General features: G+C 45.1%; 1 protein-coding gene and 1 long non-coding RNA gene across 5 annotated transcripts; both read right to left on the bottom strand.

The window, feature by feature from the left end:
* Positions 1 to 34,180: 34,180 nt before the first annotated feature.
* Positions 34,181 to 41,648, bottom strand: LOC117364005. The gene is made up of 2 exons (XR_004540168.1): positions 39,803 to 41,648; positions 34,181 to 39,746 (listed from the first exon to the last, which is right to left on the bottom strand). It is a non-coding gene; the product is annotated as an uncharacterized LOC117364005 (long non-coding RNA).
* Positions 41,649 to 42,428: 780 nt separating this feature from the next.
* Positions 42,429 to 123,609, bottom strand: GTF2A1 (general transcription factor IIA subunit 1). 4 transcript variants are annotated; one of them, XM_033950933.1, is made up of 9 exons: positions 123,160 to 123,609; positions 101,591 to 101,692; positions 96,114 to 96,327; positions 78,408 to 78,472; positions 76,221 to 76,290; positions 72,782 to 72,915; positions 55,436 to 55,750; positions 49,684 to 49,773; positions 42,429 to 46,756 (listed from the first exon to the last, which is right to left on the bottom strand). In XM_033950933.1, the coding sequence occupies exons 1-9, from the start codon at positions 123,187 to 123,189 to the stop codon at positions 46,649 to 46,651; spliced, it is 1,128 nt and encodes a 375-aa protein (XP_033806824.1). In that variant the 5' UTR covers positions 123,190 to 123,609; the 3' UTR covers positions 42,429 to 46,648. The 4 variants fall into 4 exon arrangements, with proteins under 4 accessions (XP_033806824.1, XP_033806827.1, XP_033806826.1 ...); XM_033950936.1 differs by lacking the exon at positions 123,160 to 123,609 and adding an exon at positions 122,855 to 122,876; XM_033950935.1 differs by lacking the exon at positions 123,160 to 123,609 and adding an exon at positions 122,169 to 122,817.
* Positions 123,610 to 140,133: the final 16,524 nt, after the last annotated feature.

Here is a 140,133-nt window from a genome sequence, read left to right as displayed (position 1 = left end):
TCCAATCTTGTCTTGAATCCCTGAAGGGTTCTTTCCCCTATAACAGCCTCTGGAATAGTGTTCCAGATTTCTACCACTCTCTGGGTAAAGAAGAACTTCCTTACATTTGTTCGGAATCTATCCCCTTTTAACTTTAGCGAGTGCCCTCTGGTTCTCTTCACCTCGGAGAAGGTGAACAATCTCTTTCTCTACTAAGTCAATACCATGAATGCTTCAATCATGTCCCCTCTCAGTCTCCTCAAGGGAGAAGAGGCCCAATTCTCTAGCCTTGCATTGTACGGCAACTCCTCCAGTCCCTTAACCAATTTTGTCACTCTTCTCTGGACTCTTTCGAGTGTACTATGTCCCTTTTCATGTACGGCAACCAGTGTTGGGTGAGGGCAAATTCACTAGAAAAGGAGGTGCTACTCGGAATGGTCAGTGGTAAAAGGAAGGAGGGGAGACCAAAGGCCCGTTGGCTGGATACCATCAAGAATGACATGGGAATGAACATCAAGTAATTGAAAGAAGCCATGGAAAACAGGAAAGCATGGCAAGGACTGGCCTACAGAGTATCCAAGGGTCAGACACAACTGAATAGATAGTAGCAGTAATAGTTATAGCATAGCACTTAAGCCCTGGGACTGCAAGGAAAAAGTGGTGCAAATGCCCGCACTTAAATTTAAGCATGGATGCCCTTATTCTATAACACCCCCTCAATCCGTCCATGACACGCCCATTTCTGTGCCCTCTTTTTGGACTCAAAGTGTAAAATTTAGCCTCGGATCCTGTGTCCAAATATATGCCCGTAACTTGTAACCGATTTCAATGAGTGCCAAAATGAGTCGCTTATTAAAATGTCAGTTATTCGTGCTAATGCAAAAGCTCCTACCCTAAAAAAAGGAAAATTTCGCACTAAAGGCTGAAAATAGGACGGGTGAAACGAAAAAAGATTGTGGATCAGAAAATCCGATGTACCAGCCTGTAGTTCAGGGGTGTCAAAGTCCCTCCTCGAGAGCCGCAATGCAGTCAGGTTTTCAGGATTTGCCCAATGAATATGCATGAGATCTATTAGCATACAATGAAAGCAGTGCATGCAAATAGGTCTCATGCATATTCATTGGGGAAATCCTGAAAACCTGACTGGATTGCGGCCCTCGAGGAGGGACTTTGACACCCCTGCTGTGGTTTAAAAACATGTCCCCCCAAAATTAAAAGCAATCCACAAAGGGATGTATAGTGTCACAGAAGACCCACAGAATGAAAACCCAAATAATGTATAAAATACAAATGACCCAACAAGGGCCGTGTTTCAGCAAAACAAAAATGCCTTCCTTAGGGATCTTATTGAATCTTTGGCTGTCTTAAATACAAAAATATGAAGTCAGAGAAAATCCAAGCAGTAAGAGGCTACAAACAGCCCCCACACACAAACCCTCAATGTTGACGGCACATCTGATGTGATCAGGCACCTAATATAATACGTCGACATTAAGAAATTTCCAATTGGGCTTTAATCTGTTAAAGTGTTAAATTGAATCCTTAACATCAGAATGAAAGTGTGGACATTGTGTGAAGCCATTTTAAATGGAAAATGAAATGGGCCACATTTTTTTTTTTTTTCCCCAATTTAAAGGAAGTTTCAGTTCAGTTCACAGAATAACATGGACATATTTTATCAAAGTAATTAACTATGCTGGAAGGAAATTTCACATTAAGAATTAACATACAAACATGATGGCAGATAAAGGCCAAATGGCCCAGTCTACCCATATGCAACATCCATATCTCCTCATCTCCCTATTGGTTAAGGCTTTTAACATTTGCATCTCCTCTTCCTATAGGCTAAGGCTCTTTACGCCTGCATTGTGATATCATAGAACTTTAAGGTTATAGAAACATGATGGCAGATAAAGGCCAAATGGCCCATCCAGTCTGTCCATCTGCAGCATCCACTATCTCCTCCTCTCCCTATTGGCTAAGGCTCTTAACATTTGCATCTCCTCTTCCTATTGGCTAAGGCTCTTTACGCCTGCATTGTGAGGTCATAGAGCTTTATGATTATAGAAACATGAGGACAGCTAAAGGCCAAATGACCCATCTAGTCTGCCCATTCGCAGCATCCACTATCTCCTCCTCTCTCTATTGGTTAAGGCTCTTAACATTTGCATCTCCTCTTCCTATAGGCTAAGGCTCTTTACACCTGCATTGTGAGGTCATAGAGCATTATTGTTATAAGCTAAGAGGGGCATAATCGAAAGGAACATCTAAGTCCATTTTCGTCTAAGTCGCAGGCTGTCCAAAGTCAAACACAGCCTAGGACACATTTTCGAAAAATATGTCCCAAAAATAGTTTTCGAAAATTGTCTAACTATATGTCCAGCCACATGATCGTCCAAGTCGCTAAATCGTCCATCTTTATACCACATTTTCGTTCAACTTTTTGTCCAAGTCAAAAATGCCTAGAAACAGACCTTTTGGATGTGGGAGGGGTCAGCAAAGTGATGGACTGGACACTCAGACATGGCACCTAAATAATAGGTTACCTTACAGGGCACTTATGTGAACTTCACAAAAAGTATGCACATTATAATCTCACTACAGCTCTCTTATAGGTCATGGTGAGCCCCCCAAACACCCCCAGACCCCTAGACCCATCTATCTACCACCCCAATAGCCATTATGGCTGCAGGAGCCACTTATAGGGCAGTGCAAAAGGGTTTTGGGTTTTTTTGGGGAGTTCACGAGTTGTACCATGAATGCTGTGCTTACAATGGCTTAGGGGTCCCTAACCCACCCCCAAGATGACTTAAGATGGCTCTATGCAGCTCAACTAGGCTTTCCTATGCCAGGCTGCCAGGTGCTGATGTTCTGGAGACAGATATTTAAAGTTATTATTAACATTTTTATTGGGGAGGCGGTCGGTGATCACCGGGGTAGTGTGTGTGGGTCTGTACTTTGTGTTTGAAGTGCTTATCTGGTCACTTTTGGTTGTTTTTTGTGACTTAGGCCATGTTTTAAATGGTCTAAGTCACTACCTCCAAGTTCTGTCTAGGCTGTGTTGTAAATATTTCGGTTATATATGCAAATGGCTAAGTCTAGCACAGCCCAAATCCCACCCTTGACACTCCTCCTGAAACGCCCCGTTTAGCTCTGGTTGTTCAGCGGCACTGTGAAGGCCTAGATTGTTTGTAAAAACGTCCAAACCCCGATTCGATTATCAGCACTTGGACGTCTTTCAGTTATGTTCGTCCAAGTACTGACTTAGGCCGGTTTTTGGACGTATTTCACTTTTGATTATGAGCCCTAAGGCTCTTAACACTTGCATTATGAGGTCATAGAACTTTATGATTATAGAAACATAGAACAATTCAAAAAATAATCACCTTATTTCCACCTAAATAAACAAGCAAATACTTTTATGGTCACACAGTGACTCTAGATTTCTAAGTGAACGCTCAGACCCATAACCAAACTCTCGTGAAAAGTCACGGACCATCACAGCAAGTTCACTGTCTCTGCCACCTGCTAATAACATACAAGGAAAAGATAGATAACTTATCTGAATGCAGGATGGCACTGCTGTTGCTCTTTCACTGCTCTGGGCACATTGCAACTGCCATAAGCTGTTAAACCCCCCCAACCCGGGTTTCACGATTGACTTCCTCAGGAGGGGCACAGGGACCGGACACTCCTTCACCCGGTTGACAGGCAACTCTAGCGATGTCGAAACCCAGAGCAGGCCCAGAATTTGAAGCTCCAGCCAACCAGGGTCGACCATGATGTCAGATGTTGGGGGGCGGAGCTTCATGATGTCCAGAAGCATGCTTTGTCATCCAAAGCACTTGTATATCGAAGCGAATTTCTCCATAGGAAATAATGGAAACTCATGATTCATTCCATGACCCAAAAACTTTAATACAAAATACTATACATACTTGTATTGCATGACCTCGCTTGTTTAGAACTGTCACTACACTCCCGCAGCATCAGACAGAGAAGAACCCTCGGCTCAGTTGTGATGTGACGCATGTATACTGTATGTGCTCATATTGCAAGACTTTGCTTGTATATCAAGTTAAAATTTAATAAAATGTTTTGCTTGTCTTGCAAAACACTTGCAAACCAAGTTACTTGCAATCCAAGGTTTTACTGTATTTCCCTGTAACTTCATCAAGTGTCCCCCAAGTCTGTGATTTTATATGGAGTGAAAAATCAATCCACTTGTACCCGTTCTACTTCACTCAGGATTTTAGAACGGGTTAGAGTGGTGTTAAGCAGTCAGGGAGTGGCAATTCATCCCTACCTGCTGTGATCAACCAGGTTGCTCGGAGCTGCATGCACCTTTCTCTTCACAGCCCATTGATGGCACCAGCTCAGTGGATGGAAGCAAAAAAAAATGTTTTTCGCAAGCTGAAGCCACTTCAGCTGCTGCTGTTCCAGAGTAAGATAATGACACTTGTAATTTTGGTGTTACTTTTAGCCCGCTTGACGCTGGCTCAGTAGATTAGTGGGTGACGCACGGGTACCATGTTCCTGCTGGTTTAATAGTTTAAGCTACATGGAAGTGGGTCAGCAAACAACCCAGGTAGGTTTGGGGTTTCCCCCCCCCCCCTTGGCTGCTTCTCTTTCTGCATAAATCAATCCTCTGTGTTGTTTATTGAATTGTAGTCGTCATTCCTTCTGGAATGCTCAGAAAGTACGTCTTAATGATACAGATGTGCATCACTAACTCGTAACACTCACTCAGCCAAAACAAGTGCAGAGATTCAGCAGCTGAAGAACTGACGGAGGGAAGCCAAACTCATGACAGCCAAAAACACAGCTTGGTACAGCGGGGATAATTTGATAAGAGAAGGTCTGGGATAATTGGGCAGCTGTTTTTATCAAATACTAGCAGAAATCACACCTAGCCTGAAGGTACAGGCACTACACTACAGCTTTGGCACCCTGAGGTTGTGGATTCATATCCCGCTCTGCTCCTTGTGACCCCAGGTCACATTTGCCCCAGGTCACAATTGCCCCAGGTACATTAGATAAGAGTGGGAGCCCACTGGGACAGTTAGGGAAAAATGCTTGAGGACCGGAATAATTTGTAATTCACTTAGAACTGTAGGATATGCAGAATATAAATTATTAACAAACAAAATAAAAGTGCCCCGACCCTCCACTGTTTTGAGTCTCAAACATTATGTCCTTTATCCTATGTCTGACCATGCCATGTTTTTCCACACTCTGTCATGCTGTTCGTCTTTGTCCTACTATACTATCCTCTATAATAAAACCATAAGCACGCATGCGCGCTTAGGGTTTTGTGATCCGTGACACCGTGCTGTGTGCCTCCGTGCCGAATTCTATTGGAGGCTCGTGGGGAGGCTTGCGGCGCATGCAGCAATTTCAGCGGCGGTTGGACTCCTGCACTGCTGCTGCCGGGATGCCTCTTCTCACCCTCGGACCAGCAAACGCAGCAGCCGCGGGGCATTTGCTAGGCCGGCTCACTTCGATAATGTGAGGCGGGCCGGTCTAGCAAAAGCCCCAAGGCTGCCCGGGCTAGAGGTTGCTGATCAGGGGTAGCAGGGAAAGGAGAAGGGGGTACTACTGGACAGGGGGGGAGGTAAAACAAAGGGAGAAGGGCTGCTGCTGGACAGGGGGAGCAGTGAAGGAGTGCTTCTGGACAGGTATTGATTGACAGGGGGTGCAGGCAAGGGGTGATGGTGGACAGCCGAGGAAAGAGAGAGACAGAAAGAAGACAGACACACACCCACATGTACTCTAGCACCCGTTAATGTAACAGACTTAAAGACTAGTCTCTTAATAAAAGCAGTTAAACCCCAATAAATAAAATTTTCATCTGTGTTTCTTTTGAGTTTTATTTTCTACTAGCTGATAACCCGGCGTTGCCCGGATATTTATTTATCCCAAAATGTCCAACCCCCTACATGTCCCACCCCCCTATGTCCCACATGTCCCACCCCCCACATGTCCCATATGCCCCACCCCCATGTCCCAACCCCCTACCCTCCACATGTCCCAAAGGAATGTCCCTCTCTATGGGGCTGAACTTAGACTTAAACGGCATCGGGAGTGTCGGTATTCATATCTGCGAGCCCGAAAACTATGGGTTGGACATTAATATCTGTCGCTTTTGATAATTTTAACATATCACCCCCTTCCCACCCCCACAGTATTTTACCCCGTCCCACCTGCACAATATTTTTCCCCAGATAGTAAGTCATATGTGTACCAAGTTTGGTTGAAATCTCTCCATGCGTTTCAGAGTTATGCTGAGTATTCATGTGTGAGCCCGAAAACACTATGGGGTAGATACTAAAATCTGTCATTTTCAATCATTTTTACATATCCCCCCTTCCCACCCCCACAGTGTTTATCCTCAGATAGTAAGTAATGTGTATGTCAAGTTTGGTTGAAATCTGTCCATGCATTGAAGAGTTATGCTGGAACATACATACATACACACACACACATATATTCAAATTATAATGTGAAATATTTGACAAAATGAATACAATACAACTAACGCAAAACTTGATTATAAACAACAATTTTAGTTTCACCTCCAGGAGCAAGAACATATAAATTCTTGGGTGAACCCACCCTTGAGCAAGCAACATAGAGTTGTGGGCCGCGATACCCCCAGAATATATCACCCCAGGTAGTGAGGGATCTGCATACCAAGTTTCGTTCAAATCGGTCAAGCCGTTTGTGAATTACTGTGAGAATGGCAGCTTTTTACATTTTTACCATTGACATGAATGGGTGAAATCCGATTTTCTGTTTGTAGCTCCGCCCACGTGTGCAGGGGGGTCGCGATACCCCAAGAACATATCACCCCAGGTAGTGAGGGATCTGCATACCAAGTTTCGTTCAAATTGGTCAAGACGTTTTTGATTTACTGTGAGAATGGCAGCTTTTTACATTTTTACCATTGACATGAATGGGTGAAATGTGATTTTCTGTTTGTAGCTCCGCCCATGTGTGCAGGAGGGCCGCGAGACCCCCAGAACATATCACCCCAGGTAGTGAGGGATCTGTATACCAAGTTTCGTTCAAATCGGTCAAGCCGTTTGTGAATTACTGTGAGAATGGCAGCTTTTTACATTTTTTCCATTGACATGAATGGGTGAAATCTGATTTTCTGTTTGTAGCTCCGCCCATGTGTGCAGGTGGGCCGCGAGACCCCCAGAACATATCACCCCAGGTAGTGAGGGATCAGCATACCAAGTTTCGTTCAAATCGGTCAAGCCGTTTTTGAATTACTGTGAGAATGGCAGCTTTTTACATTTTTTCCATTGACATGAATGGGTGAAATCTGATGTTCTGTTTGTAGCTCCGCCCACGTGTGCAGGTGGGCCGCGAGACCCCCAGAACATATCACCCCAGGTAGTTGGAATTACTGTGAGAATGGCAGTTTTTTACATTTTTTCCATTGACATGAATGGGTGAAATCTGATTTTCTGTTTGTAGCTCCGCCCCTGTGTGCAGGTGGTCCGCGAGACCCCCAGAACATATCACCCCAGGTAGTGAGGGATCAGCATACCAAGTTTAGTTCAAATCGGTCCCACAGCTTTTTACATTTTTCCCATTGACTTGAATGGGTGAAATCTGAAGTTCTGTTTGTAGCTCCGCCCACGTGTGCAGTTGGGCCGCGAGACCCCCAGAACATATCATCCCGGGTAGTGAGGGATCCGCATACCAAGGTTCGTTCAAATCGGGCAAGCCGGTTTTGCGGAGGCAGTTTTTACATTTTTTCCATTGACATGAATGGGTGAAATCTGATTTTCTGTTTGTAGCTCCGCCCACGTGTGCAGGTTGGCCGCGATACCCCCAGAACATATCACCCCAGGTAGTGAGGGATCTGCATACCAAGTTTCGTTCAAATCGGGCAAGCCGTTTTTTGCATTGGCAGCTGTTTTACATTTTTTCCATTGACATGAATGGGTGAAATCTGATTTTCTGTTTGTAGCTCCGCCCACGTGTGCAGGTTGGCCGCGATACCCCCAGAACATATCACCCCAGGTAGTGAGGGATCTGCATACCAAGTTTCGTTCAAATCGGGCAAGCCGTTTTTGCGTTGGCAGCTGTTTTACATTTTTTCCATTGACATGAATGGGTGAAATCTGATTTTATGTTTGTAGCTCCGCCCACATGTGCAGGTGGGACGTGAGACCCCCAGAACATATCACCCCAGGTAGTGAGGGATCTGCATACCAAGTTTCGTTCAAATCGGTCAAGCCGTTTTTGCGTGATCGCGGCACATACATACATACATCCGATTTTATATATATAGATAGTAGTTATTGGCTGAAAATGGCGACATGAGAAGAGACCGTGCACGGTTTCTAAAACTGATGCAGTAAGCTTGCATTTGAGCTGTAGGCTGACACTTATCCTACATAGTAACTTAGTAGATGACAGCAGATAAAGACCCGAATGGTCCATCCAGTCTGCCCAACCGTATTCAATTTAAATTTTTTAATTTTTTCTTCTTAGCTATTTCTGGGCAAGAATCAAAAGCTCTACCCGGTACTGTGCTTGGGTTCCTACTGTAGAAATCTCCATTAAAACCTACTCCAGCCCATCTACACCATCCCGGCCACTGAAGACCTCCCCTGCTCAACCTCCACCAAATGGCCATATACAGACACAGACCAAATGGCCACCCCAGCCCATCCTCCACCAAATGGCCGTAAACACACAGACCGTGCAAGTCTGCCCAGTAACTGGCCTAGTTCAATATTTAATATTATTTTCTGATTCTAAATCTTCTGTGTTCATCCCTCGCTTCTTTGAACTCAGCCACAGTTTTACTCTCCACCACCTCTCTCGGGAGCGCATTCCAGACATCCACCACCCTCTCCGTAAAGTAGAATTTCTTAACATTGCCTTTGAATCTACTACTCCTCAACCTCAAATTATGTCCTCTGGTTTTACCATTTTCCTTTCTCTGGTAAAAGATTGTTCTACGTTAATACCCTTCAAGTATTTGAACTTCTGAATCATATCTCCCCTGTCTCTCCTTTCCTCTAGGGTATACATATTCAGGGCTTCCAGCCTCTCCTCATATGTCTTCTGGTGCAAGCCTCCTATCATTTTCTTCACACTCCTCTGGACCGCTTCAAGTCTTCTTACGTCCTTCGCCAAATACGGTCTCTAAAACTGTACACAATACTCCAAGTGGGGCCTTACCAATTACCTGTACTGGGGCATCAACACCTTCTTCCTTCTATTGGCTACGCCTCTCTTTATACAGCCCAGCATCCTTCTGGCAGCAGCCACTGCCTTGTCACACTGTTTTTTCGTCTTTAGATCTTCGGACACTATCCATCCGTGCATATCAGCTTCTCTCCTCCCAGCATATACGGTTCCTTCCAATTATTAATCCCCAAATGCATTACTCTGCATTTCTTTGCATTGAATTTTAGTTGCCAGGCAGATCCTTTTTCATATTTGTACGAAAAACATGATTTTTAGTAACAAGCCACATGTCACACATGAGTACCTAGGAAAAGGCAGCATCTTACATACTGCAATGAGCAGTACAACATCAATACACCCATTGTAAAACTAAACAAGCCAGACTAGTACAGATCAATCCTGCAGTCAAGCCTAACAAAAAAACATGTCTTTCGAACACACAGAACACCTTCGCCTAGTATGGAATATGTAATCACAAACTAACCCCTCCCTCTTTTACAAAACTGTAGTGTGGATTTTAGCCACGGTAGTAACAGCTCTGAAGCTCATAGAATTCTGAGCATCAGAGCTGCTACCACACGGTTGGCGCTAATAAACGCTCCACAGTTTGTAAAAGGGGGGATAAAATAGAAATACATAGACAAAGGTTAAATTGAACCAGTAAGAAGCTGGACTCTGCATACAGTGCACCACAGAAACAGTGACACATGTCTCCTAAAGCAATAAATAGAAAATTTTTTTCTACCTATGTCTTCTGTGGTTTCTGCTTTCCTCATCTTCTTGTAACTCTCTTCCTTCCATCCACTGTCTGCCGTCTCTATTCCGCTATATGGCATCTTCTCTCCTATGCCCCTTCCAGAAACTGTATGCCTCCCCTTTCCATTTCTCCTTTCATCCCCATTGGTCTGGCTTCTCTCTCCTCTCCTTCCTTCTCCCACACCTCTCCTCTGCAATCCCTTTCTATTTTTTCCCCTCATTTTTTTTAAAATCTGACTTCTGTATTTTGTCTGCGCTTGTACGTACAGAACAGAGGTGGTGGTGGTGGAGAATTTGTCTAAATGCTTCGACACATAAGCTAGCACTTTACGACAACAACAAGTTACATTCTGGGCATAAGTTCCTTCCATAACCAAATGTCAAGGGAGTTTATAATCTAATTGGCAAAAAGGAAACTAGAACTCCATCAAATGAGTAGGAAGGCAGAAAAGCAGAATATAATAAGCCAGCAGTCCTGAAAGGCCAAGAGTCTTGCAGAACCCTTTGAAATCAATCGAGAATTTATTTTATTTGCAGGATTTTGATAGACTTTACTATCTATACAGCATCAGTCAGATAATCAAAATAAAAGGGAAGACACATACATAGATAATGCAGAAAACGGTAGCATAGCACAGAAATAAAATTATCCAGAAGACATTGTCATATAATCATTAAGTCCACCAAGAAATCAGGAGACAATAGAAACTAGAATTTAGCTCAGGGTATTAGAGTACCGGCATTTCAAGAAAGGGAAGGGTATGCTCACATGAAGAGCCAGGACTTAGACCAGAGTCTTAATGCAAGAATTCTGGCAGCTGGTTACATAGGGTGAAGACCAAGCAACTAAATGCTACGTCTCAAAGAATATCATAGAAACATGATGGCAGATAAAGGCCGAATGGCCCATCCAGTCTGTCCATCTGCAGCATCCACTTTCTCCTCCTCTCTCTATTGGTTAAGGCTCTTAACGACGACAGGAGAATCAAACCACAAGGAAAAACGGCAGGGAAAGTAAAAACCGAGACTTAAATTGTTTGTACACCAATGCAAGGAGTCTAAAGAACAAGATGGGAGAGCTAGAAGTCATGGCCAACAAAGAGGACCTAGACATAATTGGAATCACAGAAATATGGTGGTCTGAGGACAACAAATGGGACATTGTACTGCCAGGGTATAAACTGTATAGGAGAGACAGGACGTACAAGAAGGGTGGTGGGATAGCGATATACATAAAAGACTCCATTCAGTCGACCAAGATGGATACGGCGACGAGGGCGGAAGGGTTGGAATCCCTATGGGTTAAGTTACCAGGAAGAAAGGGAGCTGACACCAAATTGGGACTATACTATCGCCCACCTGGACAACCAGAAGCAAGCGACAATGATCTAGAAGCAGAACTGAGGCAGGAATGCAAAAGCGGAAGTGTGATGGTGATGGGGGATTTCAACCACCCTGGGATAGATTGGAGCATTGGACACTCCCAACAGTGCGAGGGAATCCAAGTTCCTAGAGGTGTAAAGGATTGCTTCATGGAACAGCTGGTCAAGGAACCAATTCGAGATGCCACTCTCGACCTCATCCTCAACGGACTAGGGGGACCCGCCAAGGAGGTGTTAGTAGTAGGGCCACTGGGAAACAGCGATCACAATATGATTCAATATAAATTAGAAGTAGGAACATCAAAAGTAAAGAGAACCACAGCGACAGCACTCAACTTTAGAAAAGGAAACTACGATGCTATGAGGAAAATGAAAAAGAAACTCAGAAACAGCTCACGGAAAATGGAGACCGTAGAGGAAGCCTGGTCCCTACTCAAGAACACGGTGCAAAAAGCACAAAACCTGTACGTCCCCAGGTTTAGGAAAGGGTGCAAACAAAATCGAACAAAAAAACCAGTGTGGATAACAAAGGAAGTGAAGAAGGCAGTAGGCGACAAGAAAACATCGTTTAGAAAGTGGAAAAAGGACCAAACTGAGGAAAACCAGAAAGAACACAAAAAACACCAGAAAGAATGTCACCGGGTGGTTAGGAAAGCGAAAAAAGAGTACGAAGAGAAGTTGGCTGGGGAAGTGAAAAACTTCAAACCGTTCTTCAGGTATGTGAAGGGGGAAACAACCGGCGAGGGAGGAAGTGGGACCGTTGGATGATGGAGACAGAAAGGGAATGATAAAGGAGGAAAAAGAGGTAGCGGACCGGTTAAACAAGTTCTCAACGGTCTTCACGAGTGAAGACACATCCAATGTACCAGAACCCGAGGAGACCATAAGTGGGGATCAAGATGAGAAGCTGGAGCGAATAGAGGTAAGCCATGAGGACGTCCTCCGACAGATAGATAGATTGAGAAGCGACAAATCACCGGGCCCTGACGGAATCCACCCACAGGTACTAAAAGAACTGAGAAAGAAGATAGCGGAAACACTCCAGCAAATATGTAACCTATTCTTGAAAACTGGGGAGATCCCGGAGGACTGGAAAATAGCAAATGTCACGCCTATCTTTAAGAAGGGCTCGAGAGGTGACCCGGGAAACTACAGGCCGGTAAGCTTGACTTCGGTTCCGGGAAAGATGATGGGAAGCACTGATCAAGGACAGCATCTGCGAGCATATAGAAAGAATGGGCAGCTGAGGGCGAGCCAGCATGGCTTCTGCAAGGGAAGGCTATGCCTCACGAACTTACTGCACTTCTTTGAGGGAATAAACAGTCAGATGGACAAAGGGGAACCCATAGACATCATTTACCTCGACTTCCAAAAAGCCTTCGACAAAGTACCCCACAAACGGCTGCTTAAGAAGCTGTGGAACCACAGGGTGGAAGGGGATGTACACCGATGGATTAAACACTGGTTGGCAGGCAGAAAACAGAAGGTTGGAGTAAAGGGCCAATACTCAGACTGGCAATGGGTCACGAGCGGAGTTCCGCAGGGGTCGGTGTTGGGATTGCTCCTGTTCAACATATTTATAAATGATCTGGAGACGGGGACGAAATGTGAAGTTATCAAATTTGCGGATGACACCAAACTCTGCAGCAGGGTTAGAACCAAGGAAGACTGTGCAAAGGGACCTAACGAAGTTGGAAGAATGGGCGAAAAAGTGGCAGATGTGTTTTAATATAGAGAAATGCAAGGTCATGCATATTGGGAAAAAGAACCCGATGTTCAGCTATGAAATGGGGGGATCATTGCTAGGGGTAAGCAACCTTGAAAGAGACCTGGGTGTGCTGGTGGATACAACAATGAAAGCATCAGCACAATGTGCGACAGCCTCAAAGAAGGCCAACAGAATGCTGGGGATCATCAAGAAGTGTATTTGGACCAGGACGAAGGAAGTCATCATGCTGCTGTATCGTGCTATGGTACGCCCGCATCTGGAGTACTGTGTCCAGTATTGGTCGCTGTACCTCAAGAAGGACATGGCAATACTTGAGGGGGTCCAGAGAAGAGTGACGAAAATGATAAGAGGTATGGAAAACTTAGCTTATGCCGACAAGCTGGAAAAGCTGGGGCTGTTCTCCCTGGAAAAGCGGAGACTTAGAGGAGACATGATAGAAACTTTTAAGATCCTGAAAGGCATAGATACGGTAGATAGGGATAGATTCTTCAGACTGTGAGGAACAACAAGTACAAGGGGGCACTCGGAGAAACTGAAAGGGGACAGGTTTAGAACCAATGCCAGGAAGTTCTTCTTCACCCAGAGAGTGGTGGACACATGGAACGCACTCCCGGAGGCTGTGATTGAACAGAACACAATACAGGGATTCAAAGTGGGTTTGGATAAATTCCTGAAGGATAAGGGGATTGAGGGGTACAGACAGAAGTAGTGATAGGTTATAGGATGAGTTCAGGGACTACTGACAGGTCATGGACCTGATGGGCCACCGCGGGTGTGGACTGCTGGGTGCGATGGACCCCTGGTCTGACCCAGCGGAGGCAACTTCTTATTTCCTCTTCCTATAGGCTAAGGCTCTTTACACCTGCATTGTGATGTCACAGAACTTTAGTAACATAGAAACATGATGGCAGATAAAGGCCAAATGGCCCATCCAGTCTGTCCATCTGCAGCATCCACTATCTCCTCCTCTCCCTATTGGTTAAGGCTCTTAACATTTGCATCTCCTCTTCTTATAGGCTAAGGCTCTTTACACCTGCATTGTGATGTCACAGAACTTTAGAAACATAATGGCAGATAAAGGCCAAATGGCCCATCCAGTCTGCCCATCCGCAGCATCCACTATCTCCTCCTCTCCTTAAGAAATCCCATGTGCTTTCTTGAATTCAGACACACTCTGACTCCACCACCTTCAGCGGGAGACCTTTCTATAAAAAAGTATTTCCATAGGTACAGTGTCCAGTCCTGGTCGCCGTACCTCAAGAAGGACATGGCGGTACTTGAGGGAGTCCAGAGAAGAGCAACTAAACTGATAAAGGGTATGGAAATCCTCCCATATACTGACAGACTGAAAAAGCTGGGACTGTTCTCCCTGGAAAAGCGGAGACTTAGAGGAGACATGATAGAAACCTTCAAGATCTTGAAGGGTATAGAAAAGGTAGACAGGGACAGATTTTTCAGATTATGGGGAACCACAAGTACAAGGGGGCACTCGAAGAAATTAAAAGGGGACAGGTTTAGAACAAATGCCAGAAAGTTCTTTTTCACCCAGAGGGTGGTGGATACATGGAATGCGCTTCCGGAGGCTGTGATAGGCCAGAGCACGTTACAAGGCTTCAAAGAAGGTTTGGATAGGTTCCTGGAGGATAAAGGAATTGAGGGGTACAGATAGGAGTAGAGGTAGGTTAAGGGATAGTCTGAGACCACTGGTCAGGCAATGGGCCTGATGGGCCGCCGCGGGAGCGGACCGCTGGGCGAGATGGACCTCTGGTCTGCCTCAGCGGAGGCAATTTCTTATGTTCTTAGATTATTCCTGAGCCTATCAACAACCGGCTTTAACCTCATTCTATGCCCTCACTCTAGAATCTCCTTTCAATTGAGAGACTTGACTCATACATATTTATGTCACATAGCTATTTACATGTCTCTATCATATCTCCCCTCTCCCACCTTTCCTCCAAAGTATACTTTTGAAGTAGATCACCATTTTAGTAGCCTTCCTCTGGACTTACTCCATCTTCTTTATATCTTTTTTGAAGGTGCATTCTCCAGAATTGTACACAATATTCTAAATGAGGTCTTATCAGACTCTTATACAGAGGCATCAATACCTCCTTTTTCCTACTGGCCATTTCTCTCCCTAACCCCCCAAGCATCCTTGTAGCTTTTGCCATTACCTTCTCAACCTGTTCGGCCACTTTGAGATCATCATATACAATCACACCCAAGTCCTGCTCCTCTTTCTTGCACAAAGGTTCACCCCCTAAACCAGCGGTCTCAAACTCGTGGCCTGCGGGCCACATGTGGCCCTCCAGGGACTATTTTGCAGCCCGCGGTCTGTCCTCTCCACTTCATAAGTTTTCCGATTGTGGAGAGGACAGTTGCGTACAGACCGTGACTGCTGTAATTGGACTTGCGTCTCTCTGGAGGGAATGTAAGCAAATGGCTCGCGGCTCACCTAAAGCAGGGGTCCCTAATCTGCTTCCCTTCTCACTGTCTTCCCCCAAGCCACCACAATCGGGAACAGGCCAGCACTGAGGTCTTAGCTCTGCCCGCTTATCTTCCCAGCTCAGAGCCAACCAATTCTCGCCACCCAATGTCAATTCTAATGTCGGAGAGGAAGTTCCGGACCAGCCAATCGCTGCCTGGCTGGCCCGGAACTTCCTCTTGGATGGCAGAATTGACATCGGGTGGTGAGAATTGGTCGGCCCCGTGCTGGGAAAGATAAGCAGGGAGAGCTAAGACCTTGGCGCTGGCCTGTTCTCCGATTGCGGCGGTGGCGGCCTGTTCTCCAATGGTGGTGGCTTGGGGGAGGGCAGGGAGAAATAAAGAAGGGGGGGACAGGGAGACAAAAAGAAAGAAGGGAGACGGGACACAGATAGAAAGGGGCATGGAGAGAGAAAGATAGAAAGAAAGGGCGGGCATAGAGAAAGAAAAAAAAGAAAGAAAGGGGGCACGGAGAGAGAGAGAGAGAAAGAAAGACAGACATAGAAAGAAAGGGAGCACGGAGAAAGAGAGAAAGAAAGAGGGGCATGGTGAAAGAAATAAAAAGTTGGGGGAGGGAAGGAGACAGATGTCAGACTAGGGAAAAGGGAGGAAGGAGGGAGGGAAAGAAAGGAAAGATAGAGATGTCAGACCTTGGAAATAGGGACGGAAGAAGAGAGAGAGAGAAGGGAAGGTAAGACATGGAAACGTAGATTTTGAAAAGAAAGCAGAAAAATTGAATATTAAGTTAATGCCAAAGATGGATGCAAGGCAGAAAGTGAAGACGGAGAGAAAAACAGTCAAAGGACAAGAAGGCCCTGGAAACAGTTAAAAGCACAGAAAAATAAAGTCACCAGCCAACAAAAGTAAGGAAAATGATTGTATTTTCAATATAGTGATTGAAATGTGTCAGTTTTGAGAAAGAAAAGATATTAAACTTTAAATGTGAGGGCTGCAGAAAAAATAGAGTACTTGGAGGGCCTTAGAAAAAATAGTTAATGACAATTTTGCATAAGGTAAAACTCTTTATAGTTTATAAATCTTTCCTTTAACTGTTAAAGGAAAGATTTATCTATATATATAAAATCGGAGGTATGTATGTGTGTGTATGTGCCGCGATCACGCAAAAACGGCTTGACCGATTTGAATGAAACTTGGTATGCAGATCCCTCACTACCTGGGATGATATGTTCTGGGGGTCTCGCGGCCCACCTGCACACGTGGGCGGAGCTACAAACATAAAATCAGATTTCACCCATTCATGTCAATGGAAAAAATGTAAAAAGCTGCCATTCTCACAGTAATTCAAAAACAGCTTGACCGATTTGAACAAAAATTGGTATGCAGATCCCTCACTACCTGTGGTGATATGTTCTGGGGGTCTCACGGCCCACCTGCACACATGGGCGGAGCTACAAACAGAAAATCGGATTTCACCCATTCATGTCAATGGAAAAAATGTAAAAAGCTGCCATTAACATAAGCACATAAGCAATGCCTCTGCCGGGTCAGACCTGAGGTCCATCGTGCCCAGCAGTCCGCTCACGCGGCGGCCCAACAGGTCCAGAACCTGCGTAATAATCCTCTATCTATACCCCTCTATCCCCTTTTCCAACAGGAAATTGTCCAATCCTTTCTTAAACCCCAGTACCGTACTCTGCCCTATTACATCCTCTGGAAGCGCATTCCAGGTGTCCACCACCCGCTGAGTAAAGAAAAACTTCCTAGCATTTGTTTTGAATCTATCCCCTTCTAATTTTTCCGAATGCCCTCTTGTTCTTTTATGTTTTGAAAGTTTGAAGAATCTGTCTCTCTCCACTTTCTCTATGCCCTTCATGATCTTGTAGGTCTCTATCATGTCTCCTCTGAGTCTCCGCTTTTCCAGGGAGAAGAGCTCCAGCTTCTCCAATCTTTCAGTGTATGAAAGGTTTTCCATGCCCTTAATCATTCGTGTCGCTCTCCTCTGGACCCTCTCAAGTATTGCCATATCCTTCTTAAGATGCGGTGACCAATACTGAACACAGTACTCCAGGTGCGGGCGCACCATTGCCCGATACAACGGCAGGATGACTTCTTTCGTTCTGGTCGTAATACCATTTTTAATAATACCCAACATTCTGTTCGCCTTCTTCGCGGCTGCTGCGCATTGTGCCGTTGACTTCATTGTTGTATCCACCAGTACACCCAAATCTCTTTCAAGGTTACTTCCCTCTAATACTAATCCCCCCATTTGGTAGCTGAACATCGGGTTCTTTCTCCCTATATGCATGACCTTGCATTTCCCTACATTGAATTTCATCTGCCATTTATTTGCCCACTCCTCCAGTTTGCTTAGGTCTCTTTGTAGGGCCTCACACTCTTCTGTAGTTCTGACCCTTCTACAGAGTTTAGTGTCATCCGCAAATTTTATAACTTCACATTTCGTCCCCGTTTCCAGGTCATTAATAAATACATTGAACAGCAGTGGTCCAAGTACAGACCCCTGCGGAACTCCACTCGTGACCTTTCTCCATCCCGAGTAGTGACCCTTCACTCCAACCCTCTGTCTCCTGCCTGCCAACCAGTGTTTGACCCATCTGTGTACGTCCCCTTCCACCCCGTGGTTCCACAGCTTCCTAAGTAACCGCTCATGGGGTACCTTGTCAAAGGCCTTTTGGAAGTCAAGGTAGATGATGTCTACAGGTTCCCCTTTGTCCAAATGGCTGTTTACCCCCTCGAAGAAGTGCAGTAAGTTTGTTTGGCACGATCTTCCCTTGCAGAAGCCATGTTGGCTCGCTTTCATCAGCCCATTTTTTTCTATGTGCTCACAGATGCTGTCCTTTATCAGTGCTTCTACCATCTTGCCTGGAACCGATGTCATTCTCACAGTAATTCAAAAACGGCTTGACCGATTTGAACGAAACTTGGTATGCAGATCCCTCACTACCTGGGATGATATGTTCTTGGGGTCTCGTGGCCCACCTGCACACGTGGGCGGAGCTACAAACATAAAATCAGATTTCACCCATTCATGTCAATGGAAAAAATGTAAAAAGCTGCCATTCTCACAGTAATTCAAAAACGGCTTGACCGATTTGAACAAAAATTGGTATGCAGATCCCTCACTACCTGTGGTGATATGTTCTGGGGGGTCTCGCGGCCCACCTGCACACGTGGGCGGAGCTACAAACAGAAAATCGGATTTCACCCATTCATGTCAATGGAAAAAATGTAAAAAGCTGCCATTCTCACAGTAATTCAAAAACGGCTTGACCGATTTGAACGAAACTTGGTATGCAGATCCCTCACTACCTGGGGTGATATGTTCTGGGGGTTTCGCGGCCCTCCTGCACACGTGGGCGGAGCTACAAACATAAAATCAGATTTCACCCATTCATGTCAATGGAAAAAATGTAAAAAGCTGCCATTCTCACTGTGACCAATTTGAACAAAAATTGGTATGCAGATCCCTCACTACCTGGGGTGATATGTTCTGGGGGTCTTGCGGCCCTCCTGCACACGTGGGCGGAGCTACAAACAGAAAATCAGATATCACCCATTCATGTCAATGGAAAATATGTAAAAAGCTGCCATTCTCACTGTAATTCAAAAACGGCTTGACCGATTTGGACGAAACTTGGTATGCAGATCCCTCACTACCTGGGGTGATATGTTCTGGGGGTCTCACGGCCCACAACTCTATTTTGCTTGCTCAAGGGTGGGTTCACCCAAGAATTTATATGTTCTTGCTCCAGGAGGTGAAACTAAAATTGTTGTTTATAATCACGTTTTGCGTTAGTTGTATTGTATTCATTTTGTCAAATATTTCACTTTATAATTTGAATATTGTACTTTTTATTAAGCTGTAAAAAAATACTTTCATTCACCACTATAAAGTATCTTTATTTGAATCCATTTACAGTGTTATTGCTATAATTAAATACCCGTGCAACGCCGGGACATCAGCTAGTAAACTATAAAGAGTTTTACCACACGCAAAATTGTCATTTCTTTAATAAGACATGAACTATTTTTTCTGCGGCCCTCCAAGTACCTACAAATCCAAAATGTGGCCCCGCAAAGAGTCTGAGTTTGAGACCACTGACCTAAACTGTACCATTCCCTCAGGTTTTTGCAGTCCCAGGTTAAGGCAGGCATATTTGGACTATGGTTACCCGACGTCCGGATTTCCCCGGGGGTCCGGACAGCTTCTCAAAACCTGGAACTTTGTCTGGGTTTTGAAAAGCATCTGGCAATGAGCGACGTTGGGACAGCATTCATGCATGCAATGCGGTAACATCATGTGCATGCACGTGACATCATCACATCACACCAGTGCATGCGTGAATGCCGTCTAACATTGCTTGTGCAGATTGAGGGGGACAGAGCATGGGACGGAACAGGGCATGGCCGGCCAAAAAATGGGGCGGGCCTGGGCCATGAGTCCAGATTTTTTGTTTGGAAAATCTGGAAAGCCTAATTTGGATTCTTCTGTGTCAGACCACAAATAAAGGACTACCCACAACAGTTTGGATATTCTAATTTCACGCAGCTAGTGTGGAGCAATTATTCACAGAGAAAGTGTTTTCTTGTAAAGTCCCATCTTCTTTTGGCTTGCCTTCCAGTTGGCCTTTAGGGATGTAGATTCAGCATCTACTGATTCAGTTCTCCTCATCCATTGCTAGTACTTTAGTGCCCTCTAGTGGCTGAAAGATTAAGTTATTCACTTTTTTGAAACATGAGGGAAAGTACTGGTCTGTTCTCAGGACTCAGCAGTATGAAATGGGTGCACCGAGGCCATGGTCCCCACTGGTGTTATGCCCAACAGAGCGTCATCAACTCGTACATAAGAAGTGCGACATTGGGACAGACCTAAAAGTCCATCAACATTCTGTTTCCAATAGTGGGCCAACCTAGGACACTGCAAATTAAATTGCTCATATATTGAGGGGTCAAGCCATATACGGCCTCTTTTACAAAGCCACGCTAGCGGCTGCCGCACAGCAACAGCCCTGAAGCACTTTAAATCTCTATGGGCTTCTGGGCCATTAGTGCGCCTTTGTAAAAGAGACCAATAATGTTTTAAACACCGAACAGCATAACTTATTTATGACTAGCCTCGATTGGCCGCCAGTGTAAAGCTATATATGAAGATATAATTCTAATCTGATTTTTGTAATTTATAAATAAATCGGACAGCTGCATTTTCTCCTATAACATTAAAAATTCCAGGTAAAGGCAGGATATTTGGACTCTTCTGTGTCAGACCACAGATCCAAGAGTAAAACAGATTTTATAAAGAAATAAAAGTCAAGTCCATCTTAATAATGGCTTTTGGACTTTTCTTTTGGAAATAATCTAAAACTTTTTTTTTTTTAAATCCGGCTAAGCCAATTGCTTTCACCACATTCTCTGGTAACTAATTCCAGAGTTTCATTACACATTTAATGAAGAAATATTTTCTGCAGTTTATTTTAAATTTACTACTTAGCATCTTCAAGAATGACAAAGGAATGAACATCAAGCAATTAAAAGAAGCCGTGGAAAACAGGGAAGCATGGCGAGGACTGGCCGACAGAGGATCCAAGGGTTGGACTCAACTGAATGGACGATAGTAGTAGTAGTAGTAGTAGTAGTTGTCGTCGTATCTTCATTGCATGTCCTCTAATTCCAAGCTGAAGAGGCCCAGCTGCTCCAACCTCCCCCCCCCCCAGGAAAGTCACTCCACCCCCTCCTTCTCTGTACCTTTTTCCAATTATACAATATCTTTTTTGAGGTGGGGTGACCAGAACTGCACTATGGAGCGCTACAGCGGCATAGGAATTTCCGCTGCTAGGTCAGACCAGTGATCCATCGTGCCCAGCAGTCCACTCACTCATGCGGCGACCCTCTGGTCAAAGACTGCGTACGTTCTGGTTCAGCAGGAACTTGTCTAACTTTGTCTTGAATCCCTGGAGGGTATTTTGCCCTATAACAGCCTCCGGAAGAGTGTTCCAGTTTTCTACCACTCTCTGGGTGAAGAAGAACTTCCTTATGTTTGTACGGAATCTATCCCCTTTCAACTTTAGAGAGTGACCTCTCGTTCTCCCTACCTTGGAAAGGGTGAACTTTATCTACTAAGTCTATTCCCTTCAGTATCTTGAATGTTTCGATCATGTCCCCTCTCAATCTCTTCTGTTTGAGGGAGAAAAGGCCCAGTTTCTTTAATCTCTCGCTGTACGGCAACTTCTCCAGCCCCTTAACCATTTTAGTCGCTCTTCTCTGAACCCTTTCGAGTAGTACTGTGTCCTTCTTCATGTATGGCGACTAATGCTGGATGCAGAATTCCAGGTGAGGGCATACCATGGCCCAGTACAGCGGCATGAAAACCTTCTCCTATCTGTTCGTGATCCCTTTCTTAATCATTCCTAGCATTCTGTTCACCCCTTTCGCTGCTGCCGCATATTGCGCGGATGGCTTCATCTACTAGTCGACCAGTACTCCCAAGTCTCTTTCCTGGGGAGGGGTCTCTCCAAGTACCGCCCCGGACATCCTGTATTCGTGTATAAGATTTTTGTTACCGACCTGCATCACCTTACACTTATCCACATTGACTCTCATTTGCCATGTTGCAGCCCATTTCTCGAGTGTGTTTATGTCACATTGCAGATCTTCGCAATCCTGCGTCTTCACTACTCTAAATAACTTAGTATCATCTGCAAATTTAATCACCTCACTCGTCGTGCCAATTTCCAGATCGTTTATAAATATGTTGAAAAGCACGGGCCCAAGCACCAAACTCTGATTTTGTCTCAAAACCACTAATGATCGGGATGGTGTTGAGCTAAAACAGAAGGGGGGACTTTTTCTTGATGCAGCCTTTGGTCGACCACATTTCTTCCACGCTATCGGTTTCTGCTTGCGTTGTAGCACCTGGTGAACAAGGGAACCCATGTCTTGGAAGTTTGTGTCCCTGAATTTGAGGACCTTGGTCAGGGACACAAACTTCCAAGACATGGGTTCCTTTGTTCACCAGACGCTACAAAGCCAAGCAGAAACCGATAGCGTGGAAGAAATGTGGTCGACTTTGAAAGCCACCATACAGGAAGCGACAAACCGCTATGTTAAATTAATAAGTAAACGGCGAAGGAACAATAAGCCGCAGTGGTTCACTGCGGAGATCTCAGACCTCATCAAGGAGAAGAAAAAAGCATTCATCTCTTACAAACAATCAGGGAAACAGGACTCTAGAGCACACTACCTGACCAAGTCAAAAGCCGTCAAAACAGCAGACAGGGAGGCTAAATTCCACATGGAGGAATCTCTGGCAAAGAACATCCAGAAGGGAGATAAATCCTTCTTCAGATATATCAGTGACAGAAGTAAAAACTCAGGCGGGATTGTACGTCTTAGGAAACCAGACGGAGACTATGTGGAAAAGGATTCGGAAAAAGCCCAACTGTTAAATGATCTAAGAGGGATATCTGAGCATCTGTCAGTTTGGGCATACCCGCGTCTTCCAGATAATCACACACGTCCGGTCCCGTGTAAGGACCTGGAGACGCATAGAATGCCTCAAAATAACGGTAAAAGCTAGCAGAGATATCCGCCGAAAGATGTCAAAATCCTACCTGTACTCTCATGAATCATGGAGATGTATCGGGACCCCTTACAGCTCCTAGTAATGGACGCTAACAGCTTCCCCTAACTCCTAGTAATGGACGCCAACAGCTTCCCCTCCCTATTATCGTGTTTATAAAATTGAAATTTACGATAAAACAGCAATTTTTTCGTTTGTTCGCGGATAAGGGAGTTAAGGGCAACCAGCACCGTCTGATAAGCCTCCTGATTAGCGGTCGTGGGGCTGCGCAATAATACACCTTTCAATGATACTAATTGTCATTCAAGCGTCACTATACGACTCGCTATACGTCGAGTACAGGTGGCTACATAAGCTATGATGGCCCCACGTAAAACAGCCTTAGCCGTGTCCCAGAACAAAACAGGCTGCTCCAAATGCTGGGCATTAAAGTGACAATATTCATCCCACCTACCAGACAAAAACTTTTGAAAATGGGCATCATGATGTAAATAAGAGGGAAATCTCCATCCCATCCCTGGACCCACTGGTCCACCCGCCGCAACATCAAGCCAGATCATATTATGATCAGACACCTCCAAGGGGCCTATGGTCGCCTCAGTGACCCGAGAAAACAGGGATTTTGATAAGGTATAATCAATCCTAGAAAAGGACCCATGAGCTCGAGACTGGTGAGTATAATCCCACGCAGTAGGATGAAGCAATTGCCAGGGCTCTGCAGAGATAGGGGACCCCCTTTGTCTGCCCCGACGAGGACACTCCCGAGGAACCAGAACGGTCCAGGGCCGGGTCAAGAATTTGGTTCAGGTCGCCAACCAGAAATAGAGGGCAATCCGAATCCTGCAAGCAAATATTAACCAGGTTTTGAAAATAGGTATGCTGATATGTATTAGGGCCGTATCCCACCAAGAGACGAAAGGGCGCACCGAGTCCCACCACCCTCACCAGTAGATAACGGCTCTGAGGATCTCGCCGTTGCACCTGAACAGCAAACGCTAAGCCCCTCCGTACAAGGATAGCAATCCCTGCCTTTTTCCCCGGTGAAGAGGCTTAATGTAAATCCCCAACCCAACCCCTCTGAAGCTTTTTGTGTTCCTGGTCAGTAAGCCTAGTCTCCTGGAGACAGGCGATGTCCGCATGATGATGTTTCAATTGGGACAGGATCTTAGTACGTTTAGCAGGGGATGTAATTCCCGACACGTTCCAAGAAATTATTCAAAGTGTTCGATCACCCATAGTACGCCCCACTACGGACCCAAATGCATGTCAACCACCAAGAAAACATGGTCCCTGGGCACCCAGCCTCACCCCAAGACCCAGTGCACACAATCCAATCAGTCCATTCACTCATCCCCACAGAAACCAACACATGAAATAGAAACATAGAAACATAGAAATTGATGGCAGAAAAGGGCTATAGCCCATCGAGTCTGCCCATGCCAATGACCCTGACTTTTACTCCCCTATTGATCCCATGTGAATATCCCATTTTCTCTTAAAATCTGACACGCTGTTGGCCTCAATCACCTGCTGAGGCAGCTCGTTCCAATGATCGACCACCCTTTCGGTGAAGAAGTACTTTCTAGCATCACCTTGAAATTTCCCTCCCCTGATTTTCAGCGAGTGTCCTCTGGTAATCGAGGGCCCTGTAAGACTGAAGATATCATCTTTCATCTCTATACGTCCCGTGATATACTTAAAGGTCTCAATCATGTCCCCCCTCTCTCTTCGCTCCTCCAGTGAGTACATCCGCAGTTTTTTTAGTCTTTCTTCATACGTGAGATCCCTGAGCCCCAAGACCATCTTGGTAGCCATTCGCTGAACCGATTCAATTCTCGACACATCTTTCCGGTAGTGTGGTCTCCAGAATTGAACACAATACTCGAGATGAGGTCTCACCATGGATCTGTACAGTGGCATTATGACTTCAGGTTTTCTGCTGACAAAACCCCTACGGATGCAGCCCATCATTTGTCTTGCCCTGGACGAAGCCTTCTCCACCTGATTGGCAGCCTTCATATCATCGCTAATGATCACTCCTAAATCCCGTTCTATTGTGGTCCTGGACAAGGTTTCACCATTTAGTGTGTAAGTTCTGTGTGGATTTTTTTTGCCTAGGTGCATTACCTTACATTTTTTACCATTGAAGCTTAGCTGCCAAGTTGATGACCACTGTTCCAACTGCCGTAGGTCCTGCGTCATAAAGTCAGGCCCACTGCTTTTGCCTACTATGTTGCATAGTTTGGCGTCGTCGGCAAACAGTGATATTTTTCCTCTAAGCCCTTGAGTCAAATATCCTATGAATAAATTGAATAGAATCGGCCCTAAGACTGAGCCCTGAGGTACTCCACTCGTCACAGCTGACGTTTTGGAGGGGGTACCATTTACCATCACCCTTTGAATCCTACCATCTAGCCATTCCTTTACCCATTTAGTGAATGTATCCCCCAATCCCATCGATTTTAGTTTGTTCAACAGCCTGCGGTGTGGGACGCTATCAAAAGCTTTGCTGAAGTCCAAATATATCACGTCCAGGGACTCCCCGGCATCCAGATGACTGGTCACCCAGTCAAAGAAGTCAATCAGATTAGTTTGGCAGGACCTTCCCCTGGTAAATCCGTGTTGGTGTGGATCACGTAAATTTTCTTCGTCTAGAATTTTGTCAAGATTCTGTTTGATCAGTGTTTCCATGAGTTTGCACACTATGGATGTAAGACTCACCGGTCTGTAATTTTCTGTCTCTGTTCTGCAGCCCTTTTTGTAGAGTGGAATTACGTTAGCTGTTTTCCAGTCTAGGGGTACTTTTCCCGTGCGCATAAAGCATAAAGCAAAACAAAATACCATAATAGTGCCGCTGCCACTACCCAAAAACTAATCCTCCCCCAACAAACAACCCCATATATCCTTGCCATGAATAATAGCCCCTAAGGAGCCTACGGGACTGAGAACCCCTCCGCACTGGAAGTCTAGATAAACAAACTGGAACTAGAACACACATAAGTCCACACAGTGAGAGAAAGCAGTCAAGCTACCCCAGAGTACGGGCTACTAATGGTCTTTATGAAGTCAGCAGCTGCCTATGGTGGACCCGGAGCAAAGCTGGATAGTTAAATTGAAACCTCCGTTTAAGATCTGCGAGTTTAGCACATAAAGGATAATAAGGCTTCCTTTTTTCTTGTAAAGCCACCGAGAAATCCTGGCTAATGCGGACAGGTGTTCCATTATATTGTAGTACATCCCGTTTGGCCCGATATTGTTGTAAAAGTTCCACCTTATGGCGAAAATTCAGCAATTTCAAGATAACTATCCACGGGCGTGTTTCCAAGCCCGCTCGGGAGCCCAAAAGATGAGCCCGTTCCAAGCGTAGTGGGCCCAGAGAGGAAGAGAGAGGCAGTTCTTCTTGCAGCCAACGCTCCATTACATCCAGCAAAAGGCGGTCAGCAATAGTTTCCGGGATGCCCATGACACGCAAGTTGGAGCGACGCAAACGATTTTTCAGGTCATCAAGTTTCTCCGACTGAGAAAGCACTTGGGCCTGGAGCGCAGTCAAAGCCGTCGCCCGAGTCACTGACGAGTCTTCTAGCGTCGAGACCCGCTGCTCCAATTCCACAGTACGAGCCGCTGCAGCTGACAGGAGACTCTCAATGTTAGAGATTTGCGAAGAAAGGTGTTCCATTTTTGGTCCCAGGACTTGTGCGATCGCCTCCTTGATGTCACACAGCGCGGTCTCAGTGAGATGCAAGACCGCTGCTGCAGGGCTCGCCGCCATCTTGCCCTCAGAAGCTGCACACGCTTGCGATCTTTTTGAGCGGTTTTAGATGTCATGAAGTCCTGGGAACGAGTAATATATTTGTCCATATATTAAGGAGCCCGGTAAGAAGCAACATGAGCGTCGGAGGGCGAAACAGTCCCGCAAATAAATAAAAGTAAACAGGGCAGTCCCAGAGCCAGCGAGGAAACGTCTTCACTCGCTCAGTGTCACGTGACCTTATTATTATTATTTTATTTCTTAGATACCACCAAATCCGTAGTAGTTCGAGGCAGTTCACAATAAAGAAGGGCAGGGCAGTCAGCGAATAGTTACAATAAATATGTGTGTGCGGGGAACGGGTAAAGTATGAGGGACAATAGTAAGGTGGGCAGGGCGAAGGGTTGGAAAAGAGAACTTGGGGAGCGGTGGTAGGGAGAGAGGGCTAGGCTGTAGTTCGGTTGAATAGGCTAGTTTTTAATCATTTCCTGAAGTTTAGGTAGGATGAGGAGTGTGAGATAATTCTGCTCAGCCAGTCATTTAGATGACCTGCTTGGAAGGCAAGTGTTCTGTTTAGGTGACTTTTGTATCGGCAGGCCTTTAGAGTTGGGTGGTTGAAGAGGTGGGCTCTGCGGGTGGGCCTGGAAGCGCAGTTTAAGGAGAAATGGGAAACCAGGTATAAGGGGGCCATACCAAGAATGGATTTGAAACAGATACAGGCAAACTTGAACTGGATTCTTGCTTCCATGGGTAGCCAGTGGAGTTTTTGGTAGTAGGGAGATATGTGTTCCCATTTTTTCAGCCCGAAGATCAGTCGGATTGCCGAATTTTGGATGATGCGGAGTCTTTGAATGTTTTTTTTTGAAGGACCCCAGGTAGATAATGTTGCAGTAGTCGAGTAGGCTTAGGATGTATGATTGTACCAGTAGTCGGAAAGAGATTGCATCGAAGTACTTTCTGATGGTTCTCAGTTTCCATAAGGCGGAGAAGCATTTTCTGACCAGTAAGTCGGTGTGAGTTTCAAGGGTGTTACTCCCAGAATTTTTATGGAATCTGTGATAGGAAAGACTTGTCCGTTTAAGGAGATTGTATAATCTTTGATTTTGTCGTTTGGGCTCACCAGGAAGAATTGTTTTTTCAGAGTTAAGTTTTAATTTGAAATCGGTCATCCAAAGCTCAATTTGTTTTAGTGTGGATGCCAGGTGGTTTGTTGTCTCCAGAGATATGATGGATAGGGGAAATACTAAGGTAATGTCGTCGGCGTAGATGTAGAACTTGATTTTCAGGCTTTGTAATAGGTTCCCAAGTGCGGCCAGGTAGATGTTAAAAAAGTGTGGGGGACAGGGGACTCCACATGCGTTAACCCAGCTGAACGAAAGTATATTGGCATTGTAAACTTGTCCTCCAGGAAATTGTCCAAACCTTTCTTAAAACCAGCTACACTATCCACTCTTACCCCAACCTCCAACACATTCCAGAGCTTAACTATTCTCCGAGTGAAAAAAAATATCCTCCTATTGGGAATGGATTGATCACCTAACATATAGACTCCTGAGTATATGTAACAGAATTCTCTTCAGCCATAGCTGTTTGGAGAGCAAGTACAGTACTTTGAAAGATCTGGTACCAAAATACAAAGTAAATTGTTAGATCTACATTAGAGAATTTTTCCCCGTCTCTGCCATTCCTTTAAGCTCAGCTTTAACCACACAAACCTTGAAAACTTACAATTTTAAAGCATTCAAGACTTGTGCAGATGAGGACAGAGCTTGCAGGACAGGAAAACTCGCCGGAACGGGACAATGAGTTCCCGCAGGGATGGGGAAAAATTTGTCCCTGTGTCACTCTCTAATCCACGTAGTACTGGCTTTGGCTTTTAGCAGATGGTGAAACGGTGATGTTGAACAAGAGCAAGAGTGCCAAGGAAACAGGCATTGAGATGCAGATCTCCCATAAGAGCCATAGAAGCTGCTTCTGAGCAACAATGCCAAATAAAGAGTTAAAACCACTGACAAAAATGTAAATACAGTAAAACCTTGGATTGAAAGTGTTTTTCAAGACAAGAAAAACATCTGATTAAATTTTAACTTGATATACAACCAAGGTCTTGCAATACAAGTACATACAGTATACACCCATCACAACTGAGCCGATGGTTCTTCTCTCTCTGACGCGGTGGGAGTGCAGTGACTGTTCTAAACGAGCAAAGTCTTACAATAGAAGTACAAATAGTATTTTGTATTAAAGTTTTTGGGTTGTGGAACGAATCGTCTGAGTTTCCATTATTTCCTATGGGGAAATTTGCTTTGATATCACTGCACAACAAAGTTTTTGCTTCCTGAACACTGCTGGGTGTTTCTTATAGAATTTTGGGTGCTGATCATGAATATTACATCAAAAATTACCCATCACGTACCATTTCAGAGAAATCTTCAATTTTGTCGTGATTTTTTCTTATATTTGGATGCAAACAATTTTTTCTCCCATAAGTGTCTTATCAACAACGGTTTGTGCCGCCTGGGTATGTCCATGCATAAAATCTAGCCAGGTTGGAAGCTGTTTTATGGAAGATGACATCCTGGGCATGTCTGGGCAGGTCTGAACGAGCTTGCGCTGTCTCACCATGCTATAATGGTGGCTTCCATACACCGATCCTGCTCATTTGGTTAATATAGATAGTCCGTGTGTGTATATAGTATCAGTATAGTAAAGTATAGTAGCAATATAACAGTAAGTAAGCTTGATGCTATAGACGTTTTGGTGTCGGGCAATATGTCTCGTCGGTGTCGTAACAGCCGCGACACATTCTGCTATATCTGTGGGGAATATACACTTACGCCTCAGAGACGTTCGATGACTGCCCTTGTAAAGAAAGCCTATCATCTGTATTTTGGCTGCAAAATAGGTGATCAAGACAAGCAATGGGCGCCTCACATTTGCTGTGCGACATGTGCTGTTAGTCTGAGAGCCTGGCTCAGAGGTACTCGAAAGACGATGCCATTTGCTGTTCCGATGATATGGCGAGAACAGAAAGACCATGTGACGGACTGTTATTTCTGTTTGACTAATGTGTCTGGTTTCTCTGCCAAAAACAAGAAGTCAATTGAATATCCTAATCTGCCTTCAGCAATGAGACCCATGCCACATGATGACAGTCTTCCAGTTCCGAAACCACCAGAGGATTGGACCTTAGACGAACCAGATGAAGAAACTGCAGTGCAGGGTTCTAACAGTGACATTGACCCGGATTTTGAACCATCCTCATCAGGCGATCCACATCTGATAACACAGTCCGAATTGAACGATTTGGTCAGAGATTTGGGTCTGTCAAAAGCAAAAGCTGAGCTGCTAGGTTCGAGACTGCAGGAATGGTGTTTGCTATCACCAGGTACAAATATTTCTGTGTTTCGAGACCGGCATCATGATATAACCAAATTTTTTGCACAAGTCGACAGTCTCTGTTTCTGTTGTGACATTGAAGGATTGTTCTCGGTCTTTGGTTGTGATCACAACCCGGAAGAGTGGCGTCTTTTCATTGATTCGTCAATGTTAAGCCTGAAAGCTGTTCTGTTGCACAATGGCAACGTTTATCCTTCAGTACCTGTTGGCTATGCAGCACATATGAAAGAAACATATGAGAATATGGAAATGTTACTAAAGTATGTCCAGTATACCAGGTATAACTGGAATATCTGTGGAGACCTCAAAGTCGTTGCTCTGTTACTAGGACTGCAGCTTGGCTATACAAAGTACTGCTGTTTCATCTGCGAATGGGACAGCCGAGACAGAGAGTCACACTATTCTAGAAAGAACTGGCCACTCCGTAAAAAGTTAGTTCCAGGACAGAAAAATGTAGCACATGAATCGCTTGTTGACCCGACAAAGATATTTTTGCCTCCTCTTCACATTAAACTGGGACTCATGAAGAATTTTGTGAAAGCAATGAACAAGGAAGGGGAAGGTTTTCGTTATTTAAGACAGATGTTCCCAAGAATAACTGATGCCAAGATCAAAGAGGGTATTTTTGTTGGCCCCCAGATCAGACATGTTATGAGTGACAAGCGATTTGAAGATCTGTTAGTTGGGCCGGAAAAAATTGGCTGGAAAGCCTTGAAAGACGTTGTTGACAATTTTCTGGGCAATTACAGAGCCCCAAACTACATTCAGCTGGTAGACAAACTTCTCAAAGCATACAAGAGAATGAAGTGCAATATGTCACTCAAGATTCATTTCCTCCATTCACACTTGGACTTCTTCCCCGCAAATCTCGGTGCTGTGAGTGACGAGCACGGTGAAAGGTTTCATCAAGACATAGCTACGATGGAGAAACGATACCAGGGCAATTGGAATCCGTCAATGCTTGCCGACTATTGTTGGATGCTACAACGTGATGCACCAGACACTGAATATAAAAGAAACTCGGGAGCAAAACACTTTTAATTCTGTTTCATTTAGTCGCTTGTGCGAAACGTAAACTTGACTATATATTTTATTGTCAGTAAACATAAAAATGTCTATTTCTCATAGTTCTTACGTGATGCAGTAAAACCAAAACCATATTTGAGCATACCAAGTTGGTACCTGTCATAATCACCAAAAACTTTTCAGGAATCAAGACTTAACCAAAAAATTGTTGTGCAGTGTATTCGAGTGCTTTGGGTTACAAGCATGCTTCTGGAACAAATTATGCTCGCAAACCAAGGTTTTACTGTGTAATTAAAACAGATTTTAACACCATGTTGGAATATCAACCTCTCTCTCCCCCCCCCCCCCCCCATGGCAACTGCAATGAGGGGAAGATAAATAACCTCTCTTTTTTTCCAGTTGCCAGCCCTCTAAAACTAAGAGGCAGAATGTGAGCATGATTCCCTCCTAGAAGTTGGAGAGGTGTATATTTGTCTTGACTTCCACTGCTGGGCCAAACTCCTGTGATAACAGCCATACAATTTTGCCATTGTTATTGTGAGATGTCAGGCTGACTATTTTCAAGTTAAAGATTAAGTTTTCTTCTCCTGGATGAATATGTACTGGAGTTCAAGACACCCAAGTAGCAAATCCTCTTGTAATGGATTAAGTACAACAAATTTGATTCAAGACATGCGAGTGCCAATAGAATCCCGATATGACCTCCTAAAAAAGTTAGCTTCATTGTGATAGCATTTGTACTGCTTTTATAATGGTTAAGCACAGTCAATGAAAAGCATCAACATGCGTGTGACGGAGCTTCAAAATACTAAGGTAAGCCGAAGTGTTCTTGATGAGCTGAAGACATCTAGCCTAAGGAGCTTTGTGCACTTCACTGATCCATGTGCGTTAAAAAGGGCCTTCTAAGACTGAGGTGTTTAACAAAAGCATCCATTAAGATGTCACACTTTCACCATCTCGAGAGCTAAAAGAATCACCATTGTACGGTTAGCTACAGCAGAATCCAATCACTTGTCAGCAGACTAGGACAAGATGGTTAAAAGCAGGCTCACAGCTGGGCCATTGTTAAAGTTACAGCAAAAACTGGAGGGGGAAGTTATTTTATACAGCTGCTTGACTGATTTTGGCTGCTCGTTGGAAGCGACCGGAGCAGCCCGATTGGCTTTTGGTTATAGATAAACTGCAGCATTGGTATCATATGTACAAACGTACGGCTGCTAAACGGGGCACAATGTCCAGGTTTGACGGAGATGTGCACATTGGTTGCCTTCCTGATCTCTCCACACTAGCTGTGGTTACTTGGGACTAGATTTTTCTTTAAGATTTGCTTCTCTTTTGCGTATGGGGGCTATGGAAGCTTGTTTTGTTCTGTATTTTGACTATTATTTGTACAGTGGGTTGGTTATGTTTTGCTATATTACTGCTAGCTGTGTATTGCTACGGTTATGTATATTTTTGGCTCTGTTTGCTTGGTTGCTATACAATAAAAATTATTTTTCCAGTTAAATAAAGTTACAGCAAAAGCTTGTATTTTTACACAATTGGTATTTAAACATTTTTTTTAGGTCTGCACTCAAATCCCTAGGAAAAGACACCTAGGGCTCCTTTTAGAAAGGTGTGTTAGGGCCTTAGTGCACAGAATAGTGCGCACGAACCGCTACCGCCTCCTCTTGAGCAGGCAGTAGTTTTTCAGCTTGCGCGCGCTAAAAACACTAGCGCACCTTTGTAAATAAAAGGAGCCCCTAGTCCCGTTTCTCTTAGAAGTCTTTTATAACTGCAGCATGGTAAACAGAAATTAGGAAATTCTACTTTACGGAGAGGGTGGTGGATGCCTGGAATGCGCTCCCGAGAGAGGTGGTGGAGAGTAAAACTGTGACTGAGTTCAAAGAAGCGTGGGATGAACACAGAAGATTTAGAATCAGAAAATAATATTAAATATTGAACTAGGCCAGTTGCTGGGCAGACTTGTACGGTCTGTGTCTGTGTATGGCCGTTTGGTGGAGGATGGGCAGGGGAGGGCTTCAATGGCTGGGAGGGTGTAGATGGGCTGGAGTAAGTCTTAACAGAGATCCCAAGCACAGTACAGGGTAAAGCTTTGGATTCTTGCCCAGAAATAGCTAAGAAGAAAAAAATGTAAAAAAAAAATTTAAATTGAATCAGGTTGGGCAGACTGGATGGACCATTCGGGTCTTTATCTGCCGTCATCTACTATGTTACTATGTAGAATAGGCACGGAGATGCTGTTTCTTGGGCAAATAATGCAATACATCTACTAAGGGGGAGAAAAACAAACCAACCAAAAAAAAACCATTTTGCTTTCCTTCCTTCCTAATTTCAGAGCCAGGAGATCTGCTTTTGCTCCACGCTCACTGGAAGCAAAGGGTAGGCAACATTTTTTTTCCCCTTTAAATTTATGGTGGTCTGTCCAGAATGAGATGTCGGGATGTTCGCTTACTCATAATATACTAATCCCTAATCTTTGCCAAAGGTTAAGAACAGTCCTTACCAGCTCATGAAAACGGAGGGTGGTGCAGAACCGACATTACTTCAAGGTGTAAGAAAAAAAGCCACACGTGAAATTTTTTTAACATCTTTAATTAAAGTATTTGCAAAAGCAAAATAGTAACTTAAAATAGTTCTCATTTCTTCAAAATACCAAGTTCTTTAATTGTATCGGAATTGTGGCTTTTATAATTGTTTTCAAACATAATATCCTGTAGATCAAAAAAAGGACAGCAAACAATCTGCGATAGTACAGAATGAATTTTACAAACATAATAAATATTTTTCCCTCCCAGACACATAACAGTATGTACAACAGCAGTTGACAATAGTTCAAAATGAAAATGTTGGGCTCATGCCCAAAGTATAAATGGTTCTCCTAATTCTTCTGCTTTAAATGATCAGCATCGCTACCAAACTCAACTAGCAGGGTTTTTTGTTTTTTTTGTAAGCCAGGTTTATTAGTGCACAAAGAGGCCTATACAACCATCTTTTATCAAAAATGGTAGCAAATTACTTCTATAGTTATTCCTTACAAAGTCTACCATAAACAAAACAAACCGTAGAGATATCAAATTAGTAGCTATTAAAAAAAAGAAGTAAACATTCTAAAATAAACCATTAAAAAATGCAGAGAGGCTAGACATGTTATCAGACTGCAGAGGCTGAAGCAGAAGAATGGTAAATTTAGCTTAATTTTTTTTTTTTTTTTTGATTTAACTGGTACAAATAAGGCCGCTCTTGAATAGTCTTCCACAAAACATTTTTAGACAAAAACTAAATTTACTTAGATGGTAAAAGATCACAGGGCATGGTCACGTATGAAGAAGAAAGTGAATATGTGTCACTCGCCTCATGTCCTAAGCAGTCAGGAGTACAAGCAGAGAAGAGCAAGCTTTGACACCATCGGGTCCCTTGGTACAGCCTAAGATGAAGCGGCAGAAACCGACTGCAAACCCTCCAGTTTCCCTGTTTTAATCAACAAATTGCATGGTACCTCTTAAGACAGCCAAATAAGGGAGCGCTTCAATTGTCAAACCGTCAGGCGTCCACCCACACTTCAGGTCGGGTCAGCCTCGTGGGCTCTGTTGCTATCAGAGAAAACCACGGTGACACTTTCACTCTGACCGACGCATGAATGTCAAAGCTAGATCTTAACAAAACAGCGCAAGCCATACAATTCGTCCAAAATGAAGGAAAAAGCCTCAGCGTACCACCCTTTAAGTCTGATCGGTCAAGTCATACCCTGAGGCAGCAGATTTGTGAAACGCTGGTCACCGTCGGTGTACCCATCAGCATAAGGATAAGTGGATATAATTGTTCTTCTATCTTATGTCCTCCACAAATACAGCACAGTTTTTTTCAACTGAAACTCCAATGGAGGTTTTTTTGCCGATGAGGTGACCGCTCAACCATTTAAATCTATACCACTTTAGTGGAGGTGGGAGGGCTCTTTCCTTCATTTTGGACGAATTGTATGGCTTGCGCTGTTTTGTTATGATCTAGCTTTGACATTCATGCATCAATCAGAGTGAGTGTCACCATGCTTTATATTGGTTTGTTCATTATATCTGAGTTATTTGGCTATATATCTGTGCTATAAGAGACCCAGGTCTGGTTTCTAAGCATGGCACCTGCATAATGATCAGGAGCCAGCCATGAGCATTATTCCAGCTGTCACAAATGGTTGACATCTAGCAGCCCGGCTCTGCGTTACTGAAGGAACTGCGACTGCACCGAGCTCCAGTTCAGAACGTTAAAAGGGAGGAGAATCTCTTACAGGTTACAAATTGCTGGGCCTATTGTTCCCTCTGACCCTTCAAGTACACATTTATAACTAGGGTTACCATAAGACTCCAGAAAAAGGAGGGCGGATTGAGATATCCGGGCTTTACCATCCACTGAAAGCAATGGAAATAAAACCCAGATGTCTCAATCCGTCCTCCTTTTTCTGGAGCCCTATGGTAACCCCAGTTATAACCAGTTGATAAAATATAAAAAGTTTTACCCTTTTGGTTTTAGATAAGAGCATCATCCCTGGACACCCACCGTCAGACCCTGGTAGGAAGCATAGGTTCCGCACAAACTCTGAGCTGAAATAATCTGTGTAAGGTAAGAAGTGGAGTGGAATAGAAACCTAGAGGAATGAACTGAAGCGGGGTTTAAATCCCACCAATACTCCATGTGCATCTTGGGCAAATACTTAATTATCCATTGCCTCAAAGAGTCAGAAAATATCTACCTTACCAGAACATAACTTGCCTACAAATGCTACCGAAAAGGTTTGTGCTAAATCCAAAAGAAAACCTTACAATCTGAAGGGAAGGATTAACAGAGAGATGCATGAACATAGTTGGTAAAGAAAGCTACATGGGTTTTTATTTTTTCTTAAAAGGCTTCTTTTATGTTACTCCCATCCCCAGTATGCAATGGCTTTCCATTAGACACTAGGAATTTTGAAAATAAACTGTATCTGGAACAAAAATATTTAAAATCACATGGCTAGGATTCTTCAGAGCTGAACTTTTTACCTACCGCTGGAAGCCCAAAAACCCCTCTCCTTCTTCAGGGCTCTGCCTAGCCACTTCGTAAAATTAGCACAGATCTTCAGAGTGGAAATGGAAATTTTTGGATCAGTTTAACCGAGGGCCGAATCTTTCAGGATAATGCATCTAAATGATTTACGAGGTGCTGCCCAAAAGTTCGGGAAATGTGAACAGCGCGCGTGCGAACTGACATAGTATGCCCTTCCGCCGCTATAGGTGTCTAGCAGTATGCTTTGTGAATCAGTGTGCCAATGGGTATGCAGCCGAGTGGTCGCGTTGTTTTGTTCTGCGCGATTTTGTAAGGTTATGTTTTAGTGACTCGACGGATTTCGATATGACGGATTTTACTGAGCAAATAATCGTTTTCCTTTTTACATTCGTGGGCTTGTTCACAAGGAATTCTTAAATTCCAGATCAAACTGTCAATGGTCAGTTTTACTGTGAGGTTTTGAAGTGGTTGAGCGAGAGCATTCGGCGCAAACGCCCAGACAAGTGGAAAAACAAAAACTGGTTGCTCCCCCATGACAACGTGCCCGCTCACACGTCACTCGTCGTTCCAACAATTCCCGACTTCCAGAAACATTACTGCGATTACGCACCCTCCCTATTCGCCCGACCTTGCCCCCTGCGATTTTTTTTCTATTCCCCAAAATGAAATTACGACTGAAAGGGCGCCGTTTTAACACAATTGAAGAGATCCAGGCAGAATCGCAGGAGGTCCTCAAGGCACTCACCCAAGATGACTCATGGGAAAAACGCTGGGATCGCTGTATACATTCTCAAGGGGACTACTTCGACGGAGATGGTGGAAACATGAGTTTCAGTAAGCAATTTTTTTGCACAGAACAAGACAACGTGACCACTTGGCTGCATGCCCGTTGGCGCACTGATTCACAAAGCATACTGCAAGACACCTCTAGCGGCGGAAGGGCATACTATATCCAGTTCTCGCATGCTGTTCATATTCCCTAACTTTTGGGTAGCAGCTATGGACAGGAATGACTTATTACGCCAGGATATACTGTACATCTCAATACGCCAGATACACTGCTAAATCATCAATGCATGCATCATTCCAAAATACCCTCCTTCTATAGTTCATAAGGTGTAGTACACAGGTAACACAGCAGGATGTGCTTGGAATTTTTCTCTGATCAGGCTTGCGGTACCCAATAGAACTGGGACATCGTTGGTCTGATTGCATGTTTGTAACTGATCTTTCTCCACACAGCCACTTGGTACTGGCTCCGCAGGTTGTGTCGCTGTCACTGTCCCATTCCTGTAAGCTCTGTTTAAAAAGTTTAAATATCAATCTGCATAAGCTTTGAACACCTATGGTTTTAAACTGTTTGAGGCTTGTGCAGATGAGGACAGAGCTTGCAGGGATGGGGCAGGGACAGGAAAATGTGGTGGAGATGCTAAAATTATCCCAGTTACTGTATATTGAATGCTACCAGGTTCATTAAAAAAAAAAAAAAAAAAAATTCCAAATATATCTTGTTATGCTACAACTTATGAACTCTGGACAATTTTTTTTTCAAATACAATGTCGATCTCATTCTTTTGGATTCATTGTCAATTATCGCCACCATATCCTGGAATAGTGAGGTTTCTTTCCTGGCTTTTTGTTTTTATTAAAAAAAAAAAAAAAAATCTGTCCAAGTTAGTGGAAATAGAAAAAAACACACACAGTTACAGCTAGCAGAAGACATGCTCAGTTTGCACCTTTTAACACACATGAAAGCAGAAAGAAGTGAACTGAAGCTCCCAGCTGGATAAATAAGGAATTTATTCCATCTTAGATGCAGAGAGTAAGTTCAGTAACAAGTGAAAAAGCAGAAGACACCAATATCTCCCCCTGCCAGAGACTTCAGTCAGCCAAGACTGGTGAATCTCAGCATTCACAATTACCAGCACAGGGTCTGTTCTATCACGCATGTGGAATGGGAGACGAAATGGGAGTAAAGGCTGTTTGGTACCATCCAAACTCAGAAAATGGAAGGTCAAGCTATTTCCACGTTAAAAACAGAAACTGGCTGATCAATAGAAGAGCGAGTACCATTAATGTCAAAGCCGTCACGTACAAGGCAACTTGGAGGTTATGTTTACAAAGTCAGTCCTCCTAAGAAAGTGAACCATTTTCAACAAAATCCCTTATATTCTGTTTCAAATCACTTTACAAACCTATCATCCACCCCCCCACCCCACCCCCGGGAATAATTATTGCAGAAACCAAGCCATGCTCAGGTGCACTTTACAAAATAGACCCATGATTTCAATGCAGTAAAAGTTTTACACACATTTTGTCATCATGTTCTTAAGTCACAGTATAACAATGTGACTAAGGGCTCCTTTTACGAAGCCGCGCTAGCGGGTTTAACACGCGCGACTTTTCATCACGCGCTAACCCCCAAGCTGGCCTAAAAAATACCGCCTGCTCAAGAGGAGGCGTTAGCGGCTAGGGCGGCCGGCAAATTAGCGCGCACGTGGCTTCGTAAAAGGAGCCCTAAGAGTTTGGTGTATTCAGGTGCCGAAAGCATTTGGAAATTTCAAAAAGGGGGTTAAAGGCACTGTCCTGACTTTCTACATAAGAATATTTCCCAATCAAAATATGTCACGCACCACTTCCTCCTCATTCCTCGATTGTCTCAAAAGAACCCTAAGGAGACCCTGGAGCTTGTGCTTCAGCGAGACGGCGTTAACAGACTATTCTGCTGGCTTTGACACCTGCAAAAAAATAAAAAAAAGACTAAACGGCAAATACAGTACTCCCCCGAAATGCGCAGGGGTTATGTTCTCGGAGCGACCGCAAATGCTGGAAAACTGCGAATATCAGATGAGTACTGTAATCAGTGCGTCAGGATTGGTTGGTGGCGGAGGGGAAAGGACACAACCCCCGACATTCCCAGCTGGTGAGCGAAAGCAGGCAGGAACTGGAGCCCAGAAAAACGAAGTACTAGCCGGAAACCGGTAGAAGCACGCCGACACAAGACAGACTACTGCTTCAACCAAACAAATGCAGCTCTTTCTCCCTCTTCAGCTGAAGTGCCCGCCTTTGGATATTACCACGAGGCTCTCTCTCCCGCACACACACATGCGCCTGCCCACAGAATCGCTCGTCCTTAGCTGTCGCTTCCATTCAGAAACAGAACAGAAACCGGCGCTCAATCCTGTCCAGAAAAAGAAGTTGGTTGAGGGAAAAACCACAAATTACTGAATCTGAATTCAGAGCCACAAATTTGCGAGGGTATACTATATAGTAAAAGGAAGTTGTCCCACTGGATGTCCATAAATAAAAGCTTAGGCCCAAATTCTGTAAAAGATGCAGTTAGGGGACAGTAGGCACTATACTGCCACTCAAATGACCAATCAGGGAGCATGTTAAAAAATAAAATAATAAAATTTGAAGGTGCCAGTCTCGCACCTATGGATGCACATAGGGATGTCCAAGGCCAGCGGGGGGTATGGTTTGCGCTGGACCTATGGATGCGCATAGGGATGTCCAAGACCAGCGGGGGGTATGGTTTGCGCTGGACCTATGGATGCGCATAGGGATGTCCAAGGCCAGCGGGGGGTATGGTTTGCGCTGGACTTATGGATGCGCATAGGGATGTCCAAGGCCAGCGGGGAGGTATGATTTGCGCTAGAAGTGGCCTCTCTATGTGCCCTCTTAGGCCTGAGACCGGTACCTTCAATGTATGTCTTTAAAATGCTGGCCTACATTTAAGGCGCCTGTTTTAAAAAAAACAAACAAGCCGCAATTCTATGAACGGCGGCTAAGCATGATTTTGACACGCGATCGGCAGCTGTTTTAGGCAGCCACCAAAATCAGCACTGTTTATAAAATACAGCCCTTAGTGTTATCTGGCTCCTAATGCCATATTCATGGACAAGCTCAAAGGGAGGAACAGAGTAAATTATGACCTAGGTCACCACTTCATGGACTGGGACATAGTAGACGACGGCAGATAAAAACCCGAAATGGTCCATCCAGTCTGCCCAAACTGATTCAACCTAAAAATTTGTTGGGGGACTTTCTTCTTCTTAGTTATTTCTGGGCAAGAATCCAAAGCTCTGCCCGGTACTGTTCTTAGGTTCCAACTACTGAAGTCTCCGTCAAAGTAGTTGGAACCTAAGATGCTTTTCAAGCAAACAAGTGAAAAAAGAGCTATTCTCGCAATGACCTCTTGTCCAAAATAGCTGCACTTGATCAAGCTGCAAATATAAAGTCAGAGTCAGAAAAGCTGAAAAAGTTTTCAGAACTTGGTTAAAAAAAAAAAAAAAAAAGAAAGTAAAGCTACAATGAAGATGAAACCTTTTCAGAAATCATCTTACTTGTCCACAAGTAGCAAGCAACCCAAGTAAACATGTTTAGTTGGCCGTGCACTGCACTGAAACATAATTAGAAGTTGGAGGGCTAAACAAAATCTTATGGAAGTGACATGATAAAGCAAAAACATTCCAATTTACAGTAAATATCAATTATGAAACTAAGATAAGGTACCTGTTATATTTAAGAAAATGTCAAATGCACACACAAGAGCTATTTCTAGGGATTTTATTTGGCAAGTTCTGGAGCGCAGAGGTTCTACATTGCCAGGGCCACCTGCTACTGCCTTTAGCTGTAGCTATAGAAGTCTACAAATTTTTGGCTATAAAATTTTCATCTAAAACCTATAAACACTGATGTGTTGCAGCAGCTATGACTAACAGCAAGAAGTTCAATAATGCTGGCAGCATACAGCTTAGCAAAACAAAAATCAGATCACCCTAGTTAAGAGGCTGTCGAGATGCCTGGGCGGATCAGACTGAAACTAAACACCGCTAACAAGGGACTGAGCTCTATTCCTCATCTAGTACCTTGTTTCCACGAAAATAAGCCCTAGCATGATATAAGCCCTACCCCCGAAAATAAGCCCTAGTCGTCGGCAGCAGCAGCAGCGCTTCCCCCCCCCTCATCTCTCACTCCCATCCGAATTGCGAGACCGAAATAAATACCTTATAACAAATCGGCAGCGTCGGCAGCAATCTAGACAGGCTGCTTCACGGCCTTCTATCTTCTGGGCATCATGAGCAAGCAACGCAGCAGAGGAATGCCTGGAAGATAGAAGGCCGCGAAGCAGCCTTTCTAGATTGCTGCCGATTTGTTATAAGGTATTTATTTTAGTCTCACAGTTTGGATGGGAGAGATAGGTTGGGGGGTGCGTGTGGCGAAGGGAGGGGGGGAGACGGGGACAGAAAGATGCTGCATGGGGGGATGGGGATGGGAGGAATAGAAGCTGCAAGGGTTCTGCTGCACAAGGTTTGGGAGAGATGGATAGAAAGATACTGCACAAGGAGATGGGTGAGAGGGGAGGAAAGATGCACCTGTGGGGAGGAAATAGGAAGAATTGGGGTGGAGGAGAGGAAGAGAGAGATGATCATTGTACATGAAAAAAAATAAGACATCCCTGAAAGTAAGTCCTTGTGCCTTTTGTGGGCCCAAAATTAATATAAAACAGTGTCTTATTTTTGAGGAAACCCGGTAGTACAAACAAATGAAAAAGCAGCCTAGAAGTCGTCTAGCTCAGTTCTCAGATTAACTACCTCTGTAGTGTCTCCAGGCCTGTTATAAATCATTAATACCTTGGGTGGGATAAGTACAAAAATGTGTGCAGTTTATTCAAATGACAAAACAAGAAGAATTTTATACAGTATCTAAACAAAAATACCAAAATGACTGGTGAAAAGGAAAAGAATACAAATGTACACTGAAACCACGAATTGGTCAAACATTAAAGAATGAGAGAAATTGTTTAAGAGAGAAACAGCCTTTTTTGGGAGAAGGGAAAACGTCTTGTGTAACTGGCAAGAGAATCAACTTCCCATTTGTTTAACGACCAACAAAGCGGCTCTTAAAATCAACCCTTTTGATGCTGCAATAAATCTAATCTAATCTAATCTAAACCTTAAGTTTATATACCGCATCATCTCCATGAGCTCGACACGGTTTACAAGAACTTAAAATAGTGGGTAGAGAAGAAGAAAAAGGATTACATGAACTTATGTGTAGAAGGGGGGAGAGAAAGGTGGGAAGGATAGAGCTACAATTTGCTGAAAAGCCAGGTTTTCAGTTGTTTGAGGAATAACTGAAGGGAGCTCAGGTTCCGCAGCGGGGTGGTGAGGTTGTTCCAAAGACCTGTGATTTTGAAGAGAAGGGATTTTCCCAGTTTGCCTGAATAGGGCTGTTACATCGGACAAACAACCGATGGAACCGTTCTCTCTACCTTCCTCTGCTTACATACCCAGGATTTGTCTCTTCCTTTCCGAATGTGTGGGCATTTTACCAAAATACCCGCAACCGATATCTCAACCCACCATCATATTCTAGGTAGGGCCGCAGCATGCAACACAAACTCATATCAAAAGGTCAGGGGAAAGAGGTTGTGTAAAAGGTTCCTAACATACTTAGATGTTTACACTGGAACAAGACCACCACATCTCTAAATAAAGCAACACTTATCTGCAAACAGTTAAACAAGGCCATTTCTGCTTAAATTCACTCCTATACAAAATGGCTGACAACGCCTCACAAGGGATAGAAACAGACTACAAAATGTGTTGTTAAAATTTCTTATAGCAAAGTGACATCAAGGTTTTGATCTTTACCCTTTTGGATGCAAAAGGTTCGATCATAAGCTTCACAGCTTTAGCCGTGTGCTCCATGTAGCTACACAGTGTACAGAAACAATACTCAGTACAAACTCCTAAGACACAGTACGCTGGCCGTTACAGAGATCACATCTAATTTTTATTTGCTGATGGAACAGGCACACGCATTCAGGACACCTAACCAATAATCTATTTTAAGCATGCTTAATCAACAAGAGGTTTCATATAGAATTAGTTTATTAATATCTGAACATGCAAACACGCATGTATATATAGATAATTACCTTAGCAGATTATTCTTCGGCCAGTGAGATTGACAGTAAACATAAGGTGTTAGGTAGAGACATACACTTGGCAATCTTAAGCCTTCTTTCCTTTGGCAAATAAGCTAAAAATAGGTCTGTAAATTTGAAATGAAATATTTGTTCTTATAGAGTGGATCAAAAATTCCATTTCTTGAGAAATGCATCCGCTTGTTCAAAGGCAGCACACATACCCGAAGTAGTGAGAATATGAATTATCTGTTTTACAAGTCACAGTAGAACTTCCCCCCCCCACCACACACACACATACATTTCTGTCTGCAATACTGCTAGTGACATCAGTAGTGTTTTATGCTTTACAATACAAAATATTCCCCCCCCACACACACACACAAAAACTGCCATCTTTAATCAGAGACCAAACTGAGTTTTAACTCAATGTAATATTTTTCAGCTTTGCACACAAAGTCAAGTCAAATTTAGGTCCCCTTTTATCAAACTGCGTTAGGCTTTTTTTTTATCATGGGTCATGCAGGAAAAGCTCCGACGCTCATAGAATTTTTTACACAACCACGATAATAAAAACCCTAATGCAGCTTGATAAAAGGGAGCCTTACCAAAAAAAAAACCCAAAACAAATTATAACAAAATTGTTTCATTAGTTTTACTTACGGACATTTCTTAAGTTTGGTTTGCACATTTAGGTATTAACTGTATGTTAAGGATTTTTTAAAAAAGGAATTGAAAACGACAGACTGCAAGGCACTATGACCACTTGTGGCAACATGAAATCCGTTACTGGCCAGTGGTTCTTCTCAGCTACATTCAACACCCTATGCTTGAATTCACATAAAACAGAAGTCGCTCAGTTAAAAAAAGAACGTTGAAAAGTTGCAAAAAGGAAAGTTCTTCGACATATGCCCTTAATCTCTGAACTTGGGCACCGCAGCGCATTTGGAGATCCCCAAGGTCTAATACAGGGTGTCTAATACAGGCTCCTCGAGGGCCACAATCCAGTTGGGTTTTCAGGATTTCCCCAATGAATATGCATGACATCTATTTGCATGCACTGCTTTCATTGTATGCTAATACATCTCATGCATATTTATTGGGGAAATCCTGACAACCTGACTGGATTGCGGCCCTCGAGGAGGGACTTTGACACCCCTAGTCTAAGGGCTTCTGAACGGTTACCACTAGCAAATAAGTGCTTAGTGGAATGCCTCAAGGACAAATTAAAGGATATAAGATTTTGTCAGTTAAAAGCGTCAATGTTTAGTACTTGAGGATTACTGGATATTGCATTTGATTTTATTCCATTTTATAATGTCTATTTGTTATGCATTTATGATATTTTAGGTTTAGCTTTTATGAGGCATGTAAGTTGCTTTCTGCACCTTGCTGGATTAAAAAGGCAGCTTACACAACTTGTCAATTAAATTAAAAAGAAGTTTTGAACTCTGAAGGATACCTAGGAGAGGTCTGAAGCACCAGAAACATGCACGCTTGCTTCTGTATTCACACATCGTTTTATAGCTCTGTTCAGCTGCTCGGAGTTTGCACAAGACCCTTGATGGAGGCTCTTCAGTCTGTGCTGGGTCCGTTCTTACTCCTCGCGGTTGCCATGATTAAAGTGACTTTTCAAGCATGAAGGTCTGGCTCTTCTCTGCTCCTTTTTCTGGTTCTTTCGTGAATTTGGTGCAGAGTTTGCTGCTTCCTGTCCTTTGGTTGTCTAGAGGGTTTTTAATCCATAAGCTAAATTGTTGTTGTTGGATATTAATCTAAGCTACTAAAAAGATATGCAGCTGCTACAGCTGTACGTTAAGTCTGAAACTTCTTTAATTTGCATTAAAAACTCAAAAAGTTTCACACAGAGGCAGCACAGACTTAACCCCCCTCTTTCATCAGGATGTGCTGCCAAGCGGTGCAGGCTAAATGCTGAGTCATCCACAGGAATAGAATCGGTGACTCAGCATTTAGCTTGCACTGCTCCGTTGATAAACGAGGGGGTAAGTGACAACCAGACACTTGACTCTCTCATTCTAGCAGCAACAGTCCTGTAGTTTTATACTCTTTTTATCATACATATTAGAAATATTGGGTTTATCGATGGCTTTCCAACTTGAACCGAGCTTTCGACATCACAAAATATTCAAAATACCCTCTCAGGTATCCTCTTCCCCACTCTCAACATTACATAATCATAACTTACTACTGCAGGGGTGTTCCTAACATCTCTGGAGAAATCCTGTACGGAACAGAATTCTCTTCCAAGAGTGAATGGCGATTTGCCAGGCCACAATATTAATGCCCTCCGATTCTCACCAGCATGTTCACGTTTCCCCCCCACCTCCTCCAACTCCACATACAGCTATGAAGCCACATTTTCAGAATTTTTTTTTTTAAAAACACAGCCACCACTAAGCCCCAATCCAAAATATGGGCGATATCACAGTTGCACATTATAGTTGAGCTACATGAAAGCCAGAGAAGGTAAAGACGTTTCAAGCATCTACTGACAGCTGCAATTCAGTGCTTGGACTCTGAGCATATAACTATGAATGAGAAATGGAGTAGATGACGAAAGCTGTCTCCGGGAATTAAAAAAAATAAAACAAAGTATGGTAAGTCTACAAAGTAACACCCTTAAAAGGACTCTGGATCAGGATAGCAATTATAAATACCAAAAAGATAGAAAACGTTCATTTTTTTTTTTAAAGGTATCTTAAAAACGGGTTTAAAATACGATTGTTTTTCACTACATGTCAGAAAAATCACATTAAGGAGAGAGTACAAATAAAAATCAGGAGCCCTAATGCTAGATTATAAATAGTCATATTTAAAATTAAAATAAAATTAAAATTATCCAGTATTCAAATTATCCTTCTATAAAAAGCTTTCAGGCATATATTAAAAGAAATGAAAAAAACAAAACAAACCAACCAACCCACTTTGTTCTGTCATATACCACCAACTTCCACAGATTCTGCCCACCTAGTTTGAATTTTGAGTCTGCTGCTACTCGCCATCCATACTTCCAAGAAGCAGGGCATGGATGGGAGCATGGAAATAGGAAGCAGTGCATGCTTTAGTATTAACAGCTGTAACTACATGTATATGGAAATAAACGCAATGGCATGCCTAGTGCATACAGAATGGCTTACCCCCACCCCTAACACGGTGAGCTGCCCTGTAGCTTGTCCATTCAAAAGCAGCGCCTAGATTTCCACATTCCGTTTGTTCCAGTAGTTCTAGCTTCCAAACCACAGTTCTGCGATACGCAGGTAATGTAGAAAAAAAAAATAAAAAGTTGAAACATATGTCCGACTTCAACCTGTGTTCCGTCTGTCTATTGATTTTGGAGGTGTGTTTTTTTTTTCTTGATTTTTTTTTTAATTAAAAAAAGAAGACTTCACCATTCTGCATCACCAATAGCTTTGCAAAACACATAATCCCTTCCATTTAGGTTCATGATACCATCTTTGAGGTGAAACTTCCATTTGTTTTTACTTCTGTGAATCTAAAAAAAGGAAAAGGAAAAAAGTTGTTATATAGTCAGCATGTAAGTGAATAAGCAAATCAATTAGGGAAAAAGAGGCGGCCAAGGGCTCCTTTTACAAAAGACGCTAGGGGTGTCAAAGTCCCTCCTTGAGGGCCGCAATCCAGTTGGGTTTTCAGGATTTCCCCAATGAATATGCATAAGATCTATTAGCATACAATAAAAGCAGTGCATGCAAATTGATCTCATGCATATTCATTGGGGAACTCCTGAAAACCCGGCTGGATTGTGGCTCTCTAGGAGGGACTTTGACACCCCTGCGCTAGGGCTTTTTAATGCGAGCTGGCAAATTAAATGCTCTGACACTTGTAAAATTCCTATGAGCGTCCGAGCATTTACCTCGCTGGCCCACGCTAAACCTCTACCGCCGTTTTGTACAACCCAGTGTAAGTCAAAAACATTTATGGACGTGAACAATTTGTATGCATCTATTCCATTGCGAGGCCCATAGAACATAAGAACATAAGCAATGCCTCTGCTGGGTCAGACCAGAGGTCCATCGTGCCCAGCAGTCCTCTCACGCGGCAGCCCATCAGGTCCAGGACCTGTATAATAATTCTCTATCTATACCCTTCAATCCCCTTTTCCTTCAGGAAATCATCTAATCACTTCTTGAAACCCAGTAGCGTACTCTGTCCTATCAGACCCTCTGGAAGCGCATTCCAGATGTCCACCACCCTTTGGGTGAAGAAGAACCTCCTAGTATTGGTTCTGAATCTGTCCCCTCTCAATTTTTCCAAATGCTCTCTTGTTCTTGTAGTTTGAGAGTTTGAAGAATCTGTCCCTCTCCACTTTCTCCAAGCCCTTCATGATCTTGTATGTCTCTATCATGTCCCCTCTAAACCTCCGCTTCTCCAGGGAAAAGAGCCCCAGTTTCTCTAATCTTTCAGCATATGAAAGGGTTTCCATACCTTTTATCAGTAGCGTCACTCTCCTCTGAACCCTCTCGAGTATCGCCATATCCTTAAGGTACGGCGACCAATATTGGATGCAGTACCCTAGATGCGGGCGCACCATCGCCCGATACAACGGCAGGATAACATCCTTCGTTCTGGTTGTAATACCTTTCTTGATAATACCTAGCATTCTGTTTGCCTTCTTTGAGGCCGCTGCTCACTGTGCAGACGGCTTCATTGTTTTATCTACCAGTACCCCTAAGTCCTTCTCTAGGCTACTTTCACCCATTACCAGCCCTCCCATTGTATAGCTGTACATCGGGTTTCTGTTTCCTACATGCAAGACTACATTTCTCTACATTAAACGTCATCTGTCATTTATTCGCCCACTCACCCAGTTTGTTCAGGTCCCTTTGTAAATCTTCACAGTCCTCTTTAGTCCTAACCCCACTAAAAAGTTTTGTGTCATCTGCAAATTTTATAACCTCGCACTTTGTCCCTGTTTCTAGGTCATTAATAAATACATTGAACAGCAGCGGTCCGAGTACTGACCCCTGCGGAACACCACTTGTGACCCTTCTCCAGTCCGAGTAGTGGCCCTTCACTCCTACCCTTTGCTTCATACCCGCCAATCAATTTTTGATCCATCTATGTACATCTCCTTCCACCCCATGGTTCTTCAGTTTCCATAGTAGGCGTTCATGGGGTACCTTGTCGAAGGCTTTTTGGAAAAGCAAGTACAGTTAAACCTCGGTTTACGAGTAACCCGGTTTGCAAGACAAGCAAAATACTCAGCAAACTTTTGACTCGTAAACTGAGCATTGACTCGATTTGCGAGCCCCCACCCGACCCGACCGCGGGAACCAACAGTATTGCTCCCCCCGAGGCCACCGGCGCTTCTATTGCCTCTTCCCACCCCTCCCCGACTGGCCCTGTCCTTACCCCTGCACCGCCGGTGACAAAAGTGCCTGCCGCCGGTCTGCTGCTGAGCCTTGAGCATCTCAATCTGTCAAAAATGACAGACTAGGGGACATTCGAAGTTGAAGGGAAATATTTTTAAAACCAATAGGAGGAGATATTTTGAGTTAAGTTCTGGAACGCATTGCCAGAGGTTGTGGTAAGAGCGGATAGCATAGGTGGTTTTAAGAAAGGTTTGGACAATTTCATGGAGGAAAAGTCCATAGTCTGTTATTGAGACAGACATGGGGGAAGCCACTACTTGCCCTGGATCAGTAGCATGGAATGTTGCTACTCCTTGGGGTTCCGGAATCTTTTGTTACTCTTTGGGATTCCAGAATCTAGCTATTCTTTAGGATTTTGAATGGAATGTTGCTACTCTTTGGGTTTTGGCCAGGTACTAGTGACCTGGATTGGCTACCGTGAGAACCAGATTGAAAAATCGATCCACTTGTACCTGTTCTTCTCCACTCAGGATTTTGTAGACTTCAATCCTATCTCCCCTCAGCTGTCTCTTTTCCAAGCTGAAAAGCCCTAACCATTTTAGTCTTTCCTCATATGAGGTGTTCCATCCATCTTGGTCGCTCTTCTTTGAACCTTTTCTAGCACCACTATATCTTTCTTGAGATAAACAGACCAGAATTGAACACAATACTCCAGGTGAGGTCGCACCATTGAAGGATACGAGTTAACAAGGTCTTCATCAGGGAACACCTAGCTTAGCCTTCGCGTGTGCGGGTCGCCGGTCTAGATGGACCTAAGGTCTGATCCGGTGAAGGCATTTCTTATGTTCTTATGATACAGGGGCATTATAACATTCTTAGAAATGCATTGGGTCATTTATTTTACAGACTATTTCTCTAAGGCCCTTGTTTCAATCTGGCCCATTTTCAAACTGATGGGTATACATGTCCTAAACGAAAATTTTCAGTAGAGGAAAAAAAAAAACCCCCAAAACTGTGGCTACTTTTCTTTTGGCATCTTTAAAGCTAGTCATTCATTTATTCTTCATGGTCCCATACGTCCTAAGTTTACCTTATCATACTGGCACACAACGACATTCTCCGTGTCGAACAATTCCTGTCCTTCTTCATCACTCACATCGTCCTCACTGTTAAGAGATTCCTAGATGGGACAACACACAGCAGTTTATAAGTCAAGGGATTACAGTTTATTTATACATGAAAAATTAACGATCTAGTATTCATTTCTCTCATCATCATCATGCATAGAACACTGGAAAGCTTGCTGTGTATTCCACAGACAGACATTTTCCAACTTTGCTGTAAACATGTCCGTCATTTGCAACACAAGCTTACATGAAGCCTTTGCTGGTACAGTTTGCAGCCTGTTCTATCTTGCTACAATGGTCTGGGACCAAGTTGCTCCGCTCCACATTCCTGCTGAGAGTAGGGTCGCCAATTGGATCCAGATTCATTTGACAGGGTTGATCCAGTCCTAGGGTTTACCCCAATGCATACAATTCAACACAACTTCTTGTACCACGCAAATTTTGACATGGAATCATTGCGACTTACAGCAAGTTGAGTTACATTTACAATATGGCGTTATTGATAAGTGAGAAACAGTTGACCCTTGGTGCTCCACAGAGACGAAAACACAACCAAAAACAAGAGAATTGTGCGGGAGATGTTCAAGATGCAGGCTTTTTATTTGAAATAGTCATTTAATCCACATAGTATAATGTCTAAAAACCCAATTGATGGGGACTGTGGATCCCAACACGGGGTCCCAAAACAAAGTCCTAAGGCAAAAAACGTGGATCAAATAAAAAGCCTGCATCTTGAACATCTCCTCCAGTTCTCTTGTTTTTGGTTATTGATAAGTGAGATCAGAATTGCCATATTATTTTGAGGATGTCAATCTGTGGGATGACGAAGGCTGGGAGGAGTTGGGGCTTGTAGTTCCGATTTACTCATTGTATTTCCTAAGCCATGGAAATACCTCTACAAGCTACTTTTCAGATGCTCTCTTTGCCTTAGCATCTGTTTTCTTCATTAGGATTTGATTTTAGTTCTTTGAGTTAACTATTGGCTTTCATTACCTTTTCCACTTCACCATTAAACTATGTTGCCTATTTTGATCTTTTTTAATCTACAGCACGTTTTAAGAGACCAACTACTACTAAACTGACTTAAAATTCACATATACAGGGTGAGGCCCCCAGAAAGAAAGAAAGAGAGAGAAAAAGAGAGAGAGACTCCTAGAAGGTTCCCCCCCCCCCCGCAGTTCTTAATCGCTTAAAGTATATAAAATTAGTTGTTGAAATTCAATCACCATACTTACGTATTACTATTTAATGTTTAATTACCTTAATCTATGTTGATGTTACCAACATTTCAGCGTTACTAGTTAGTGTTTTTTGCACATTAAAAACATTTGAGCTAAAATAGTAAAATAATGTCATTCAAATGATACAAATTAAACGTGTAGAATTGCAGTCACTTTAAATGCTCAAAGTGCCCACTCCCAGCTCTAACACAGGCTTTCAAGGCCCAGATGCACTAAATTCAATGTACATTTAATGATCGTTGCTAAACCAGTTTAGCGTCTAAGTAATTTACCGACTGATGCACAATGGGCTCACTGCAGGCTTTTCTGTGCATTCGTAGCACCTCCGACTCTACTATGCAAATGAGCTCATTAGTATTAAAACAAGCACTCCAAGGCTAAAAAAACTGCGGATGTACTCGCTGGAAGAATGAAGAGAGAGGGGAGACATGATTGAGACCTTTAAGTATATTACGGGACGTATAGAGGTCAAAGATGATATCTTCTGTCTTACAGGGCCCTCGCTGAAAGTCAGGGGAGGGAAATTTCATGGTGATACCAGGAAGTACTTCTTCACCGAAAGGGTAATCGATCATTGGAACGAGCTACCTCAGCAGGTGATTGAGGCCAACAACGTGTCAGATTTTAAGAGAAAATGGGATATTCACGTGGGATCTCTAGGGGAATAAAAGTCAGGGAGTGGGTCATTGGTGTGGGCAGACTTGTTGGGCTAAGGCCCTTTTCTGCCATCAATTTCTATGTTTCTAACTGATGCCCTAACATTGCTTAGGAATGCACAAAATGTAGCGTGACATCTAAAGACCCAAAATTACCGATAGGTCAGTCATATATGCATGTGTTAAATGGTGCATTTTATGTGCACCCCTCTTGCCTCAGCCATGGAAACCCCGCCCTCCTCCGGTAAAGATCCACAGGAGGGATGCCCACTCCCTCTTGCCTCGGATACCTGGACTCCCCTGTAATTCCATCCTCCCTGCCTGAGCTAATTAGGGCTTCAGGCTCCTTCCACTGTATCCCAGGATGCAACAAGGAGAAGGGCTCACCATTTTGCAGTGGCGGGCCTGGAGAGACTAGGTATCCCTGTTGCTGTTGTCTATTTCTGAGGTATGGGGATGGCTCGGGGAGTGGCAGGGGGCATCCCTCCTGCTAATTCTTTTTTTTTTTTATGAAGTGGAGTGGGAAGGGGAGGGGTTGTTTGGGGGAGGCATGACGAGCAGCCGTCCTGCTGATTTTGGCTGGCGTGGTGGTGGTGGGGGGTTCCATGGTGGGTTGTCGGGGAGGGCTGTCATCAGTGGTGGTGGTGGGGAGGGATGGCGGCACGGCATATTTTTTTTTAATAGGCTAGATATTGTGCTTGTGTTTCATACATATGCACACACTTACACAACATGTGTGCCCATAGAAAAAAAAAGGAAAAAAAACCCCCAAACCCCCAGGCAGACCCGTCAGTCTTTTTGGATCGCTATTTTTTGTGCATGGTGAACCGATGTTACAGCATCGATCAGTCAGCTATTTTGCATGGCCTTTTAATATTAACAACCTTATTTGCATGGCCAGATCAGAAAATAAGCGATTCGCACAGAAAAACACGCAGAGAGCCGTTTTGTGCATCGGATCGGCAAACGTGATCAGTCGCTAAACTGGTCAAACCCATTTAGTGATGGAGGCTTTAGGGGTCCTTTTACTAAGGCGTGCTAACCGATTTAGCACGCGCTAAATGCTACGGCGCCCATTATGTTCTATGGGTGCCTTAGCATTAAGCGCGCACTAATCTTTAGCACGTGTTAAATTGATTAGCCTTAGTAAAAGGACCCCTTAGTGTATTTAGCCCTGTGACAACAGTTAAGCTGGTACCCTTCCCCCCAAAAACACCCCCCAATCAAAATTGATTAGCCTTAGTAAAAGGACCCCTTAGTGTATTTAGCCCTGTGACAACAGTAAGCTGGTACCCTTCCCCCAAAAAACACCCCCCAACCAACAGTAGTTTTACAGTGCAAATATTTTGGAATACACAAAAATTGCTGGGTGGTCATGCTTAAAAAAAATAAAATAAATCTAACTGCCATGTTTAAAGAACTTCATTCCACTTCGCAAACATAAGCTCTCATGTCTAAGTTCCAAGCAGTGGCTGATAAAAACAGCAAAATACTCTGGTGGAGAACGACACAGGGACAAATTTGTCTCCTTCCCCGTGGGATTTATCTCTATCTCCATCTGTGCCCCATTCCTGCAAGCTCTGACCTCATCTGCACAAGCCTCAAACAGGGGAGATATGATTCAGACGTTCAGTTACTTGAAGGGTATGAATGTAGAACAAAATCTTTTCCAGAGAAAGGAAAATGGTAAAACCAGAGGACATAATTTGAGGCTTATGGGTGGTAGATTCTAGAGTAACGTTAGGAAATTCTTCTATATGGAGAGGGTGGTGGATGAGTGGAATGCGCTCCCGTGAGAGGTGGTAGAGAGGAAAACGGTGACTGAGTTCAAAGAAGCGTGGGATGAACACAGAGGATCTAGAATCAGAAAATAATAGTAAATAAATATTGAAGAACTAAGGCCAGGACTGGGCAGACTTGCACAGTCTGTGTATGGCCGTTTGGTGGAGGATAGGCTGGGCAGGGCTTCAATGGCGGGGAGGGTGTAGATCAGGGGTCTCAAAGTCCCTCCTTGAGGGCCGCAATCCAGTCGGGTTTTCAGGATTTCCCCAATGAATATGTATGAGTTTTATGTGCATGCACTACTTTTAATGCATATTAATTGGGGAAATCCTGAAAACCCGACTGGATTGCGGCCCTCAAGGAGGGACTTTGAGATCCCTGGTGTAGATGGACTGGAGTGAGCTTTGATGGAGACTTCAGTAGTTGGAACTAAAGAACAGTACCGGGCAGAGCTTTGGATTCTTGCCCAGAAATAGCTAAGAAGAAGAAAAAAAAAAACAACAACAAATTTTTAGATTGAATCAGGTTGGGCAGACTAGATGGACCCTCCGGGTTTTTATCTGCCATCATCTACTACGTTACTATGAGGACAAAGCTTGCAGAGATATGGTAAAGACAGAACTCATGGAGATGTGATGGGGACAAAGACAGATCTCGTGAGGACAGGGACACATTTGTCTCCGTCTCATTCTCCAACTCTAGGGGGTGACTTTTCTTTTGCCATCCTGTTAAATACAGCTAGGAAATAAAATTTAAATGCCATCTGACAACTTAATTTGTAAATGAAACTATTGCAAAAATCATAACAGAATTGCTCAACAAACCCTCATGCTCTCCGCGTGCTTTCAGTGTGAATTTCGACTCACCCCAATGATCGTGTTAAACCAGAAAAAAAAATTGTGAGTTTTTGACCTTGATAAGCCCATTTATCTTACAAATAACTTATATAGTCAGAGCTTAATACTGGTTTATGAAAAACTAACATAAGAATTGCCACTGCTGGGTTAGACCAGTGGTCCATCGTGCCCAGCAGACCGCTCACGCGGCGGCCCCAAAGTCAAAGACCAGTGCTCTAAAATGAGTCCAGCCTCACCTGTGTATGTCCCAGTTTAGCAGGAACTTGTCTAACTTTGTCTTGAATCCCTGGAGGGTGTTTTCCCCTATAACAGACTCCGGAAGAGTGTTTCAGCTCTCTGGGCAAAGAAGAACTTCCTTACATTTGTACGGAATCTATCCCCTTTCAACTTTAGAGAGTGCCTTCTCGTTCTCCCTACCTTGGAAAGGGTGAACTTTATCTGCTAAGTCTATTCCCTTCAGTATTTTGAATGTTTCGATCATGTCCCCTCTCAGTCTCATCATTTCAAGGGAGAAGAGACCCGATTTCTCCAATATCTCACTGTACGGCAACTCCTTCAGCCCCTTAACCATTTTAGTCGCTCTTCTCTGGACCCTTTCGAGTAGTACCGTATCTTTCTTCATGTATGGCGACCAGTGCTGGACGCAGTACTCCAGGTGAGGGCGCACCATGGCCCAGTACAGCAGCATGATAACCTTCTCCGATCTGTTCGTGATCCTCTTCTTTATTATTCCTAGCATTCTATCGATCAGTCCAAAAAATAAATGGCTCCAGAGAGTTCTTGCGGCAACCTTGCGAGACCTTAGAAGCGCACCGAAGCCATTTTAGATAGTGGCTCTGTACAAGGTAGGAGCATAGGAAGATCGCTCCTATCTTGGTTCACTGCTGGATCACCAAGGCATTCAAAGCAGGTTTTCCAGAGGTGGGAGGGAGGCAGGAAGTTTTAAAGTCGTCCAGGACAGGAGGGACTCCTCCTGTTTTGTCTCTCTGCTGGAACACCAGGGCTTAAGGTAGACCCAGGGGAGGCCTGCAATAGGGTCCAAGAGGGGGGGGCAGGTGGCATGGTCTCAAATATAAACCAAGACCCCCATTTTTTGGCCCCAAAATCTGTTTATATCCGAGTATATAAGGTACATAGATCTTATGTATGGTCACATTTTGTAGATATGTTTGCACTCACCTCTGCAACCTGTCCATCCTCACCACCATCTTTTTCTTTGTCTTCCTCCTCTTCGTCATCATAGTCCTCCTCTTCATCTTCCTCCTCTTCAGAAGACGTGTCGCCTGCTCCATCCACCTGTAGTACCAATGGCTGCTGTGGCTGGGCCTGTTGCTGCTGGTGCTGGCTTGTTACAGTAATCTGTCCTTGTGCCGATGTTTGAGCTGCTACTGTGGTAGGGATAACCTGGGTCTTGTTTCCTGTAAAAAGGATCTGCTGAGGCTGGATGATCACCCCTGTCTGTTGAGGGATTCCTCCAGAAATAGGAGCCAATACCTAACCAAAAAAGCAAAAAAAAATAGTTATACCTTTGATGTGAAAAAGTGAATTGAATGGCTTGATTTAAATACTTTAGATTAGTCATATCTCAACGATCATGCCAACAGACATTATTTTGATTGTAGCAAGTTTCCGGGTCTTGCCGCTTCTGTGTAGACAGAACCAATGTTTCAGCCATCATGCTGTGGCTTTCTTCAGGGTATGTTGAGGTCTGCAGTGTCTTTATATATAGTGGGTTCATGGACCTGATTGAGAACAGGGTCCAGGACAAACGCCTTCCTCCTCTATTTCAAAAAAGTCCCAGCCTCTTTTCTGACAGAATTTAAAAGTGGGACCTCAGACTCTCTCTCCGGATATTAAAAATTGGGTCCCGAATGCTCTGCCAATATCCAATATTCAAACATGGATTTCCAATTAACTTTCCCGCCAAAAATTCAAATTTCTCGACCAACAGACTTCCCTGTTCTTGATCAGGTCAGCCTACAAACTTTCCTGCCAAAAATTCAAATTTCTCGACCTACGGACTTGCCCTGTTCTCAATCAGGTCGGTGAAAGACACACTGCAGACCTCAGCATACCCCGATGGCTGAAATGTTGGTTCTTTCTACACAGACACAGCAAGACCCGGAAACCTGCTACACTCATTCGCCAGTCGCGGAAGCCTAAGAGAACAGACATTGTTTTTCCTACACAAAACTACTACTGTGTATTTGGAAGGGATGCACATTTATTAGCAAGTGGAATTCATTCATGCCAATCTATGACTTAATCTGTGAATAAATGATCTGAGCATGAAAAAATAAATTATATCTTGAAAGATGGTCAGAAATCATTTTTAGTCCAATAAAGTAACTTTACGGCAGGAGATAAAACCAAACTATTAAGATTCTTTAAAATTAAATTTATTTTAATGCTCAGCCAGCCAACGAAGCACGTAGTTTCAAAATTACACAGATTAGAGAAAATAAAACCAGGAAGGAGGGGGCAGAGGAGGTGCAAGATGGCTACCGTGCTCCACAAATTTCTCAGCATAAATTGGTACTCTGTCAGCACGGTAGCGATCCCGCTTTGCGATCAGCACTTTACGTACGTTGAAGGAGCCTCGACCCTGAAGAAGTGCAAGTGAAACATGGACATTGCCGGGAGAGGCACTCCACAAATCAAATGATTGCAAATAAGTGATCTGTTTGATTATAAATAAATATGAAAAGTATAAAAGAAAAATCATCATGAACAGGGGTGGGCAACTCCGGTCCTCGAGGGCCAGAATTCAGTCAGGTTTTCAGGATTTCCCTAATGAATATGCATGAGATCTATTTGCATGCATTGCTTTCAATGCATATTTATTGAGGAAATCCTGAAAACCCAACTGGATTCCGGCCCTCGAGGACCAGTCTATAACCTTTTTATTGATAATGGAAAGCAGACAATATAAAATGCAGTCATCCATACAATGGTAACAGAAACAAAGTCATAACTGACCAAGTAATAGAGGATTATCATCAGTTTTCAAACAAAATTGACTATTAGGTCACAGCTATCCCCAATCCCAACTACAAAATAAGATAAGAGTGCTGTCGCATCCGCCTCAGGGCCCTGGGCTCTTATGGGCCCTGAGGATCAGTATAGCACAGTTACTTACCGTAACAGGTGTTATCCAGGGACAGCAGGCAGATATTCTTAACGCATGGGTGACGTCACCGACGGAGCCCCGGTACGGACCTTTTTAACTAGAAAGTTATAGTTGGCCGCACCGCGCATGCGCGAGTGCCTTCCCGCCCGACGGAGGAGTGCGTGGTCCCCAGTTAAGATAAGCCAGCTAAGAAGCCAACCCGGGGAGGAGGGTGGGACGTAAGAATATCTGCCTGCTGTCCCTAGATAACACATGTTACGGTAAGTAACTGTGCTTTATCCCAGGAAAAGCAGGCAGCATATTCTTAACGCATGGGTGACCTCCAAGCTAACAGAGAGGGAGGGGGGATGGTTGGTCATTAGGAAAATAAATTTTGTAACACAGATAGGCCGAAGTGTCCATCCCGTCTGGAGAAGGCATCCAGACAGTAGTGAGTAGAGAACGTGTGAACTGAGGACCAAGTGGCAGCCTTGCAGATTTCCTCGATGGGCGCGGAGCGGAGGAAAGCCACAGAAGCAGCCATAGCTCTGACCCTGTGGGCCGTGACAGCACCTTCCAGTGAGAGACCGGCCCTAGCATAACAGAACGCAATGCAGGCAGCAAGCCAGTTAGAAAGCGTCCGTTTAGAGACAGGGCGCCCCAGACGGTTAGGGTCAAAGGACAAAAAGAGCTTAGGTGAAGAGCGGTGAGCCCTGGTACGGTCAAGGTAGTATGCAAGGGCCCGCTTACAGTCTAGCGTGTGTAATGCCTGTTCCCCAGGATGAGCATGGGGTTTAGGGAAAAAGACAGGCAATACAATGGACTGGTTGAGGTGGAAGTCAGAGACCACCTTGGGAAGAAATTTAGGATGGGTACGCAGAACCACCTTGTCATGGTGAAAAACCGTGAAAGGTGGGTCAGCAACCAGTGCATGCAGCTCACTAACCCTCCTGGCAGAGGTGATGGCAATGAGGAAAAGCACCTTCCATGTTAGAAAGTTGTGGCAAGAGGCTCAAAAGGAGGTTTCATGAGGGCTGATAAAACCACATTCAGGTCCCAGACGACAGGAGGAGGCTTCAGAGGAAGTTTGACATTAAAGAGGCCTCTCATGAACCGGGAAACCAGAGGATGAGCCGTGAGAGGTTTTCCGAGGATAGGCTCATGAAACGCAGTGATGGCACTGAGGTGGACTCTGATTGAGGTAGACTTGAGGCCAGCATCGAACGGAGAGAGCAAATAGTCCAGTACAGTTTCCACCGCCAATGAGGTGGGATCGTGATGATGCAGGAGACACCAAGAGGAAAACCTGGTCCACTTCTGATGGTAACATTGGAGAGTGGCCGGTTTCCTGGAGGCATCCAAAATGCGACGGACAGGCTGAGACAGATTCTCTGGAGAAGTCAGCCCGAGAGAAACCAAGCTGTCAGGTGGAGCGAAGACAGATTGGGAAGTAGTAGAGACTGTTGCTGCTGCGTAAGTAGAGTAGGAAACACAGGAAGAGGAATGGGCTCCCTGGAGCTGAGCTGAAGCAGGAGGGAGAACCAGTGTTAGCGAGGCCACCTAGGAGCGATGAGAATCATGGTGGCCCTGTCCCTGCGGAGTTTGTATAACGTCCGCAACATCAGAGGGAGTGGAGGAAAGGCATAGAGGAACCGATCCGTCCAGTCGAGCAGGAATGCATCTGGGGCCAGACGGTGAGGAGAGAAGAGTCTGGAACAGAACTGGGGCAGCTGATGGTTGTGAGGAGCTGCAAAGAGGTCCACCTGCGGAGTGCCCCAGCGAGCAAAGATGGAGCGGAGTGTTGGAGGGTCCAGAGTCCACTCGTGAGGTTGAAGGATGCGGCTGAGATTGTCGGCCAGGGAGTTCTGTTCACCCTGGATGTAGACAGCCTTGAGGAAGAGACTGTGGGCCGTGGCCCAGGTCCAGATGCGGAGAGCCTCCTGACAGAGGAGGCGAGATCCGGTGCCGCCTTGCTTGTTTATGTAGTACATGGCGACTTGATTATCTGTGCACAGGAGAAGAACCTGAGGGCAGAGAAGGTGCTGGAAGGCCTTGAGAGCATAGAACATGGCTCTGAGTTCCAGGAAATTGATGTGATGTTGACGCTCCTGAGGGGTCCAGAGTCCCTGGGTGCGTAGATTTCCCAGGTGAGCTCCCCATGCATAGGGGGAGGCATCCGTGGTTATGATCACTGGGTAGATGAAAGAGTAGACCCCTGGAAAGATTGGAGGAGTTCAACCACCATTGAAGAGATTGCTGAAGAGACGATGTCACAAAGATGGGATGAGAAAGAGGATCCGTGGTCTGTGACCATTGGTTGGCTAGAGTCCACTGAGTTGTCCTGAGGTGGAGTCGTGCCAGAGGAAGTACATGGACCGTCGAGGTCATGTGGCCCAAGAGGACCATCATCTGTCGAGCTGGGATGGTTTGATGAAGGAGCACCTGACGACAGAGGTGGAGCAGGGTCCGGTGTCGGTCGAAGGGGAGAAACGCCCTCATCAGAGTGGTGTCGAGAACTGCTCCGATGAACTGAAGTCGCTGTGTGGGAAGCAGATGCGACTTGGGGTAGTTGATCTTGAACCCCAAGAGATGGAGGAAAGAGATGGTGTGATGAGTGGCTTGCAGCACAAGTGGAGACGTAGTTGCTTTCACCAACCAATCGTCCAAGTAGGGGAACACCTGGAGGTTGTGAGACCTGAGGAAGGCCGCCACCACAATAAGGCACTTGGTGAACACCCTGGGCGATGATGCGAGGCCAAAGGGTAGTACCTTGTACTGATGGTAAAATTATGGTCATACCTGTTAATTTTCTTTCCTTTAGAAGCAGCAGATGAATCCAGAGACTAGTGGGTATAGCTCACATCGACCAGCAGGTGGAGATAGAGAACTGATTAACAGTTGGCCTTAAAGCCTGGTGTTCCTTCTGTTGATTCAGTTATGCACTTTGCCCAAGCATCCCGAAAGGAGAATGAGCAGCCACAAACTCCATTCCAGTAAAAAATGTGTCTTTCTCTTCTGAATACCATTGATATTTTCTCTCTTTTTTATTTTATTTTATTTTTTTTTTCAGTCATGAAATAATACACTTACCAACCATAGCCCCGGTTAACCTAATGACCTAAACACCCTACGCACAGCCCGTGCACTTGGGGAGGGGCTCTGGATTCATCTGCTGCTTCTAAAGGAAAGAAAATTAACAGGTATGACCATAATTTTACCTTCCATAGCAAAGCAGCAGATGAATCCAGAGACTAGTGGGATGTAGCAAAGCAAACTCAAACTGGGTGGGACGCCAATGCCGCCTCTGCCAGCACTGCCGCGCCAAAACTCGCCTCTGAACGGGCCGCTACATCTAACCGATAATGCTTTGAAAAAGTATTCCCTGACGACCAAGTGGCCGCCCGGCAAATCTCCTCTAATGACATCCCCCCGGACTCCGCCCAAGATGTAGCCAAAGCCCGAGTGGAATGAGCATGAAGGTGCTCCGGTACCTTCTTCCCTGACAACACATACGCCGAAGCAATAGTGTCCTTGACCCAACGCGCAATGGACGCTTTAGATGCCGCCATCCCTTTGTTTTTACCCGCGAACGCGACAAAGAGATGGTCCGACCGGCGAAAATCATTAGTCACCTCCAAATAATGGAGAAGCATACGGCGGACATCCAGTAGCCGTACCGACAAAAAACGCTTCCCCCAATCATCCTTCCTGAAGGATGGCAGGAACAAACTCTGGTTCACATGAAAGAATGAAATAACCTTAGGCAGGAAGGACGGCACCGTACGCACCGTCACCCCAGTCTCCGAAAAACGCAAAAAGGGTTCCCTGCAAGAAAGCGCTTGCAGCTCCGATACTCGCCTTGCTGAAGCCATCGCCACCAAAAAAACTGTTTTTAGCGTGACATCTTTCAAAGTGGCCGCTGACAGGGGCTCAAAAGGTGCCCCCTGCAATTTCCCAAGGACGAGCTTAAGGTTCCAAGTTGGACAAATTCGCTTAACCGGCAGCCGGATATGTTGAACCCCCTTGAGGAAACGCACCACGTCCGGCTGCGAAGCGAGAGCCGAGCGAGCCACCCGGCCCCTGTAACAGGCAATGGCCGATACTTGAACCTTTAAAGAGTTATACGCTAACCCTTTCTCTACGCCCTCCTGCAGGAACGCAAGAATAGCCGGCAGAGAAGCATGGAAAGGCGCAATTCCGTGTCTTCCGCACCATGCCTCAAAGATTCTCCAGACCCTCGCATAGGAGGCTGACGTTGAAATCCTCTTAGCCTTAAGCAGGGTGGAAATCACCCGTTCTGAATAGCCCTTCTTTTTCAGCCTTGACCTTTCAATAGCCAGGCCGTAAGACCAAAGCGGCCCGGATCTTCCATGAATATTGGACCCTGAGTTAGCAAGTCCGGAGTTACCTGGAACGCTACCTGCTCGCCTACCGACAGCAGCATCAGATCTGCGTACCACGGCCGCCGTGGCCAATCCGGAGCCACCAGGATTACTCTGCCTCGAAAGCGAGAGATGCGTTGCAACACCCGCCCTATCATGGGCCAAGGCGGGAATACATAAAGAAGGGAATTCGGAGGCCACGGGAGAGCTAATGCGTCCACCCCCTCCGATCCCTGTTCCTTGCGTCTGCTGAAGAACCGAGGCACCTTCGCATTGCGGGAAGAGGCCATGAGATCCATCTCTGGCAACCCCCAACGACGGACTAGCAGTCCGAACGCTCGAGCCGACAACTCCCATTCTCCCGGATCGAGAAGAGTTCTGCTGAGGAAGTCCGCCTGCACGTTTTCGTGCCCTGCAATGTGTGCCGCCGACAGAAGCGGAACATGCACCTCTGCCCATCGAAACAAATGTCTTGCCTCTTCGGCTAACTGCGGGCTCCGGGTACCCCCCTGCCGATTGACATACGCGACCGCCGTGACACTGTCCGAAAAGATCCTGGTCGGTTTGTCGTGAACTAGGGCCTGAAACGCCCGCAGCGCTAACCGGATCGCTCTTAACTCCAGCAAGTTTATGGGCCATTGAGCCTCCTGGGAAGACCAAATTCCCTGCACCGACGTCTGCATGCACTGGGCTCCCCAGCCCTGCAGGCTGGCATCCGTTGTAACTACCACCCAATCCGGTGTGGCCAACGGCATGCCCCTCCAAAGATGCAAGTCCTGGAGCCACCAGCGCATGCTGTGAGCTGCTCGAGGACTCCACTGGAGACGCACATTGTAGTTCAGAGAAGCTGGGGACCAGCGAGAGAGCAGAGACTGCTGTAAGGGCCTCATGTGGCTCCGGGCCCAGGGAACCACCTCCAGAGTCGCCACCATGGAGCCCAGCACCTGTACATAATTCCAAACTCGAGGTCTGGGCGACCCGAGAAGGAGGCGAATTTGAGCCTGCAATTTCTCCCCCCGATCTCGGGGTAGAAACACCTTCCCCAGAGCCGTATCGAACCGTACCCCCAGATGCACCAAAGACTGCGATGGGGACAAAACACTCTTGGGAAAGTTGACAATCCACCCCAACGACTGAAGGAGAGAGATCACTCTCTGCGTCACCGACAAACTCTCCTGCCGGGATGAGGCGCGTATCAACCAATCGTCCAAGTAAGGGTGTACCCGAATCCCTTCCTTGCGTAGAAAAGCGGCTACCACCACCATGACTTTGGAAAATGTGCGGGGAGCCGTCGCCAGGCCAAAGGGCATTGCCCGAAACTGAAAATGTTGGCCCAGAATCGCAAACCGCAGATACCGCTGGTGCGGAGGCCAAATCGGAATATGGAGGTACGCCTCCTTGAGATCGAGAGACGTGAGGAACTCTCCTGGTCTTACCGCCGCAATAACCGAGCGCACCGTTTCCATTCGGAAATGGCGCACGCTGAGGAATCTGTTGACCCCTTTGAGATCCAGCACTGGTCTGAAGGACCCCCCCTTCTTTGGTACAATGAAGTAAAGGGAATAGATACCGCGGCCTACCTCTTCCGGGGGCACCGGTACCACCGCCCCCAGATCGAGCAGCCCCTGAAGTGTCCTGCGGACCTCGGATCCCTTGGCCGCGCCACGGCACGGGGACACCAAGAAAGAATCTACGACGGGAGCGGCGAATTCTAATTTGTACCCTTCGTGAACAATGTCCAACACCCATTGGTCGGACGTGACTTTGGCCCACTCCGCCCGGAATGCCGAAAGCCGACCCCCTAAGGGCAGGGCAGAGGGAGCCAAGCCCCCGTCATTGTGGAGGGCGACTGGCCGGGGTACGGGCCGACTGCCCTGAAGAGGGTCTCGCCGTACGAAAGGAACTTCTCTGCTGAAACCGAGGTCTCGAAGCAGAGAACGGGCCAGATGCAGACCTGGAAAAAGGTTTACCAGCCCTGGCCCGCCTAACATCCCGGAAACGCGGTCTAGACGATGCAGCCCTTACCGGGGGCCTAGCCCTGTCCTCTGGTAAACGCTGCGTTTTGGTATCCCCAAAATCCTTTACCAGTTTATCCAACTCCGCTCCAAACAATAAACCCCCTTTAAACGGGAGTCTCACCAGCCGGAGCTTGGACGCTGCATCGGCCGCCCAATGACGGAGCCACAAGGACCTGCGTGAAACCACAGACAGAGACATCTGTTTCGCAGACGCCCGAATAATATCATACAAGGAGTCCGCCAAATAAGCCAAGCCTGACTCCAAATCAGCCAGTTCCGAAGGGATAGTACCCCCAGACTCCAGCAAATTATCGGTCATCCCTTGTGACCACTGCAGACAAGCCCGCGCCGCGTAAGAACTGCAGATTGCGGCCTGTAAGGTAACTGCAGCCACTTCAAAGGACATCTTTAGGGATGCTTCAATCTTTCTATCCTGAGCATCCTTAAGTGTCACGCCCCCTTCTACCGGTAAGGTAGTTCTCTTAGTCACCGCTGCCACCAGAGCGTCCACCCTAGGCAACCTAAACTTGTCCAGTTCGGTCGGTTCGACCGGATACAAGAGCCTCATGGCCCTTGCCACACGCAAACTGGCCTCCGGCGCCTCCCATTGCGCCGATATCAGCTCCTGCATGGCCTCATGGACCGGAAAGGCCTTAGGCGGCCTACGTGTACCTGCCATCAGTGGGTTACCGGACCCCTTGGCATCTTCCTGAGCAATGTTCAAACTCTGCAAAGCCTTTGAAATAAAAGAAGAAAGCTCCTCTCTATGGAACAACCAGATAGCCGTAGGGTCATCCCCCTCCCTACCCGGGCTACTCTCCGTGTCCCAATCCAATAGCTCCCCTTCCTCCAACGACTCAGGCAGGGAGAAAGGTGACTTGGGCAAAATATCCACCGCCTCCGCAGACACTAGCCTGCGCTTCTTAGCCCCCTGCGACTGCCCCGGGGATCCTGCTGCCCCTGCAGTGGGTCTAGCCTCTGTCCCCTCCCCTCCCGTAGAGGTAGAGGGTACCGCAAGGGACCGCCCGGCCCCCAGCCCCAGCTGGGTAGGCTGCGAGCTCTGTAATTTAAATGCCTGATGGAGCAACATCACAAATTCGGGCGAAAATGCACTCCAGCTAAGAGGCACTCCCCCGCCCTGCTCCGCGCCGAGGGGAGGGGCCGCGCCGGCCTCCAGCGCTCTCGCCTCTTCCCCCGCCGCCTCACTCTTGTCATCCGTGGCCGAGTCCTGCAGTAACCCTGCATCGACTCCGAGCGGCGGGGACATTGCGCAAGACTCCCGCACCCGGGACATGGCCGCCTCACAAGCCGCCAAAAACGGGTCGTCTGCCGGTGCTTCCAAGCACCCGGCAGAGCAAGGACCCGACCGTGTTCGGCGCTTTCCACAGCGCGAACACAGCTGACCAGCCTCTGCAGCCATCCCCCCTCGGCCTGACAAAAAAGCTCCGACGCGGTTTTTTTTTTTTTTTTAAACTGGAATGAAGAAGCCAGCCACTCCTGCACCTGGAAAGGAACCCCTCTATCCAACGGAGGGGAGGGTGGAGCAGGGACCTGGGAGGGCCCAGGTGTACCTCCCAAAGCCGGCACCAATCAGCCAGGCACCCCCACCTACTGAAGAGAACTAGTCTCAACAGAGGAATCCTAACGGAACACCACTTCAATCTATCCTGCAGCAGGCAGAGACCAGGAGCTAGAAGGATAGCTCCATCCCTGCTGGGAGATAGAGCAAAACTGAATCAACAGAAGGAACACCAGGCTTTAAGGCCAACTGTTAATCAGTTCTCTATCTCCACCTGCTGGTCGATGTGAGCTATACCCACTAGTCTCTGGATTCATCTGCTGCTTTGCTATGGAAAGTGGCGGTGCTGAATCTGAAAGCGGAGGTAGCGACGTGAATTCAGATTGATGGGGATGTGAGTGTAGGCCTCTTTGAGGTCTAGGGAACATAGCCAGTCGTGTTGAGAGAGAAGAGAGTAAAGCGTGGCCAGGGAGAGCATTCTGAACTTCTCTTTGACCAGACACTTGTTGAGGTCCCTGAGATCGAGGATGGGACGGAGGTCTCCTGTCTTCTTGGGAACCAGGAAGTAGCGGGAGTAGAATCCCTGACCCCATTGGTCCGGAGGCACCTCTTCGATGGCATTGAGAGAAAGGAGGGATTGGACCTCCCTCAGGAGGAGGGGGGTTTGGGAGGAGTGAGAAGCAGACTCTACGGGAGGATTGCCTGGTGGAAGAGTCTGGAAGTTGAGAGAGTAGCCGTGGCGAATGATGTTGAGGACCCATTGGTCTGATGTGATGACCTCCCAACGGCTGAGGAAAAGTTGGAGGCGACCTCCGATAGGCTGAGTAAGAGGCAATGATGTTGGGAGATTGGCTATGCCCTGGAGAAAAGAGTCAAAAGGGCTGAGATGGTTTTGACGGAGGTAGAGGCTTGGCAGGTTGGTGAGACTGAGAGCGAGCCTGAGTTTGATGTTGTTGCCGAGGTCGGCACGGCTGCTGTTGAGGCGGGTTGAGAGGTCTAGCCGAGAACCTGCGCTGGTAGGAAGACTGCTGTCTGTAGGTGCGAGCAGGTGGAGTCTTCTTTTTAGGTTTAATCAGAGTGTCCCACCTGGTCTCATGTGCTGAGAGCTTCTGGGTTGTTGAGTCCAGGGACTCTCCGAAGAGTTCATCACCCAGACAAGGTGCGTTAGCCAGGCGGTCCTGGTGGTTAATGTCTAGGTCAGAGACTCTCAGCCATGCCAAACGGCGCATGGCCACCGCCATGGCAGATGCGCGAGAGGTCAGCTCAAATGAGTCGTAGATGGAGCGAACCATGAATTTCCTGAGTTGGAGGAGGCTGGAAATATGTTGCTGGAAAAGAGGGACCTTACGTTCAGGAAGATATTTCTGTAAGGAGGAGAGCTGTTGCACCAGATGCTTCATGTAGAAGGAGAAGTGGAAGGTGTAGTTGTTGGCTCTATTGGCTAACATGGCATTTTGGAAAAGGCACTTACCAAATTTATCCATGGTTTTTCCCTCTCTGCCAGGAGGGGTGGAGGCATATACACTGGAACCCTGAGATTTTTTCAAAGTAGATTCCACCAGGAGGGACTCGTGGGGCAATTGAGGTTTGTCAAACCCTGGGATTGGAATAACCCGGTACAAGCTATCCAATTTACGATGGGCTCCAGGAACCGTGAGGGGAGCTTCCCAGTTTTTATAGAAAGTTTCCCGTAAGATGTCGTGGACGGGCAACTTCAGAAATTCTTTGGGAGGTTGCTCAAAGTCTAGGGCATCGAGGAAAGCCTGAGACTTTTTAGAGTCGGACTCTAAGGGAATGGAAAGAGCTGCTGACATCTCCCTAAGGAAGTTGGAGAAAGAGGATTGCTCTGGTTTTGAGACGGTGTCGGTCATGGAGGGTTCTTCATCGGTTGACGAAGCGTCCTCTTGGTACCGTGAGGGGAGTCTTCCCACAAGTCTGGGTCCCTAACGTCGGGGTGCGTACGTTTGGACATCAGTGTGGAGGGCTCGGCATGGCAGGTCTTTGAAAGAGATTTGCCTGAGCGCACCGAGGCGGTACCGGGTGAGGAAGACCGATGTCGTTCCTGGGACCGGACAGGGTCGGCAGCATCACGGGTATGTACTGTAGGTGTTTCTGCCAAGAGCACCGGCATGGAAGTATTAATCGGTACCGAGGGGGTCGACACCGATGGGACAGTGTGAGGCTCGGACCGGTCCTGTACCGGAAGGTGCGGTGCCAGCAACGCCGGCAACAGTTGTTGGAGCTGTTGTTGCAGCTGCTCCTGTAACTGTGTTTGGAGTATGGCCGCGATGCGGTCGTCCAGGAGAGGCACCGGTACCGCTTTTTTCTTCTTCAGTACCATAGGTGCCGCTCTACGCTCCGGCGATGAGGAGGCCGATGATGAGGCACTCACCGAGATCAGAGCGGAGCGTTTGCGGTGCCGGTGCGGTGCCGGGAGGGCCGGTGTCGCAACGGTGGCAGGAGGGCGCTCAAGGGAAGTGGGAGGCTTCTTAGCCGGCTTACCTGGGCCCAACGACCCCGAGGAAGGGTCCGGTGGTGTCGATGTCGTCAGTGCCGACTTTTGTGGTGCCGTCGACGTCGCAGCCGGTTCCATGGCAGATCCGGTACCAAACAAAATATTTTGCTGGATCTGCCGATTTTTCAAAGTACGCTTTTTAAGCGTAGCACAGCGGGTGCAGGTGTCAGCCCGATGCTCTGGACCCAAGCACTGGAGGCACCAATTGTGTGGGTCTGTGAGGGAGATCGGGCGTGCACACCGCTGGCACTTCTTAAAACCCGGTTGAGGGGGCATGAAGGGAAACACGGCCTCTGCAAAATCGAATCAGGAGGCCTGTATGGTGGCAACAGGCCCCGCCGGGGCCGGCCTGAAAAAAGAAGGAAAACTCGACGAGTTTTTTTTTTTTGAAAACAAAAATAAAGGGAATCCGATAAGAAAAATAGGAAAAAAGTGAGAAAATACGCGAGCTAGAAGGCAAAAATTAGTTTTTCAATGGCTGTTGAAAACACATGCGTCTTCTTCGCTCCGCGGAAACGAAGAAACTGGGGACCACGCACTCCTCCGTCGGGCGGGAAGGCACTCACGCATGCGCGGTGCGGCCAACTAGAACTTTCTAGTTAAAAAGGTCCGTACCGGGGCTCCGTCGGTGACGTCACCCATGCGTTAAGAATATGCTGCCTGCTTGTCCTGGGATAACAAACCCCTCCCCCCTTTCTTGTTATTCCCATCCCGCTAACCACCCCAAATATAAAACGCACAGGGCGGGCTAAAAAAATTGCCCCAAACAATGCAATATATAGCCCCACACACAAATACAAAACAAAAAAAAAAAAGAAAGAAGAGTTGGGGAGGGAAAAGGGAAGGTAAATAATAAAGAGGGGGAAACAACCAGAAAACCAACAAATACCCAGGGTTCCCACGGGTCACACACCCTTAAAATCTCAAGATTTTCAAAGTGTTAATAATCTGGATACGAGCTCTAAGAGGTACAGAGTACACATAAGGCTCCTATGTGTGAAGGAAAAATTTGGTTTGTCTAAAAGGAGCCATGCACCTGACTCCTCTCAAGGAGCATAAGAGCTTGCAAGCGGTTCCGCTACGTCCAATAGAAAGGGGCATGGGCTGAAGTCCACTCTCCCAAAATTTCTTTAGCCAATAAACCAGCCTTCCTAATATACAACTTCCCAAATCGTAGCTGTATTCAGAAGGCCTTGAATTTATCTAAAAGAAAACCAATGAGGGTGAAGGGAATAGAGCAACCCATCAGATGTTCCAAATAGCAAATCACCTGTCTCCTTGGGCACCACAAATGAAAAGGCGTACCAGCCGGTGCCGCACTCCTGAGAGGACACTGAACGACCGCTCTGAGATCTAGCAAGCGCTGAAGGGTCTGGCAAAAGGCTAGCGTCTCCCATGCCGCCTGACACGGAGAGACTAGATATGATCTGGCAGAAAACAGCAAACTCCAGAGCATAACCGTCCCGCACTACCCCCAAGACCCATTGATCAGCCCACTTGGGAAACAAGTTGCGCAGCTGGGCACCCACCGGAACCAAATGGGTGCTGGCAAAGAGCCTCCGTACAGGACGGGCTGCGGAGGAACTGGCGTGGGGTCTCCCAGCCCCCCGAAAGGACTGCAAGCGCTGAGCCAACCGGGGAAAAAACGGAAGCCTGGAAGAAGAAGCCCGACGCCCAGGGCAAAACTTGCAAAAGTCCCTCAGACGCCCCCAGGTAGGGCCACCCCGAGATGCCGGGTGGGCACGGTCCTCAGGCAGACGAGACACCTTAGAGTCCGTTAGAGTCTGAACCAACTTATCTAAGTCCTCTCCAAACAAAAACGACCCCCGAAAGGGAAATTTTTGGAAGGTTAATTTGGGACGCGGCAACTGCTGACCAAGCACGAAGCCACAAGGTACGGTGTGCAGCCACTAAAAGCCCCAGACTTAGCTGTAGGCCGCAACAAGTCAGAAAGAGCACCCGAGAGGAACAAGGCAGCCATCTCAATCTTCGCCATCTCCTGATCCACTAAGGACCAGTCATCAGATTCACAATCCAGGACACACTCAGACCACCGAAACACGGTGCGAGCCACCAGCCCCACACAAATAGCTGCCTGAACCTCCAAGGCAGACACATCAAAATTCTGCTTAAGAAGTGTCTCTAACTTACGCTCCTCAGAGACCCTAAGGGCAGAACCACCCGCAACAGGCATGGTATGCCGCTTAGTAATCGCCGAGACCACCGCGTCCACCACTGGCGAAATTAAGGAAGCCTTATCCCCCTCCGGGATGGGATACCAACAAGCCAGGGCACACGCCAACCTAAACAGCGCCCCCGGCATATCCCACTGAGCCAGCACGATATCCCAAAAATCCTGATGCACAGGAAAAGAGCGGGAAAACAGGACAGACCCCCTGAAGCAGAGGGGCCCCCATACGCGGGGTCTCCGGTGGCGCATCTTCAAAAAAGCAGCACTGAGGAGACCTGCTAAATCGGGTCTAAAAGTGCATCCCTCTAAATAAAAGGCGCACCACGGATGCCTCTGCGCTGGAAGATGGGAAACCCAACGCCCCACTGCCAGAGGATCCTCATTCATGCCAAAATGCTCCTCCGACCACCAATTTGCAATCCAAGCCACCCCCCCCCCAGGTGCTTGGATGAAGGAGGAGGAAGAGGGGACACCAAACGAAAAGAGAGGCAAAACCACAGGGGAGTGCGGAAGGAAAAACCACCCCCGAAACCCCCCCCCCCAGGCGAACATGGGACCCCCCAACTGTCTGCACAAAGAAAGAAATTAAATCAGGAGAAGAAAACCCCGGGGGTCTCTGCTGAAACCTGCCCCTGTGTTTGCTAAACAGGGGGAAGGTCACCTGAGGTTGCAGACAAAATGGAGGGAAATGTGTCAAAATGGCGAAGATCCCGCCAAAAATAACCCCTCCAGGGCCTGCAGCGACTGGGAAACCTAAACTATCCCAGACGCTAAGCAAGCCGGCATCAACTGTTGAAAAAAAAAAAAAATCAGCTGAGAGTGAATCCTTTTTCCCCTATCGTCGTGGTTTGGGGAATCCCTCCAGAGATAGTGAGAGCAGACAGGGCTGCCTCACTGCCTTCAGCCGGCTTGCAAGGCACTAAGGACAGGGAGCCTGGGGTAGGAGGGTAGGAGGGGTAGGAGGGAGGGAAGAAATGCTGTTTAAGAAAAGATGGGAATAGGGGAGAATAAAGGAAGAGATGGTACACATAGATGAAGAGAAGGGGAAGGGGAAGGGCAGCGAGAGGGAAGAGATGGTACACATAGATGGAGAGAAGTAGATAGATTTGAGAAAGAAACAGAAAAATTGAAGAAAGTTGATTATTAAAAGTTAATGCCAAAGATTAATGTAGGAGAGAAAGTAGAGAGAAATACAGCAAATGCATAAGGCATCCCTGGAAACAGAGTTAAGAGCACAGACAGAAGGAAGTGAAACCAGAGCCTGGGGAAAGATGATTAGAAAAATAAAATCAGACAACCAAGGTAGAAAAAATTATTTTCTTTTCAATTTAGTCTATATTTTGCACTGTTCAGGAAGAAATGTAGTTTTTTCTATTTCTCTGGTGTTGTACTGCACGCAGAGCCCGACATCGGACTTTCAGTTTGTGGTGCTGTATTTGCATAGGGGTTATTTGTGTTCTGCATGTGTGACTGAGGTCAGGTGTTCTAATAGGAATGAATGTTGAGAAGTATTACTGGTGTCAAGGCCCAAAGTAGGAAGATATTTGTCAGCTCTCCTTCCGTCCTTTTGGACCAAAAATGTCCCTTGCTTAAAAATGAGTGAAGACACTGGTCTAGAGAAAGCCAACTCCGGAGATCAGATATTGGATAACCTAATAAAAATACTTGCATTTTAGCAATGTTCAGTTTCAGATGATTGGCCTTCAACCAGCAGCTGTTTTGAGATGTCCAAAGCATGAATAGCGCTTCTAACGTTGCCACCATAATAAATATACAAAATGTTTTTTATTCTGTTTTGGATAGAATTACCAGATTTCACGTCAGTAAAATCTGGACCCCTAGACCCACCCCCAGGCCTGCCCTGTTACACCCCCATCCCCACTGCCTTTTCATCGGACAGGAAAGCATATGCGTGACATCACCGCATTGCATCCGCGCCCTCCAGACAAAGTGCCGGGTTTTGAAAAGCTATCCAGGGAAATCTGGACGTCTGGTAAACCTAGTTTTGGATAACTATTGTTTATGGAGTACAGCTGTGTTCTTGGGTTATGTTCCTGAAATGCCTACAAATTTGGAAAAATCTCAAATATCGAATGCGGTTTAAAGCATGAGCAACCAGTTGTTCTGCAGGAAGCGCTTGCAGTCGTATCCCCTTGTTGAAGCCAGTGACCTAAACCTCGAGCTCTCGGCACACCCCCTCCTCCTCTCTGGCTCTGGCCTGCCCTCTCACGGGGTTCAGCTGTCATTCGAGGTTCTCCTTCTGTCAGGATTGGTTGGGGAAATGTGAACTTTCCAGCTATTGGCTGCTCCATGGAGAAAAACCGCAAATGACCGAGTCCTTGAATTCGGAACCGGGAATTTGCGGGGGTATACTGTAGGGAGAGGGGAGACATGATTGAGACATTTAAGTACATCACGGGACGCGTCGAGGTGGAAGATGACATCTTTCTTCTCAAAGGACCCTCGACCACAAGAGGGCATCTGCTCAAACTCAGGGGGGGAAGTTTCGTGGAGACGCCAGGAAGTACTTCTTCACAGAAAGAGTGATTGAGCAGTGGAACAGCAGCATCCCGGACTTTAAGAATAAATGGGATACCTATGTGGGATCCCTACGGGGGTCAAGTCCAGGAATAGGGTCACTAGGGTATAGACTTGAAGGAGCAGGTCAGTAAAGTGGCTGTATAATTAAGGGGGTCAGTTGACTCAAAGGGGTGGGTCAAGGGAGTGGGCAGACTTGATGGACTATAGCCCTTATCTGCCGTCATCTTTCTATGTTTCTATGTTTCATTACCTGCTGTATAACAGGAGCCTGCACACCTCCTGGCTGCATCTGTGATATGAGCTGCTGCTGAAGGACCACAGGCTGCTGAGATCCAATGATATACTGAGCTCCATTCGCAGCCCGAACCACCTGCAGGAGCTGACCTAAAATACAGAAGTACAAATAATACTTAACTATTATTTATTTCCAGATGCTCGATATGTTGCTAATCATTCCACAAATTGAACTTGGCAAGTCACAATGCAAACAGCAAAAGCCAGAAAAGAAAATTTTACATTCTGTTAATAAATGGAAGAAAATTCTACGAATGGTGGAGAGTCATCAGAAAGTCTGAGGAAATAACAACATTCAAACAAAATAACATAGCCAGATTCACAAAAATTTGGACCCCTCTTGATGAATATGTAAGGACTCATGTAAATCCTAATTAACTTTACTTTATAGATTAACTATACTATATTTTCCATATTATTAGGTATATTTTGGTATCTGCAGCTTATTGTTTTGTTTTATTCTTATACTTTTGTATTTGTAAAATTTCAATAAATAAATAAATGGAAGAAGGTGACGTGAGTAAGAATAGAAGAGAGCCACAGAAGTTGGCGGGAATGGGGCAAGGCTCAGTGGGTATCATTGCAAGTGACATAAGCAGCAGGAGGGGGAAAAAAAGAGTTATATAAAAGCCAAAGTCAAATAAGTACATTTTAACAGACTTTCTAAATTTAAGATAGGAAGACTCAAGCCTTATACCATATATACTCAAATATAAACAGGGGGGCGGGGGGATTGGGGGTGTTTATATTCCAAGTGCCCTGCCAGACTCTGCACCCAGTGCACCTTCTTTACTCCCTCCCCTGCCTGGATCTGCACTCTGTCCTCTCTCCCTCCTTGCCTCGCAGACTTCCTCTACAGAGCCTGCCATAAGCCCTAGTGGACCAATGGTGAACCAGGGTGGGAGCGATCTTCATGTGCTCCTGTCCTGTGCAGAGCCACTATATGCATGGCTTCTATGAGTCCTCACATTTTTTAAACCATTACCTGTAAATGGGCTCTTACAAAAACAGGCTGCACCTAAAAGTTCATGCCGATGTGCGTTTATATCCCAGTGTGGGCGGTAGGGGAAGCTCGGGCTTCCCCACTGCCTGCTGCCGACTTGCAATGCACACGCGAAGGGGGAATCCTGCTCGCCGGTACCCAAAGCTGACAAGGATTCCCCTTTGTGGCGGCCGGTGCATTTTGTGCACACACCAGCCACATCAACTGCACACCTAGAGCACAATAAGCAACTTTTTCAGCTTAAAAGTGCTCATTGCAAAAACCAACACAAGGAAAGGAAAAGTGCTGGTTAGCAATAAAAATGCAATTAAACTTAATTGAAGGCTTCTCTGACTGGCATTGCCTCAGGGATTTCCCCCCCCCCCCCCAACATAAGTAATTTAATCTGAACAGACCCCACTGGCTCTCTAAGCTATATGCCTTGCTGATAGTTGGTGGCAAGGCTTACAGCTGAAGCACCTCTAAAGATAAAAATTTAGAGAGGTGGGGGAAAAGTTCATGAGAAATGCAAACTAGGGTAGTTAACACGACCAAAACACTATTACTATTAATTATTTCTATAGCACAAAGAGTAAGAAACAGTCCCTGCTCCAAAGAGCTTACAATCTAAACTGCCAAGACAGACAAATAGGATGTCATGAATACGGTTAATCTGCTGGCTGGGTTGGAGGGCAGAAGGGAGTACAGGACAATCGAGCCATTGTGACATCACTGATGAGGTTGGTTCTTATTGGTGGAATGAGGTATTATGACATCACAGTCTCAGCTCTGCTTCCCAAGGACTGAAACTCTTCACACTACTACTACTATGAATTATTTCTATAGCGCTACCAGACGCACGCAGCGCTGTACAGAGTCACGAAGGAGACAGTCCCTGCTCAAAGGAGCTTACAATCTAAACAGACAAGACAAACAGGATGTCATGGATATAGTTAAGGGGAACGGTTAATCAGCTGGCTGGGTTGGAGAGGAGAGGAATAGAGTTAAGGATTGAAAGCTACATCAAAAGGTGGGTTTTCAGTCTGCTTTTAAACAAGGGAAAGGGCTTGACGGACAAACTTGGGTAATTTATTCCAGGGATAGGGGCCAGCTAGATGAAAGGAAGGAAGTCTGGAATGATAGCATTTGCTTGAAGCCTTGCACAGATGCTGTAGAAGGCACATACAATGCTATGAAGTCATGCACAATGCATGTGCATTTTATTTCAAAAATGTTTAAAGTGTTTCTGTGAGAAAACAGCCACTCACTTCAAAATGCAGTCAGTCAGAAAGGAGATGAAGGTGAAAGAAGCAGTCAAACTAGTCAGCTGCTCTGCCTGCTGGCATCATTTATTGTCATTGCAGAAAAAAGTACAAGACCATAGTTTGATGTTCAATTGAAACTAGAGCACAGTTTCTAGGACTAATATTTCTATCTTGCTTTATGAAAGTACCAGTACACAGCAAAAAAAGTTATACAAAACATCTACTAGATATATATATCCCAATATGCAATGTTTTAAGCCAGTAAGTGGGGAAACCACTCTATGTTTTATCATTCTCAAATTATACTTTCTGTATGCTGTTTCTAGTTTCCATCTGTAATTTTATCACGATTCAGGCCACCTGGCCCCCTTCCCCCCCCCCCAACTGTGAGTCCTGTTATACTGCAGAGATGCTCTATAAAATGAAATTTTCAAGTCACAAATATAAAAAGTTTCCTATAACCTTACCTAGGTGGAAAATGAGAAATTAGGTTCTTACCTGCTAATTTTCTTTTTAGACTCTCCAGACCCCGCCTGTAGCGGCTGAGAAGCCTGAACCATCCTAGACACTAAAGCAGGTAAAGGCAGCAGCGGTAAGGGAGACCCCAGCAGCATCAACAGCAAGGTAAACCTTATTTTCCTGACCATTGGCAGCTGGGGGAATCCCTGTGTGGGTGGCAAGTGAAGCCCAGGCTTCCTCGCTGTCAGCATGCAAGGCGCTCACAAAGGGGATCCCCGGACGCCAGCACCCGAGGATTCCCTTTCGCGGCAGCCGGCACACTGTAAGTACAGACCGGCCGCATCAACCTTGCATCTGGAGCACAATGACCCAAAAGGGTCCGTCCCCCACCATACAAGAAAGCCACTAAAAAACTTTCAACAGGCCTACACTAACCATTTTCAGGGAAGACTGGCACAGCTTACCACACCTGCCGAGACTGAGAACAGACTGGTTAGACTAGAGGGAAGCACAGCTATTAGTATTACAGCCAAAGTTTTGTCTCAGTCTCCACCTGCTGGTCATAGTGAGCTATTACCCATCAGTGAACTGTACCGGTCTGGAGAGATGCTAAAGAATTAAAAAAAAAAAAAAAAAAAAAAGTAGCCAGCTATAGTGGACAAAGATTATACACAGAGACTTAACATTACCTGAATTTGTGAATATCTGCTGAACAGGACCAACACCGGCAGCCAAAGTTGCAGCAGCAGCAGCTGCACTCTATACAAATCAGAAAAAAAAATATATATATATATAGTTACAACTATAAAATACCTAGAGCCAATGCAGCAGACAATTTTAAAGAGTTTGAGAACGTGTAAAATTGTAATACTTGGAAACTTAACGGAGTTTGACTAGCTATGTCTTTTCTTTGTTGAAGTTCTCCGTTTTTCCTTATCTTTTGAGTCATTGACAGAATTTCTGTTTTCCACTTAGGTCTGCTGGCATCTCTGCAGCCTTGTGGAAGCACTCTTTTTCCCATTTTTCACACTCCGGCAGGCCTAGGGACTTGCAGGGTCAATAAAAATCTTGTAAGTGCTGCAAAATAAAACTGCGGCCAGCCTGCCTCCGTGTCTTTAAGGGGCCAAGGCTATCAAACGCTGCTGCTGTGGTAAATTAGGCTATGCTGTGCTCATGAACAAGCACCACTGGCACATGAAAGGGTTGTTGTGTCTCATTATGATGCATGGTCAGAACACCCGTTTCCCTACTTCTGGGCCAAGGTACATAAGAGTAAATATTGCCCTGTGCATTTCTTCTAAATTAAACCAAAATACTGCTTTTAGCTAGCATATGATCTTTTAAGATTACATAAGAATTGCCATACTGGGACAGACTGAAGATCCATCAAGCCCAGTATCCTAGAAATAAGCAGTGGATTTCCCCATTCTCCAAGTCCCTAGCTAGATCCCAAGTAGTAAAACAGATTTTATGCTGCTTAACCTAGAAATAAGCGGTGGATTTCCCCAAGCCATCTGAATAATGGCCTATGGACTTCTCTTTTAGGAAATTATCCAAATCTTTTTTAAACCCCGCTAAGCTAACCGATTTCACCACATTCTCTGTCAACGAATTCCAGAGTTTAATTACAGGTTGTGTAGTTATTTACATTTTTCACCTTCTGACTCTCTTCGCTGTTAGCAGCTACAGTAGACTTCATTTGAACATTTTTATTTCCCCATTTAACACAGTAAATGATTACAGATAAATTATGACCAGAAGCTAAGACCCTCAGGGTCTATCCAGTCCACCCAACAAGGTGGCCAGAATCGCATCTGCCACTCTGTGCAGGCCCCAGTCACCCTCGTTCAAGTGCTGGTTGTGAAGTCACCACCATGCCAACTATAAAAGGCAGCCAAACATGGGGACGAGACACGATTATAACCAAGACTCCAAGTATATTGCCAACAGTATTCAGCTTACCAGTCAAGATGCCTTCCCCTCCCCCGAAGCTGCCCAGCACTCACATTTGCAGCGACAATAACATGATTAGCACATTGAAGTTGTCAAGACTTCACCACCAGTCACGCCATTTGCAGGACACAGACTTTAGAGATCTGTCCAGCATCAGCCTCTGTTCCCCCCCCCATGCTGATTTAGTGGATCTTTCAGTCTCCTACCATCTGCAGGACAGACTGTAGAAGCAGTGGCATAGGGGTGCCCTTCCTCCGCCCTCATGCCCCCTTTCCCTACCTCTAATTTTCCCAGCCCCCACCAAGACAGCACCTGGGAGACTGCCCCCTCCCCCTTTGCTACACCACTGTGTAGAAGTCTACAGTATTCCCCTGCGAATTCACGGTCTGCTCCGACCGCCTCTTCCTGTATTCAAGTCAGGCTACACCAATCAGGAGCTGCGTGTCAAAGCAGCTCCCGATTGGTGTAGCCCGACTTGAATACAGGAAGAGGCGGTCGGAGCAGACCGCGAGTGATTTTCTTCACCTGCTGGCGCTCCAGCTGCTCTCGCCTGCCTCCCCTGCCTTTTGACAGGAGAAAAACCGCATTTGTGGTTTTTCAAAATTCGGACCCCCTGGAATTTCAGGGGAGTACTGTATTTTGAATTAATTGGCAGTACAGTGTCAGGAAAGAACAAGACGCTGTCATATCTAGGACTCATCTCACGTGCAATTACCATCCACCAACCACTATAGCCACAGAAGAGCTTTCTTAAAATTGCCAGCAATAAACAGACGTCTCCCTCTCTTTTCCTTTTCTACTACTGTATAGCACCCAAATTGTTTATGAAACGGTGTCCAATCAAACATTTTAAATAGCAGAACTTAACAGATTAAAGCTCACCATATTGGCACAAGTTAGCAAAGTTATAAAAGGTCCCTTACCATGCCCGACGGATTCATGTGCTGTAACAACTTGGAATCTGGCATAATAACCTGTTGCTGTGGTGCTGTCAAATGGAGAAGAGAATAAAAAGTAAATCACATTACAGGTTTAATGCACTAAGGAAAACAACAAAACACAGAAGCTGGAGCAAAGAAAACAGTGGACCATAATCCACAGCAGGGGTCCCCAAAGTCCCTCCTTGAGGGCCGCAATCCAGTCGGGTTTCAGGATTTCCCCAATGAATATGTATTGAAAGCAGTGCATGCACATAGATCTCATGCATATTCATTGGGGAAATCCTGAAAACCCGACTGGATTGCGGCCCTCAAGGAGGGACTTTGGAGACCCCTGATCCACAGAATTTAAAATCAGGGTACAAGCAGGTGATGCCTCCTGCATGTTACTAGGGCAGAACAGCTTTCCCACACCTGTGTTTAAAGACCTGATCATGTGTAGCCTCTCCCAAAAGCTGCCGTCTCCTGAATTTCACAGCTCTTGGTGAGGTGGCGAGGGATTGTACGTCCGATACAGATGTCCACTAGAGAACATTGTTAAAAAGGTATGACATTCTGCTTTTTCTAACAAGCAGAAAACAAAATGGACACAAGCTCAAAGCTACTCAACTTTTTAAAAGAGGACGCTTGATCCGATGATGAAGCCAAAAGACAAATGGTTACATAGAGCACTCGGAACCCCAGTTCGTTTACAGAAGTTAGATAGCTCTAAGTCTAGATACTGGCACTGTCATCTCAAAGCTGAGACAGTAGATCATTTACTATTCTATTGTCCATTGATACTTGCTTTTTGGAAATCAATTTGGGGGTCAAATAAATGGTTTGTTAGAAAATCCGGTTGCATTAACTTATGATACTGTGTTATTTGGTACATCAATGAGGGCTAAGAGCTAAATATCATCTAATAATAAGCTATTACTCATTATGACAGGGATTGCCATATAACATATTATGAAAAATTGGGATCGTTTGAATTATAGCTTTTGGTGGAACTCTTGTCACATATTCAAAATGGAAAGGGTAATTGCCATACAGCGGGGGAACATTAAGAAGTTTCAGGATATTTGGGAGTCATTTTTTCCCCTTAAATATGCACTTCCAGGATGGGGGGGAAGGAGTAGGATTTCTTGGTTTCCTTTTGAGGGTAAACAATGTGGGAAGGGGGAGGTTATTATATGGTTTCTTGGGTTTGATGAATGTTATTGAATAGGAAGGGGGAAGGATATGGGATTTGAAATTGAGTTTTATAGAATATTAAGTGATGTATTTAAGAACAAATTGATGTTATATACCGTTTCACTTTTTGTAAGTGTTAAAAATGAATAAAGAAGTAAAAAAACAGAAAAGAAATAATCTGTAGTGAAAGTATGGAAAGGACCAAGTAGCTATTTCACATGCATTGTCCAGTGAAGCCAATTTTGAAAGAGCTACATTAGTCTTACTGGCAGAGCAGAGGTCATTTGACTGAGGACTTATACAATACAATTTTTATTTGTATACCACAAATACTTCAAAAGAAGTTCAAAGCGGTTAACAAAAATAAGTTACAACTTTTTCAAAACATATTTCTTAAACAAATGAGTTTAAGGCCTTTCTAAAGCTCTTATAATCACTCATTCAGCTAATCTGATCTGGCAAAGTTTTCCAGAGTTTGGCAGCTTGATAGGCTAAAGTGGAAGTGAACATTTTGGTATATTCACAGTCATGAGAAACCTAAGACAAGTTCGAATTCTTCAACAGAAAACAATTCCAGCTAGTAGGCCAATCCCTAGACCTTGGTCTACTAGACCAGTGTTCAACTTTTTGGCACCTATGGACCGGCGGAAATAAAATAATTATTTTGTGGACCGCCACCAGCCCGCGGTCCAGCAGTTGAAGAACACTGGGCTAAGTTTTGCCCATTTCCACCCAATCTCCAGGCCCCAGATAATAGTACTAATTGTAACACCATTTTTCCATCCATTTTTCATATATACACATATACAATATCATACACAAAGCACACTATATGCTTTTCAACATTCATTCCTACCAGAAAACAGATAATAATAATAATAATAATTTTATTCTTATATACCGCCATACCCAACAAGTTCTAGGTGGTTTACATCAATTAGGTTAGGATCCGCATTGACATACAGATTTACAACAATATATCAGGTTTAAAACATAATTAGCCGAGTTTGGCAGATGAAGAAGGAGGAGGGTAGAAGAGAGGGGGGAAAGAAGTGATCAAGAAGGAGGAGCTGAGCCGGGCAAAGGTCAGGCGATTACCGGAAGGGGGCGGTTAGGGGTCTTATTTGCTGAATAGGTGGGTTTTGAGTAGTTTTCTAAAGCCGAGGTAGGTGGGGGCCTCCAGTATCATTTGGGCTAGCCATGGGTTCAGCTTGGCTGCTTGGAAGGCGAAAGTTTTGTCTAGGAATCTTTTGAGGTGAAACAGCTTTAGCGAAGGGAAGGCGAACAGCTGAATTCTGCGGGATTTCTTGTAGGAGCAAATCCCTTGCAAATGCAGGCTTTGTGCACTGCAGCATTCAGGGAGTTGGCCCAAAGACGCCACATTGATCGTACCGAGGACCAGCGGCTACAGAAGAATCTCTTGGGCCCGATGAAGGTGCCGGCCCTGTGGACCAGCAGAAAATTTCTGCGGACCGGTACCAGTCCACGGACCAGCGGTTGAAGAATACTGTACTAGACTACTGCAACATCCTCTATCCCCCTTGCTCCGCAACCATGTTAAAATAACTACAAACAGTACAAAACACAGCTCTAAGACTCATCTACTCACTGAGGACATACGACCACATCACAGCGGCATACCTCAACTCACCCTGGCTCCCAATACAAGCAAGAATACTCTTCAAATTCTACTGCCTACTATTCAAAGCCAGCCCAGCCTACTGGAACAACCGACTAATTCAAACCACCACAACCAGACATAGGAGAACCCACGCACCCTCCAATCAAAAACGTCAAACAAACAAAAAAAAATGACGACCTCCTAGCCACCCAAGCAGCAAAACTAGACCACCAACTCTCCAATTTACTGATCTCGTACGCAGACTACAAAACCTTCTGAAAAGAAATAAAAACCCTGCTATTTAAAAACTCCATAAAGACAAACTAATAATAATAATAATAATAATAATTTTATTTTTTATATACCGCCATACCCAGCGAGTTCGAGGCGGTTTACATCAATTCAAAAGGATCTACGTTATCTAGCAGATTTACAAACAAATAAAATAAAACAGATCAGTAACAAGTAAAAACTGAAATTGACCGAGGATGGGGGAGGTTGTTGAAGACGTGGAAGAGAGGAGCTGAAAAAGGGGGGGTGCATGCTGGGGGGGGGAGGAAAATGTGAGCGGGTAGGGCCGTTAGAGGTCTTGTTTGCTGAAAAGGTAAGTTTTGAGAGATTTTCTGAAGTCGAAGTAGGAGGGGGCTTCGAGGATCATTTGGGCCAGCCATGTGTTGAGCTTGGCTGCTTGGTAGGCGAAGGTTTTGTCTATGAATCTTTTATAGTGGCAGAGTTTTAGCGAGGGGAAGGCGAATAGTTGAGTTCTACGGGATTTCTTGTTTATGTGATAGAGGTTAAAGTGGGGGTTGATGTAGCTTGGAGTAGCACCATTAACCGATTTGTAGCAGAAGCATGCAAACTTGAAAAGGACTCTTGAATCGAATGGCAGCCAGTGTAGTTGGTGGTAGAAGGGGGTGACATGTTCCCATTTCTTTAGGCCGAAGATGAGGCGCACGGCGGTGTTTTGGATTAATTTTAATCTCCTGGTGGTTTTCTTCGTGGCGTTTAGGTAAATGATGTTGCAGTAGTCAAGAGTGCTGAGGATGGAAGATTGAACCAGTAGACGGAAAGCGGAGTCGTCAAAGCAAGATCCATCTCAAGCCCCATTTACAATCCACTTCAACCTTTAGCACCTCCAAAAATATTCAGACAACTCCTAATGTACTCCTAAATGTCCTGACAACTCATATGTAATCTGCCTTGAACTGCAAGGTAATGGCGGTATAGAAATCACTAATGTAAAGGTAATGTAATTTTAACCCTCTTACCTCCGGAAATCAAAAGGGCTCAGACCATATAATGTATATCTGAATAACACAACAATGGGGGCATCTACTGTGTTTCCCCAAAAATAAGCCCTGGCATGATTTTCGGGTTAGGTCCCAATATAAGCCCTTCCCCCGAAAATAAGCCCTAGTCGCCGGCAGCAGCAGCAGCGCTCCTGCCCCCCGCCAACCCATCTCTCCCTCCGACCGCGAGACAGAAAGAAATGTAGCTTGTAGCTTATAACAAACCGGCAGCAAGCTAGACAGACTCCTTTGGAGCCTGGGCCGTTCCTCTGCCGTGTTGCTGATGACATCATCATCTACACAAGGGGATGGGTGAGAGGGGAGGAAAGATGTTGCACATGTGGGGGAGAGAAAGGAAAGAGGAAGAATTGGGGTGAAGGAGAGAAAGGGGAGATCACGTTCATGAAAAAAAAAAGCCCTACCCGAAAATAAGATTTAGTGCCTTTGGGCCCTAAATGAATATAAGATACTGTTTATTTTTGAGGAAACACAGTAAGATAGTACGTCCCGTTGACGTATTTTAAACACCACGCAGAAAACCTTGAACCGAATCCTAGCTTCAACAGGGAGCCAGTGCAGCTTTAACATATATGGTGTAATTCTGTCACTTTTTTCCATTCCATATATCAGCCTAATAGCCGTGTATATCATGAAAACCTAAGTATGAGATAAATTTGCATGCACTACCTCCATATGGGAATCTCTCATGCATATTCATTGTGGGTATTATGTCTCAAGAACCACTGGGTTAGAGAAATACAAGAAAATAGCTAATTAGGGCATAGGATGAAGTTAAGGAGGTGATAGGCTCCGGAGTAATCTAAGGAAATACTTTTTTTTTTTTTTTTTTACAGAAAGGGTGGTAGATGCGTGGAACAGTCTCCCAGAAGAGGTGGTGGAGAGAGACTGTGCCTGAATTCAAGAGAGCCTGGGATAGGCTTCTCTTACAGAGAAGAAAAGATAATGGTTACTGTAAATGGGCAGACTGGATGAGCCATTTGGCCTTTATCTGCCATCATGTTTCTAGCTAGGATCCAATCTATCACTCGCATGCCAAAATCTATAACTGCTGAAAAAGACAAACAGCTGTTTAAACTTCCTGCAATATTGTTTGGACTCGTGAGAGCGCCTGTCTGCGGTACACAGTGTGGAGAGAATTTTTATGTGGATGCTTTTTTCCCCCTGAACTGCATTACATGAAAATGGCATGTCCATCTATGGAAAGATTTTAGAATGATTATGAAGGAACCAAATACACATTTATATATGACTAAGGTACTCACTGCTACTAGAAATAGTACTTTCCAGGTTGCATACTTAACATGCAGTATTTCAAGTCTTGATGAAACAAACAGATGAGGAATTCACAGGCTCATATAACAGTTTGAGAGAATAAGCACAACACCCGAGGTTCCAAGAACTGGAAGCTTCTGTATTGGTGGTTTTACATGAACAAGCCCTTCCCTAAATCTAGAAACAGACACTGGGAAGCTGGGGCTAAAGCCAAGAGTCTATTAAGATGTACTTGAGAAGTTTATAGCCTTAAGTGATAAAAATTGAATACATATTGCAGTTTGTTGTCCACAAAAAAAACCCCAACAACCCCAAACCCTCCTGACCATTAGTGAAAACAGACTGTGAAGAGCAATATCTTCCAAGCAGTTGTCCAAGACCATATGCAGATTGCTTCCTGAGAGGCGCTTAAGAACCCATCCCTCCTTCTTTGTTCAGGTAATAAATTAGAACCTGGTTGCCATGCGGACAAGGACTGCCTGATGGAGGAGGAAATCCAGAAATGTGCATTCCAGATTGCTCGTAATTCTAAGAGGTTGATGTGAAGAGTCGTTTCCTGTGGGGAACCAAGAACCTTGTGTAGGGATGCTATCAAGGGGAGCTCCACAAAACGACCATGGAGGCATCCGTGGTAAGGACTTTGATGTGGAGGAAACTAACAGAAGACCTCCAGGTGAGATTGCGGGGAACTACCCACCATCGGAGAGAGTGGCATAGAGCTAGGGTAACTTGAATACAAGGTGAGAGCACCCCTGTGGCTTGAAACCACTGAGAGGACAGAGTCCACCGAGCTACCTGGAAGTGAAGTAAAGCTAATGGCGTTACCTGGACTGTTGAAGCCATGAGACTGAGGCAGCCCAGCATCTGATGAGTGGAAACATGCTGACCATTGGAGATGTTTATTTTTAGAGAGACAGTTGAACAATATTGTTTACTCTCTGCTGTGGTAAAGGCGTTTGGCCTTGGACAGTGTCTAAGAGAGCACAAACGAACGCCAAGCTCTGGACTGGTAGAAGATGAGATCTGGGATAGTTCATTACAAATCCCATGAATGCAATGAGACAGATGGAAGATAGGACGGCAGTCTGACCAACTGTTGCGAAACAACCTCAATTAACTAGTTGTTGTGGTAAGGGAAGATGTGAATGCCCCATTTGTGCAGCCACTACCACTAGGCTAGTGGTTCCCAACCTTTTTCACATAAAGGGCCGCATTGTGAAAATGAGAAAACTCCAAAGGCCACCAAAAGATTTCAAGCTTACACATACTAATTTTGTAAATTGCCCTGATCTGATTCAGAATGAGTATTAAACATTAAAAAATACTAATATTGATTGTACAACACTTGAAGGATATATGCCAATGTTTTACTTCCTGTAAGAATTCATAAATCAGTTAATTTCGACCTGCGTTTCTCTGGTAACGTCATATTCAGGAGCTGTAGTGTGGAATATCGGACAGACAATGCCTAAATGCTGTAACACAAAACTATAAAGGGAGCGTGCCCACAGCGGTGTGCTATGGGCATGCCTTGTAGTTGGGCGCGTGTTACAGATCATCACGCATGCAACTGCTAACTTTAGGCATTAACGTTTACACCAGCCTTCGACTTAACTCTGCATTCCTCAATGGTAATTTCAGGCAAAATTCCACAGGTTCTTTATAGAATCAAGTGGGCTGTGCAGCCCCCTGAAAGTCAGTCTATGAATAGCCAAGCAGATACCCCCCACCCCCACAATGGCCATACAAAAACTCCTCATACTTCCACACCTCTGGTCAATAGGCAAGGTTACTAGGTTGCCCCTGCCGAGCGCTGGCTAATACCAGCATAGCCTGTGCAATCTTTGAAAGGCTGACCCAAGAACTTTAGGCTTCCTCTTCATTTTGAACCAACTTTTTTGAAAATTATTTTTTGCATATATGAAGGTCCAAATAAACCCCTCATTCCAGACAGATGAGAATCGAGCAGGCTAATATAAACCTGGCAGGCTGTTCCAGTCAAGAGGAACTAAAGGAAAGCAGATTAGCACATAAACCCTGACTTCTCCTTCCATAGTATCCGTCTATGACCAGCACAGATAGAAGTGCCAAAGCAGCGACTCGAGGGTGAAGCCCTGCCTTCAAAACCCACACTCCAAACACAGCATCTTGGCAGGTGTGTACATCCAGCCTGTAACGAAGAGCAAAGGAATGAGACGACGACCAAACCACCACTTTACAGATTAAGAGGCAAAACCAGGGATTGCTTCACCCACAAAGTCACCTGAGCTTTCAAAAACAATGGAATAAGCAAAAAAGCTGACGACACCACTGTCTCTTTAATCCAACCACCAATCGTAGCCTTGGATGCTGCCTCGCCTTCTCTCTGACCTCTTAGTAACACAGTCGATTATGTGCCGAAACTCCCGAGTCACTTGCAAATACCGATAGATAATCCTCCAGACATCGAAGCAATGCAAATGCCTCTGCTCCTCTGAACCAATAAGAATCATCTAAAACTAGGAGGGAAATCGACTGATTCACATGAAAAGTTGACACTACTTTAGGGAAGGAAGGAACCATCTGAAATAGAACTTTGCCCTTAAAAGAGCATTAAGACATAACTTTACAAAATCAACTTATAGACCGCTTAACCCTTTCAGGACCATAAGGATCATAGGCCAATTTTTGTGGTTTTGACGACATTTTTATGGTAAAAAGGGCTTGCAGATGCCAAAAAATTGATTTTTGTGAAATATCATTATTTTTATTTTAAAAAAATCACACTTCTGGCTTATGGACAGTGTGGCAAGTGAATCTTCTCGTCAATCTAGCAACGACGCTAATGAATGAATGTCGGAACCAGTTTGTTTACATAAAGGTAGTATCATATGGAATCCGTACATATCAAATTTAGAACTGTAGACTATCCCAATCAAAATTTATAGGATTTTAAAGTTACGGGACAAATAGGTCCCTTGGTCCTGAAAGGGTTAACCGTAAAGATCTATGCCAGGGGTGTCAAAGTCCCTCCTCGAGGGCCACAATCCAGTCGGGTTTTCAGGATTTCCCCAATGAATATGCATGAGATCTATTTGCATGCACTGCTTTCATTGTACACTAATAGATCTCATGCAAATTCGTTAGGGAAATCTTGACAACCTGACTGGATTGTGGCCCTCGAGGAGGGACTTTGACACCTCTGACCTATGCAGTTTACAAAAGATTAACCTTTATTATAGAACTTTGAAGAAAATTAATTACCCAAAGACGTCCTACACAAAAAGGTCTGTAATGCCAAAGACAAGGCAACTAGGAAGACCAGCTTCAGGGTCAGATCTTTCAATGTACAACCAGATAACAGTTTCAAAGACACAAGTACTGACAAAAACAGATTTAGGGCCCAAGGCATAACAGATGTATAAACTGGAGGACAAATGAGGCACACACCTGAAGGAACTGTACCACATCTGGATGCATCACCGGGGAACGACCCTTAGCAAGCTATAAGACTGTCAACTTGGATCTTCGCAGAAGATAAGGCCAGTACTTTCTCTAGCTTGGCCTGCACAAAAATCTAGAATGCGAGGCAGTGAAGCCTTAAAGGGAACAATCCGACGGCTGTCACACCAATCTTCAAAAATATGCCACTCGCGTACGTGCTTCGGGACGCCTACCATTTCTTAGAATGCAAGAGAGTTGCTATAACCTTGACTGAATAGCCTTTCTTTCTCAAAGTGTGGAGCAGTGGTTAAAGCTACAGCCTCAGCACCCTGGAGTTGTGGGTTCAAACCCACGCTGCTCCTTGTGACCCTGGACAAGTCACTTAAATCGCCCATTGCCCCAGGTAAATTAAACATAGAAACATAGAAATAGACGGCAGATAAGGGCCACGGCCCATCCAGTCTGCCCACCGCAATGACCCTTCCCCACCTAACTCAGTGAATAGATCCCACGTGTCTATCCCATTTGGCCTTAAAATCAGGCACGCTGCTGGCCTCAGTGACCTGAAGTGGAAGATTATTCCAGCGATCAACCACTCTCTCAGTGAAAAAGAATTTCCTGGTGTCACTGTGCAGTTTCCCTCCCCTGATTTTCCACGGGTGCCCCCTGGTTGCCGTGGGACCCTTGAGAAGGAAGATATCTTCTTCCACTTCGATGCGACCCGTGAGATACTTGAATGTCTCGATCATGTCTCCCCTCTCTCTGCGTTCGAGTGAGTAGAGCTGTAACTTATCCAGCCTTTCCTCGTAAGGGAGATCCTTGAGACCCGCGATCATCCGGGTTGCCATTCTCTGCACCGACTCTAGTCTCAGCACATCTTTTCGGTAATGCGGCCTCCAAAATTAGGTAGATTGTGAGCCCGCTGGGACAGGGATAAATGTTTGAGTAAATGAATAAACTCATGTAAACTGTTCCGAGCTCTCCCGAGAGAATGGTATTGAATAAACAAACAAATATGCACCCTCAAGGGGCAGGCCAGGCCTTAAGCAAGAATCGAGTCAGATTTTCCAGTACAGCGGCCTCTGGGGCAGCAGGTCTTCCACCAGGAGCCCCATTAGATCCCTGTACCATAGTCTTCAGACAATCCAGAGCCAGCAAAACTACAAGGCCCTTATGCCTCTCAATCCACTGGATAACACCGCCCGCCAAAAGGCCATGGGGGGGGGGGAGGGGGGGAACACACATAAGAGCTCCTGTGAGGGCCAAATCTATACCAGCGCAACCGTCTTTCTGCTGAAGAACCGAGAGACCTGGGTGTTGCTTGAAGCTGCCATCAAAATCCATGACAGGGAGGCCCACCGGTGCATAGTAAGAGTGAAGGCTGCTAGATCCAGGAGATTGTCTACACCTGGATGCCCAATACAAACAACTGGGTAATATTCAAACAAGGAATTGTTCCTAAAAATCCGTAAATTGCAAAAAGACCAGTAAAGGAACAAACAAAAGTACTTTAAATACCTTTTTAAACTTGAGTGGCGCTCAGAATCCAAGATGGAATGGAAAAACTCAATGTGGGGTACAAACCCCTGAAGAGCTTCTTACAGAATCTATCATTGCACCATTTTGAAGTAAAAGGTAATTAAAAATGCTTGTTGAAAAACGCTCATAAATATTTTTATGTCCATAGAGTGAAATAGGTATCCAGCTTATAAGTGAATTCAAAAAACGCGAGTTCCAAGAAAACTTAGCTTAAATGTTCAGTCAGCGTCGGCCCGGCGAGGTTCTGACGCGTTTCGCCAAACTGGCTTCTTCAGAGAACCCGCTATGCTGCTTATGAACTGCGATTTGAAATGTGTCCTGATCCGAAGGAATCACAGGACGGGACGTCACAGGAAATGAAAAAATTTTTTCCTTTGGATCAGAACCTCACCGGGCCAACGCTGACTGAACATTTAAGCTAAGTTTTTTTGAACTCACGTTTTTTGAATTCACTTATAAGCTGGATACCTATTTCACTCTATGGACATAAAAAATATTTATGAGCGTTTTTCCAACAAGCATTTTTAATTACCTTTTACTTCAAAATGGTGCAATGATAGATTCTGTAAGAAGCTCTTTAGGGGTTTGTACCCCACATTGAGTTTTTCCATTCCATCTTGGATTCTGAGCGCCACTCAAGTTTAAAAGGTATTTAAAGTACTTTTGTTTGTTCCTTTACTGGTCTTTTTGCATTGTCTACACCTGACACGTGCAAAGTGGACAGGATCTACTAGATGACACCGTCAGAGACATAAGCCAGCAACCAGCTCTTCACGCACCCCTAGCAATTCACTTAGGCCACTGTCATTGCATTGTCTGACTACTCGCACTGCTTTTCCACAGAGAAGATCCTGAAAATAGAGCAGGTTTTAAGAAAGGTTTGGACAATTTCCGAGAGGAAAAGTCCATGGGGGAAGCCACTACTTGCCCTGGATCAGTAGCATGGAATGTTGCGACTCCTTGTGGTTCCGAAATCTTTTGTTACTCTTTGGGGTTCCAGAATCTTGCTATTCTTTTTTTTTTTTTTAATTCATTTGCTACAAATCTTATAATAAACTCAGGAACATCCAATTATAACTATCAACATAAAGTTACAAAAAGGAAAATAAAGTCATTCAATGATCTAGTCCACGTCATCTGGCTGGCAGTGCCTTCCTTTAGCAAAGTAATTAATATAGGAAAAACAATTTTTAACTTCCAAGAAGGCAGAATGTGGCTTCTGTACATCTCTACATTTCTTCAATTATCCTCCCTAGTCACTAATAATAAAACCCTAAGTGCATATGCTCAAGGCCCAGCACAAGAGGCAGATCTTCGGGCACCAACGCACAGGACATGCTGGTGCCGGTGCGAAGGCTACACCAAAGTAAGAAGAGGGTTCGGGTGGGTTGGGGGGACCTCAGGTGGCGGCGGGGGGTGCCGGATCGCAGGGGGAGGGTGCCAGTTCGCAGGGGGGGGGCCTTCGGGGGGAGCAATGCCGGTTCTCGTGGGGTGGGAACGTATCAAAGCGAGTTTCCATTATTTCCTATGGGGAAACTCGCTTTGATAAACGAGCATTTTGGATTACGAGCATGCTCCTGGAACGGATTATGCTCGTAATCCAAGGTACCACTGTAGTTTGTTTCTTTAACTCCGTTTTGAAAAAGTGTAGCACACTTTGTAATTGTGTCTTTAGATGACTCCAGAAACTGAGAAAGATCTAAACTATCTGGAGAAACTAGTTTATCAATTTCCCCTTCTGCTCCCTCCTCCCTAGAAGCCTTCAGAATATAATAGAAGTCATCTAGTTGAAAGTTATCCACCTCCAGAGTATTGCAAAATCTCCCTCATATACATTCTTACTAGCTCCAAAGGGGATAGGAAGTGCATAATCGGGAAGTTCAAAAAACAAAGATTCCTAACTCTCATATAATTCTCCATTTTTTCCATTTTGGCATGAGATAATACACTCTAATATTAGATAGAGCCGTACTTTGTAAATTAGCCACAGACTTATCCAATTTGTTTCCTAGCTCTATTATTTGATCATCATGCTCATTCAGTTTAACAGTTGCATCTGAGGAAAACTGACACAATTTCAAAACAGTATTTTGCAAAGAGGACTCAATTCTATTAACAGTTAGCCATATATCATTTAAGGTGATAATTTTGTCCTTTGGAAGAACATCAAGGCTCGACTCTGTAACCATCTGGATAGGGGTCAATCCTTTAGTCTTCACCCCACTTATTTGCTCCACTATATTAGTTCCAAAATGTCTAAAAAATGTGAGGAAGAGGCCACACCCAAGATTGGATGGTGTCTCTACTCTTCCAACAGAAGTTAAAGGCTGGGGAGGTGGCAAAGGGCCTCCTGAGTAAAGGGCAGTTGACTGCATGCTTAAAGTTACCTGCTCTTCTAGTCTTGGTGAAGACCGAGCCGAAATAAAACGATCCATTGGACCTTGAACTTGAAGTTAGGAAATTAAGTTTTGTTTTCCTCTTACCCATAATAGAAGGATTAAATCGCAGTCCTCTGCCGATTCCTCATGGGCTCTGAAGGGGCTCAAAAGGGGCATATCCTGCCCCTTGGGCCACGCCCCTTTGGACATGCGACCGCAGGCTGCGTGCCGCGGCTCCTTGGTTCTTTTATGGGGCCTGAAAGGACCCCTCCGACAGCGCTGGTTGTTGCGGGGGCTGCCTGCTGAGATGGAACAATTAGGTGCTGCTGGCGGCTAAATCTTGCTATTTTTTAGGACTCTGAATGGAATGTTGATACTCTTTGGGTTTTGCCCAGGACTAGGGACCTGGATTGGCCACCATGAGAACGGGCTACAGGATATGTGCACTGATCTACTAGCAAGCCTTCAACTGACTCTGGCTGGGGTGGGCCCATTGTACAGCTGGCTCAGGGCCGGTAGAGATGATCTATTGTCACCCACAGATTCAACTCTTCTAACAGATGATATCTGCCAACCATCAGTGCAGGCTGTGTCTCACTAAACTCTGAAGAAGCAGCCTGGCCTCCAAATCCTGCAACTGAGGGGACCACCTGGAGAGCAGTCTAAAGCGGCCTTGGCCCACTGCCCCACTTCTAGAGAGTTCAGTACCTGAAAATACGCCCTGGGCCCAAAGACTTGGCAAACGAAGAAAGGACTGATCTTATGTCTGCAGTTTTTAAGCTCTTACTGCCGGCTGCAGATTAACTCTTGACAACATTGGCTACCCAGCCCGACTGATTACCTGCACTGCTGTCTGTGACCCTGATGCTCTTCTGATATAAGACTGCCTGAATGAGCCAGTCATACAGATAAAAGGTGAATTAAGGAAGTCCTCCTTGTGAAGGGAAGCAGCTAACATTACCACTACCACAGAAACTGTGGGGAGTAGTAGCTAGACTAAAGGGGCGGCACAAAATTGATAATGCCATCCCACAACATTAAAGCAAAGGAACTGCCGTTGAGCCTGACAAATAGGGATATGCAGATTGCTAGATAGCAATGTAAGAAATTCTCTGCCATGATGACCGATCAGCGTTTCCATGCGAAAAGAGGGCCCATGAAGCACCTGAATCACATTCCTGGTATCCTGATGCATAATAGCAAAGGAGCAAGTGGACTTCTGAATGCCCTTAAAGCGGATTCACAGTTTGAAGAGCTTCCTTAGGCGCTTCCTCAAATTTAGAACCGAAGCAAACAAGAAAACACTCTTGCAGCTCTTCCTGATGAAAAATGCAAACCACCCGAGTCCTCCCCCCTGGGGGCAATTCCTCCATTCAAGCATCTACTCCCCAAAGGAAGGTTTTGATCTAGAGCAGTGGTTCCCAAACCTGTCCTGGGGGACCCCCAGCCAGTCAGGTTTTCAAGATATCCCTAATGAATATGCATGAGAGAGATTTGCATACCTGTCACTTCCATTATATGCAAATCTCTCTCATGCATATTCATTAGGGATATCTTGAAAACCTGACTGGCTGGGGGTCCCCCAGGACAGGTTTGGGAATGACTGATCTAGAGCCTCTTCTGCCCACTCCTGATCTGCCTCTGACCCAGGAGAACCACATTTCAAAGAGATCCTCTCCCTCCTAGTCCAACGGCTGCCATTTAGGAGGAAGAGTGTGCTTGCAGCCCAGCTGAAGCACCAGCTCTCCATAGACAAAGGCCAGGACAAATCTGGCAAGAAATCCCTCTCTCCTCCCAAGTGCCAAGCAATACCAAACCACTCTGCAGGGATTTGGAGGTGGGGGGAAGGTAGGCACCAGCTCGGGCACAGACATGAAATCCAAAATGGTGGCTGTTCTGGTTTTGACAGGGACCACCATCGTTAACTGTTCCCTCTCCGAACACGTTCCCACAAGGCACTCAGCATAAGCACTGCCCCTGACCTGGAACTTGCTATATCAGCGGGTTCCCGGCTGACACAAAATAACAGTCCTCTACAAAATCAAGGCCCCAGTGCCGACACATGGCACAGCACTTCAGATGCTAAGAACTCATCTCCCCTGCACTGCCCACAAGAACTCTGAGGAAAGCCATCGAAGAGCACATTTTGAGCCAATCAGGGCCTTAGGCCCCCCAAGACTCCCAAAATGCAGTGGGAGGGGGGGAAGGCCCATCATTCTGAAGAGGCAGCCCTATTGGCAGGAGGGAGTAGATTTTGGTCCTGCTGATTTTTCATCAGAAAGTACGGGGGGAGTCAGGGATGTTGAGGGAAGGCTGTAGGGCTTGGAATGGCAGCGGCTCTTTGTGGAGGGGGAGGGGGGGAATCAGTAAGTGGGAGAGAGGGAGGAATCACAGTCCTCCCTGCTAGTTTAGCTGATCCTGGCAGGGGAATCCTCAATCAGCTGAGCCAGCCATTTGGACAAGGTAATTGGGTACATGTAGGAGAGAATAATTAAAGAGTACAGGACAGCCCAAGAAGAGGGAGGCAGAGCAGAAAATTGAAAATGAAGATCTCTACACATCTCCCTCCTTTTTAAACCTAATATTCATCATGTTGATACTGCGTATTCTCTCTAATTGTACCTGTATTCACTGAACGTTCAGTGACTGCCTCACAAACTGTACTCTGAAATTCGCTGGCTATCCAGCCCCCTACACTGTAAACATGTTATTATATTGTAACATACAAATATTATAATTCTTACTATTCTGTACTCTATAATCACTGACTGCTCAGTGACATCTTTCCCTATTTTTACACTGTAATTCGCTGATTGTACAGCTCTCTTCACTGTGAACTGCATAGATGTCGCAAGATTATGGCAGTATAGGAAAAACAAAGTTATTATTATTATTAAACCCATTGGTTCAAGACTGACATTCCTATTGAACGAGAAACAAAATTTATCCCATGCATTTTCGAAATCTCTACTGTATAGAATCTCATGTTTTTTTACAAAAATACTATCAATTTAACTCACTTGATGTTCTCAAAAGTTTAGGAAGCCTAACGTTAATGCTTCTAAGGTAGCCAAAAAGCGCCCTGGGTTCATCCAACTTAAAAATGGGATAAGAGCCGACAACCAGATCCCCCCAATGGCAATATATTTTTAGCCTCAGATCTGGAGGTTACTCTTGTTCTGAGACAGGAATGGCATGCCCAAAAATGAGGTGCTAGGATGCTTCAGAGTCAAATTCCAAAATGAAAACCAGATCAGGGGTATTAAAGGATGCAAGTAAACCACTTTGGCCTCAAGATTTTAGAAAATGTTAAAGGTCACCGAAGAGGACTTCACCTTCAGAGTCCTTGGAGTTAGGGTCAGTACAGACAGCACCAAAGCTGAGTAGAGCAGTGTTAGCAGGTGCATTGGCAAAGGTATGGTAAATTGCTTCTGCTAGGCCCATTCAAAACAGATGTGCTCAGTACTGACACATTCATGGGCTTGAAAGAACTAAAAAAATAAAATTGTACTAAAAATAGTAAAGGGAAGATGAAAAACTGCCACAGGTTCTTAGAAACAGACACCCCGTTCCATCTGCAGGAAAAAAGGACTAGGGGATGTTCCATGCAGCAGTGACAAGAAGTTCCTAAACAGATCAGCTAAAGCTTACTGTGAAAAGCTTCATGCTGGCACTATGCATCATTACTTATTTTAAATAAGAAAATGAAAAGATTATGCAGGGCATCAAGTTTGAGTAAGGGTTTTATAAGATGAATGCAAAGTCTAAAAGTCCTCCCTTTGACCCTGGGCAAGTCACTTAATCCTCAATTGCCCTGGGTACATTAGATGGATTGTGAGCCTACCGGGACAGACAGGGAAATGCTTGAAGTATACTTCCCCCTCCGTATTACGTATCTACAGATCTCCTTATTCACGGTTTTAAACCAAAAAAATGCATTTTCATTTTTCAGGCTATTTTAAGCCTTGTAAGCCCCCCTTAAGCCTTACCTGGTGGTCTTGCGGGTTTTCGGGCCAGGAGCAATCTTCCCACGTTCCTGCCCCATGCAGGAAATGGCTCGAGAGATGATGGGAGCTCAAAGCAGCCATTTCCTGTGAGCGATCTGCACGGGGCAGGAGCGTGGGAAGATCGCTCCTGCCTGAAAACCCACTAGACCACCAGGTAAGGCGTAAGGGGGGAGCTTTCAAGGTTTAAAATTGCCAGGGGAAGAACCAGGCCGAATATTATTTGTGGTTTTTTTAATATTTGCGGACCCGCTCAGCCCCTAACTACCGCGAATATGGAGGGGGAAATGTACCTGGTTGTAAAACTACAAAAAGGCAATACACAAGTCCATGTCCTGATGTCCTAATACCTGGCAGAAACCAAAAGAGTAGCAACATTCCAGAGCTGAGATTGTGATGTCATAATGCCTCATTCCACCAATGCCTAAGAGCCAGCTTCATCAGTGATGTCACAATGACATCATTGTTCTATACTTGGCTCACTTCTGATATTGCACTGGAGGAGAGTGTGGCGTAGTGGTTCAAACTCTGCGCTGCTCCCTGTGACCCTGGGCAAGTCACTTAATCCTCCACTGCCCCAGGTACAGTAGATGGATTGTGAGCCCACTGGGACAGACAGGGAAATGCTTGAAGTACCTGTATGTGAACCATTTTGAGTGTGATTGCATAACTACAAAGAGGCAGTATACAAAGTCCCAATCCCTTTCCCCTTTTTGGATAAGAGAGACAATATGCAATGATGGCATAAAGGCGATGTATCTAGAAAGTGAACTTCTTCCAACCAGGGAAGACTAGCACGTGTCACTGATCAGCAGCATAAGCTAGGGAGCAATATGGATATAAAGCATGCATTTAGATTGAAAATAAAAATTGAAAACCTATTAAAAAAATATCTCCCAGACCCGATACAACAATCTGCAACACCCCATTCCCTCCACAAGCCTACTGAAGAGGTCCTAGGGCCCAACCTGGCTGCTGCGCAGGAATGAGGACATGCGTCTGGGACGGATGCTGCACTGTCTGCTGCGGCTGCTGCTGTGGCTGCACTTGCTGCGGGTGATGGTGTGGCTGAAGTTGCTGCTGCTGCTGCTGCTGTTGCTGGTGAGCCTGGAGCATCAGCTGCTGCTCTTCCGAGTGAAAGCCATCCACGGCTTTGGATTGCATCAGCTTGTTCTCCCATAACTGAATTGAAAAAGAAATATGCGACTATGGGCTTCGGGTCAGATTACAAGGCCCAAAGGCAAGTCAACATTTTGTACTAACTGGAAATACAGAGAAAGTCAGGCAGACCTGGAATTTCTTTCCTTTAGGCCAGTGTTTCTCAAGCCGGGGCCCAGAAGTGCGCAGACGTCGCTGTGATGACATCACGCACACATGCAACATCCGCGCATGTGCAGAGGCCCTCCAGATGGGCCCCGAGATGCCGGTAGGGGATGCCAGCAGGGAAGAGGGCCAGAGAGGAGAGGCACTGGCCAAGTACCCCCTAAGTCTAACAATTATCAACCAAGTACCCCAACCACAGACCTCCCTAGGCCCAGATCCCATCCCCTTTACTAATTGTAATGCAAATTTTTTCCATTCATTTTTCATATACACACAATATACACATCAGATATAAATTCTCAAAAATTGACACATTTCAATCATTATATTGAAAATAAAATCATTTTACCTACTGGTGATCCTCTGCAGTCTACTGTAATTAGCTTTAAAGGTGAGACCGGGAGGCGGGGGGGGGGGGGGGGGGAAGCCAGAGGTCGCTAGAGAGAAGGGGGAAACATGCAGGCCTTCGAGGAATCAGGCAACGCTGGTGCTGTACCGCATAGGGAAGTCAGCTGGCAAGCGCCTCTCTTCCTCTTCAGTGTGCCGCGGCAAACTTGGAATCTCAGGAGGCACACAGTTTGTGATATACTGCTTTAGGCCCACCAAACCTTGGGTTATGCTCGCCTACCACCAGATGGAGACCGAGAACACTAAATTTGCGAGATCTACACAGACGCAACGTGCCAACCCTCAGTCAGCCAGTATTTCTCCAACAAAACAAAACCACCATCCCCCATGGCTGTTCTCTTGGAGCTCACACATTCGAACCCAACCGGAAGTGAGCACAAAAAAGGTGTTTTTGCATGCAACTCACACCCCAGCAGCAACTATAACCAACTAATGGGAGGTTTCTCCAAGTACCGCCCCGGACATTCTGTATTTATGCATGAGATTTTTGTTCCCGACATGCATCACTTTACACTTATCCACGTTGAAACTCATTTGCCATGTCGATGCCCATTTCTCGAGCTCGATTATGTCACATTGCAGATCTTCACAATCCCCCTGTGTCTTCACTACTCTGAATAACTTTGTATCGTACGCAAATTTAATCACCTCACTCAGTTTGTAACTATGAATATTTGCCTCTTTGGCAAGTTTCTCTTCATATTCTTTTTTTAGCCTCCTTTATCGTCAACTGCAACCATTTAAATGCTTGAGGCTATTCAGAAAGGGTTCCCTGAATGGCGAAACTTTAAAAAAAGATCAGTATAGCTTGCCATTTCTATGCTTCCAGACGGATTTCTAAGACATCAGGCCACCAAGTGGTATAAATTATAAATTAATATCTGAATTTATGAATAAAAAGCCAAAAAGTAGTCTTAAAGACATCTGGAGTATTGAGACAAAGCAGCAGATTTCTGCATCTCAATGGCCACGAATTTGGAATTGGAGATTGAGATGTACAGCGTCAGCATCTATGAGACAGACTTGGTTTTTCTTGTTACATAGATCTTTTAGACCCTGGTTAGGCTGCAAAGGTTGGATAGTTCTAAATCTAATAGATGCTGGTATTGTCATCTTGATATAGGGACTTTGGATCATTTGCTATATTATTGTCCCCTGATACTCAAGTTCTGGAAATCTATTTGGGGGTCAAATTATTACGATATTGGAAGTTCCATTATCAATATCATATGATATATTATTACACAAAAAACAATCAATGCAAATCAGAATAAATTGCTCCTCATTATGACAGGAGTGGCCATGCAGATGATAATGAAAAATTGGAAAACTTGGGATAACTTAAATTATAGTTTTTGGTGGGAGTTCTTATGGCAAATTTATAAATTTGAAAGCAGTCATTCCCTACAGAGGGGACATTATAGGAAATTTAAGGAAATTTGGGGCCCATTAACAAAATATTGTAAGTTATGAAAGATTAATATTATTTCCCTTTAATTTATGAAAGATTGTTATACACATCTGGGAGGGGGGAGGGTTAGGGTGGGATTTAATAAGAAAGACTGAACAAATTGCAGCTCTACACTCTCGAGGAACGTAGGGAGAGGGGAGACATGATCAAAACATTTAAGTACCTCACGGGACGTGTCGAAGTGGAAGATGATATTTTCTTTCTCAAGGGACCCTCGGCCACAAGAGGTCACCCGCTCAAACTCAGGGACGGAAAATTTCATGGTGACACCAGAAAGTATTTCTTCACAGAGAGAGTGGTTGATCATTGGAACAAGCTTCCAGTGCAGGTGATCGAGGCAGACAGCGTGCCAGACTTTAAGAATAAATGGGATATCCATGTGGGATCCCTACGAGGGTCAAGATAAGGAAATTGGGTCATTAGGGCATAGACAGGGGGTGGGTAAGCAGAGTGGGCAGACTTGATGGGCTGTAGCCCTTTTCTGCCGTCATCTCCTATGTTTCTATGATGGGTCATTTGGCCTTTATCTGCCATCATGTTTCTATGTTTCTATAATCAGAAAGTTCTATGACATCACAATGCAGGTGTAAAGAGCCTTAGCCTATAGGAAGAGGAGATGCAAATGTTAAGAGCCTTAGCCAATAGGGAGAGGAGGAGAGAGTGTTGATCATTGGAACAAGCTTCCAGTGCAGGTGATCGAGGCAGACAGCGTGCCAGACTTTAAGAATAAATGGGATATCCATGTGGGATCCCTACGAGGGTCAAGATAAGGAAATTGGGTCATTAGGGCATAGACAGGGGGTGGGTAAGCAGAGTGGGCAGACTTGATGGGCTGTAGCCCTTTTCTGCCGTCATCTCCTATGTTTCTATGATGGGTCATTTGGCCTTTATCTGCCATCATGTTTCTATGTTTCTATAATCAGAAAGTTCTATGACATCACAATGCAGGTGTAAAGAGCCTTAGCCTATAGGAAGAGGAGATGCAAATGTTAAGAGCCTTAGCCAATAGGGAGAGGAGGAGAGAGTGTTGATCATTGGAACAAGCTTCCAGTGCAGGTGATCGAGGCAGACAGCGTGCCAGACTTTAAGAATAAATGGGATACCCATGTGGGATCCCTACGAGGGTCAAGATCAGGAAATTGGGTCATTAGGGCATAGACAGGGGGTGGGTAAGCAGAGTGGGCAGACTTGATGGGCTGTAGCCCTTTTCTGCCGTCATCTTCTATGTTTCTATATATTATTTAGTAGAACAGAGTGCAGGTTGTGATATTACATGAATATTCATATGTACAGTGGTACCTTGGATTACGAGCATAATCCGTTCCAGGAGCATGCTCGTAATCCAAAATGCTCGTTTATCAAAGCGAGTTTCCCCATAGGAAATAATGGAAACTCGCTTTGATACATTCCCACCCCCCCACCGAGGCCAGCAGCGCTGCTCCCCCACCCACGAGAACTAGCATTGCTCCCCCCGAAGGCCCCGTGATCTGACACCCTCTGCCCCGCGATTCAGCACCCCCCCCCCCGCCGCAACCTGAAGTCCCCCAGAGCCCTCTTCCCAGAGAGAACGTGAACTCGCAGGCGCACATGCTCAAGGCCAGCACAGAAGAGGAGGCCGACATGCTGGTGCTACATTAAAGTAAGAAGAGGGCTCTGGGGGACTTCAGGTTGCGGCGGGGGGGGGGGGGGGGGGGTGCCCGATGGCGGGGGGGGAGTGCTCGCAAATTGAGGTGCGCTCGGTTTCCGAGGCGCCGATTTTGCATTGTTTTGCTCGTCTTGCAAAACACTCGCAAACCAAGGTACCACTGTATTTGAATTAAAAATGAATAAAGAATTTTTTTAAAAAAGCACTTTGCATCGTCTATGTTGCCAGTGTCTGTCTACGTGGTTATTTCCTTCATTCAGATTTTTTCCATTCTTTGAATGATGTTCTTTTGACTCGGCCTATTTCACTTCACCTTTTAAAGCATGCTTGTTCTCATTTGCTCTTCTTTCCACCTTTGTTAATACGCCAGATACTTCTGGGGCTCCTTTTACAAAGGTGCGTTAGAGCTTTAACGAGCGGAATAGCGTGCACTGAACTGCCGCACGCGCTAGATCTTAACGCCAGCATTGAGCTGGCGTTAATTCTAGAAGCGTAGCGCGGGTTTAGCGCACACTAAAATCCTGCATGCGCTAAAAACGCTAGCACACCTTAGTAAAAGGAGCCCCTGGTCTGAGGTTTCACAATGGTATTTTTAAACAATGCCCATGACTGATTTAAAGTCATAACTCTGCTTAATATGATTAGCAAATTAACTTTAAGAGGTTCAAAAGAGAGCTAAAAACCTAGTTTGAAGAGTTTGTACTTAAGATATAAACTTTAATGGAAGGGTGGAGGTGGAAGGGGGGAGGGTGTGTTGGGAGGTACTTTATCGTGTTTGTATTGTGATGATAATCGATTGTTGATTTCTTTGAATTTATATATCTACAATGTATTAACTGAGTTGAGATGATAATGCTAATCAGGTTTATAATGTTGTAATAACTCATTTATTTTTATGTAAACTGCTGTGAACTTCCATTAGGTATTGGTGGTATATAAATAAAGACTGTATTGCAGGGGTAGGGAACTCCGGTCCTCGAGAGCCATATTCCAGATGGGTTTTCAGGATTTCCCCAATGAATATGCATGAGATCTAGTTGCACGCATTGCTTTCAATGCATATTCATTGGGGAAATCCTGAAAACTCGACTGGAATACGGCTCTCGAGGACCGGAGTTCCCTACCCTTGATCTAATCTAATATTTGTGCGTCGCGCACACCTAAACAGGCTCTAGGCGACTTGAGGAAGGAAAGGAAGTAGGGTAGGGAGGGCCCAAAAATATCCAGAGGAAAACCTGTGGCACGTTCTCTGGACTCAAATATAGCGGCTGCTATGAGGCGCACGATGGCCTTGCTATGGCAAGAGTTTCCAGTCACTGATCAGAAATCCAAGAAAACAGGCCTACTGGAGACCCAACCCTTGTATGCTGCATAAAATATATATATATTTTTTTAATTGTCATGCCTTATTTTTTTAACTGTTCATATGTGTTTGAAAGGAGTCTTCAGGCAGGCCATATTTAACCCCATCTGAAAAGTCCAAAGGTTAAAAGGTCACATTTACCATATACAGCATTTTAACTGTTCTAACTTTATTTATGAATATTTTCCAGGAAAAAGTTATTTTTATTACCATACTCAGGTTAGATATGACCCACCGTTTTCAATTCCATTAGCACTTGTTCATCCACTCCTTCATCAAGGAACATCTCTCGGACATCATTGATAACATCTTCAATTACTGATCTGTAAAGTTTAGGCTGAAAAGAAAAAAAAAATGCAGTTTGTAAAACCAGACCGAAAGAAAATCCAGTAGATCTACACATGAATAAGTGCTCTTGAAAGCAGCAGTTCCACATATGACTTCTAATTTTAACAGGATTTTGAGGCAAACAAACATCAAAGCAAAAAAAATAAGACTACAAATATAAATATATACATATGTACACATACATATATATATATATATATATATATATATAAAAAAAGACTTTAAAAAAAGTCTTATTACCAAGAGCTGAAAGCTTAGGCACTCCAGAAAACATGTGATTAGTAAAAAAAAAAAAGGGGGGTGGAGAGGAAATATACTTGGATGCAAAGTTCATTACAAAATGAATTAGACACAGATAACTACAAAAGGACAACAACTGGGAACTGTCAAAGATCTACAAGTAATCATCTCAGATGACCCCAAGCTGGGAAAAACAAAATCACATTAGCAACAAGGAAATATTTCCTTTGTGCAGGTCACCAGCAACTCCACCCCAAGTAACACGTTCAGTACTGGGGCCTTACTTTGCAAGGAAATTAGAATGGGGGGGGGGGGGAAGAGAAGAGAAGCAATAAAAAAAAAAAAAACCAACACACATGACAACTACTGACATAATCCAAGCCCATAATACAAACCCTACAAGACTTAAGCTGCTGCATATTTGCTTGCTGAAAGACGGGGAAGGAGAAGATATGAGGGAAAAGTATCCAAATATTTGATAAAACCTATTAAAGTTGGAAAAGGTAAAAATTTCCATATAAAAAAAAAATTCAAGGCCAAAGGGTCAAGAGCTGAATGGTACATGAGTAATACAGAGGAATCTTCCTCTCTTATTTATAGCTGCATGCATCTATTCATCAGCAGTAGATTGTAAGGACTGTGTCAATGTTGGGCACTGCCCATGACATCCTGGAGATTGGGTTGCTGATGGAGCCAACTAGGGGATGCAAGCACAGCAGACTACAATCAAGGTGACTAGGTACAAGGGATGCTACAAATTGGAAGTGGCATGCCTTCTTTACAATGCAAATTGCCAACAGAGTCATCTGGACCTAAATCTTTTGTAGACTTTCTAATGTTGCCTTGTATGGTCGACTTCAGGCCTTGCCGACTTTGGCAATTTTGAATAAATTAAAGATTGCAACGGTTAACATTAGGTCAGTAAACAAGCAACTCATTTTAGCTGACTCGCTGAAAACAAAAATGTATTTGGTTTTATATTCCGTCCTCCCCAAAGAGCTCAGAATGAGTTACATTTCAACAGTTGTGGTGGTACAATATGTTGTTACATAAGAATACTCTTGGAACATTGTATGGAGTTAAGATGTTTTTTTGGATGGAGAAAAAGTATAAACTCACAAACTAGCAATATTACAAGGGCATCATTTGTACATAAATGAAGAAAAATCCGTTAGTTTCATAGTACATAGGGGATTCTCAAAGGCAAGTGCAGAGGGATTGGGTAGGGGGATAGCATGAGATCAAGAGAATGCATTTAGATAAAGATGTGGGGAATCCGAACTTAATCCGTTCCAGAACCCCGTTCGAGTTCTAAGACAATTTTTCCCATTGAAAAGAATAGAAACTGGATTAATCGGTTCCTTGGTCCCACAAACTCTGCAAGATCGGGCCTACCTGGCAAAAACAGCAAGATCGGGACCCCCAGCAGCAGAGGCAGCAAGATCGGCAACGGCAGCTGCAAGTGGTGTTCAGCCCAAAGCTTCCCTCCCAGGTGGAAATAGGAAGCTGCGTCAGAGGGGAAGCTTTGGGCTGAGCACTGCTTGCAGTTCGGATTCCAAAGCAGCGTTCGGATTCCGGAGCAAAAATGAAGAAAAAAAAAAGTTTGGATTCCAAATTGTTTGAGTTCTGGGGCGTTCAGATTCTGAGGTACCACTGTATTACTAAAAACCCCTAATATGTTAAGGGGCATCTTTACATTAATCACCCCCCCCAAAACAAAAAACAAATACAAAAAAAAAAACCTGCTCCCCAAAGCAATAGTCCATGTCTGCAAACAGCAATTCCGTAGCATCCTTTTTCCAAGAAAAAAACAAAGATACATGCAAACTTAGACTCATAGATTTACATCTTTACACCCAACATTTCTACTGGAATCCAGGCCCAAGTCTCAGTCTGCCTCTCCGACATCACTACCTGGATGTCTCGCCACCATTTAAAACTAACCGTGGCCAAGACTGAGCTTATCTTTCCTCCTAAACTCACCTCCTCTCTTCCCCCATTGTCTATTCCTGTGGATAGCACTCTTATCCTCCCTGTTTTGTCAGCTCACAACCTAAAGAGTCATTTTTGACTCATCTCTTTCATTCTCTGCACAGACCGTTAAAACCTGTTACTTTCTCTATATTACCAAAATCCTACCTTTCCTATCTAAATCACACTAACAAAACCGTGATCCACACTCATCACATCACCTCTTGCCTAGACTACTGCAACCTACTTCTCACAGGCTAAACCATCTCTCTCCCCTTCAATCTGTTCAAAACTCTGCTACACACCTTATATTCCACCACTGTCACTCCTCTCCTCAAGTCACTCCATGGGTTCCCTATCCACTTCTGCATTTACCCTGCAGCAACTCGGTATCTCTCTCTCTCCCTATAATCCACCCCGGGAACTCCATTAATCAAGTCTCTTAACTGTGCCCTTCTCCTCTACTGCCAGCTCCAGACTCTGTCCCTTCTATCTTGCTGCACTTTAGGCCTGAGCCAATAGGTCAAGCTCCATCTCCAGCAGGGTTGAAATCTAGGTTAAAATACCTCCTTTGGGACGCAGATTTTAACTCTTTAACTCCATCCTACCTGTAAAGTACCCATGTATTTGTCAATCCCTTTGTAATTCCCTGCCTCAATTGTACTGTTTGTCTGATTAGATTGCTAGTTCTGTGGAGAAGGGACTGTCTCCTATATGGTTAATGTAATATACAGTACTTCGTGCATCTGGCAGTACTATTGAAATAAGTAGTAGTGTTGGTGGTAAATTGGGCAACAGTATAATAATGGCTGACTTCAACTACCCCAATATTGACTGGATAAATGTTACATCAGAGTCCTAGAGAGGCAAAATTTCTAGATGTAATTCTTGGAGCAACTGGTCCAAGAACTGCCAAGGGGGGGCTATTTTAGATTTAGTCTTTAGTGAAATGCAAGGCATAGTACAAGAGGTAACAGTGTTGGGTTCATTGAGAAACAGAGATCATAAAATGATCCCATTTGAGCCAATATCTAGAGTGATATAGCTAAAGAAATGTACTGTAGTGGCATTTAATTTTCCCAAAAGGGCAACCACAATAAAATGAGGAAATTGGTTAAAAAGAAGCTAAAAGGATTAGCAGCTAAGGTTATGACTTTAAATTGGGCATGGACATTATTTAAAACTACCATTGTGGAAGTATCTGGCATATTAACAAAAGTGGAAAGAAGAGCAAATGAGAGCCAGCATGCTTAAAAGGTGAAGTGAAATAGGCCGAGTCAAAAGAACATCCTTCAAAGAACGGAAAAAATCTGAATGAAGGAAATAACCACATAGACACTGGCAACATAGTCGATGCAAAGCATTGATTAAAAAAAAGGCTAAAAAAAGAATATGAAGAGAAACTTGACCAAAGAGGCAAATATTCATAGTAACAACCTGAGTGAGGTGATCAAATTTGCGGACGATACAAAGTTATTCAGAGTAGTGAAGACGCAGGGGGATTGCGAAGATCTGCAACGTGACATAATCAAGCTCGAGTAATGGACATCGACATGGCAAATGAGGTTCAACGTGGATAAGTGTAAGTGATGCATGTCGGTAACAAAAATTTCATGCACGAATACAGGATGTCCGGGGAGGTACTTGGAGAGACTCCCAGGAAAGAGACTTGGGATGAAGCCATCCGCGCAATGCGCAGTGGCGTCGAACAGAATGCTAGGAATGATAAAGAAGGGGATCACGAACAGATCGGAGGAGGTTATCATGCCGCTGTACCAAGCCATGGTGCGCCCTCACCTGGAGTAATACGTCCAGCACTGGCCGTCATAAATGAAGAAGGACACGGTACCACTCAAAAGGGTCCAGAGAAGAACAACTAAAATGGTTAATGGGCTGGAGGAGTTGCCGTACAGTGAGAGATAGGAGAAACTAAGCCTCTTCGCCCTTGAAAAGAGGAGATATGTTCGAAACATTCAAGATACTGAAGGGAATAGACTTAGTAGATAAAGACAGATTGTTCACCCTCTCCAAGGTGGAGAGAACGAGAGGGCACTCTCTAAAGTTGAAAGGGAATAGATTCCGTACAAACGTAAGGAAGTTCTTCTTCACCCAGAGAGTGGTAGAGAACTGAAACGCTCTTCCGGAGGCTGTTATAGGGGAAAACACCCTCCAGGAATTCAAGACAAAGTTGGACAAGTTCCTGCTGAACCAGAATGTGGTTAAGGGGCTGGAAAAGTTGCCTTATAGTGAGAGATTAGAGAAACTGGGCCTCTTCTCCCTTGAAAAGAGGAGACTGAGAGGGGACAAGATTGAAACATTCAAGATAATGAAGGGAATAGACTTAGTAAATAAAGACAGGTTGTTCACCCTCTCCAAGGTGGAGAGAACGAGAGGGCACTCTCTAAAGTTGAAAGGGAATAGATTCTGTACAAACGTAAGGAAGTTCTTCTTCACCCAGAGAGTGGTAGATGACTGGAATGCTCTAGTCTGTTATAGGGGAAAACACCCTCCAGGGATTCAAGGCAAAGTTGGACAAGTTCCTGCTAAACTGGAACATACGCAGGTGAGGTCTTTGCCGCGTGAGCAGATTGCTGGGCAAGATGGACCACTGGTCTGACCCAGCAGTGGCAATTCTTATGTTTATGTATATCAAAAAGCATAAAGCCTGTTAGGGAATTAGTGGGACCATTGGATCAAGGGGCAAAAGGGGCACTCAGAAAGGGTAAGGCCTTAGTGGAGAGATTGAATGAAAGATGATAGTGTTATAATGCCTATGTATTGCTCTATGGTGCGGCTACAACTTGAATACTACATGCAGTTCTAGTTGCCGCATCTCAAAAGATATATAACGGAATTAGAAAAGGTACAGAGAAGGGTGACGAAAATGATAAAAAGGGATGGAATGACTTCCCTACGAGGAAAGGCTAAAGCTACTATGGCTCTTCAGCCCAGAAAAGAGACAGTTCAGGGGAGATATGATAGAGGTCTATAAAATACTGAGTGGAGTAGAATGAGTAGATGTGAATCGCTTGTTTACCCTTTCCAAAAATACTAGGACTAGGGGACATGTGATGAAACTACTAAGTAGATTTAAAACAAACTGGAGAAAATGTTTCTTCACTCAATGGGTAACTCTGGAGAATGTAGTGAAAGCAGTTAGCTTAGGAGGGTTTTAAAAAGTTTTGGATAATTTCCTAAAAGAAGTCAATAAGCCATTAAGATGGATTTCTCCTTGGGATCTTGCCAGGTACTTGTGGCCTGGGTTGGCCACTGTTGGAAACAGGATACTGAGGTCAATGGACCTTTAGTCTGTTCGAGTATGGCAACTCTTATGTCCTTATGTAAAATCAATAGGGACCATCACAGCATCTTTATCAATTATAAAGGTATCTGGAACCAAAACCCAGAGTCACTTTGAGATCATCACATATGATGATGACCTTAGCTTGATAAGACTTTCTCCATCCATCAGATTCAAGCCTAGACTCCTGCCCCCTGCTCTTTTAATAACCAAAGAGCAACCTACCTACAAATCAATTCTGCCCTTAATTAAGAACATAAGAATTGCCGCTGCTGGGTCAGACCAGTGGTCCATCATGCCCAGCAGTCCGCTCGTGCGGTGGCCTTCTGATCAAAGATCAGTGCCCCGAGACTAGCCTTACCTGCGTACGTTCCGGTTCAGCAGGAACTTGTCTAACTTTGTCTTGAATCCCTGGAGGGTGTTTTCCCCTATAACAGACTCCGGAAGAGCGTTCCAGTTTTCCACCACTCTCTGGGTGAAGAACTTCCTTACGTTCATACGGAATCTATCCCCTTTCAATTTTAGAGAGTGCCCTCTCGTTCTCCCTACCTTGGAGAGGGTGAACAACCTGTCCTTATCAACTGAGTCTATCCCCTTCAGTACCTTGAATGTTTCGATCATGTCCCCTCTCAATCTCCTCTTTTCCAGGGAGAAGAGGTCCAGTTTCTCTAATCTTTCGCTGTACGGCATTACATTACAGATTTCTATTCCGCCATTACCTTTCGGTTCAAAGCAGATTACAAAAAGTTATGGAAGAAGGGTTACAACGTTAGATCAGAGAAGGTTTCCAAGAGAGGGAAAAGTAGGATGTGGGGTTAGGGAGGGGATGGTAAGAGGGGGGGTTAAGCTTTATCATGGTATTAAGCTTTATTAAGGGATTTCTTGAAGAGTATAGTTTTTATTTCCTTTCTGAACATCTTGTAGTCTGGGGTTGTTGTCAACAGGTTGGAGACTTGGTTGTCTATCTTCACTGCCTGAGTGGCCAGTAGTCCGTTGTATAGTTTTTTCCATTTTACTTCTTTGATTGGGGGTAAGTGAATGGGGTGTGTGTTTTTCTATGCCTGGTAGAGGTGGTTTGGATGAGGCGGCCGTTTAGGTAGGATGGGCTGTCTCCATTTATAGTTTTAAATAGTATACAGTAGAATTTAAATTGTATTCTTTCCTGGATTGGAAGCCAATGAGAATTGATGAATGCCTCAGTAATGTGATCATGTTTTTTCAATGAATAGAAGAGTCTCAGAGCTGTATTCTGAATTGTCTGTAGTTGTTTAATCATTATTGCAGGGGAGGTAGGATGTTGCAATAGTCTAGGATACTTAGGATTAGAGATTGTACTAGGAGCTGAAATTGTGTTTTTTCGAAGAATTTTCCTTAAATTATCCTTAAATTTCAATATAGTACTTAGGAGCTGGAAATATGCTGTACTCTGCCCTATCTTTAAAAGAAATGACTTTGTATCCCGATATCCTGAATAAATACTGACCTGTTTCTAATCTGCCATTTATCTCCAAGATCCTGGAAAAACTAGAATTAGTACAGCTGCAAAATTTTGTTGAAAAGCAAGGAATACTGTATATACACCAGTCAGGTTTTAGAAAATCCCATAGTACAGAAACTTTTATTTTTATTTATTTATTCATTTATTTAGCCCGTCCTCCCAAATGAGCCCAGAACGGGTTACGAGATTACATTCACAGTATAAGTAAGGCAAACTTTGTTGGGGGGGGGGGGGGGGGAACAAACTTGGTGTACATAGAGGTATTAATTTTCAGCTCTGACAGTATAGTCATAACATACAGATTTGGAGATACAGACAGTTCTAATAGATAACATCGACAACTGTTGGAAACACCTGGATGAAGGGAATGACATGCTTTTGATTCTACTGGATTTGCCTTTGACACCCTGGATCATCCTCTGCTACTATCCAGGCTGGCACAGATAGGCATCTGTGATGTTGCACTACACTGGCTCTCTCCTTCTTGGAGCAAAGATTCCAGAGGGTGCTGGTAGGAACATTTATCTGAACCAAAATCCCTCAGACTTGGTGTACTCCAAGACACCTTATTATCGCCTTTGCTTTTCAACTTGTATGTCAGGCCAGAAACCGATATTGCCTCAAAACACCAAATGCAAATCCACTCCTTTGCTGGTGACATCTAGCTCTCCCTTCCACTGGGCCCAGATCGAACTAACCAGATTAAGAAATTGCAATGTTGTCTATCCAAAATCAAAGACTGGATGACCTTTAAACTGCAGCTAAACGATTAAAAAAAAAATGGACTGTTATGGATACATCGAGAAAATTGTCCCTATTCCTGCCCCTCTCTTTCCTGGGGGAATGCCACTCAGACAAGGATCAAGTATGCAAACTAGGATTCTCCTTGATTCTGGTCTATCACTCACAAACCAAGTCTCCCAGGTTGTATCTACTTTCTACTACCTATGACAATTACAGAAAATATCCATATGAAAGTGATGTATCTTTAAGGGCCTAGTACAGGCCTACAAAACCTTCTGAAATATGGTTCCAGGCTACATAGCTGACAAATTACCATCTATGTCCCAAGCAGACCATTACGATCACAGGAGAGAAGATCCCTTTTTCTAGAGAGCACCCACAGACACATCTACACACACTGCCAACATTTTGGAATCAAATCCCTTCTTTCATTAGATCATTGGACAGATTCCTGAAGTTCAGAAAAGCCATAAAAACTTATCTTTTTACATTTCAGACCATAAATAAGCTTTGACTTGATTTGAACTATGTACGATACTTGGTTCCAGGATCCCAGGTAAATTAACTAACGTGTCATTTGTTCCATCTACGTACATTCTGTACAGTATTTGTATTGTCCTTCCGCTACTATTTACTGTGAATGTATCCTTGTAACCTGTTCCGAGCTCCTTTGGGAGAACAGGTTAAAAAACTGAATGAATGAATGAATAAATAAATGTCAGTATCTAGCTCACGACCTAGATGTGTTTCCATGGAGGAATAGCCTAATTTTTTTTTTTAAATAAAAGTGAAATGTGTGTTCCTCAGGTTGGATGGGCCATGGCAGTTTCACCAACCACCTAGAAGATAGAATATTTAGGCGTCCTCTTACAGATGCACCGATTTAGCACACGCTAAGATGCCCATAGAAATATAATAGGCATCTTGACATTTAGCATATGCTAAATTGTTAGCGCCTGAAGCGTGAGGGAAATGGTTAGAGAAATGGACTAAGGAGAAGCAGGAAAGATAGGGTTTATATTCCATTGATGGCCCTTGTACTCCTGGGGAAGTCACATAACCAATTATCGCCTCCGATACAAACTTAAATTGCAAATTTCCAAGCTTATTGAAGATTTAATATACCACCATTGAGAGGACTATCAAAGCCATTTTCAAAATAACAAAGTGTAGCAGAACAGAAGAGGAGGCAGAGAAAGGCTCAGACAAAAAAACATTCAAGAAGTCAACATTACTTGGAAGTGGTCTAAGACCACCCCGGCCCTGAGGGGCATCTTTTATAACTCGTTCGTTCACATTTTCTTTTGCTTAAGAGGCACTTAGTCTTAAATATTGATATGATCTCTACCAAGCAAATATCTAGTGGAAAGGAGTTTCATAGTGTAGGCCCTTGGACACTAACATCTTACTTCTTGTGGTTGAGAAAGTGCACGGCCGGCTGGTCTCTCCTAGGAGATTATTCCAAGATGAACATAGATTTCTGCGAGAATGATAGTGTTCCAATAGGACAGAAAGCTATTCAGCTTGACCATAATGCATGGAATTTCTATCCATATGGAATCCACACTTATTTATTTCCAATTTGATCTAGTTTATCAGGATTTTATATACCGCCTATCAAGGTTATCTAAGCAGTTTTTACAATCAGGTACTCAAGGATTTTCCCTAGATATAATTTGTATCCAGGTAACAGTGTCCCATTGATTGTCCTCCTTCCACCAAGTTTCTGAGATGCCTATTATATCTGTCATCATTCAGTGCTATGTACTTAACTCTCCTAATTTTATTTTTTAGGCTTCAAAGTGTGGGGGGGGGGGTTTTCCTTAAATCTTCAGACTGCTCAGATGACAGGGATAAGTTGAGTCCTTTATTCTGCCTCTCTCAAACACTCCTGGCTTTCTTTCACCATTATTGGAACACCTTAAAATATCCATTTTCAAAAGTATCTCTCAAGGATACTCCACACCGAAACATTCACTGCTAGGCAACTGTTAGCTCCACCCCATCCCCCACCTCCCAAATCCGCTCTATCTCCAATACTAGAGGAAATGCAATTCTGGACTTAATTCTAAATGGCCTGTGAGGACCGGCACAAGATGTAGAAGTAAAAGGGACGCTGGGAAACAGCGATCACAATATGATCCGCTTTGATCTGGACGCAGGGGAGAAACATCGGTCAGTCCAAAACGACAAGCCACGGCACTGAATTTCCGAAAAGGGAATTACAAAGGGATGAGACTCATGGTAGGGAAGAAGATTAAGAAGAGGATAAGCACTGTAAAAACGCTAGAGCAAGCTTGGTCCCTTTTTAAGGACACAGTCACCGAGGCGCAAAATCAATATATACCGCGGCGCATATCAACAAGGGATTCAAGAGGAAAAACAAAGAACTGGCGTGGCTCACTGTAGAGGTGAAGGAAGCGATCAGAGACAAGAAAACTTCATTAAAGGAATGGAAAAGGTCAAAAACAGACGAAAACTGGAACAAGCACAAACATCAACGCAGGTGCCATAAGGCGGTAAAAGGGGGCAAAAGAGACTACGAGGAAAAAATAGCTAAGGAGGTGAAGAACTTCAAGCTGTTCTTTCGATATATTAAGGGGAAACGACCCACAAAGGAAGCGGTGGGACCGTTGGATGACCATGGAATAAAGGGAGCGCTAAAAGAGGACAAAGAAATTGCCAAACGGAACACATTTTTTTGCGTCTGTATTTCCGAAGATGTACACAGCATACCGGAACCCATCAGGCTATATGCTGGAAACGAAGACGGAAAGCTGACAGGATTGACGGTCAGTCTAGAGAAGGTGTGTAGGCAGATTGATAGGCTTAAGAGCGATAAATCCCCGGGACCGGATGGCATCCATCCGAGGATCATCAAGGAACTGAAAGGGACCGTAGCTGAACTCGGTGCTCGGGCCGCTGCTATTTAATATCTTCATAAATGATCTAGAAACAGGGACGAAGTGCGAGATAATAAAATTTGCGGACGACACCAAACTATTTAATGGAGCTCGGACTACAGAGGACTGCGAAAAATTGCAAAGGGACTTGAACAAATTAGAAGAATGGGCGGTGAAATGGCAGATGAAGTTCAACATTGAGAAATGTAAAGTATTACATGTGGGGAGCAGAAACTCGAGGTACAACTATACAATGGGAGGGATGTTATTGAATAAGAGTACCCAGGAAAGGGACTTGGGGGTAATGGTGGACATGACAATGAAGCCATCGGCACAGTGTGCAGCGGCCGCTAAGAGAGCGAATAGAATGCTTGGTATAATCAAAAAGGGTATTACAGCCAGAACGAAAGAAGTTCTCCTGCTGTTGTATCGGGCGATGGTGCACCCGCATTTGGAGTACTGTGTCCAATATTGGTTGCCGTACCTTAAGAAAGATATGGCGTTAGTCGAGAGGGTCCAGAGGAGAGCAACACGTCTGATAAAAGGTATGGAAAACCTGTCATATTCTGAGAGATTGGAGAAGATGGGTCTCTTTTCCCTGGAGAAGAGGAGACTTAGAGGAGATATGATAGAGACTTATAGGATCATGAAGGGCATAGAGAGAGTAAAGAGGGACAGATTCTTCAAACTTTCTAATAATAAAAGAACAAGAGGGCATTCGGAAAAGTTGATAGGAGACAGATTCAAAACAAATGCTAGGAAGTTCTTCTTTACCCAACGTGTGGTGGACACCTGGAATGCGCTTCCAGAGGACGTAATAGGGCAGAGTACGGTACTGGGGTTCAAGAAAGGATTGGACAAATTCCTACTGGAAATGGGGATAGAGGGGTATAGATAGAAGATTACTGCACAGGTCCTGGACCTGTTGGGCCGCCGCGTGAGCGGACTGCTGGGCACAATGGACCTCGGGTCTGACTCAGCAGAGGCATTTCTTATGTTCTTATGCTTCAACTAACAGCCAATCTGTCGATCAAATCGGGAAAGATTCCGTTAGACTGGAAGGTGGCGAATGTTACACCGATCTTCAAGAAAGGTTCGAGGGGGTATCCAGGAAACTACAGACCTGCGAGTCTGACCTCGTTACCGGGAAAGATGGTAGAGTCACTGATAAAGGACAGCATCATTGATCACCTTGACGGGCTGATGAGGACCAGTCAGCACGGTTTTAGCAAAGGCAGATTGTGTTTGACGAACTTGCTGCACTTCTTTGAGGGAGTAAACAGACAGATAGACAAGGGCGACCTAGTCAACATTGTATATTTTCAGAAGGCGTTCGACAAGGTTCCTCATGAACGACTACTTCAGAAAATTGCGAGCCATGGAATCGAGGGTGAAATACTCACGTGGATTAAAAACTGGCTGAAGCATAGGAAACAGAGAGTGGGGGTAAATGGACAATACTCTGACTAGAAGAGCATCACCAGTGGGGTGCCGCAGGGCTCAGTGCTTGGACCCATGCTCTTTAACATCTTTATAAACGATCTGGACATAGGTACGACGAGCGAGGTGATTAAATTTGTGGACGATATGAAGTTATTCAGAGTAGTGAAGACGCAGGAGATTGCGAAGATCTGCAACATGACATATCAGGTTCAAGGAATGAGCATCAACAGGGAAGATGAGGTTCAACGTAGATAATTGTAAAGTGATGCATGCCAGTAACAAAAATCTCATGCACAAATACAGATGTCTGGGGCGGTACTTGGAGAGACCTCCCAGGAAAGGGACTTGGGAGTTCTGATCAACAAGTCGATGAAGCCGTCCACGCAATGTGCGGCGGCAGCAAAAAGGGCTAACAGAATGCTAGGAATGATAAAGAAGGGGATCACAAACAGATCAGAGAAGGTTATCATGCCGCTGTTCCAGGCCATGGTGCGCCCTCACCTGGAGTACTGCGTCCAGCACTGGTCGCCGTACATGAAGGACACGGTACTACTCGAAAGGGTCCAGAGAAGAGCGACTAAGATGGTTAAGGGGTTGGAGGAGCTGCCATACAGCGAAAGATTAGAGAAACTGGGCCTCTTCTCCCTCGAACAGAGGAGATCGAGAGGGGACATGATCGAAACATTCAAGGTACTGAAGGGGATAGACTTAGTAGATAAGGACAGGTTGTTCACCCTCTCCAAGGTAGGGAGAACGAGAGGGCACTCTCTAAATTTGAAAGGGGATAGATTCCGTACAAACGTAAGGAAGTTCTTCTTCATCCAGAGTGGTAGAAAGCTGGAATGCTCTTCCGGAGGCTGTTATAGGGGAAAACACCCTCCAGGGATTCAAGACAAAGTTGGACAAGTTCCTGCTGAACCAGAATGTGGTTAAGGGGCTGGAAAAGTTGCCTTATAGTGAGAGATCAGAGAAACTGGGCCTCTTCTCCCTTGAAAAGAGGAGACTGAGAGGGGACAAGATTGAAACATTCAAGATAATGAAGGGAATAGACTTAGTAAATAAAGACAGGTTGTTCACCCTCTTCAAGGTAGGGAGAACGAGAGGGCACTCTCTAAAGTTAAAAGGGGATAGATTCCGTACGAACGTAAGGAAGTTCTTCTTCATCCAGAGTGGTAGAAAGCTGGAATGCTCTTCCGGAGGCTGTTATAGGGGAAAACACCCTCCAGGGATTCAAGACAAAGTTAGACAAGTTCCTGCTGAATAACGTGTGCTGTTAGGGCTAGTCTCGGTTAGCGTACTGCTGGGCATGATGGACCACTGGTCTGACCCAGCAGCGGCAATTCTTATGTTCTTATTTTCCTACAATCACTGGTACCTACGGATACCAAGACAGCTGGCTCCTCACCATCTGATGTACAAGGTCTGCCACCTTCACACCAGGCAAGCAAGTGACCAAGCAATCCTCACGTCCACCAGCCAACCATCTACATACTTAATGATCGAATCACCAACTACAACAGTTGTCCTAACCCTTGCCTCCTGGGCAGAAGCCCCTGGAGACACTTAGTGTGAGAGAATATTGCATCCCTTGGTGGGCAGGTCCTGGCTAAAGGATTATTTCCTACTTCACCAGGATGACGCTCTCCTTTTAGGAGAGCACCCTCCTCCACGGCAGCTGCCAGACTGGAGATAGGATTTCTTTGTAACAGCCCTATAGTCTCCTTTATGTACCCGCATCTCCCTCAGCTCCTCCAAGCCTGCATCTATAGCCTCAAGGGAACAGACTCATTCTTTTGATAGCTAGGAGCTCTTTGCAGCGAGCATACAAACATAACTTCTCAAAAGTGGGAGATAAATCATACATGCGATACTCAGTGCAAAAGACTGGATAGCACCCCTCTTGCTGCTGGACTACTGTCTGCATCTTATTTCTAAGCTTAATTAGAACTTAAGGTTCTAGGAATATTAGACTAGTATAGAGAGCCTTAGGTTTATATTGTATGTATTTGGTGTAATTCTGTCTAGAGATTCCTCAGCGTTTTGTAGTTTGAATATTGCTCCATTGATGTAAGACTTACATAAATCTACTGACATGTGACCCGAAGTCTCACAAATAAACAGGCTTTATTAAATTGATAAGAGCAACCAATCTACAATATAAGAACATAAGTCCAAACACAAAAAGATTACTCTTGCCTTGCAGAAGTGCTTTTGCACTAGCGTCTCACGGACAAGGTTTTTTTTATTCATATCCGACACCATTGAGTGAATACCAACCTGGACCTCTGAAGGCCTTTTGCCGAAACACGGACCGTGTAGGGTCCGTATTACATCATACGTCAGTTATTCATTAAGTGGAGATAATTTTATTTCATACTTTTGTTCGCCTTAATAAACGCCTTGTCGAGATCATTGCGTTCCAGTTTTTCTTTTTGTGTTTGGACTTCCATTCTTTGACTGTGGAATACCTGGACCCTTCCTTTGTCTGTTCTTGTTGCAAATAAGAAGTTAAGAAATGGTATACTAGGTCCATCAAGCCCAGTATCCTGCTTCCAACAGTGACCAACCCAAGTCCGAAGTACATAGCTAGATCCTAGCTTATCCTAGGAATAACATAAGAACATAAGAAGTTGCTTCCGCTGAGGCAGACCAGAGGTCCATCTCGCCCAGCGGTCCGCTCCCGCGGTGGCCCATCAGGCCCATTGCCTGAGCAGTGGTCCCTGACTAGCTCTATAACCTATCTCCACTCCTATCCCTATACTTACCTCTTCTCCTATCCCTATAGCCCAGTGGTCTAAAACTCAAACCCTTTGCAGGGCCACATTTTGGATTTGTAGGTACTTGAAGGGCCTCAGAAAAAAATAGTTAATGTCTTATTAAAGAAATAACAATTTTGTATGAGGTAAAACTCTTTATAGTTTATAAATCTTTCCTTTTGGCTAAGTCTTAATAATAATATTGTAATTTATAGCTAAAGAAACATTATCAAGAAACTGTTTTATTTTACTTTTATGATTGATAAACATACCAAGGGCCTCAAAATAGTACCTGGCGGGCCGCATGTGGCCCCCGGGCCACGAGTTTGAGACCACTGCTATAGCCTACCTCTACACCTATCTATACCCCTCAATCCCTTTATCTTCTAGGAACCTATCCAAACCTTCTTTGAAGCCCTGTAACGTGCTCCCCAAGCCATCTCAATAATGGTCTATGGACTTCTCTTTTAGGAAATTATCCAAACCTTTTTTAAACCCTGCTAAGCTAAATGATTTCACAACATTCTACGGCAACAAATCCCAGAGTTTAATTATACGTTGTGAGAATAAATATTTTCTCTGGTTTGTTTTAAATCTACTTAGTAGCTTCATTGTATGTCCCCAGACATAGTATTATTGGAAAAAGTTAACAAATGATTCATATTTACCCTTTTTACTCCACTGATATTATAGACCTCTATTATATCACCCCTGAGCCATACTCCAAACTGGCAAGCCCTTGCCGCTTTAGCCTTGCCTCATAGGAAAGTTATCCCATCTCTTTTATCATTTTCATCACCCTTCTCTGTACCTTTTATATTTTCATTATATCTCTTTTTTAGATACGGTGACCATTGTAGATTGTTATATTAAATATGTATTAGAAATGTGTTTTTTTTTTCTTTATCTTTACTATTTAAATGGAGTTCTTGTCATAACTTTGATTGAATTATATTCTTAACCGCTTTGATGGCTAGTTAAAAGTATATAAAGATTTTTAATAAACAAACTGCACACAGTATTTGAGGTACGGTCGTACCATAGAGCGATACAAAGGCAATATATAACATTTTCATCTGTTTTACATACCTGTCCTATTAATTCCTAACATTCCATTTGTTTTCTTATCCGCCACCACACATTGAGCTGAGGGTTTCGTCATATCCTCAACAATGAGACCCAGATCCTTTTCCTGGGCAGCGACTCCCAACATAAAACCCAGCATCACGTAGCTATAGTTCAGGTTCTCCTTTCCCACATGCATCACTTTGCACTTGCTCAAGTTGACACCCAGTTTCCCAGTCCCACAAGGTTGGTTAAGAGGACATACTGATTGAAAGGCTGAAAAGCTAAGTTATCTATATTTAATGCTTTAAATAATGAAATAGGTGAATAAATCAAAACGATATGTTAACTGCTTTTGCCAAACTGGGAAGAATGAGGAACTAAACCCCTGCGGGTTATGCTACTCGGGGGATGGTCCGATATCCCACAGGCATCAGCATAAATTATCTGCAGCGTGACTATCATCTCACTAGTCATTCCCATCTCTACATCATTGATAAATATGTTAATGAGCAGTGGTCCCAGCACAGATCCATGGGGAACACCACTATTTACCATATATACTAACTCTCTGTTCCACACTTTATTTTTTAAAGAATGGACCAGTGGTCGGAGCTCTACACATTGACAAATTAGAGATTAGTCCACTGGTCCATACTTTAAAAAATAAAAGTATGCAACAGAGTTAGTATATATGGTACATAGATTGATCTCTGGTTCCTACATAAAATACTTTGAACACCACTATTTACCCTTCTCCATTCAGAATATTGACCTATTCTATTTCTGTCTTTCAACCAACCAGTTCTTAATCCATAAAAAGAACATTGCATCCTATCCCATTACTTTCTAATTTCCTGAGAAGTCTTTCATGAAGTATTTTGTGAAGGGTGATCGGATATTTAGCCCTCTTACACATCCCTCTTGGGTATACACTTGATAACTGTATAGTGATTTTGAAACTCCAAATACACATTATCAAACGGTTCACCGTTATCCACATATTCATTCACCCCTTCAATAAAATGCAGTAGATTTGTGAGGCAAGATTTACCTCGACTAAACCCATGCTGGCTTTCTCTCGTTAATCCATAATTTATATGCTCTGTCAGTTTGTTCTTTATAATAGTCTCTACCATTTTACCTGACACTGATGTTAGACTCACCGGTCTATAGTTTCCCTGATCCCCTCTGGAACCCTTTTTAAAAGTTGGCATCACGTTGGCCACCCTCTAGTCTTAGAGAAAAATTACAAATTACTAGTAGCTCTGCAAGTTCAGTTTTCAATTCCATCAGTACTCTGGGATATATACCATCCAGTCCAGGTGATTTGCTACTGTTCAAATTTGTCAAATTGACTCAGTATATCATCCAATGTTAGAGATTTGTTTGAGTTTCTCCGATTCATCAGAATTGAATACCATTTCCAGCACCAGTAACATCTTCCTCGGTGAAGACCCAAGACAAATAATTCATTTATCTCTATGCTATGACTCTGTCTTCCCTGAGAGCCCCTTTTAACCCTTGGACATCTAGTGGTCCAATTGATTTTCTTCCAGGATATGCCTAGAAAAGTTTACTGTTTTTGCTCCCAGCACAATCTTCTTTTCAAGGTGTCTCTTCGCCTTCCTTATTAGCACCTTGCATTTAACTTGACATTCCTTGTGCTGTTTACAATTGTTTTCAGTTGGATCCTTCCACTTTCTGAAGGATTCTCTTTTAGCACTAATAGCTTCCTTCATCTTACTAGTTAACCACGGCAGCTGCCATTAGGTCTTCCTTCTTTCTTTTTTTAATAGGGCAATCTAAACATCATCCTTTAATGTCCAAACATGCAACTTTTGCAAACTGGCTGATTTCTTTTATATCATTACCATACTGGGACAGGCCAAAGGTTCATCAAGCCCAGTATCCCCATTTCCAACAGTGACCAATTCAGGGCACAAGTACCTGGCAAGATCCCAAAACAGTAAAATAGTAAATATTCTCAAAATTTTAGATCTGCTATTTTAGATAGCTTTTCCCAGAAGACAGTCACCATTCTCTTACAAAACATCATACATTATTCCTGCCAGAATTCTGTGCATGCAAAATACTGGTTCACAAACAGTTAGGTCTAAGCTGGCACAAAAAGAGGGGTAACCTGATGTGCAATAGTTCACTTCCTCCTCTATTGCCCTTGCCTGATTCTGAACAGTTTTTGCAAAATTCTATGCATCCTGAGGGGTGAGGAATTCTGCCAGGAGTAATCTTAAGGGATTCTGTTTTAACATTCCACTGCCTCAAGTACAAGACCTAGATTGGTGATCCTAATCCCAATCCCACTAGGAACAAAGAAAAAAATAAAAGCACCCGTATATAATATGTGAACTGCTTTGGTTATATTACAGAAAAGCAATATAATCAAGAATTTAACAACAATACCTAGGGGTACCAGATGTCCGGGAAAACCCTGACATGTCCACTTTTTAGAGGATGTCTGGCTGCCTGGTTTTGGAAATTAAATCATCAGCTCAGAGATCCTTCCTAAGAAGTTTTCCGACAATGTGGGGAGCATTTCCTATGGCTTTAACCACCAAACACAGAAATGAAACAATACAATAACTTTGTAATTGTGATAAGGAGCACTAGTATATGCATATGTACCAGCAGTTAGAATGTAATTATTTAAAAAAAAAAAAATCTATATTTATCCTATTATGTAAGGTTGTAAAGATGTGTACAGTCAGGAAAATAAACTTTGCCAGCCAAATTTTTTATCTTTTCAGTAAAACAGTCAATGCCCTGACTTTTTTTTTTTTTTTTAAATCACTATACAGTTATCAAGTGTGTACCCAAGAGAGATGTGTAAGAGGGCTAAATATCCGAACACCCTTCACAAAATATCAGCAGAATTTAATTCTGTTGAGCCAAAAATCATTCTTTCAATGTTGGGGTTTTTTATGTGCATGAATTATTAAGTCTTAAAAAATTATTCAAATCTACTGCTTTTAGATCCATAACGGTAAGATGTAAGAAATGCCAAACTGGGCCCTAGTGAGTCATCGTTGTAATCTACAGCACTATAAAGAACGTAAAAATACTACAAGAGGCGAGGCTTCAACTTGAGGTATTTTTTAAAGGATTGCAGCAAACAACATTTTGCGTCAGCCAGTTTTCAAATGCCACCGAGTTTGCAAGCGAGCCAAGCTATGGCAAAACATGTTTTGTTTCTAAAATAATAATAATTTTATTCCTATGTACTGCCATCCCAAAAAAGTTCTAGGCGGTTCACAGCAAGGTGAACGAATACATGGGATACAGAGAAAATACAAATTAGAATAATGGGCTTAAAACCAGATAAAGATAGAAAGCATTTACAATATAATGCAGAAAATATCAGCCTGGCAGGGAAAGAAGTAATACATAGAACAGATCAAATACATCAAGTTGAATCTAAGGAACTTGATTGAAAAAATGAAGCAGAATGCATTAAGATAGCAGCCTATCAAGATTCCAGAATCCCAGAGAGTAACAAGATTCCAGAATCCCAGAGAGTAGCAACATTCCATACAGAATCTCAAAGAATAGCAAGATTCCAGAATCCCAGAGAGTAACAAGATTCTTGAATCCCAAAGAGTAGCAACATTCCATACAGAATCTCAAAGAATAGCAAGATTCTAGAATCCCAAAGAGTAGCAACATTCCATACAGAATCTCAAAGAATAGCAAGATTCTAGAATCCCAAAGAGTAGCAACATTCCATACAGAATCTCAAAGAATAGCAAGATTCTAGAATCCCAGAGAGTAGCAACATTCCATACAGAATCTCAAAGAATAGCAAGATTCTAGAATCCCAAAGAGTAGCAACATTCCATACAGAATCTCAAAGAATAGCAAGATTCTAGAATCCCAGAGAGTAGCAACATTCCATACAGAATCTCAAAGAATAGCAAGATTCTAGAATCCCAAAGAGTAGCAACATTCCATACAGAATCTCAAAGAATAGCAAGATTCTAGAATCCCAGAGAGTAGCAACATTCCATACAGAATCTCAAAGAATAGCAAGATTCCAGAATCCCAGAGAGTAGCAACATTCCATACAGAATCTCAAAGAATAGCAAGATTCCAGAATCCCAGAGAGTAACAACATTCCATACAGAATCTCAAAGAATAATAATTTTATTCTTATATACCGCCATACCGAAAAGGTTCTAGGCGGTTCACAACAAGGTGAGCTAATACATGGGATACAGATAAAATACAATTAGAATAATGGACTTAAGAACAGATAAAGACAGAAAGCATTTACAAATATAATGCAGAAAATATCAGCCTGGCAGGGAAAGAAGTAATACATAGAACAGATCAAATACATCAAGTTGAATCTAAGGAACTTGATTGAAAAAATGAAGCAGAATGCATTAAGAGTCGAGTCTTTAACAATTTTCTAAAATTTTTAAGTCTATGCCTAGCTAGAGTTTAAATACTGCAGATGTTCCAACATCCTAAAAGCTGCTCCATCCCTCGACCCCCCTCAGCACTCGGACAGCTCTTCGCCTAACCGCATCTCTGGTAAAAAGGCACCCCTCTCTCCCCCAGGCATAATAGCGGCGTGCCGCTGGAGAAGCCACCCGCCTCGGCGAAGGGAGGCCCCGGGCAGCGCATCGGCCGCTCGCGCCCCCTCCGCAGCAGCAGCAGCCGCTCGCGCCTCCCAGCCCGCAGCCGGCGCCGACTCCCTATTTAAAGCCCGCTGTGGTGTTTAAATGGAGCTGCGGTGACGTAGCCGCGAAAAGCACCTTCCCATCGTGGCAGAGTCTATATTAGAGAGGCGCAATGGCTCTATATAAAGAGGGCAGCGGCGGGGAGGAGGATCACAAGGCGGCTGGTGCCGGAGGAGGGGGAGGGCGCGCGCGGCCATGATGGCGCGGCCAAAGGGCTCGGGACTGTGGCAAGGAGGCGGCCAGAGCCCGCAGAGACCTCGCCATTTTGCTGCTTTTTTTTATTTCTTGGCTACAGGATGAATTTTTTTCTTTTTTTTTTGCATGATGGAGGTTGGTAGGAATGTGATTTTTAGTAGCTGAAAACATTTTTTTTTTTTTTTTTTTTGCGAGCTGGCGCTTTTAGCCCTAAAGCTCTTCCTTGGCCTGGGTCAAAGGGGGGGCTCTGAGACGTTTGGACGGTGCTTTTCGGGCGTTTCTTTTAAAGAGATCAGCAAAAGGTATTTTAGCAGCAGGCACAGACAAGTCACCTAAAATGGCTCCTGAGAGAGAGAGGAGTAGCTCTCGCGCTCAGTGCTGGAGAAAAGCAAAGCTGTTGGGGGGGGGGGGGCGGCTTCAACTGAGCTGCAAACGCCCCCCCCCCCCCCAATCAACAAACAATAAAAATTAAATTTTTTTAAAAACAGCAAAAAAATAGGCATCGGTCCTCTTTAACAGCACGAGCCCTCGCCACTCTCGAGAGGGCAGCGCGCGCGGGAGCGGAGTCCTCAGCTGGCCGCGCGCTGCCCCCTCTCTCTCTCTCCCCCCCCTCCCCCCGTGTCCTCTCGCTCCTTACCACGGGGTTCGAGTTAGCCGAGCTCGCCATTTCCAACCACCACAATCTACACACAAAAAAAAAACAAAACCAGAGGCTTTCCACACTTCCCCGCCCAAAAAAAGGGGGGGGGGTTTCTCTGCTCCTGAATTTTAAGTTAAAAAAAATAAAACCAATCACAAAAAAGGAGATTTAAAAGCACAGTTCCAGGTTTTTTTGGTCAAAAGGGGCAGAAGCCAAGCCTGGCGGCTTCGGTTCTCGTCCTGGGCTTTGCCCCTCCAACCCCGAGGGGGGGGCAATAAACAAGCCAGCGCCAAAACAACAGCAGCAGGAGGCGAAGAAACCTCCGATGCTAAGGCTCGGTGGCGGTCCCCGCGGTGTAAGGGGGGGAGGAGGGCCGACGAGCCGCCGCCAGCCGTCCTTGCTGCCCGCGTCTCTCCTTTATATAGCGAGCGAACGGGCCTGAAGCCGCCGCGAGACAGGGCGGGAGGGGCCGCGAGACGGCCTGCATCCGGGACACGGCGGGGGAGGGGGGCGCGCCCAAACGACGCGGAGCACCGCGGGAATCGTAGTTCGGCCTGCTCTTGGGGCCTAGCTTCGTGTCCCCCATCCCCCCCACCACGGTCTCGATTCTTGTTCATATGGCTGAAGTAACACACGGGCTGCTCAAGTTCTCCAAACGTCAAACAGAAGAGCACTCGGGCATCCTTCAAAAACTATGACAAGTATGCCTTAAATATTCATGTATAAAAGAGAGGTGTTTTTTTTTAAATAACATTTTATTGAAGGAATCAAATAAATACGATACAAATAGATATTCATTACAATTAAATTCATAACAAAATATTTGCATACATATTTTATCATTCCTCCAAAATATATTTCTATATACCTAATCTATTTTTTCCTATATCCCCCCTTAACGCCTTACCTTTCCCCTTCCCCTTATCCCCCTTCATTCTATTTATTTCATTTATACCTTAGATTGTTTTTTAATATTATATTATAATAAATGAATTAAACAGAAATACATTTCAAGTAATTTAACATATATTAAAATCATTATTCCTATTAATATTTTAATAAAAATATTTCAACCCTCTATCTTTTAGACTTCTGGTTCAGTCATTGGTCCTTTCCACATTGGACTACTGCAACATCATTTATGTGGGTTTACCTAAAAAAATTAAGAATAGTGCAGAACACGGCCGTCCGCTTAATAGTCGGACTAAAGAAAAGCGAGCATGTTAGCCCCTACTATAAACTACTACACTGGTTACCAATGGAGGCGCGAATAATGTTCAAGTTCTCTTGCCTATGCTTTAAACTGGTGTGGGGAATGCCCCTACCTATCTCTTACCACATTTCGAGCTACACATTCCCAGTAGGACAACCAGAAACTCCAATCTTTTTGCCTACCCAAGGATCACTGATTGCAAATACAGGTCCTTTATGGACAGAACTTTGAAGTCTCAAGCTAGCAAACAGCAGACCTGGCTAGGCAACTACATCAACAGAGCCATGCTGACCTATGTCACATTTCGGAAAAAAATTAAGAGCACTATTCAACAGATTTATCTCCTAACATGTACTGTACTAACTGTATTGTATCGTGTTGTATTTTACTAATTGTAATCTGTAATTCACTGACTGTACTGTTATCATACTCGACATTTGTAACCATAGAAACTTAGAAATAGATGGCAGATAAGGGCCACGGCCCATCTAGTCTGCCCACCCCAATGACCCTCCCCTACCTTTCTCTGTGAATAGATCCCACGTGTCTATCCCATTTGGCCTTAAAATCAGGCACGCTGCTGGCCTCAATAACCGAAAGAGGAAGACTATTCCAGCGATCAACCACCCTTTCAGTCTGTAATTCGCTGACTGTCCAGCTCTCTTCACTGTGAACTGCCTAGAAATCGTAAGATTATGGCGGTATAGAAGAAATAAAGTTATTATTACTATTACCCTCCCTACCCTAGAATGAAAGGTGACATGAAATACCAAATAAATAAAAATACTAAAAACATTTACTTAAATTTAATATAAAGTATTAAGAATCATACTTCTTGCTTTTGAGGATAATTTTTGTATATAAGAGTTCCAGATTTTTAAAAATAAACGTATTCTTTTAGGAAATTTACGAACTTCCAAAACCTCAAATAAAATTAAACGATGGAATTGATTCCTCCAATGCCAATAACTTGGAGGATCTTTTTGTAACCAATATTGCAAAATGCATTTATGACCAATCATACATGCCTTTTGAAATAGAATACATCTATCCCAGTGGTCTCAAGTCATAAGAACATAAGCAGTGCCTCTGCCGGGTCAGACCAGAGGTCCATCCCGCCCAGCAGTCCGCCCCCGCGGCAGCCCAACAGGTCATGACCTGCCTTAATCACCAGAAGGGGCCCCCTTGCCCCCTAGGTTTCTCATCGAAGTCCTATCTTCCCATCAATGTCCTAACCCTCCGGCCTTGCACCTGCACGACCTGGTGAGCTGTCTATACTTATGCAACACCCCAGCACCTCCCTCAGTACCCCACGATCCCCTTTTCCCTCAGGAATCTGTCCAATCCCTGTTTGAATCCCTGTACTGTACTCTGCCGGATCACTTCCTCCGGGAGCACATTCCATTTGTCCACGACCCTTTAGGTGAAGAAAAACTTCCTTGCATTTGATTTGAACCTATCTCCCTTCAGTTTCTCTGAGTGCCCCCTCGTACCTGTCGTCCCTTTTAGTCTGAAGAACCTGTCCCTGTCCACCCTCTCTATGCCCCTAAGTATTTTGAAGGTCTCAATCATATCCCCCCTGAGCCTCCTCTTTTCCAGAGAGAAGAGCCCCAGTTTATCCAGCCTCTCAGCATATGGGCAGTTTTCCAGCCCTCTTACCAGTTTCGTTGCCCTCCTTTGGACTCTCTCAAGAACTGCCATGTCCTTCTTGAGGTGCGGCAACCAATATTGAACGCAGTATTCCAGATGTGGGCGCACCATCGCTCGATACAGCGGCATGATGACTTTCCGCATCCTGGTTGATATGCCCCTCTTGATGATGCCCAGCATCCTGTTGGCTTTCTTCGAGGCTGCTGCACACTGTGCGGATGGTTTCATGGATGGATCCACTAGCACACCCAAGTCTCTCTCAAATCCGGTGTCTTCCAGCAATCTCCCCCCCATTTTATACTCGAACAACAATGCCAATAACTTGGAGGATCTTTTTGTAACCAATATTGCAAAATGCATTTATCCCAGGACAAGCAGGCATGATATTCTCACATGTGGGTGACGTCATCTACGGAGCCCCGGCGCGGACAGCTTTTCAAGCAAACTTGATTGAAGTTTCAAGTTTGCACACTGCACCACGCATGTGCGTGCCTTCTCGCCCACTAGAGGGCGCATCCCACCTCGTGGTCCTCAGTTCAAATTTTTCCGCGGAGCAAGAAAGCCCTGTGGATCTGAGCTCCAGTGTTTTTGCCTTCTAGCTGCCGCGTTTAGTTTGTTTTCCCTTCGAATTAGTTCGCGGTGCTGTTTTTCTTTTCGGTTCCTTTCAAAAAAAAAAAAAAAAAGTCTTTCGTTTTTCCTCGGACTCCGGGGGCTCCCGGAATCCGTGGCCGCGGGACGTCGGTACGTTCCCGGCCTTCTTCTTTTTCTTCGTGGATGTCCCGTCCTGTTACGGGATTCAAAAAGTGCAGCCGGTGTGAAAGGTTGCTTTCCATCACCGACCCTCACCGGTGGTGCATTGTCTGTCTTGGGCCCGAACATCCGACAGACTCGTGTGATCGCTGTGCTACCTTCCAAAACAGGGCCCTCCGTCGCCGTAAGGCAAGAATGGCCGAATTGTTCGCCATCGACGCACCTAAGGCCTCGACGTCGGCCTCGGCTTCGGCCCCGGCCTTGACCTCGGCCTCGGCGTCCTCGGGGGCCTCGGCCTCGCCTCGGCCCTCTTCCTCGAAGGCGTCGTCAGTGAAGCAAGCTTCGGGTAAGTCCTCTGTTCCATCCCCTTCAGCAAAGAAGCCATCCTCGAGTCAGGCCAAGGCGGGTGGGTCGACCCCGGCCCCGCATCGGACCTCGACTCCGCACACCCCGAGGGAATACTCGAGACCGAGGTCGCCCTCCAGGGAGTGTGCCCCGGACTCGGAACTCCCCACCTTCGTGGGGATTCCGGCCTTCCAGGATCTCCTCCGAGCTCTGATCTCATCGGAGCTGTCGGGAGCCCTGGAAGTGTTGCAGCGTGCTGCGGTTCCGGCGGCCTCGACCTCGGCCGGGGCGCCTTCGGTCTCGGAGGCCCCGGCCTCGGCTCCCTCGGGAGCCCCGACCTCGGCGACCTCGGTCTCGGGTACGGTGGCCCCGTTCACCTCGGCCCCGCCCCGGACCTCGACCTCGGGGGAACCCCCTGAGCGGAGTGTAAGGCCCAAGGAAAAGTTGCGCAGAGTGCGCCGTCTTTCCTCCTCTTCCTCCGGGTCTTCCAGACACGCCTCGCCCTCGACGCGACCTCGGACGGGGCGTCGATCGAGGAAGTCTAAACGACCCCGAGGCTCGCCTCGGCGCGACCGCTCCTCGTCGTTCGGGGGCGAGGCGCTGCAGGTGTCGGAGTTGCGCCTCGACAACCCGAGGCTCCTCCGCTCACCTCATGGGAAGTCTTCCCGGGCCGCCTCGCCGAGGAAACGGGAGAGTGTCCCACGAACCCCTGGGTCCTCACCCAAGGGCTCTGCGAGGAGGATAACTTCCCCTTCCCCCTCGAGGGCCCTCGAGAGGGGATCCTGGGATTCGGGATCGGTTAGGGATCCTCATTATTCCCATGAGGCCTCCCCCCTCTCCTCGGTGGGGCGGTCGAGAACCCCGTCTCCCCAGGCTAGGCCGTCCTCATTTTCATCCTTCGTTCAGGACATGGCCCAAGCCCTGGGGATTGACCTGATGGTAGGCTCTCGGTATTCCAAAGAATTTTTGGAGGAACAGGACCTCCCCACTCTTCCTAGGGAGGTGCCTAGACTCCCTCTCAACAGTGTCCTTCTGCAAACCTGGCTGAATAACCTGTCAAACCCTCTTACAGTCACGTCTGTGCCTTCAAAAATGGAATCGAAGTATAGGACGATTCCTCCTAAAGGGTTCGATAAGGCGCAGCTCTCACACCAGTCTCTTCTGGTGGAGTCTGCTCTTAAAAAATCACAGCCCTCACGGGTTTCTGCGGCGGTTCCACCAGGCAGGGAGGGGCGGACCCTGGACAAGTTTGGCCGTCGCCTCTATTCAAATTCCCTGATGGCCACCAGGGTTCTAAATTACGCCTTCACCTTTTCCTCCTATTTGCGGGGTATGGTGAAGGACCTTCCTCAATATCGAAACTCGTTACCGGACTCCCAAAGAGCAGGATTCGATAAGTTTATGTCCAACCTGTCTCAATTGCGGTTGTACCTATTCCACGCAGTGTACGACGCCTTTGAGCTGGTTTCGAGGGTGTCGGCCCTCGCGGTGGCCATGCGCCGCTTGGCCTGGCTTCGCACCCTCGACATGGACCCAAACCTGCAGGAACGCCTGGCAGACTTGCCTTGTGTGGGGTCCGAGTTATTCGACGAGTCATTGGATGCGGCGACCAAACGCTTGTCGGAACAGGAGCGCTCTCTAGCATCCCTGGTCCGCCCCAAACCTAGGCCCCCGCCGCAGAAACCCTTTCGGCCTCCGCCGCGCCGATACCCTCAGAAGTCGACCCCGGCTTTCTCGAGACCGCCTCCGAGACGTCCGTCTCAGCGAGGCAGAGGGGGACAAACCCAAGCCCAGGCGCAGGGCCCTTCTAAGCCCGCGCCTTCCTTTTGACGGGCTGAGCGGACGGGGCGGGTTCCCCTCCGCACTTTCACAGGAACCCCTTCCTATCGGGGGCCGTCTTCGGTCCTTCCGGGAGGCATGGACCGGGATTACCTCAGACGCTTGGGTGCTCCGGATCGTCTCCGAGGGCTACTCGCTCAACTTTGTGTCCTCGCCGCCGGACAGCCCCCCAAGTTTAGTCCCCTGCAACCGTTCGCAGCTACCGACCCTTATAACCGAAGCCAAAGCCTTCTTGAAGCTTCGGGCGGTCGAGCCGGTCCCCAAGGACCAGTGGGGTACGGGGTTTTACTCCCGCTACTTTTTGGTCCCAAAAAAGACCGGGGACCTGCGCCCCATACTGGACCTCAGGAAGCTCAACAAATTCCTGGCCCGGGAGAAGTTTCGAATGCTATCTCTCCCGGTTTTGTACCCCCTCTTGGGGGAAGGGGACTGGATGTGCTCCCTCGACCTGAAGGAAGCATACACCCATGTTCCGGTGCACCCCGCCTGTCGAAGATTCTTACGATTCCAGGTGGGGGACCTCCACCTCCAGTACAGGGTACTGCCCTTCGGCCTGGCCGCGTCCCCACGAGTATTCACGAAGTGCATGGTGGTGGTTGCAGCAGCCCTCAGGTCACGTGGACTCCATGTGTTCCCTTACCTGGACGATTGGCTCATCAAAGCCCCGACCAGGGAGGGGGTTATCTCAGCGACCCGACAGTCTATTGCCTTCCTGCAAACTCTCGGGTTCGAGATAAACTTTCCAAAGTCTCAGTTGAGGCCGTCGCAGTCTCTTCAATTCATAGGTGCGGTGCTGGACACGGTGCGCCTACGCTCCTACCTGCCGACCCAGCGGTTGGAAACCTTGGTACGGATGAGCCGCCAGGTCTCTCAACTATCGAGGGTGTCGGCCAAGCACATGATGATGCTGCTGGGCCATATGGCCTCGACGGTACATGTCACGCCGTTTGCGAGGCTACATCTGAGGATCCCTCAGTGGACCCTCGCGTCCCAGTGGCGTCAGGAGTGCGACCCGGTGTCTCGCCTCATTTCGGTAACTCCGCCCTTGCGGAAATCGCTGCGTTGGTGGACAGACTCTTCAAATCTGTCCATGGGGCTATTGTTCCGCACTCCGCCTTTTCACAAGGTCCTGACCACGGACTCCTCGGAGTACGCGTGGGGAGCCCATCTCGACGGTCTTCGCACGCAGGGCCTGTGATCGACAGAAGACCGTCAGTGTCATATCAACGTGCTAGAGCTGCGAGCCATCTTCCTAGCACTTCGAGCCTTCGTTCACATATTGCAGGACCAGGTGGTCCTCGTCCGCACGGACAATCAGGTGGCAATGTATTATGTGAACAAGCAGGGAGGAACGGGGTCATGGCCCCTCTGCTCCGAAGCTCTTCGCCTCTGGGAGTGGGCGGCCTCCCGGAACATCTTCCTCCGGGCGGTCTACATCCAAGGAGAACGGAATTGCCTGGCGGACAAACTGAGTCGACTTCTGCAACCGCACGAGTGGACTCTACACTCAGCAGTTCTACGCGAGGTTTTCGCTCGCTGGGGAACGCCACAGGTGGATCTGTTTGCCTCTCCGGAGACACACAAACTACCACTATATTGTTCTCGGATGTACTCGCAGGACCGTCTGGAAGCGGATGCCTTCCTACTCAACTGGGAAGGGAGGTTCCTGTATGCATTCCCTCCGTTCCCTCTGATCATGCGAACGTTGGTACACCTAAAATCGTCCACGGCCACGATGATTCTCATAGCACCTCGGTGGCCGCGTCAGCACTGGTTCTCCCTGCTGCTCCAGCTCAGTGCCAGAGAGCCTCTTCCCCTGCCTGTCTCTCCTTCTCTGCTGTCTCAGAGTCAAGGATCCATGTTACATCCCAATCTGCAGTCATTGCACCTGACAGCCTGGTTTCTTGTTCCCTGACTCCTCCGGACCTGTCTCAATCGGTGAAGGAGGTGTTGGAAGCCTCCCGCAAGATCTCGACGAGGCTTTGCTATGCGCAGAAATGGACCAGGTTTTCCACCTGGTGCTCGTCTTTTCACCTGGATCCGGTATCAGTTCCGGTATCCTCGGTTTTAGAATATTTATTTCATTTGTCGCGCTCCGGCTTGAAAACCACTTCGGTGCGGGTTCATCTCAGTGCGATTTCTGCTTTCCACCAACCTCTGGAGGGACGCCCTCTGTCACTCCATCCCTTGGTGACACGCTTCATGAAAGGGCTACTCAGGGTTTGCCCCCCTCTTAAGCCTCCGTCTGTCGTGTGGAATTTGAATGTAGTTCTGGCTCAACTGATGAAACCCCCCTTTGAGCCACTCAACAAGTCCCTCTTGAAATTTCTGACTTGGAAGGCGGTGTTTCTGATTGCCCTCACCTCCGCCAGGCGGATTGGGGAGTTGCAAGCCTTGGTTGCGGACCCTCCTTTCACGGTCTTTCATCACGACAAGGTGGTCCTCCGCACCCATCCTAAGTTTTTACCTAAAGTTGTTTCGGACTTCCACCTCAATCAGTCCATTGTCCTTCCTGTGTTCTTCCCGAAGCCCCACTCCCATCCTGGCGAGATGGCGCTTCACACGCTTGACTGTAAGAGGGCGTTGGCATATTATCTTCAACGCACCAGGTCTCAGCGGAAGGTCCCTCAATTGTTTTTGTCCTTCGATCCCAATCGATTAGGGCATCCAGTTTCCAAGCGCACTCTGTCTAACTGGTTGGCCGCTTGCATTTCCTTTTGCTACACTCAGGCTGGCCTTCCTCCCCCTGGTCGGGTCACGGGTCACAAGGTCCGAGCAATGGCAGCTTCGATAGCTTTTCTCCGATCCACTCCGATGGAGGACATATGTAAGGCTGCCACTTGGTCTTCGGTTCATACATTCACCTCTCACTACTGTCTGGACACTCTATCCAGGAGTGACGGCCGGTTTGGCCAGTCAGTATTGCAAAATCTGTTTTCCTAAATTGCCATCCTCCCACCTGCCCTATTTTGGTTAGCTTGGAGGTCACCCACATGTGAGAATATCATGCCTGCTTGTCCTGGGATAAAGCACAGTTACTTACCGTAACAGGTGTTATCCAGGGACAGCAGGCATATATTCTCACAACCCGCCCGCCTCCCCGGGGATGGCTTCCTTGCTAGTTATGGAACTGAGGACCACGAGGTGGGATGCGCCCTCTAGTGGGCGAGAAGGCACGCACATGCGTGGTGCAGTGTGCAAACTTGAAACTTCAATCAAGTTTGCTTGAAAAGCTGTCCGCGCCGGGGCTCCGTAGATGACGTCACCCATGTGTGAGAATATATGCCTGCTGTCCCTGGATAACACCTGTTACGGTAAGTAACTGTGCTTTATGACCAATCTTACATGCCTTTTGAAATAGAATACATCTATCCCAGTGGTCTCAAGTCATAAGAACATAAGCAGTGCCTCTGCCGGGTCAGACCAGAGGTCCATCCCGCCCAGCAGTCCGCCCCCGCGGCAGCCCAACAGGTCATGACCTGCCTTAATCACCAGAAGGGGCCCCCTTGCCCCCTAGGTTTCTCATCGAAGTCCTATCTTCCCATCAATGTCCTAACCCTCCGGCCTTGCACCTGCACGACCTGGTGAGCTGTCTATACTTATGCAACACCCCAGCACCTCCCTCAGTACCCCACGATCCCCTTTTCCCTCAGGAATCTGTCCAATCCCTGTTTGAATCCCTGTACTGTACTCTGCCGGATCACTTCCTCCGGGAGCACATTCCATTTGTCCACGACCCTTTAGGTGAAGAAAAACTTCCTTGCATTTGATTTGAACCTATCTCCCTTCAGTTTCTCTGAGTGCCCCCTCGTACCTGTCGTCCCTTTTAGTCTGAAGAACCTGTCCCTGTCCACCCTCTCTATGCCCCTAAGTATTTTGAAGGTCTCAATCATATCCCCCCTGAGCCTCCTCTTTTCCAGAGAGAAGAGCCCCAGTTTATCCAGCCTCTCAGCATATGGGCAGTTTTCCAGCCCTCTTACCAGTTTCGTTGCCCTCCTTTGGACTCTCTCAAGAACTGCCATGTCCTTCTTGAGGTGCGGCAACCAATATTGAACGCAGTATTCCAGATGTGGGCGCACCATCGCTCGATACAGCGGCATGATGACTTTCCGCATCCTGGTTGATATGCCCCTCTTGATGATGCCCAGCATCCTGTTGGCTTTCTTCGAGGCTGCTGCACACTGTGCGGATGGTTTCATGGATGGATCCACTAGCACACCCAAGTCTCTCTCAAATCCGGTGTCTTCCAGCAATCTCCCCCCCATTTTATACTCGAACAACGGGTTCTTTTTCCCTATGTGCATGACCTTGCATTTATCTACGTTAAAGCGCATTTGCCATTTGTTTGCCCAGTCCTCCAGCTTATCGAGGTCCCTTTGCAGTTCCTCACACTCCTCCCTGGTCCTAACTCTGGCGCAGAGCTTGGTATCGTCTGCAAATTTTATAACCTCACACTTTGCCTCCGTTTCCAGGTCATTGATAAATATGTTGAAGAGTAGCGGCCCCAGCACCGATCCCTGCGGCACACCACTTGTGACTCCCCGCCAGTCAGAATATTGGCCCTTTACTCCGACCCTCTGTAGTCTACCTGACAGCCAGTGCTTGATCCATCTGTGTACATCCCCGCCCACCCCGTGGTTCCACAGCTTCCTAAGCAGCCTTTCATGTGGCACCTTGTCAAAGGCCTTTTGAAAATCGAGGTAAATGATGTCTATGGGTTCCCCTTTGTCCACCTGACTGCTTATTCCCTCAAAGAAGTACAGAAGGTTTGTCAGGCACGACCTTCCCTTACAGAATCCGTGCTGGCTTGTCCGCAGTAGGCCATTTTTCTCGATGTGCCCGGGGACCACATGCGGCCCGCCAGGTACTATTTTGAGGACCTCGGTATGTTTATCATAATCACAAAAGTAAATTAAAACAGTTTCTTGATCATGGGTCTCTTTAGCTATAAATTACAATATTATTATTAAGACTTAGCCAACAGGAAAGATTTATAAACTATAAAGAGTTTTACCTCATGCAAAATTGTCATTTCTTTAATAAGACATTAACTATTTTTTCTGAGGCCTACAAATCAAAAATGTGGCTCTGCAAAAGGTTTGAGTTGGAGACCACTGATCTATCCTGTCCAAAACCCCACAAGCTGCTGCTTTATCGAATAACACCCCTTTTGGAGATTTTTTTTTTTTTTTAATCTATATATATATATGGTAGGGTTTATGGGGTTTTTTTTAGGTTGAAAGACCTCAAGTGTTCACAGCTGTCTGGATTCGGAAATAATCCTACCAGGACAACCTATTGGTCTTAATTGCCTTTCCTGTATCACTCTTTTTTATTTTTTTATTAATCTTTATTCATTTTTAAAGCTCACAATAAGTGTAACATATAATACAATCATTTATACTTTAACATCACTTAATATATCATCAAATTCAAACTCGCATCAAATATCCCCCCTCCCTTATACCCAACAGTTATTCATGAGCAAAAGAAATCATAAAATATTCCTCCTCCACACCACCCTGAACGTGTATGAACAAAAGGGAAAAAATTAATATTTATTCTATGCAGTAATTTCAATCTTTACAGTATCTTGTTAATGGCTCCCAAATAACCTGAAATTTCCCTGCTGCATGGCAATTATCCTTTCCATTTTGAAAATGTGACACAAAGAGTTCCACCAAAAGCTACAATTCAGCCTATTCCAATTTTTCCAATTATTCGTCATCTGTTGTATGGCAACCCCCGTCATAATGAGTAGAAGCTTATTGTTATTAGAGGATATTTGGCTTTTTGCCCTCATTGACATGCCAAACAATACGGTGTCATAGGATAATGCCACCGGATTATCTAATAAATTATTTATTTGACCCCATATTGATTTTCAAAAAGCAAGTATCGATGGACAATAGAATAACAAATGATCTAATGTCCCAGCTTCAAGATGACAGCGTCAGCATCTATTAGATTTAGAGCTATCTAACTTCTGTAAACGAACCAAGGTCCAAAATGCTCTTTTTTAATTGTTTTTTAAAATATTTTGTTTTATTTTATTGACTAATGCCTAAAGTGATTGTGATCTCTCCGCTACTACTCATAACTTCAAAAACTGCCAAATTAGTTCTGGAGGCCGCAGAACTAATTTGGATGTGCGGAGGACTTGAGTCGGTCCAGAGAATGGCCATCAAGGATCTCCCGTATGAGGAACGGCTGGATAAATTAAAGCTATACTCTCAAGGAACGCAGAGAGAGGAGTGATATGATCGAGACATTCAAGTATCTCACGGGCCGCATCGAGGTGGAAGAAGTTATCTTCTTTTTCAAGGGTCCTGCAGCAACAAGAGGGCATCCGTGGAAAATCAGGGGCGGGAAACTGCACGGGGACACCAGGAAATTCTTTTTTACTGAAAGAGTAGTTGATCGCTGGAATAGTCTTCCACCCCAGGTGATTGAGGCCAGCAGCGTGCCTGTTTTTAAGGCCAAATGGGACAGACACGTGGGATCTATTCACAGAGAAAGGTAGGGGAGGGTCCTTGGGGTGGGCAGACTAGATGGGCCGTGGCCCTTATCTGCCGTCTATTTCTATGTTTCTATGACAATCTCCAATGTATTCTTTTAATTTTACTTTTGGGGGAGCATTCGTTCCTGTGCTACTAATGTTGATATAAATGTAAAAGCCACATTCATATATTGTCAACGCAGTATACATATACTACTATTACTACTACTATGAATTATTTCTATAGCGCTACCAGACGCACGCAGCGCTGTACAGAGTCACAAAGAGTAAGAAAACAGCCCCTGCTTGAAAGAGCTTACAGTCTAAACAGACAAACAGGATGTCATGAATACAGTTAATCTGCTGGCTGGGTTGAGGGCAGAGGGAAGTCCAGGACAATCAAGCCATTGTGACATCACTGATGAGGTGGGCTCTTATTGGAGGAATGAGGCATTATGACATCACAATCTCAGCTCTGCTTCCCAAAGACTCAAACTCTTCACACTACTACTACTATGAATTATTTCTATAGCGCTACCGGACGCACGCAGCGCTGTACAGAGTCACGAAGGAGACAGTCCTCCTCGAGTCCTGACTCTACTAGACCCGCCCAAAGGTATAAACTATCCTTCCCCTCTCTACACGGTATTCGCTATGGAGGCAAACTGGGAAAATCCCTTCTCTTCAGAATCACAGGTCTCTGGAATGACCTTACTACCCCGCTGCGGAACCTGGACTCCCTCCAATTATTCCGCAAGAAACTGAAAACCTGGCTTTTCACTAAAATGTAATTCTATCCCCCCCTTACTCTTCTCTTCTATATATAAGTTCATGTAAACCTTTTTTTTTCCTTCTCTTCCTATATTTTAAGTTCTTGTAAACCGTGCCGAGCTCCACATCCGTGGAGATGATGCGGTATATAAACTTAAGGTTTAGTTTAGTCCCTACTCAAAAGAGCTTACAATCTAAACAGACAACACAAACATGATGTTATAGATACAGTTAAGGGGAACGATTAATCAGCTGGCTGGGTTGGAGGGCAGAGGAGTAAGGTTTAGGATTGAAAGCTATATCAAAAAGAGTGGGTTTTCAGTCTGCTTTTAAACATAGTAGATGACGGCAGACAAAGACCCAAATGGTCCATCCAGTCTGCCCAACCCGACCCAATCCAAATTATTATTTTTTTTTTTTTACTTTTTTTCTTCCCAGCTATCTCTGGGCAAGAATCCAAAGCTCCACCCGGCACTGTGGTTGGGTTCCAACTGCCGAAATCTCTGTTAAGACTTACTCCAGCCCATCTACACCCTCCCAGCCACTGAAGCCCTCCCCAGCCCATCCCCCACCAAACGGCCATACACAGACACAGACCGTGCAAGTCTGCCCAGTAACTGGCCTAGTTCAATCTTTAATATTATTTTCTGATTCTAAATCTTCTGTGTTCATCCCACGCTTCTTTGAACTCAGTCACAGTTTTACTCTCCACCACCTCTCTCAGGAGCGCATTCCAGGCATCCACTACCCTCTCCGTAAAGTAGGGCTTGATGGACAAACTCGGGTAATTTATTCCAGGCTTAGGGGCAGCTAGATGAAAGGAACGGTGTCTGGAATTGGCAGTGGAGCAGAAGGGCAACGCTAAGAGCGACTTAACTGAGGAATGGAGTTCTCTGGGAGGTGGATAAGGAGAGAGAAGCGAGGAGAGATACTGAGGGGCAGCAGAATGAACCCATTTATAGGTCAGCCATAGGAGCTTGAACTGTATGCGATGGCAGATGGGGAGCCAGTGAAGTGACTTAAGGAGAAGGGGTGACAAGAGCGTAGCGAGGTTGGTAGAAGATGAATCGCGCAGAAGAGTTTCGTACAGAGTGCAAGGGGGAGAGACAACACTGAGGGATACCAGTTAGGAATAGATTGCAGTAATCTAAGCGTGAGGTATCAAACATTAAATAAACTTGGAAACTAATCGGCTACATTACTGCATGTTAACTAGTTAGCACAAGAAGACCACCACAAGAGCCTTACCACATACAAAATGGGTGCCGATGTCTGCTGACACTAAAATATCTGAATGGCCACATGCTAATGGCAATATTAATGTATGAAATGCAATCCAAGTTTTTTGTATATTTGATATACCACAATTGGATAACAACTATGCGGTTTACATAACATCACTATATATAGAAATAATTAAAAAGGTTGAAATACAATTTCAATAGTAACAGAAAGAAGATAAAATTATTTGTAAAAACAAAATTATATGCTTGCTATCTTTTCCCTTTATCACTGTCCAGATCCAAAGAGGGAACAGGGTACTCATATATAAGTAACTCCCTGTTCAACTTGTTGGCACACGTGACCACCATCAACTCGTACAAAATAACACTCCAGTAAAAACAGTGCTAGGAGAGCAGTGTATCCACCTGAGATTGCAGGGGAGGACGAGAGGCGCTGGCTGACTGCCTATAGGACGTGCTTCTTGCGTCGAAAAGCACATCCTGTAGGCAGTCAGCCAGGACCTCTCCTACTCTCCACGCCTCTTCCCTTCCAACACCCCCAAATGGCAGCTCAGGGCCCCGTCTGGAGGGCCTTCATGCCTGTACGTCGGTGTAATGATGTCACGAATGCACAGCTCTCGAGCCGCAGCCACCACATTTAGTGAATCATAACTTCACAAAGTTTGTGAGACACTGACTTAGAGGAAAAGCCTCAGACAGTAACTGGAGCATGTTTAAGGTAACCTTAAAACTGAGTTTGAAAGATTATATTTCATTGATGTTTGAAGGAGGTTTTCATGTCAATGATTATAAGATCTCAAGCATCATGAGTGCACTTTGTAGGGTCTGAGGCTTTTTCTCCTTGTTAATACACTACTATATTCTCCTGACATTGCTTTTACTGGAATGCTATTTTGTATGAGTTGTTTATTGTATATACAGCTGGTATATCTTAACTTAAGTTATACATGTGATCACTACACAAAAGCAGATATAGTACAACAACCAGCGCAAAACAGAAAAGAGAGACATGACGGCAGATAAAGGCCAAATGATCCATCCACTCTGCCCATCCGCAGCTTCCACTAGCTCCTCCTCTCCCTATTGGCTAAGGATCTATACACCTGCATTGTGAGGTCATAAAGCTTTATGCTTATAGAAACAAGATGGCAGATAAAGGCCAAATCCCACCCTTTCCCACCCGTCCCCGTGAGGAATCCCTCTGTCCCCACCCGTCCCCGCGAGGAATCCCTCCGTCCCCACCCATCCCCGCGAGGAATCCCCTTCGTCCCCGCCCGTTCCTATAAACTTCAGAAATAGTTATTTCATTTAATTATGCTACTGAATTAAAGGCTCTGGTAGAGACCCATTTACAAATAAGCAAAGAGACTTTATTCATTTGGAAATATTAATTGGAAAGAATACATACTTTGTAAATGGGTTTCTACCAGAGCCTCTAATGTAAATATAAATACTCAGCTGATGAGAACCCCCAAGCTGTCAGCTGAGGACTTCTTTTGCAGTTGTCTGGGGGTCCCTTTTGCCAAGCTTGGCAGGCAGCAGTAGCGTCCCTGAGTCACAGATGCTGGCACCTCAATGGCTCATGGATGTTGCCAGCGACTGCTGTGCTTGGTGGAGGGGAGTTCTGGCTGTCTCTAGAGGAAGTCCTCTGCTGGTGGTGCTTGGGGATCCCCACCAGTCACAGCAAGGGTCAGCAAGTACTTCAACACTGTAGAAATAAAACCAGAAATGCATTTCCTTTTCTTTTGAACACAATACAAAGACATCTGCTATATACATTTCTCAAAGCTAACATATTTTAGTCAATAAATTCCGTTTTTTACCTTTGTTGTCTGGAGACTTATTTTTCCATAAAGTTGGTCCCAGTTTTTTTTTTCTGCTTTCCCATCTTCTGTAAATTCTTGTTGCTGTCCATTGGTTCCTCCTACCATGGTCCAGCATTTATTCCTTTCTCATCTTTCGCCCCTGCCCACCAGTCCCATGCCCAACATTTCTCCTTCTATCACCCCTCTCCAGCACCATGCCACATCTCTCCCTCCATTCCCTTCACCACTATGTCCAACATTCCTCCCTCTTGCATCCATTTCAATCTGTCCGTTCCAACACAATATTTCTCCCTCTCAACTGTACCTCACTCCCTCCCTATGACCAAAAATTCTCCTTTCTTCCATTCCCCATGTACACAACCATCTCTTTCCCTTCCTTCCTCTCTCCCAAGTTCATGCCTTCTGTGTCCAAAAACTCATTCCCTCCCCCACCACAACATTTCTTTCCCTCCCTTCCTCTCTCCCAAGTTCCTGCCTTGTGTCCCAATACATTTCCCTCCCCCCCACCCCACCCCCTGGATGTGTAAGGAAATCTAATAAAAAGAGATAAATGACAATTATTACGATGCAACAAATGCAGTCAATGGGCTCCATACCCTATTAAAAGTATTAATAAACCCTAACATTCCACATTAATTCTCTCATACTTATAAGTGGTACAAACATTTGTCCACCAAAATGTGTAATTCAGTCTGTCATAGCTCTTCCAATTATGTGTAACCACTAACCAGTTAGCATAGTGGGCAATGTGCACATATATTGACAAGTAAATCCAGACCTACTCCAACTCTCTGCCATTGACCGCCCCAACCAAGAGGAGAAAATAATTGCCCA

Source organism: Geotrypetes seraphini, chromosome 7 (genome assembly GCF_902459505.1).
Source record: "Geotrypetes seraphini chromosome 7, aGeoSer1.1, whole genome shotgun sequence".
NCBI lineage: Eukaryota > Metazoa > Chordata > Amphibia > Gymnophiona > Dermophiidae > Geotrypetes > Geotrypetes seraphini.
Note: the sequence above shows the minus strand (reverse complement) of the source record. Positions and strands in the feature narration are given on the sequence as shown.

What these genes read in the sequence shown, in the direction of transcription:
- GTF2A1 (XM_033950933.1), bottom strand. Translation starts at nt 123,189, where the DNA reads ATGGCGAGCTCGGCTAACTCGAACCCCGTG. An exon ending in CGGCTAACTCGAACCCCGTG is followed by an intron (nt 101,693 to 123,159) that starts GTAAGGAGCGAG and finishes TTTTCTTTTCAG; the next exon opens with CCTAAACTTTACAGATCAGT. An exon ending in TGCTAATGGAATTGAAAACG is followed by an intron (nt 96,328 to 101,590) that starts GTGGGTCATATC and finishes TTTTCAATTCAG; the next exon opens with TTATGGGAGAACAAGCTGAT.